Source organism: Amblyomma americanum, chromosome 7 (assembly GCF_052857255.1).
Source record: "Amblyomma americanum isolate KBUSLIRL-KWMA chromosome 7, ASM5285725v1, whole genome shotgun sequence".
Classification (NCBI taxonomy): Eukaryota; Metazoa; Arthropoda; class Arachnida; order Ixodida; family Ixodidae; genus Amblyomma; species Amblyomma americanum.
This window is the reverse complement of record NC_135503.1, coordinates 90,852,263-90,996,441: the sequence shown is the minus strand read 5'-3', so window position 1 is coordinate 90,996,441 and position 144,179 is coordinate 90,852,263. Positions and strand designations below refer to the sequence as shown.

The following is a 144,179-nucleotide window of genomic DNA, read 5'->3' as shown; positions in this document are numbered from 1 at the left end:
TCTAAAAACCTATCAGGCTATTGCTAACGGCCGGCTGCAAATCTCACATTGCAATTGCATGTCTATCTGCAATAGTTACAATCTCTACTGTTAGAATTAAGTTAATCACTTTACTAATTAACATTATTCGCGTGTTTTATGATGTCAGCCAACACTGGAATTACTTCGCCGCAAAAGCGATATTTATACCCCAAAAACCCTATTTTTGGAAATTACTTTTCTTTCTGAAACACCTAGCATACATGAATCCCCACGCGATATTCGCCTATGACTGCTAAATAATTTGTAATCAAATTTTTATTTCAATTTGTTTCGGTTTCAACCGCTCAGTGACGTAAACGCAGCGTATAGGGCACGTGAGGTATGCAAAAACCGCAATATATTCACTGCTTTTTCAATCGTTGTCATTCCAGCTATTGAGCCAGGCTGCATTTAGCAGTGTAGTGAATTATAATGACGACGCAGCGATTATAAGGCAGTATTTTTGATGAATCGCGTGATCTAAACACTTTTACACTACAGTCACCGTTCGGCTGTTGAAACCGGAATCGAAGTAGCATGAGAGAGAAATTCGATTTTAAATTATGTAGCGCTCATGGGCAAATACCACACGGTAATCCATGCCTTACGCATCATTGCAAAGAAGAAAAAGCGCACCCAAAAATCACATGTCTGTACTATTTTAAGTTAGAAAGCAAAATCAGGAAGTTAAATTCCAATAATTATCCAGTAAACGGGTGGGAACAGTCACGAAAAAATATTCGACTATATCGTGACGTACGCGTGTGTGTGGACACATTTCCCTACTGCACGTGCATCGTGAGATGGGATAATCGGGTTGGCAAAATGTCAAATTTGGACAATTCTCCTGTTTTCTTCGAAAAGCACACCAATAACCAATAGAAATCCAAGTGTCTGCTTTATTTGAAGCCTCTAGAAAAAGCGATTTCAGCTGTAGATTCGTTATGAACCGCGTTTTTTTCACCTAATAGGATCCTCAATTTTCGACGCTTTTACACACGCCCATTGTTTAAATTTTATGACGCTTTCAAAAATTGTTACGTATGGCATCGACACGCTGTTGCCGTTAACTTGCGCGGGTGGTTGCTTTGGACCTAAATTTTGTGCAAAACATACTTAGTTATCTCTATTATAAGTCGCACCGAAAAACACGATTTCTCCCATTAAAGCATTAGCGGGCCCAACGCCTAGCGGCTCTAGCTAGGAGCAGCCCTATATACTTGATAAAACTGAAATTAGTTTTTTTTTGCCCACGTCAACACTCCGTAAACCTTTTGTACCCTGGAAGAATGGTGTGAGTACTTTTATTTCGCCAGCAATCAATATTGAGTAGCGGCTTGATCTTCAACATCATCATCATCAGCCTGACGGCGCCCACTGCAGGGCAAAGGCCTCTCCCATGTGACTCCAATTAGCCCTGTCCTTTGCCAGCTGAGGAAATAGTTCCACTTCTGGGGACTTTCAAGAAAATTGCTATTGATGTTCGTAAGCTTTTCTTCTTTTAATAATTGTTCTGAATAATCGATAGACAGCTTCCCTCTCCAGCCAGCCCACGAAAGTCGGAAAGAAGTGTTTTTGTGCGAACTTCCTGGTTGGCTTTCACAATGCTGAATGGTTTTCAAGAGACAAGGTACAGGGTTAGTCAAATGTCTCCAGGCCGCCTACAAAACTACCAAGGTCCAAAAAAGTAGATACGAAACTCCTCCTCACCCTCTACGCATTTTCAGAGTCGAGGGTGTCGAAAATGCCCCCACCACAAGGTTTAAAAGCAGATCATGTGTCCTGTGGACCTTCGGCAAAGCCTGTACAACTTTTAATAAAACATGTTGCAGAGCATGTTGGTAATGCATTTTAAGACCTGTACAACGTACGTTGTGTGTCGACTGGTAGGATGGAATAGCTGAAATCTAGCCAAAAAAAAGTTTTTTTGGGGGAAAAGTCTGGTGTGTAGTCGTCCATAAATTTGTCTAGGCCGCTCGAACGGCGCACCGGTGAGTACATTTCTGTCATTTACCAGTGACCTAGGGCACAAAACGTGTCCATATATGGTGCATCTACATTCCCATAGATCGTGTTTAATTCATCATGTCTTCAAAAGCTGCGTCGGGACCGCTAGTCAGTGGTGATTGCTTTAAATGCAAAAAACGAACGCGCTGTTGAACCGCTCTAGACAGATGTATGGGTGACTGCATACGCCACATACTCGCCGTACGCACCGTTCAGCCTAGCAAAGGATGTACATGCTTTCATCTATGACGCTACGTGCAGGGCATGTTGTTGACTGAGCTGGTATCCTATTCTCAGGGTTATTTAATGATGCCGCATGCAGTCGACGCTTGTCAAAACACATTAGACGACTGCACGTGTTTGACACCTGGTGTGTTCGCCGGCGCTACACAGGCGGCCTAACATGCTGATATAACGCACGCATGCGCTGTGGCCTTATTACGCTGGAGGAGGAGGAATAGTTTCTTTTTTATTCAAGAGCTTGTAAGAGATAATGAGGACGGACCCCTAGACCAGTGTCCCATTGGCCAAGGCTGCAGCTGTGGAGCGGTGGTCCAGCCATTGCTGGAGCTCCGGGCAGGGGTCCTGCAGGGCGGCCTTCCATTTCTTGGTGAAGACGTGGAGGAGTGGATGCCAAGAAGGACTGACCTGGTAACATCATCCACAAAGCGGGTGTGCCGCTTGTCAGGAAGCGCGTTTAGTTTAGTGGAAAGGTTTTTCTTGGGTTAAAGAGTAGCGGTGAAAATACAATGCCCTGATGTGTGCTCTTAAAGCCCAGGGTGATGGGTGCCGTTTCAAGTCTGTCCACATTGAGAATGGCTTGCCGACTGGTAAGAAAGGCTCGGACATAGTGGAAGGTACGGGAGCCACAGCTGGTGAAGCTAAGGCCGGAGAGTGCAGCTATGGGTAACATTATTGAAGGCGCCCTGTAGATCCAAGGCCAGGATGGGGCGAACTTGATGGCGACTTGGCTGCGTAAGGGGTTCCGATTGTAGTTGAGAAGGGCGTGTTGAGTAGTGAGGTGGGAGCGCAAGTCGAATACAGAGTTTTGTGTTCCTCTTCGACGTAACGAGTAAGAAGGCACTGACTGGCTCAAACAGGTTTTCAAGCATGAGGTAAGAGGGAAAGGGGGTGGTGTTCAAGTGAGAGGGGTTTATTATTCTTGGGAATGAAACGGGCCCCGACAGTCTTCCACGAGTCACGGAGGGTGCCTCATGCCCAGCATTGAGGATTAAAGAATTGAATCAAAGAGAGGAGGCCTGAATCATCTAGTATAGAGAAAAGTTTACTTTTGATACGATCCGACCCTAGAGCGGCAGGTTTCCGCATAGCGGCCAGAGCTGCGCTCATTTTCGTCACTGTGATATAAGCACACAGGGCGGGATTTGGGCGTAACTGTGTAGTCTGGGTGGGAAGTAGAAGGATCGGTGCAAATGTATTTTAGTGAGGGCGGGGAAAAATACCCACCGATGCCTGATAACTCAGGGATAACGCGGGTCAACGCCGCTTTCTGTTCTGCATTTCGGTTAGCGAGGTCACTAAGGACACGTAGAATGTTCCAGGTTTTGGCGACGCCTAGTTGGCCGCGGAGACTGTTGCATTGGGAACGCCAGTTCTGATGGGAGAGCGTATTCGCGTGGTCTCCATCGCGCTATTTCAGGTCCGCAATTCATTGTTTAAACTTGCGATTGAGCTTCTGCTTTTTCCAGCGCTTTGTGAGGGCGCAGCGCACCGTCCAGAGGCGCCGTAGGTGAGGGCCTACAGCCTATGTCTCGTTAAACGTGTGGAATGTAGTGATGTATTTATTCCCGGATTTCTGCGAGTTGATTAGACCCCCATACGTCAATATCCGACATATCTTGTGGTTGGGTAGCATTGACCGCCTCGCGCCACTTCTCCCAATGAGTTAGGGTGGTATTGAGTAACGGCCGGAGACTCCTGTCGCATGCTATGGCATTGTTCGAGAGGACGCAGTGGTCACTACCGAGTCTTTCATTGGGGTCGGTCCAAGTGGCGTTATGGCAGTGTTTTACGAAGGCGAGGTTCAGACAGGTGTCCCGAGTGACACTGTTGCCCATTAGTGGGGGGTGTGAGGAGATTAACACCATAGTTTAGGCTTCGTTGGCCACCATATGTACCAACATACGTGCTTTTGGTGTGATACATAGGTAGCCCAAACAAAATGGGGTGGGGGGGGGGAGGGGGAATGATGTCATTTGCGATGACGGCAGAGTATGGGCTGCGTGTGTGAGAAAATGTTTTATGAGCAAGTATCGGTGGTGCTCTCGCGGTCTACTGCACACATAGAGAAGGTGTACACTCTGGCTGTCGCGACCATTGGGGAGGAGCACAAGATAGCAGTGTGGTCAATACGGGGGCCAGAACTTCGTTTAAAATACCGGTGTATTCCCGATAGACAAGTGCATAGGTAGGAGGTGGAGTGGTGATGGGTGGTGTAGCCCGAAAGGTGAATCGGAGAGCGGTTAACTTCTTGGAAAAGGATGGCGGCAGGAGGATGGAGGAGTGAAGTCTAAACTGTTGAAGAGAAACTTGTTTACGTTGGAATCCGCCGCACTTCAATTTGTCAGATAGTTATCTCTGCTGCTCTTGGTCCAGTTATTAAGGCGAATGCCTTTCTTTAGCTCATAAGTGGCGGCACCGAAAGCTGTGGATGGGTGCTTAGCACGGAAGTTGTGCGCAGAAGTTATAGACAGAGCGTGCCCGCAATAGCTGAAGAAAAATAATGAAAAGGAAACGGCGCCGTAGGTAGGAATCGAACCCGGCCTCCTGCGTACGAGACTGGAAAGCTTCCACTCCGCCACGGCGGTTGAACGTTTGAAGTTGAATAAAGGCGAGTCTAGAGAATGCACAGACGTGTAAGAAACAATAATGTTGCTGCCTACGTGCCAACGCGCGTAGGCAGCAACATAATCGGCAGCAGTAAAAGAAATGCGTCCGCATTACTGCACCTAAGCAGACTTAAGTGCACCAATGGAATTTTTCTTTTCATCTTCCTCGGTATCTTCCCGGGGAGTTGGGTGGCCGCGGAGTTTCAGCTGCTTAATGCAGAGCTGGGTTTCGGTGCGGAGAGCCTTGACGGCGGAGTCGACATACTTGCAAGCTTTGGTTGTTCAAATCGAGCCAACTATCACTTGGCTCGATTTGAAACAAAACTACGCCACTTCTGGCGCCCTTTCTTGTATTACAGGGGACAATTAACACAGACGCGTTGTGCCTGCATGTTTAGGCGGTCTCCAAAAACAGCTCAGTAGTGTAGGGCGATGCTGGGCTTATACTTACTATGATCACTGAGGCCTCACGACTAAACTAAGCTGAACAGGGGTCTCTTTCAGCACTTGCGCAACTGCTATGCGATAGAAGCTGAGGGGTAGGAGCGGTGCCTAGCTCTCGCAACAGTCAAAAAGATTGTAAAACTAATTTCAGTTGCATTTTACAAGTTATGAGTTGTAATGACGCAACTGTGTCGAAGAGTAAACTTGTAAGTTATTCTGTGGCCGCAGAGCCCGAGATGCATGCAAAACGAGAGCGAACAGCGCGCCGGGAAGAAACCACATGTGACCAACGCGGCTTAGAATATACGTCATGCTGACGGCAATAAAAGGTGCTGCTCTCTAGCTGCACAGCGCCCCGCTACCCTTTTTTAATTCAGTATCGCCGGGAAAAACCATGGTTTGTTTTCATGCAGCGTGCATTCCTTTCTACAAGCCTGCTCTCGAAGCGTTTTCGCGGACGCTTATATCCCTGTTCGCTTGATAGGGAACGCCAGGCGGGCGCATCCGCACACCAGGAAAACAAATTGGACCTGTCGGATTATGCTTCGCATGCGGCACGTGTAGGAGGGATAAACTGAAAACACAAAAAAGACTCACGATCATCCCGGTGTCGCAGCCAGGCTTTTTAACATACATCTGCTGCAAATGGTGGGAAATGCATCCCCTAGCCTATTTCCAGCCCCAGCTGCTTGTAGATTTTCAGGGGCGATTAAGTGGCGCAAGTGGCGTGATCATGCTGCCCCTACCCTTAGCTGTGCGCAACGGATAAGCCTGAACGCCGTCCCGGATTTAGTCGGCGATTACGTTAGCATTTTAAATGCTAACCCAAAACACCTCGCGTTCGGCACCTGAAAAATCACACATTTAACACCTTTCTGCTCCTCGAATTCTAAAACCTCTTTAGTAGCCCTTCAGTAGTGCGATATGAAATGAAAATTTGAATTCATATTTCATGGAGACAACGAAGCAATGTCTTGTCGTATTGAAACAGCGTACTTGCTTTATAAAATTTGTCTGTAGACTTCCTATAGACTTCTTGAGTCTGTGTTACTTCCCTATATATATTTCATTTCGCTTATTGAAACTTTATCGGCTGTTTCAGGTCAAAAGTCTACAAACAATGTACGGTCATAAATCTAAACGTTGTCTATTGACTGTCTACGGGATTTGTATTCTCTATAGGGTAGTCAGGTCTGTAGACTATTGACAAAAGTGTATAGATAGTCTGCAGACTGCCTAAAGTGAGTTTTGTAAGGGCACAGCCACAACGACCAAAGGCCGAGAAATATGTTGGAAAGAAATCAGTATAAAGCTCTCCAATTTTCGGTGCGCAGTTGAAAGTGCTGTGTAGTTGTAAGAACTTGTTTGTTGCGACATGAAGATGTCTTCTATATTTTTAATTACCAATGACATCTCTCAAGTTTACGTTTCCTAGAGGCTTCTCGTTTGGAAAGGAGTAAGCACTAGAGCGACAGGAACCCTACAAAGATGTCTTATGCGCATCGACCTCTAAGATGTATACAATCCTTGCGAGTATTGATAAGTTCCTACTCACGAGTAACTAGCCTCATAATGTGTCTTGTGGGAAGTCCCATCCCATAGCCAAGTTAATAATTTCTGTTCCACGGCAACATCTAGGATATCGCTGCAAGAAAAGTTTGTCGTAAAAATTTTCAAGCGGTTTTGATGTCGATTTCAGCCACATCCTGTGCATCGCTTTTTTCCCTAAGACGCTTTCAGAGGCTCTTTTCAAAAAGTGATAATACCCGAGTTGGAGGGATTAGGAAAAAAGTGGGAACCTTGCGCTGTTGGTGCCGTGGTGGGTTTCAGAACTTTCATTTTAACAATGATGATAGCATCAAAAGAGGTACAACTGGTCCTGCGCTTTGTCCTGTGTGTTCGCCCCTTTCTGTATTCTGATATCGCTCACCAATACCTTCAAGGATGATAACATCCTGTTAAGCCTACAGGTTTGGGCCTTGGTGCGGGGGCTCTTCTCGTCTGGCGGAGAGAGACAACCTAGAATGTGCGCTGCGCCTGTCAAAGGTAACATAGAGTGACCTTGCGCCCCAAGAAATACGCACAGAGGAACCTGTTCAATATGAATGGAGATGGAGGGAGATGCTATACTAATATTGTTTCCATTTCTGCCGGAGAGTTGGGCAAAGCCTGGCCGGAAAAGGAGCAAATTTAACTCTTCCAAGCGCCATTTATCATTTCACATCAAAACAAACATTTTTCCATCGAAAAGGGATATATAGACATAAAAATTCAATTTCTTAGTTTTCCAAAGGAAGATGCCAATGGTTAATTTTTATCACACATGTGCAAATTTATTTAAGAAGCAGTCCTCATACTTGGTGAATATAACGACAAAAGATTAAGATTTATGAAATCAACACCTTAGAAATCGTAGAATGCTTTTATCTTTTGAAGATGGACACGCCGCGAGAAAGCTTAAAAAAGAAAATTTCACATGTTGCCAAATCTGTCATTGGGAAGATGACGGAGGTCGTGCAACCAAGCTACCTGTTTTGTGCAGTATTTTTGCTTGCCATGTACGAAACTGTGTACAATGCGCCTTAAATGGCTAAGGTTGTTTATAGAGGCATTACCTGTATGATCTTTCTTTGTCGTCGTCTTCCAGACGCAGCCGCGGGCTTGACCAACAGTATTGAACTGTATAATTGTAGCGATACAGTGAAGGCGTAGAGGTTAAGCATCTGCCTCGCATGCAAGAGGATGGCAGCTAGAATATCACACCCGCGAGATTCTCCCAGGGTTAAATAGAAAGTCCAGCTAACAATGCTATTGTATAACCAGCCTTTTGTTCTGCGTGATTGCACCGACAAAGGCCGACAACGCACCCTCTGACTTGAACAAGGTCTTGCCGGCACAGTTTAGCACTTCGGCACCACCTTCTGTATGAATAGACCAATTGAACTGCGGTTCTAAGTTCCCAAGCTGCTGCGGAGCACCTGACCAAGGGGGCGGTCAGGCCTTCGACCGCAGCGGAGGGTGATGAGAATCTATGGCGCCGGACACGCTGCCATAGGAAACTGGACCTGCCAACGTACAAAGATAGAGCCTTATCTTGCGAGGCAAGCTTATAAGCGCTGCTCGAGGAAGCAGCGGGGAGTAAATGAAATTCCATAGAACATAGGTAGGATTGGAGGAAAAATGAAGCCTATATAGTTTTAAGGGCCGGCATGTACTATGCTATCGTATTTTACCGAACCGGCGTGAAGTAGGTTCTGGGTTCAGGATCAGTAAAGATACACGAGGCAAAATGAAGGTATTCTGCAGCAATAACGAGATCATAGCAGTTATTATAATAAAGCCTAATAAGATGTGCAATTCCAAGGCTGGTTCTACAGGCATACGCACCTACATCTAGTCATCATGACGAAATAGTCGAAATAGAATCTGCGATGAGGAGAGTAAGAACTCCGTATAATATCCTGGTAGACGCCTCCAGTGCCAAGGTGGCCAAGAAGTAGGCAGGCCGCCAGGCTGTGGGGTTATTGCGAAATAGCTTTTCTAGGACTAGCAGTCGGGAGTTATGAGTTATGAACTTACACCCTTCCGAAAACTTCATCGTAAGAATGTAACTTCGTAACAATAGCTGGCAGTTTCAATTAGGCAACGCGCAAGAGATGTTATGAGGCAATAGTATGCTCCGTTTACTCTTGTCCGCATCTCTACGTGCTAAGAGACAAAGGTGGCACTGTACTTAAAAATTTGAACCATATAGTTAAGGCTGCCGGTGGGCTCGACATATGTCGATAAAGTACCCGAAGCAATCAGGACGATAAGGAGTGAAGTAGAGTTGCAGAGGAGTTCGACACCCCGCTGGTAACAATGGAGAGTGGAAGGAAATAAGCCTTTAGAAGCAAAGCCAAAAATTCGAAGGGGCACATTGTTTACCTGAAGTGCGGTGAGGCGGAAGTCTTTAGCGCAGTGTCGCTGCATGTGTCACTCATGTGTGGGTAAGATTGTGATTAAGTACGCCTTTGTGAATCTTAAATGCTGGAGACACTGGAGGGCGTTTAGGAGGCATCCGTCTGATACGACGCCTTTCCGCAAACACTCTCTAGCGTCCTAGACAAAGAGAACTACATATGCGTTGGCAGGAAGTAACGTAGTGGTTAGCACGCTCGGCTGCGGAACGGGAGGATGGCGTTTGAAATCCGATCGTGCACAAAGTTTTTTTTTTATTGAGTTGCTGGATGTGCTGAAGAGCGTAACGGACGGTATGACGTCACTTCCGTTGTCGCGACTTCCGGTTGGCGATGTAACGGACGGACAGGATCTCGACCGGGAGTATGAGCCATTAAAGGCTTTCGCCTTAAAAGGGAAGGTAGCTGATGCGGATCAGGTAACTGCAAATTACACGTGCCACGTGACATCCCCCCCCCCCCCCCCCCCCCCCGCGCCGGAGCAGCGAAGTGGTGAGGGACGGAGAGCACCGATGAGCGGGCGGGGCCGAGATTGTAGCAGGCACATTGCCAGAAATTTTTTTTCGGGTGGGGTCGTGGCAGTTGGACGTCGTTTGGTGTTTTCCGCACGCGCGCATTTTTAAAATTTGGTGAGAAATGGCCCTAATTTGATTAGGCACAGTGGCGAGGATAATCGCGTTCGGCATTCTCAAAACTAATATGGCTATAACTAACGACCGGCTAAAAACTTCTAATTGCAATCAGGCTCCTATCGATAATAGTTAAAAAGTTAACTAGAATTTGGGCCGTAATTTTAAAAGATAACAAGATCTGCCTGTTTTCTGACCTGCCTCAACACTTGTAATATGACACACAAATCTTCTCTTAGCCTTTAAAAAATGGCTGTGGTTCAACGTGGCTTGAACCTACTTATACGAGGGAAAGGTCGGTTAAGCATGATCTCCGCTGTCTCAAATCAAATGTCATGGTCAAAGGTCAAGGTAAGGCTCTCAGTGGTCATAGTCATATGATCACGTCGTCATACTACCATAGCTTGGGCCATACCACCACGCAGTTATGTTCGGTTTGACCTTGTGAATCATAGAAGGTCACTGTCTCATCAAAATCGAATCGGAAGTTCTACCTCGAGGAGCAGACCGCTCGCTGTAAAAAAATCTTTCTTTTTAAATTTCAGTGGCGGGCTTCCCTGAAGAACCAGGTTACGAATACGAGAAAACATTTGACTCCTTCGAAACCTAAACAGTTATGCAGACATTACGGAGGCAGGGTGTCAATGAAGCTTGTTTAAAAGTAATCCAGAAATCTGTGATACCGGTTAGCGGACTTAAGCAACTTGCTCTTTCCTACATCTGGTGCAAAACTGTGTGCACGTCTACACGCATGGATCTGCGTCACCAAAGGCATCAACAGCAGCTTTCGTAATCCCCGCTCAGCAGACGACCCGCAGATTCATTTTAGGACACAAGTCTACTCCAACCGCTGCAGAACTTGCTGGCCTTCGGGAAGCGATTCGCCATATCTTGGGAGAACCGCCTCAGAAGTGGTGCATTTTCACTGACTCTAAACCGGCGCTACAAATTTTGGGATGCTTCCTACGCCACCCCCTACCAAGCTCTGGCTGTTGGTATTATTAGTATCCTGTCATTTGCTCAGGAAAAAGGCCACCGTATAGTGTTCCAGTGGATCCCTGGACACTACGGACTCGATGGAAATGTGGCCGCCGACGCTGAAGCAAGGAGAGCCTTCAGCAGTGGCCTGCGTACAGCTGTGCCGTTCTCTAGACCGGACACCACTTGTCCCCTTTCGAAATCAATGAGGGGTGCGACGGCTAGGTGCTGGGTCCTGCCAGACACTCGACACATCCTCCTTAAACGGCTAGATCCGGCGATGACCTTTTCTGTTCCTCGCGGAATACCACGCCCTATTGCATGCATAATTCATAGATTACGTTTAAACGTCGCCTTCACGCGCAAATACTTGCACTTAATTGGGCAAGCGGACTCCCCTGACTGTACCACATGTGGCGTGCTAGAAACTATAGAACATGTTTTAGTGGCGTGTCCAGCATATGCACGTGAAAGACTCATGCTCGCATCTGTTTTGAAGTCTATCGACACAAGGCCCCTCTCGGAGGATGGGATCCTCGGCTCTTGGCCAGACTGTTTGAAAACTGTACAAGTGAGCGCTCTCACGCTTTTTAAGTGACACGGGCCTTGCCTCGCGTTTGTTATGTTAGAAAGTGTGCTTTGTTTTTTGTGTATTTTTTCATCTGCCTACTCCCATCATCCTTATCCCCCATCGTGACCCTCTTTTTTCTCCTCTTCCCGTTCCCCAGTGTAGAGTAGCAGGCCAGATATTTTATATTTCAGGCCAACCTCTCTGCCTTCCCCTTCAATAAACCCTCTCTTTCTCTCTATTTAAAACACTCCGACCCTCTCTTTCTCTCTATTTAAAACACTCCGAATCAGGAAGGATACCAGCCTGGGAGACACTGTCTCTCCAGGACCCTTTACCGCTAGTGAACAGCAGGTATTCACCGATCTGGATTGGAAAGAGTTGGGCATAAAAGTTAAATGACAATACATTAGTTACCTGCGATTCGCTGATAACACTGCGTTCGTGTCATTCTATGAAAAAAAAATTCAGGGTTTTCTTGACCGCCGCATATTTTATAAAAACAAATCTCGTGTTTCCCGCAGTTAAAGATAGGCCTTACCAGCTTTACTTTTTGTGTGAAATTTATTTTTATGTCTTGAGGGAACTTTTATTTCCCGAAATAAATTATGAAAGTGGGAGTTAAGAATATAATTCATGGATCTTAACTGGAAGTATTCAAAAAAAGGCAAGCAGGCAGGGGAGCCAGAAAGTTACGCATGAGGATGAGATTACTATATTTGCGTAGATAAAGTGGCCGTAGCTGTCCCAGCACCTGGTTAAGAGGAGAGACATGGGACTGACCTTTGCCCTGCAATGAGCGTAGTCACTCTTATGATGGTGATGCTTTCTACTCATGATGGTTCATCGTGAACGTTTTCGCTAATATTTATCAGATTGCGAACATTTTCATTTAAACCGTTTGCCTTGTGCTATCTGCTTCTTCAAAGAGCAAATATTAAACATGTTCATTATTGAAGGACTTCTTCAACTCATAATCGTTCTAGATTTAGAGAATATATCCCACAAGGCAAATAAAAAATGGCGTTTTGGCCGAAAGCTGGGGCCAAATGCCACGAAATGTTTAACGGTTTTGCACACTATATGCTTTAGAATACTTCATGCATTGAACTAATGTCAATGTTTGCAGTGCTTCCCACAGGCCACGCAAAGTAGGCTATTACATTTCTTACCGATGGATTCGTAGAGATGCCCACCCCACAGGAGCCTTGGTATAGACAGCGCAAGTCACGAATCAGCTGCTCCACATCCCCTTCAAGTAGCCCTAACCTCTCCGGAGACAATACTCCTTCAAGAAAAAGAAAGCCTCCGGTGCGTCACGCAAACACTTCGCCCACCGTGTGGCACCGACCTCCTTGGCGGCCTTGCTCGCTGGAAGATCTCGCTTCGAATGTTACGCTTCCGTGTCGCCCTCACCCCAGCGATAACGTATATTTGTGTGTATCTGTATTTGAGGGCTATAATTTATACCAGCAATCACACTGTTGCATTAATACAAAAAGTTCTTACTGATAAAACTTGCCTGTGTCACTCCAGTCAGCGAATTCTAGGAGCTGCAACCTTGAGGCGGATTACAGTGCCTTGATTAGAGAGCTGCTAATGCTAAAGGTGCGTGCTGCAGATATAACTATAAGGAAGAATCAGTCGTGCTGAACTTGTACTGGTGTTGTTACAGTTGCCAATTAACCTGCCGATAATTATCGATGTGGGCTCTGAAAAGATTATTGGCTGCACGCATCCCTTCCTCGTCTGTACCCCGTGCGGTCACACAACATGTTTCCACTGAAAACTCTGGGGAATGGAGGGGTGCAGGATTTTAGGTTCTTTTGTAATTTTAAACCACACAAACTTTCTTTTGCATTTCGCACCTTTCTCTAATCGTCAAATTCTTGTCTGTTTTGTTTATACAACAGCACTATTTTTAAAACGAGAGAGGCATGCTGCTTTGCTGCTAAGGCAAGCAGAGTGAATCAGGTTTTAAACTCCGAGGTACACTACTACGTCTATAAAAGTTTTCATTGCCCCATGAATAGTGAAGTGCGGGTGTAAAGACTAGCAGGCATAAAACAGTGCTTAGCTATGGCATTGACTTAGTGATGTTTCTATAAGAACACTGAGCGCAGATTGAAGTTTGCCAATATCTCTTGATTTCCGCGTTCTAATGGCGTAGATGATATTAGTCGTTCTTAAATCGTAATTTTTATAAGCTAGGAGAGGCCAAGAAAGTGAATACCAGGTATTGTTGCTGCAGGTCGTGTTTCTAAAAAAGCTGCGGTAAAATCGTGCTCTTTTGATTTTTTTGCTGAGTTTATTGTTTGTGGGTTTTTGAGGCTAGACCAGGGTGGGAAACATTTTCATTCAAGAGTCACCGAGTCCAAAACATGCTTGCTGTCTTCATCGATGCAATAACTTTAATCAATTGGAAGAAAACGTAATCTTTCGCGAAGTACAAATTTCGGAGCAATCGGTAGTTTCTTTAAAGCTGTGCGAAAATACTCACAACTAAAAATAACATATAGCTGCCCTGTTTGTCCCATTCAACCAATCCGCACTCTTCCTTAAATCGTCTGACATCGTGTGAGATGATTGCAATGAACACTGCTGGTCACTTTTCAGACTTTAAACAGTAAAAATTTTCTTGGTAAAATTCATTATTTGAACACAAACGAAAGTAATAAACTGTGCATACAGCATGCAAATAAGAGTATACATTCATCACGCTATTCTTTTTAGAACAGCCAGAATTCTGCATTTCATTGCTGTATATTTTGCCCCGTTCCCTCCGAGCTGCACACGGAGGTAACCGGGGTGGTCACGTAGCGCCCCAAGGTCTTGAAGCTGCGCGCGGGCCAGATGTTTCCAATCTACGCCAGAGGGAGAAGTACCGATGGTGGCAATTCAAGCAAGGGTGGCAGCAGTCTCGTTGTCGGTGCCTTTGACGTGGCGGATGTCTATGGTTAACTCAGAGGTATAAACCAGTTGACGCAGCTCTCATGCTACGTGCTTCGAAGGGTTCGTACGGAACACATACGACAAGGGCTTGCGATCCGTCAGAACGTAAAAATGCTGACCCTCCAAAAAGTGCCGGAAGTACTGGATAATGGAATAGATGGCGAGGAGCTCACGGCCAAAAACGCTGTAGCATACCTCGCTAGGTTGCAGTTTCTGAGAGATAAAACTAAGTGGTAGCTGCACGGAGAAGATTTGCTGTTTGTAACACGGCAGCTTCTAGCACCGCGCAAGCGTTGTTGTGGGTATTCAGTCGATTCTTTGAAAAGCCTCGCACTTCCAACAGACCTTCGCCCAGAAACTGCCTTGCAAATTTCTTGCCGTTAAGAAAGAAAACATACACACTTTTATTCAGCGAACATACTAACAATCTGGCCTCGAAAGCCAGTAGGGTGCAGGCCGAACAACAAAACTTCCTCGCCCACACGCACCCTTAATGTTCCTAATAGAGGACTCGATGCGTTTCTAACGAGGGACAGTACGCGCTCTTGCAAAGGTGAGGATCATTGCTGCGATCGGAGCGGCGGAAAGCATTCATTTCTCCAAGAGAGTTCATGCATTTGCACCCTCTTTATCCTTAGCTTTTTTCATTAAAAGTGCACGGCATATTTCTAGGCATACTTTCAAAATGTCTTCATGGCTACTTTTTATCGTTCGTATCACTCGCTGCAGGGCGACAGATGGGTGCGCGTGCGTCATTTGGCAAGCCATCGTATGAGACTTAGAAACACAATTTGTTGCGTTCAGTGCTATTTAAACCTTTTCTGTTCTGCAATAAGGCAGCTGTTGAAAGAAGCTTGATTGCGGTTTTCGACATGTGTTGCCAGAACGTCAACATATGTCGACAAAAGTGAGATACGAAAAATGAAAAAACAACCAACAATGAACCAGCACTTGGGCAAGTGTCGGCGTCAACTTCACGCGACCATGAACTGTAGTTGTAGTGCCCAGTGCAGAGACAATCTGCGTCAGGCTGGCGGCAAACTGACACGCAAGCCTTTTTTCTTTTTGTTAAGCCAGAAACAAACAGGAACCAGCTTTCGCCTTTGAGCATGCACAGCGCAGAGAGAATACATGTGGTGTTTGTTGGTGTGCGTGGTATGTGTGCTTAAGTTGACAATTAATAATAGACAGATTTACGGACAGAGATATATATATACAAGTTTAACGATAAGGGCAAAGACTTCGGTCGTAAAGATGGATATCAGGAGTGTTACTGTGCATTGGGGAAGGGTAAGAGGAGACGAAAGACGGTCCTCATGGCTCGTCACGCAAAAGTACAGCAATTATTTGAACTAGGCGACACCCCGGACTTTTCCACTTGTCGCATCACCTCCCAGGTGCTGAAATGTACCGTTGGAGAAGTGGCAGCTGTTGTATTTCAGTTGCCAGAACCTAGTTTAGAGCGCTACTCCGCATGAAAGCCTACGCTGCCCTATATGGCTACTGCTATCTTTAAGAGCGTTTACGTGACTGTGAACCAATTTCCAGAAAGAAAAGTCAGTGGAAGCGGTGGCGTTTCGTCGTTGAGGTAAAGGAGAATGAAACTACTAAAAAACAGATAATTTTTCCTATGGTTGAATAACGTGCTGCGTAGTGAACGCACTACGAGACAGCGTAAAAAATGTTTCATTGTGGATATTTTATTTTACTCTGTATAATGGACCACCCAAATTTGACAAAAAATATATAGACGCGCTCAAATTCCGCAAATCTCATTTCGCATTCACACAGCGGACGTTCAAAGCGACTCCTCAACACACAGGATTGACGCGCGACCCTAACGGCCGATAAGCAACTCAGACTAATCAATTTTAATGCCCGCAGTGTCAAAAACAAAACTGACGAGCTAGAAATTTTATTACTAAAGCATGATCCACATATTACTGTCTTGACTGAGATTTCGCTTCACGAAGAAATAAGTGATGATTATTTCCAGCTTCCTATATAAGGTTCCGGAAGGACAGGCGCACTCGGGGCGTTGGTGTAGCCGTGTTGATAAAGAATAGCATATCTGCCCAGCTCATAGAAGATATCAATGATATTGAGTCCTTGCGCGTGAAGATGAGCGCTTGGAGACACAGCTTTTTTTGTTTATGCCATTTACAGACCACCGGATGCTTCTCCAGAATATTCGAAAAACTTACAGGGCGATATGACCGAGAATAAACAAGCTAAGATTATATTGGTGGGCGACATTAATTTGCCGAGTATCGATTGGCAGCGCCTCAGTACTTAAAACGCGTACAACAAACACTTTATCATTATCTTTGATATTATGTTGCGTTATAATCTACAACAGGTAGTCCACGAGCCAACACGGCTACAGGGCAACTGCAGTTCAATTCTCGATGTAGTATTTCTTAGCCAGCAGTTTTCGGATAGTCTTGTTTGTGTAGAGGAAGGATTGACCGATAACCACATGGTCAGCTTAATCCTGCCACTTGTACAGATTACGAAAAACTATTCCTCACTGCTTAGTTACGAAGATTATTTTCATGCAGATGACGTGTTCATTATAGAGTATATGAAAAACTGTCTTGTGGTTTTTAACACCGCTGATGTCTCTTCCCTCTACGATCGGTTCAAGGTTTTATTCTTTGCAATTATAACCGGACTGCCAGCATTTCTGCAATGAAACTAAATCTTAGCTTGCCATCATTAGCATCTCGCCGTAAAGCCCTTAGACTCACTTTTTCACATGAATCATCCCTCACTTCGCGACGAACTGATCTCCCCTCCCCAATACATTTCATCAAGGTTATGTCCCAGTAACAAAGTCTGAATTCCATCATGCAAAACCAATTCTATGTTTCAGTCATTCCTCCCGCGCACAGCTGTTGAGTGGAATCACCTTCCCGCATCAACCTCTACCATTGCTGACAACAAACTCTTCGAGACCGCATTAGAGAACACTGTATAAGTAGGACTATCTGATTTTTTTTATTCTCTTTACTTGTTGTACTGCCATTTTTTTCACTGTATTGCTGCACTGTACGTACTGTCTTATACTATACACCATTGTATAAGTTGGCCATCTGATTGTCTTTGTTGCACTAAAAAAATGTGTTTTTTTTTTCACTGTATTGATGTACTGTATGTACTGTATTATATTCTAATAATCAACACATCGATAACCTGTTAGATAATATTGTATGACTAGGAGCCATCATTTCTGTATTACTAATTTCCTTGCTGCTTTGTATGTTATTTCTTTTTATTTTTTGTAACCACTCCCCTCTGTAATGCCTCTGGCCCAGAGGGTAAACGAAATAAATAAATAAATAATGTGCCACTACTCGTAAACAAATGTATACGAACAAAGAACAAAAAAGTTCACTAGCGTGCACCTTGGATGACACGCGATGTTATTCATATTAAACGTAAAATAAAAAGGTTAAAGAAGCGACATGACAATCCAAATAAAATAAGAGGCACGCAGATCTCTCTTGAACAAAAGGTGTGCGCAGCAAAAGAGTACTATTACAATACTTCACTGCCTAACGTATTCAAAAATGACCATGAGAAATTTTGGGAGCATATAAAAGAAAAAAAGAACCAAATTTCACAAATAATAATTGATGGCACCTCGATAACTAAGGATGAAGACATTGCACAGCATTTTAATGAGTATTTTCAAACCGTCCTTTTAGTATCAAATGTTTGCGTAACGAATTTTCCAGAAGGACCGGTGTCTGATGTGGATTTTATTTCTTATGCTGGAATTGTCAATATGCTGGTAAACCTGAAAGAAAAAACTTCTTGTGGCCCTCACAAAATCCCAAACATCTTTCAAAAAGGATAAATTGCGCTTATCGAGAGGTTTCTTGTAAAAAAAAATCTGTTTCCCTCTTGAGGGGACAGCTGCCGGATGACTGGAGGATGGCCCGCGTTGTTGCTATGTACAAAAAAAAAGGGGATCGCTTAAAATTATAGAATTATCACCCTAGTTCTTTGATCTCATAATGCTGCAAACTCTTGGAGCTCATTATGGCCAACTGTATCAAGGAATTCCTGGCTGAAAACAATGTGCTCACAGAGTTCCAACATGGCTTCACGAAGAGTTATTCAACTATAACACAGTTGGTATCAGTGATTGATTCTTTTGCTTTATCTCTTGACAATGGCCAAAAGGATATAATATTTTTAGATTTCACTAAAGCGTTCGTTAAGGTTCTTTGCGGCAAATTAAAAAATTAAACTTAAAATTATTGTCATATCTGATATTTTTGTAAACTGGATTATTGCGTACCTGACCAAACGAACTCAATACGACACAATAGGTGAACATAGCTCGCCCACACTTCCAGTCACGTCAGGGGTACCGCAAAGTAGTGTTTTGGGCCCCCTGTTGTTCCTAGTGTATATTAATGACATCGTTGATCTCATAACTTCCGGTGAACAAATTAGGCTGTTTGCCGATGATTGTGCACTGTATAACAATATAACCTGTCCACATGACCAGACAGTCCTTGAAAGAGACCTGAACATCATATTGAAGTGGTGTAGTGAATGGGGGATGCTTCTCAACGCTGAAAAATCAGTGTCTTCGTGTCGCTCGAAAAAAAAAAACACTTATTTTTTTCTTATACATTAGATTCTTCTCCACTACGCGAAGCTATCAACTACTAATATTTGGGTGTTACCTTGACACCAACATCGTCGTGGAACACACATATTAATAATATTTGTTCGTCTTCTTTCCGCAGACTGTGCTTTTTGAGACACAAACTAAAAAACGTCCCTACTAATTTGAAATTACTCTGTTACTTTTCATTTGTTAGAGCAAACCTCAAGTGTGCATGTATTTCATGGGATCCTCACACTAAGTGAAATATCAGTCACCTTGAAATAATACAAAGAAAGACAGTTAGGTTTATATTTAATAAATTCGGGTGGCTGCACTCTCCCTCTAAAATTATGGCAGACAATTGTATACCTACCCTTGAATCACGTCGAATGCTGTTGAGACTTGGAATTCCTTTCCCTCCTTCTTAACAACAAGCTTGATATGAATAAATCACCTTATATAACGCCTGCATTAACGCGCCACACAAGTCATCATCATCCTGACTCACTCACACCCTATTATTTTCGAACTGATACGTTTAAAGTTTCATTTTTTCCTCTGACAATGTCGGACTGGAACGATGGTTTACAGACTACAGTGTGACTAAAAATTGTATAACTTGTGCTTGTTTGTTCCTGTTTTGTCCATTATTATTTGTATATAATCTAATGCCCCTCTGCTAGGACCCAAGGGTCTGCAGTATGTAATAAATAAATACTAGTGTTCATCAGTTCCCACCCACCTCATTCTTTTTTCACTGTCTCTCTCAGTTTAGCGATGCTCAATAAAAAAAAGACAATAGCTGAAATTGCGCTAGCATTCGGTCTCCGACATTGATCCCCCTCCCTTTTGTTCTTGAAAATAGTGTTACTGGCACGCATATGATCTTCTGTCGGGCGCACTTAAATTGGGGCTTTCAGTTTTCGCCTTCTTTGACGCAGGCCACAAATTTTAAGCACTGCTTTCACTTCAGCCTCCAGGATTAAAGTGCCACTTTATAGTATGAATCAAAGGCTCCACTGGAAACCACTACCTTATTGGAAATACTATGAAAAGAATTTTTCTTGCGCTTTAACCCGACTATCTTGATCAATTATATCCGTACCTGAATATTTTTAATTCCGAAAGCGTGCCGCGTAGCCTACATTAATATTTACACATATAGTTACACGCAGGATTCCCGAAGGAAGTTCAGCAAGATGATGATGATGATTTGAAATAGGTTTTTATGGCGCAAGAGCATCTATGGCCAAACAGCACCATGTTAAAGGGTATTTGGGCTTTTTAAGTTGGGGTCAGAGACTTATTTCCCAAGCATTTCACCCTAAATAAGCCGAGCACCAGACCAGGGTAAAGCTTGTACCCATTGCTTCACCGATGGGTACCCGGGGGCACTGGGGATCGAACTCCGCAACTCCCGCATGCGAGACGGATGCTCAACCACTTGGCCACCACTGCGGTTCCCAGCGAAATCCGGTGATGTGGTCTAAATATTCAGTCGCCTACAAATATACAAATATACAGTCGTCTAGTGCCTGCCTAGCAGACACCAGCGGGACAGAACTGGCAGGAGTGACCGAAGGGGGCATGATACTGTGCCGGCCACGACCAGGTTACCACTAGGGTGAAGGCGGCACGGAGGAGTAACCTGCGAAGCAAAACATCTTCGTTGGGAGAAGAGCCCATGTGGCGCCGTAGGTTTTCATTTTCTAGGAGGAGTCTTGTCTCCGGAGAGTGTAGGGCCAATTGAAGAGGACGTGGAGATGTTGAGTCATGACTTGCTTGATCCACCAAAGTTGTTGGGTGTGCACTTCAGTGGATCGATGGTACCCGTACAGTGAAGGAAAATTTTTCAATTAAGTCCTGGATTTTCTGTGCCAAAAAGTTGGAGCTCAGAACATGCCGCAGACTACGGATGGCGCTTGAGGTGTCTGTGAGATAATAAACGTGGCTTCTAAAGCACAAAGGTGTGAACAGACGATGCTTAATGCGCCGCGAATGACCAACAGCTCCGCCTGTTTCGACGGCCAGGCAGGGGAGCAAACGTGTGAGCACGTTGCTATTTCTGTTAAAATTTCAGAAAAAGCAAGAGCCGTGGTCACGTCATTCCTGTCCACGCTAATGACGACATACGCCATCTATCGCCGGAAGAAGTTATCACTTGCAGATGAAGCGCCATCCGCCACTACACTAGACACACTCAAGTAGCCAAAGGATCGTATGTGTATGCGGGTCATAGGCCGATTGTCCTAAACTTGCTGATAAAGCCAAGGTGTTCGTGGCAGGCAGACAACCATAAGCGACACACAGCCGTCTTCCATATACCTTGCAACGTCAAATATTTATGGAACAGTGCGGCATTGTATGCACCGAGCTTGGCGATGTAGGCCAATCAGTTCATCAAGCGCATTTAACTGCGCCTCGGCATGGAGGGCGTGTATAAGGGTAAATCAAAGGAGTCCCGTAACAACACGCATAGCTACTCGATTGACTGAATTGATGGTGTGCTGTTTTTGTGCTGCGGGTTTGTATAGGCCTTCGGCATCACATCTACTGAGTTCATGTGTACTGTACTATCACCCCTTACATCTTCATTCTCTCCTTATTTACCTCTTCTCTCCTTTCCCTTTCCCTTGGGTTGGAGAAGAACTAGAAGCGTTTTACTGTGGCCAACCTCTCTGCCTTCACCAACTGTAATATTTCATTCAGAATTTAAAATTTCCCTGCTTGGGCCACAGCTCTTTAGTTCAGCAGAGAAACCAAAGCTCTCATCGACAACCCGATTCAGAGAAAAGTACAGCCATTTTACTAGACAGACATGCACATTAAGACCGTCATATCCTGCCCACGTCCTGTCGCCAAGAAGCGCCATGCGCTTGCCGCTTTAAAGAATTAAATAACTCCCCAACGTGCCTCAACCCTGCTAACGAAATAGAAGAGTCGCTATGTGCGTTTTTTCGAGCCAGCAGCGTAGAGAGAACATGCGGACAGGAGGTTTTCAAACTGCAGTGAAACGCTGGCAGGACCATGACAGCCCAGTCCTTATCAGGAACCCAGTCTAACATTGCTAAAGAGATTATTTGCCTGGATTTGAAGAGCCTATAGAAATACGAGCAGCTGTAGTTAAAAAATATCATCGCGCATAACCTACTCGTGGGATGCACATTTCAAATGCGAAGAGTTTTGTGGAATTATATCTGGTACTGGAAGGCTTATACGCCGTGCGTATATGGTGACCAATAGGGTGCTTTTTTATCGACACAGGGCAGGGTTTAATGATATCATTCGAATTCTACATAATTCTGGGTATTTCTGCGCTTCTATTGCCCGATGCAATCGCCTTCGCTGTCGCTAGAATCGGTCAAACAGACCGACGGATCACAAGAATCGAAAAGAATTGAAGGAACATAACTGCATTACAGCGGCCTTAGATTCACTACACGGCTCCCGTCTATTGCATACCAACATAATGAGGGCACAAGACGCGGTTAATTGCTCCAAGAAAACTGCATAGAAGCAAGCGACCTCATTTCCCTTGCTTTGCGCCTGTATACGTGCGATTACAAACCTATATTAGTTCAATGCTTCACATTGTTAATAAAATTTGTGAGCATGAAAAAAAACGCAAAAGAGTGAAGCTTTATCAATTAAAACCCAAGCGATAATGACTTCAAACTTCTCCAGCTTAAGCAAGGCAGCAATGTGGGCTAGTTTGTTGTGCATTTGGTTTGAATAACACGCTGCACACTAACAAAACGACAACTGGAACGGGGGACACAGTACAAACGCGCAACAACAACTCCAGCTCCAGCTTGTTTTGTGCGTAACAGATTGGCAAACTGACAACTGCCGGTTCTTGCTTACCTGATCACCTGTTATTCCTTCACCGGCAGTACTAAATTCGTCATTTGCGATGTAATTGACCTAAAATTCTCTAGAAAGTGCAAGTCAGCAGTCTACCACTCCACCTTCGCACCGGGTTTTTCAAGCGCCAAACAGCGGTTTCTTCGTTAAATCTCGTTTGTTACGTTACTTCCTCGAGAACAGACTTTCACTCGAGGTTCCTGCCCTCAGCAAACAAACATTGCTGTTGTTATTGTTATTGTGAGGTTTTAAAACCAGTGCGATTCCAAGCAGGCTCAGCCCGGTAGCAGTCCTCAGTTGCACCGACATATTGAATTATTTTAGCTGTCCACTCAAGGTAATGTAAATCGCCAACAGTATCCCCCCCCCCCCCCAAGAGCCTTATTTTTTTTATTTTCAACCTGAGCTGGCGGATCTAGATAAGGGGCAAATATTTGCTAAAGAAATTCATGCCACAAAAAAGGAGCCGCAGTGTCTTTAAATGATATTTCGAACAAACGCTTTCCTTGAATATTTAAAGGTGTACTGACACAAAATGCTAAGTCCACCTATACCATATTATTAGATGTCCCAAAATACCTACCACGCCATTTTTATACAAGAAATGGCTTCAATACACGTACAAAAGCTAAATGCTGTACCAACGACGGTCGAGATATCCGGTAACTCTGCCTGGTCAAGTGAAGTTTTCGCAGGCTCATTTCAAGTGCAGTGCAATTGTTACAGACACGAAAACTATGTTCAAAATAGGTAACCAGCGCGGCGAGAGCTTAAGGGGGATAAACTGGCCTTCGGTGTTAATAAGATGTTGGTGACATTCGTTGCTAAATATTACAGCAAAGGCTGGCGTAATAGGCAAGAAAAGTAATTTTTGTTTTAGGTCGCTTTCTCTGATTCATCAGGAGATTCGTCATCTTCACTAATTCATTGGAGGGATGACGTCGTGCAAATATGTAACAGCCCCAGGAGGCTGTATATTTTTCACCGATGCCAGCGCTGTCCGAGTCGTTTTCTTCTAATTTATATTCAGTTTTTTTCAGTCATTGTTAGTGCGGCGTCTGCATCTTCTGCTCTAAATGTAGAGAGGGGGAAGAGGAGAGGAGAAAGAGATCAAGGGGACAGTTGACAGGTGGCAGGTGGTGAGACACAAATCTCTAAACAACAGCTAGCACGTGGAGGCTTCACACAGAAACCGACGCCGTCGGACAGTTTTCGCCTTTATGGCCCTCCTGATGCTATCGCAGTAAGAAAGCTGCCAGTGCATAATGTGAGCATCTGTGTACCTAGCACCAGAAACGGTCAACCCGGGCTCTCGTCGCCCGCATTCAACAGCGACCATCACGCAGCGACATCTACCGCTGTCACTGTCATACATGTTACGTAAAGCCGTGCGGCAGTATTTTTAATCTTCAGGCACACGTTCTGTTCTGTAAACAACTGCTGCATCCGTTTTTCTTCAAATTGATCTATAAAAAAAGAAAATTGGTTTTTGAGGCAGCGAAATTGCGCAGTAATTGTCTCACATCTTGGTGCGCACTTGAGCCGCGCCGTAAAGGAAGGGAGGAAGGTGGGAGTGAAATAAGAGGTGCCGTAGCGGAGGGCTGCGGAATAATTTCGTCCACCTTGGGATCTTTAACGTCCACTGACATCGCATAGCACACGGACGCCTTTGCGTTTCGCCTCCATCGAAATGCGGCCGCCGCGGCCGTGTTCGACCCCGGGGGCTCCAGCTCTGTAAGTAGAAGAAAAAATTGGCGGTGGTTTAGCTCTGGTTAAACCTGGAGTGACGCGATAGCTACAGCTGGCCGAGTGGAACTTGGTCACGTGACCAACCAGGTGACGAACCACGTAATCAGCCACGGCGCCGCGCCGCCGGCAGCTGCTCCGCACCACGTGACCAACCACGTGACAGCGTGGCAGCGCAGCCACAGGGTGGCGGCGCCCTGAAGGCTCGAAATGCTACCGTAATGTAGCTATCGCTACAAAAATGCAATCAGTTCAATATATAGGCATTTGACGCAACTGACAAGCAGAAGCACAGTCAGCATTTTCTTTGTCGGCGCGGCACTGTCTCAAAAGTACTCAATTTGTGACGTGTCCTCTTTCTATGCTACTTCAATGCTATTTGCGTTGGACCTGCACGTGTACGTTTCCTCTAATAAAAACCAGAATGCCACCATAGCATGAACTGTTGACAGCACGTACTACCATTCGGGGGCAGTAACCTAGGACTTGGTGGAAGACTGGACTCATCATAAGGCTGGGAGATTCTGAGGAAGTTCAACGTCAATGCTGCTCAGTGATTACTCAGGTTTACTTGATATTGGCGTGACGCAGAGAAGTGCACGAACTGCTTTATGAACTCGGCCAATAAACGTGCATAGTCATCCTTTGGAGCGGCGTAAGGATAGTGCATAAATGTAACCTAGCATTGGGGTGAAGAATATGCTTGTTCCTTCCAGGAATAACTTTAAAAAAAATTTTCACTAATAAAGTGGTTTGGGTTATGTTTTGTGGCTTTATGGCAAATTTATTCGACCGCCGTGGCCGGGATTGAACCCGCGTCTTACGCGCCAGCAGCCGAGCACCATAACCACTGAGCCAACGCGGAGGCTGAACTAATGACATGCATCATGAGTTTGCTGAGCACGTTGTGCAGATCAAGTCAAAATTGTGTAACAATATTCACATCGACACACCATTGTGGCATAGTCGAAGACACCACGCGAGCTTAAAAGGTCGCCTGGAACCACAGTTCTGGTCAGGCCACACAAGGACGTACTTAGGAGAAAGAGAAAAAACGTTTATTGAAACAACTCGGTCCGCACTCTTCGGGGTAAGGGTTTAGTGTCTTCCTTAAGGACGGTTAAAACGCTCAAGAAAATATCATTCCGCCCAGGCGGGCTACCCTTGCTGCCCACGTGGGGGTGTGTGGGAAAGTGAGCGATGATGTGGTGTGCTCGTCCTAGGATAGTCCCAGTATGCATGGGCAATGTGCTACAATGTCTCTCGATAAGAGAATTTAGCCCGTTCTAGCATAGCCACGGGCACACTAAACATTCGTGCAGCGAAATACAGTTCATGCAGCCCCGCTATCAATGTACAATTAGAGGTTTAGAAGACATCCTCACTGTCCAACGCATGGTCATACACAGCTAGGAAGCGGTGCTACACTAGTCTAAAAAAGCCGCGCCTTACCTTTCACACGTGCTCTAACACCGATGTTCGACTCCTGCTACACGCTCTAGGAAACAGCTCTAGCTTAAGCATACAAGTCTTGAAGTCGGCCAGGGCGATGAACACTTTGCACACCTTAGGACGCCGTAAAAAACCTCTTTAAACCCAAACAACATACTGGGTAGCGAGATGCTTAAATGAGTACGAATGCCTTTCATTCACGAGAACTCTTTTCAACAGCGAATCGTTGCGTCCAACCTTTCAGAGCGAGGACAGCGCACCTAGAAGGTTTAAGAGCACAATGACGGCGACCAGGCGGAGAAAGCTGCCGCCTAAAACATCGACGGCACGCAAGACCATCATCAGCATTAGCACACACGTATGCACGACGCTGCTGGTCAAGGCTGAGGCACAGCAGCTGCACGAACCGGGGCACACGTAATGTGTCGAGGGGGACTCAGTCTATCAGATCATGTGTGACACATTCTTGCGAATTTCTTTGTCTGCGGGAGCTATTTGTTCCTCCCAACCACGTCACCTGCTGTCTGAGCTTCAGACCAGACCGGTTCACAGTGGTCCCCCTTGCGAAGGGACCGCTCCTTCGGAAGCGTCGTTCGTGCGTACGATAAGGGCAGCGCAAAGTTTAAATAATTTTCCCCTGAAGGCTTCAACCTCACGGCCAGTTCTAGTTTCTGCTCTAACGAAGATAGTCGACCAGGTGTTCGGGTACGCAAGGGAGTGCACAAGAAAACACTATGTTCATCGTAGCTAATCAGCAGCTCGCCGCCACATACGCGAACGCAAGTCTGCGGAGTGTAACTAGCCCGTTGTCAGCGCCGTCCTCCCGTGATGGCCCGTTTTCGCAGCAGCTGCTGCAGAACCATCAAGCGATTCTATACATGCAACTACAACCCCTGATTTTTACCAAGTTAGCTGGTTATAAAAGTAATACCGAAATCACATCACACAGCTGCTCGCACGAGGCTGTTACGAATCATTGTGAAATGATATATGAAATCGCGTGATGATCGGCTATGGCACATAGGACGACATGCTCTTTCACGCGAAATTTGGAATGAATTTTTCAATTGAGTGCTGAAATGAATATACCAACAAAACGGAATTTCCCGACAAAAGTGGCCTCCCTTTCCTGTCCTCAGTAAGGAGCGCACATGACAGTGCTTCCAAGTCTGTTTGGGGGGCATTCTTCTTTAACACGTCTACGCACTGTACTAGAAGACATACTTTTCTGGTGAAAGTAGTAAACACCAGTGACGGTTAACTACAACTTCGTTTTCTCAATTGGCCTATTACACAGATAATTAGCCATGTGTTCCTAGAAAATTCTCTGCTTTCAAAAGTTTTTAGGAACCAGCTAGAATCATCATTATTATCCCTAAAGTATCCTTCTTGTATACATGCCATGGTACGAGGCAACCACCAATTTCGGGACGCAAACAATGCTCGCCTGCATCCAGAGAAAAGCTGTTTAGTAATCATTAAAAAGTTCAGGTCTACATAGCAACCAACAGTCACAGTGTGCAGTACTCGAGATATCGCTCAAGTGTGTCGCCTTTCATATTCTTGCTGGACGTTAATCTCTACCGTTGAAATACTTCTGAGTATCGCACGCATGCGATGGTTAAAAAATTTGCAAGATGTGGCAAGTTTACACATATTTTCCGCTCATGGCATGGCTGCGGCGTAATCACTATTATGAATATGTCGCACGTGCGCCCTTAAAGCATTGAGCACATTAAATAAAACTGACCTTCGTACATAAGGAAATGAAATGATGTAATAATAATAATAATTACTTTATTCGCGTCACTGATACACGATTCTGGGGGCCTGCGGAAGAAGCAGTTACATCGATAGCTTGACAAGGCCGAAGCCACCCCCCCCCCTCCCCGCATTGGTAACATCGCTTTGCAGACGCAACAAACACTCCTGCGCAAAACTGGAGAGACTACGCGAGCTGACAAAACTCATGCCAGCATTTTCTCACGGTGCAGCACCTGCTTTCAAGATGTGCATAAGGTGCCTGAGCAAATAAGTTAACCTACCTGTCTACACCCATTGATTACAGAAACGCCTTTGTACTAAGCAAAATCTTGATCACCGTCATTCCCGCGGTCTCTGAACTTTTGCGCACGATGGTACGTACAAAAATACATAGTGTATACAGATATATATACAAAGATAGCACTCACAGCAGCATACAAGGGTAGGAAACAAAACATAGTACATTTCAAGGCACAATTTTATAAGGGCAAGGCAAAATAAATTGACAAGAAAGTTTGACACAACAAGAATGCCGAATCACAGTTTGACCAAGTGTCTAGTGCTGGAGATAAAAGTAGAATAAAGTATAATAACTGGGCCGTTGACGATGTTGTGTTGTGATTTTTTTTAATACGTTTTCTCTCTGGAAAAAAATAGTTGAGAATTTATCTGAAAGTAATGGTAGCGGACTGTACTTGGAACCAATTTGCGCAACCTATATGCCAACCGACAAAGAGGCAGTTGTTATCCAACAGAACCTTGAAAAGAAAAAGCGCCAACATGGCGCTCTTTTGCCAAAGCTGCACTTGCGCCATGAAAATTCATCAAAGAGCATGGTCAGCGCTACAAATATTGAACAGTTGAAGGCTTGCCGAGTTTATCAAGTGTATTATCAAGTTCGTAATTAAAGGTGTGGAATCCCACGGCGGGACCTAACGAGAATTGAACAAGGAAAGCTAAACATATCGTAAGCACGGAAATATGCTTCCATTTGTCGCAAAAACAAAGGGGGCTGGCTAGATACTCAACACTTTACTCCCAAAACCTAAATCGTCCCTGCTTCAAACAGAACCCCCGGGTCCAGAATTAACTCGCATTTGCATCCGGAAATAAAGTACAGGCGCGTTATTCTCGGCCTTCCAGACAGTTCATAAATGGTGAATCCACATATTGAGTGAATATAAAGAACTATTGCCAACTTTGCAAATAATTTAAGCAGTGCTGAAAAGCCAGCAGCAGGAGCACTACGCAAAGCATGTCAGGTCTAGAACGACATGGCGATAACATCTGTTGGCGTTTCCTAAAAGCGTCTCCTAGGTAGTGCGCATAGACTTTCACCGAACAGTCTTCTCTCGGTCATTGAGCACTGCGACAAGGACAGCCAGGAACATTCCAAAGCGCGGCAACAAAGCCTAAATCGGTGAATATAAAAATGAAAGACAACACAAAGAACTGGTGACTGACAGGAACGTTGCGAAGTTCCAAGTTCGTCGCACTTCGTCCATCGCCCAGTACACAGTCTAGAGCTGTCTGTATGGCCATGCAGTATTGTAGCTATTGTCATAAAACGAGAGTAAATGTGACCACAAACGCACGTAGGGAATAAGCAAAAAAAAAGAGTATGAAGGGGACGCGCTAAAAACTGCCGCCGGAAAAAGCCGCCTTTGTCCTCTCTTCAAAGTATCGATTGGAAGTCCGACTGCAGAGGCAGGTACACGATGTTGTCCTGTCCGAGCGGGTAGCTGGTGTTCGAGAAGTCGTAGATCACAATGGCGACAGTGTTCATGGAGATGAGCGTGCTCACGACAGCTACCAGCTTGGACGCCGCACCCAGGACAAGCTGCAAAGAAGAGCAGCGAGAACTCGAGTTAAGAAAAAACCGACGTACACGCTTTCATGGCAGTTTCACTTTCACAACGCCAAGCCACTGCCGCTGTCATGAGTAAGTAGTGGCGACAGCAGTTGTTTCTTCTTTACTTTTTTTTCAATGTATAGCCTTCTTACTAGTGGTCCAGAAAAATGTTGCCTGTAATTCCATATGGCATATTTTTTTACATCGCGTCTGTAGGGGCTGAGCAATAGTGAATAATGCCGATTAGTAACATGGCGAGCAGCGACTGAGAGGAAGGCTATTCATATATGTTCTACTACTCATTTTCAATAGCCCGAAACAAGTCAAGAATGAAGCGGTCAGTGCATCTGTAAAGAGGTCTTCCAACCAAATGTGGCGACCTGGTCTCATGACATGATCAATCGTCTTGCATCAGCTAGCCTCCTGCTATGACGCATCCGAATGGGCAAGGGGCCTGACCGCAACACGATGACAATATGTCGGTCCCAATGGAAGGCTTCTTTAGAGGTGCAGCTATCTGCTGCTTTGTTCTTGATTTGTATCCGACTACAAGTGTATGTTCCTAAGTTGATTGCAGTGGGAATGCATACACTTTTATAAATGTATCTTCCTGTGGCGGAAAAATACAGAATGCAAATGCTTACTCAGAACAAGGACTGCGAATAGCTTACATGGACAATGACCACTGGAAATCAAAATTTTTACACTTAATCACCCGCTGAAGGTAAAGACCTTTGGAGAGCTCCACACCGCCTGGGTCATCATGGCCAGTCTATTGACATTCAATACATCCATAAAAAATGCAGCCCGCTTAATTACAGAAAGCGAAACCAGGGTCAATGCCCCTGCTGCTTGGAAAATCAATGAATAGTCTTTGGGAGCTCAAATGTCTTTCATCTTCTCATTCTTTACAAGAATGAAGAAACCTTGAGGTCAGGTGCTCTCTGTGAGCGGCCCGTACTCTAAAGCAGTCTTGTAACATCCTGGAGACAAGCAAGTCAGTCAATCCTTGTTTTCGCGCCATGGAAAAAAGAGGTGGTAGAAGAAAAAAAAATGGATGGGTAGTTTTCGTCTCGTGTCATCGTTTGAGTGCAGTCTCGAGTAGCGGAAATTATCACGCATATCTACAGGTTTACCCAGTTGCACTCAACCTAAAAGTATACTCTCGCAGCCAACACAACTGCACTCATGCAATGCAAGGCAAGACTGTCTTGGTGTTACGCGGATTGCGAGCTTTGGTTTGCGTCGTGTTAGCCTTAGCAACTGAGGGATCCACAAATTAGTAGAACGGTTCGCAGTTAAAAAATAATCAAGTTTACCAGTAAGTGCAAGCTTTAGCAAACAGCGCACGAGAATGTTTACACGATTATCTGCGCCTTATACAACAGCTCCGAAGCCAAATAGAAGTTCCTCCGATACTTCGGACAGCATGAGGGTCAGAATTGCCTACATCCGTAACTTCCAAATATGCCTCCTGAACCACTGGTCAGCAGTGGTGGAAGAAGAAAAGGGGGTAAAACAAGGGGCCGAAAAGAAAGGAAGAGCAAAACCAAGAGAAAATAGGGAAAACGCCATGCGCAGAAAAGGGCAACATGCTTACCTAGATGGGCGGACAAAACATCCTATACATTCCCCTCGGGAAGGAAATCCACTAGTTTCATTCCAAAATGGGCTAAGCGATCGTAAAGAACCTGTTTTACCTTTCCGTAAGTTCAGACAACTGAACGAAGCGCGCAAAAGCATGACAGCTCACCAGCTTGGCGGTGCTGAGCTGAACCTTGTCCATGAGGAGCGTGATGGAGAGTGCAGAGCCGGGTAGCATGCCTGCCGTCGAGATAGCGATGGTCACCGGAAACGTGTAGTACACCGGGTTCACCTGCATCTCGGTGGCCTGCGAACGCGCCAAGTATGCCAAGGCAAGCTGATACAGCTGTTAGGTTATGTAAAACAGCAAAGTGCTGGGTGAATGCGCGAAGTCAGGTTGATACGCGCTCATGGCTGATGTGTCTCTCTTCGAGTTCCAGTACAGCAGTCGTTACACTAAACATGCATGGCACAATTTTGGATTTCTCTTAAGAGGATTCGGTGACTGTAACAAAAAAAAACATTTGCAGTTCCGGAGGAAAGGCTACTGCTCATGTACCACCACCCGTAAAATTAACACGAATGCTCTAGCCTTTGGTTTGGACTGACATTAGCACCGCGAAGCTTTGGTCGTTGGGTACAAGATTATACTACATCATGTGTTCGCAGCGGCATACAGCCGCAGATGCCCTGCAGCGACCATAACACTGAAAGCTTGACCCTGGCGTAAACCGAGCATTGACCACACCCAAGAAGCTCTGGGTGCTACGCAAGATGGTCCGTAAGACCGTCGAATATGGCGGATCGGTGTGCATAGCGGCACGATAAAAGAGTGACGCATATGACAGTGAGGTGGTAAGCGAAATTCCACTGTCTTGCGTAGTGTTTTACAAAGGTCAGTCAGGACGCTGTTTCACAGACCGTCTAAATAACACGCCTTTACTATCGACGTAGGAAACGGCAGTACGCTGGCATAGCGCTCGTCGGAATGTGACTGCACTCCGCAAGTGGGCCGTTGCAAGATTCTAATTTCTGCCGAGATATAATCACCCGCACAAGCGCGAGATATATTAAGCCTGCGCCCTAGTAAAGAAAGGTGTGACATGTGTAAGCGCCCTATCGGTGGCTTTGATGAGAAAAGAAATTGACTATCTTGCAAACTAATGACGACAAGAAGTGACAAAACAACTTATCCTTGCCTTTATTTGTTGAGTGAGAGATTGTTTCGGTACTTATTGTGAGCACTGCAATAAATCTTCGACTGTTATTCACCGGTTGTGTCTGTCTTCTTAAACATCTCTCCATCTACCGCCGTGCCGCTCACCAGCTCTTTGACGACATCCAGCAGGGCGCGGTGGGCGTCGACACTCGACCACACCTCCGATAGCAGCGACGTCCACGCGACCAGCACTGCCTGGACGAAGATGGGCTTGTACGACGACAGCTGCCGGAGCAGCGTGTGCATGGTCTCCACCACGCCCGCCGACTGCGTGTCCATGACGGGAGAAATGTCAGAGAAAGGAAAAAGATTGGCCTCTTTACTGTTGATTCCAGCGGTGCTTCGTTGGACGCAAAGATATATCCCATTAAACATTATAACAGCATGCGCTCATTAAAAAGGTACTCCTTGCAGTGTGTCCCGGTTGGGCTCGCGGACGGCCGGACTGCAAAGCAGGCTCACGGAAGAAGAAAAAACGGGGAGGGCGGACACGGGGAATGAATTCATGGGAAAATTGAAAAAATTCACTGAACATTTGGTCTTGTCATAATACGAATTTCAAGGACAGTGGGAGGACGGAGGGGAACGGCCGAAATTGGCCAGCCAGTTTGCTGACTTTGAGTAGAACTGTATTTTGCTGAGAATTATATGGAAACAGAGTGCAGTTACCAATCATACCTTGTCAAAGTGGGAGTCGGGAGTGGGTGAGTCGGATAGGCGACCGTCACGGCCGACCACGCGTCACGAGTGCGGCCATGAGTTAGGCACGGTTGCTTATCCCTTAGATAATACCCATCCATATCATGCAGCATTAATGGCAACACAGCAATGAAAGCCGGGAGCGAGGAACGTGGCACTTCACAACTGTTGTCATTGCGTTCGTACCAATCATGGCCGAGGAGCGTAGCAGGTTAGAATGGCGTAATGCGTGAGGTCGTTTCATTGGGCCAACAAGCCTGTCGCTTTGTGATGATGTCATGGTTTATAACACCAAAAACAAAGACGTCGCACTAGCTATAAACGTTAAATTACGGCTGCGCTACAAATCACCTTTTCAAGCATTAAACAGAGCTACAACTCTGAGAAAAAAACTTCTTGGACAACCCGCGCTCTGGTTTTTATGCTACTGCAAAGGCCCCTCACTTGTGCTAAATGTGCATCATTATCATCAGCCTGACTACGCCCACTGCAGGGCAAAAACCTCTCCCGTGTCACCCCATTTAATCCTGTCATCTGCCAGCTGCGGCCACCGTATCCCCGCAAACCTAATAATCTCATCCGCCAACCTAACTTTCTGCCGCCCCCTGCTACGCTCGCCTTCTCTTGGAATGCACTCCGTTACCCTTAAGAACCAGAGGTTATCTTGCCTTCGCATTACATGTTCTGCCTAAGCCCATTTCTCCCTCTTAATTTCGGATAGGATGTCATTAATCCGCGTTGGTTCCGACACCAACTCTGCCTGCTCCCGTTCTCTTAATGCTACTCTTATCATTTTTCTTTCCATAGCTAGCTCCGTTGTCTTTAACTTGAACTGAACCTTTTTCAATAGCCTACACGTTTCTGTCCCGTAAGTGAGTACCGATAAGAACAGCTGTTTTATACTTGTCTCTTGAGACATATTGGTAAACTGCCATTCATGATCTGAGAGAACCTGCCATATGTGTTCTACCTCATTCTTATTCTTCTAGTTAGCTTCCTCTCATGATTCGGGTTAGCGGAAACTACCTGCCCTAGTTAGAATTCCTTTACCACTTCCAACCCCTCACTACCAACTGTGAAATGCTGTCCCCTTGCGGGACTGTTGAACATTACTTTGGTTTTCTGCGTGTTAATTTTTATACCCACCGTTGTTCTCGACCTGTAGCTTATTGGTCATGCTTTGCAGTTCATCTCCTCAGTGACTTAGCAAGGAAAACTCATCAGCGAATCACACATTACTATATATTCTCCATTAACTCCTATTCCCAACAGTTCCCAATCCAGGCCTCGGAATACCTCCTGTAAACAGGCGGTAAATAGTAATAACGAGATCGTGTCTCCTTGTCTGACACCCTTCTTTAGTGGAATTTTATTCCTGACTTTATGGAGGACTAAGGTAGCTGTGCAGTTGCTATATATATCTTAAAGTAGTTTCACGTGACTTCTGCTCCTTGATTTCGCAATGCCTCCATGACTGCTAAGTTTCCACTGAATCAAATGCTTTATCGTAATCAGTGAAGGCTTTATATAGGGGTTGGTTACGGATGTAAGCTGAGTGGTCTGTAACTTTTCAAGTTCTTGACGTCTCCTTTCTTGTGAATTAATAGAATGTTAGCGTTCTTTTAAGCTTCTTGTGCGCTCGAGGCCATAAAACATGGCGTATACAGGATGGCTAGTTTCTGTAGCACAATATCCCCTCCGTTCATCAGCATATCTGCAGTTACCTCTCACCAGCTGTTTTCCCCCTTTGCGTTGCTCCTAAGGCTTTCTTTACTTCCTCTTTCGTTACTGGCGGGATGTCCCCATTGCTGTGCGCTACTGCCTCTCTCATTAACTTTCTGATTACATTGGCTATTGTATAGATTTGTGTAGAACTCTTCGGCTACTTTAACTGTCTTATTCATATTGCTGATGGCATTGCCCTCTGTCTTTAAACGCATACATCTGGTTATTACCCATACCTAGTTTCCTCTTCATCGCTTTTAGGCTACCTCCTTTCTTAAGAGCATGCCTGATTCTCCCCATGTTAAACTTCCTTATGCCGGCTACCTTGCCCTAACTTACTACCTTAGATACCTATGCCAGTTATAATTTGTCTCTAGGACTATACGCCCTCATGCTTTGACGTTCCTTAATCAGATCTTTTATATTCTGAGATAGCTTGCCGGTATTATGTCGAACCATCCACCGCCTATTTCTACGGCGCACTCCATAATGATAGCTGTGAGATTATCGTTCATGTCTTAATATTAAGATCATCTTCCCCAGTTAAAGCCGGATATCTGTTCTGCAGCGATGTCCTGAATTCCGCTACTTTCACTTTTACCGCTAGCCCGTTAATCGGCTTGCACTTCAATTAGTCTCTTCCTTTCTATCTTCAAGTCTAAGGTAATTCGAGACCTTACCATTATTTGGTCACTACGACAAACCTTTCTGAGGACCTCCACATCCTGCACAATGCCGTGGTGAGCATAAGGTATCTTTTTTTAATTTAAACCATCCCTATTAGCCCGTCGCAGCTACTGGGCAGTGCTAGGAATACGGACGTCAGGATGACGGTTAACATAGTGGCGACGGGTGAGAGCAACAAAACTAACAAAATAGCCGTCCAAAACAATTTGGCCCGAATGGGATGCTCCAACGGCCCCTCCCTTTGAAACTTTCACCCTCAACAAGGTCAGGGTGGTCCACACATAATGTAGTACCTCAGCGACCTTGCCGAGGCAGTTGTGGCCTCCCAGCAGGAAAAGCATAGCCCAGGGCACCCTGATTATCCCAGCCTCGAGACCCGGGCTGCTGCTCGCCACCACGGGGACACCAGCGCCCCCGCCATCGCCACCGGCGCCTCGGCCATTTTCTGCAGCGCCTGCTCCGGTGCCGCTGCAACTTCCACGGGCGTCGCGTAGGTGGGACACCGCCGACATGCCGAGCACGAGCAGCAGCACGTAAGTGCAGCAGTTGCTGGGTGGCGAGAAAGTAGACGTTACGTGGGATGAAGCGTGCTCGGGAGGATGTGGCTTGGTGTACAGCTATGGGCTGAGTGAAAGGAACAGTCGCTTTCCTGCTGTTACTTCCAGATTGTAGTTGAAAATATCTCATGGGCGTTATCCGTACAGAGGATAACTCGTTAGAGCGCGAAAAAAAGTACGCCTTTCCTTTATACCTATGGAGTAATCACTGATAAAATAATAATAATAATTGGTTTTCTGGGGAAAGGAAATGGCGCAGTATCTGTCTCATACATCGTTGGACACCTGAACCGCGCCGTAAGGGAAGGGATGAGGGAGGGAGTGAAAGAAGAAAGAGAAATAGGTGCCGTAGTGGAGGGCTCCGGCATAATTTCGACCACCTGGGGATCTTTAACGTGCACTGACATCGCACAGCACACGGGCGGCTTAGCGTTTTTCCTCCACAAAAACGCAGCCGCCGCGGTCGGGTTCGAACCCGGGAACTCCGGATCAGTAGTCGAGCGCCCTAACCACTGAGCCACCGCGGCGGGTACTGATAAAATGCGGATGAAGTATTCATACTGAGGATGAAGTACTTGACCCTGAGCAACATATTCATCTTATAATAAACTGCACATCTCCAACCAAAATTTTAACTTACCCAACGTTTCGAAGCCGACTCGGCTCTTTCATCAGGGGTGACTGAGGGTAGTAGCTAGCGTCTTTTAAGTATGGAGGGGAGGGAGGTGTGTGGAAAGAACAGCTGTGTCGCGAATGGCGCGGGGGAGGGGGGGGGGGGGGTTTCATCGGCTGATGAAGGAGCCGAGTCGGCTTCGAAACGTTGGGTTAAAGTTAAAATTTTGTTTGGAGATGTGCAGTTTACTATAAGTCTTCAAACCCAACCAGACAGGCAAATGTGTCAAAATGTTTAGTTTTCAACATATTCATCGCACGAACTTAGCGAAACGGCCGCCAAGCATAGAGCGTCACAATCAGATTGCATATTTTTTTTTGTTTATCTTCTCATGTACATAATTCAGTTGTTTCGCATTGCGTGATTGCGTGTTTTTTTCTCATCTGCAGGATCAGCAGACATCTCGTAGTGGAAAGGGTCAAATGTTTTCAGAGAACAACGCAGAATTGATTTATATGCGCGAGAGTTCGGTCGCGAAAGACGACAATGCTTTGACTACTCGTTTTTTTTTATATTCTTGATTGCTTACATCTGGGTAGACTCGATGTCAAAGAAAGTCACCAGAGCCCCCACGCTGCACCCAAGGAGCACTATCACAACCGACACCGATATCAGGGCGCCGATCTCTCTGAAATAGATGAAATGCATGATAACCTTAGCTTTGAGCATGTGGCCAAGTGTAGTTTGGCGGTTGATAAACCCGTCTGTAAACGTTACCTGGCACTTAAATCTAAGGAGAGCCACTTTACTTTTTCAAAGAAAGCTAATCGCACAAACTCGGCGGGGACAACCAGACTCTCGCAAAAAACCCAAAGCCGCAGAAAACACTGGACAATGTGTATGTTTCTTTGAAAATAACCGCAGGGGAGAACACAAACTCTCCACCTGGTTCTGGATGCACATTGGAGTCATAATAAGAGGGAAATATATATTTTGTAACCGTTTTTCTTTTCGATGCATCCTCGATCATTGGCAGTTTCACATTGTGACATCATGACTGGCAGCTAAATAAGCAATGTAATTCGCCCCGGCTCCGGTGTCGAAGGCAGTTCTTATGAAGGGCCAAGATTCAAAGGAAGAAATTGCGGAAAGGACCGTTACAAAACACGGCTCCGGATGTCAAGAGTGTTTGTGAAAGACATCCCGTTTACTTGCTGAAGCAAGGCTGCAGCACTTCACTTTGACGCAGGCGTGCACTTTGCTTCCTGTGTGTACATTCTTTTTCTTTATTGCTCCTTCGAGTATACACGCGGTTTTTCTCCGCGAGGCAGGGCAACGCAGGTGATTGAGCTTATGAGTAGCCCTTCTCATGGCATGGTTACGAGGTCTTAAGTTTTGAGAGGTCAAAGCAATATCGCTCTTCACATGGATGTACATTGAAAGTGTGATGTATCCAAGGCGTTTTTAAGTGTTCATTGCCACCGACAAGTACACGGCCTGTCACTACCTGTTCGCGACGCCAGGAAACTTTCGCGTATGCCCACAAAACAGAGCATTTCCAAAAGATCACGGTCATTCGCTGATGATTATGCAGTGTTTCAGATTCTTTTTGGTTACCCAGAATGCTACGAGTTATCTGGAGTGTACTCCTTAAATATCTGAGCATAGCTGAGAAGATAGCCCCAGATATTTTCATTCCGACTGTCTGCAAGCATACATATGTTGCTGTCGCGGCTAGCAGAGCGAGTTGTATTTCTTTCGTGGCGCGCGGACAGGTGCGCAGGATAAACAGTTTGCTTGAGTCTGAGGCCGAGCTTCCTTCCCTGCCTATCATTGTATCAATGTGGCAATGCTGCATTTCTAGTCCTACCTATTATGACAGGCCGGGTAGTTATGAAACTCGGCGGTGTTTACGTGAGGAGTTGGTCTAAAAGTTAATATCGCGTCTTCATTATTCAAGTAGTACTTCAAGTCGAACCACAATGAAGTTTAGCACGAGAAATTTCGAAAATATCAGAAACACGAGAAATTTCGAAAATATCAGAGTATTGTCAGTAAAGTGGACACGCACTTCGCTCACGCATTGTATCCTCCACTCTCTTTCTCCCCGTTTGCCTTACGCTTCCTTAAAAGGCACCAACTCACCCAAAACTACCACGCACAGAAAAGCTGAGGATGACCCGGCATCTTAAAAGGCAAGCGAGACAAATCTGCAAATTTATTTCAGACTTATCATGAAGCACGAAATGTGCAGGTTACAGAGGAGAATTCAGTGCTTTACTTGTCTGGAGCAAGCAAATCTCGTGGTTTCTGAAATAGCAACCCAAAAGCTACCTCTGATTTTTTTCACACTCCAGAAACACGTAATTTCCGTTGTGCATCACACTAAGCATGGGTTACATCAAGGTGGTGCTGCACTGCGTTCACAGTGCTTCATGCGGTTCTGCATTACGAATGAGTTTTCCAGGCAAGATGGGTATCCGCAGCACTAGTCTTGGACGCCGCGACAGCAGAAAGATAACGAAATGGTAGAGCAAACCTGAACTTGTCTTCGGAAATCTTTAGTTCGACGACGTTCTTCAAGAAGGAAGCCAGTTCCAAGCCGACTTCATCTAGCTCCCTGTAAGGACATCAAGAATCAGTCAGTGATATAACTCGCGTTAGCTAAAATCGCGCCCCTGAAGTCGTTCCTACGAACTACCTGGTTCGAATTTTTCTTAGGTGACTAATTCCGAAGCACTGCGGCTCACCAGGCTTCACTTGAAATTTGAGGGCACTCGAGCGCTAGAAATGGCTGCAAGTTTCATAGTTTCGTAGCCGCATGGGAACGGACCCCACGAATCGTGTGACCTAGCATTGTGGTAGAATCATTCTAACTGTTTTACGACATCTTGCGCTTTCAGCCATCTTTAATGGCTTAATTACACAAGGTGTCATAGTTACCTGGCTGGCACTATTTCCTCAGTGACCTCTGGAGCGATCAATCAATAAATAAGTTTATTCTGCTTGAGAAGAGAGGTAACGGGAGAAAGCGCTATTTTGTATTACAGCTTGACAAGACTCCAGCTACTCGTATATTTTCTCTTATAATTTGTGGTAGTAGATTATTAACGGAATTTAACGATACAAATTTACACCTGAACAATACAGCACGCAATCTTGGTTCCAGATCACTTTTCAACTTCTTGAGGCTCGTTAACAAGTACTTATTTCTCAGTACACGGGCGCATTTGCATCCAGCCTGCATAGACCTCAAGCCGCACGGTCCGGGGTGGCACACGGAGCATTCAGTTTTGCGGCTCAACGTATTTAAAAATATATGGAAAGCATTGCCCGTTTTTAAGGCATTATCCCGATAGTAAAAAGAAACAGAAATGGCACAGTGAGTAGCTATACGTTCTCGCGTGGTGAAGTTTCACGCACGCCGCTTGTATCGCCTCTGGGCGTGCGCGGTGCCGCGGTTGCTGTGCTTCGTAAGGAAGACTCCATAACTGAGGCCACTAACATAACTCTGTACGGCTCGAAAACGCGGCGCAAGAGCTTTTCCCTGGGTTCACATCTTCAGACTAAGGACCAAACCTAGACAAGGTCTCCTGTCAGATATTTGGCATCACGTTGCCGCAGGATGTAGCGTTGTGCGGGATGGCCATGTTGATCATTGGGTCGCAGTCCTGCTAGTCAAAGGATACCTTCGGCGCGTTGTTGAAAAGAAGCAACGTTGTCATTTGGGTTGTCTTCACAATGAGCAGCATGGCGTCGGGGATTCTCAACACCTCGTGTCCGTAAATTTTCCGTAACCTTATCACGTACGTTGCTCGTTTCTTGTACTGCTTCTATTGTACGTGAACGTGATTTTATTCTCTACGTCTTCGCACATCGACAGCACTTCTGTGTCTTGTTCGGACGTTCCGTCAGCTCGTTTGTCTGGAGTTCTGAAAGGTTGTCCTGCGATGGCTTGTGGGTACCGGAAACATTTGTGCGCTGTATGTGCTCAGCAGAAAATTCAGTGCTCTTGTTTCTCATCATAATGCCTGGCGCGCCGCGCCGTAGGACGATTTGAAGAAAGAGCAGTTTGGCAACATCGATGGTTATGCCACTGTAATGGGCTGACGTTTCCGCTAGGTCGTCAGGTACTCTGTACCCACAGTGATGCACCTGTCGACAGGCCGGGAGGTTGGAAATTGCCCGAACAGTCCATTCCAATTGGCTAGAACTTTCTTGACGGTGGCTGTACGAGTTCTAAGATGCTGGCTGGCTTGACAAGGCAAACCTTGCCGCGCTGCTACTCCCGCGAAGTTCGAGCATAGTGCACCACGTCGCTGAATAGGCGAGGCCAGTAGTTCTTTTACTGAATTCTTTCGAGCAGTCGAGGGACTCCTATGTGGCTGGAAGGTGTATTGTCGCGGCAGGTTTATTTATTGAGTGCCTGCGCTCCTTATTGTATTGCGGATCGGTAGTGGTCCGATTTCGGGGCCACAAGACATTCGCTAGGTCCAGTTTTATTGAGCTCGATCCGACAATCCTTCGTAGCGTGTTCTGCACGTGCTTGCCTCGCCGTGTGAAAGACCTGGGTTCGATTTCCGTATCTCCACAAAAACAAATTTATTTGAACATGACATTCTCGTGTTACAACGCCGCCAACACCAACAACGCCGGCACTGGCTTTTGCGCGACGCGGGGCCCTTAACGCTGCGGCGTTAAAAGCAAACGGAGAGTGCCCTAGCATTCTCTGGTTTAGGACACGAAATGCAAAGCATAATCGACGGCATAAACAGGCAAGGATTAGTATAGAAATCCATATGAACAAATCTAAAGTAATGTTGAACGATCTCGGCCGGGCGCAATAATTTAAGATAGGCAGCGAAGCAGTGGAAGTTGTTAGGGAATAAATCTACTTAGGGCAGGCAGTTACCATAGAGCCCGAGCAAGAACGTGAAACAACTGGGAGAATACCCATCGGGTGAAGTGCATTTGTCACGTGCTCTCTAGCCATGACTGCTAGCTTACCAGTATCCCTTAAGAAGCAAGTATACAGTAGACGCATCGTGCCAGTACTCGCCTATGGGCCAGAGGTGTGGAGGCCAAGGAAAACGGTTGAACTGAAGGACAGCGCAGTGAGCTCTAAAAAGGATAACGATAGCTGTAACATTGAGAAAGGAAATAAGTAGACGCTCCAAAAGAGAGTTAGGAGAGTTAGTCGAACTCAAAAATAAGAAATGGAGATGGGCAGATCACGTTCTGCGTACGGGAGGATAACCGATGGTCCCATAAGGTAACGAAGTGGATTCCATGAGAAGGCAAGCATAGCGGTCGGTCGTAAGAGTATCAGAGAAGTGGATGAAATCAGCAAGTTTGGGCGCATACAGGCTTAATTGCAGGGTTATGAGAGAGGCCTATTCCTGCAGGGCACGTTGTTAGAGTGATGATGATAATGATGATAATGATCCTATGGGACCGAAGTTGGGATGGAAACAAAAATCGTGGAAATTCAGCTAAGTAATATAGGCACTGATGGAAAGGAAATTACTATGTGGGAAAGAAACCAACGAATATAAGAAAACAGATGAGAGTTGGGGATATATTAGGTGCAATATAAAGCAAGAACTGGACTTGGACATGGTATGCAATGCCTAGGAGTGACAAAAGGTGGTGTATTACGGTCCCAGTGGGGAATGCACCAATAGAAGGCAGACGTAGTCGACGAATGCCGATAGACAGGTGGAGTGAAAAGATTTTGGTATATGCATGCTGTCCGTGGTTGGCGCAAAGCAGAGCTGGAATAATTACAGATGCTGAGAGGGGAATTTTCCAAGAAATTCTCGGCTGGTCATGATGATGACGACGATAGTGCCGTTGGTATCGTAGAACATACGATATATGTTCTGGTGCCGAGCCCGGAAAAACGAAATAAAAAAACAAAATCAGAGAAATAATATACTGGCATTTTTAATTAACTGAAATGCGCGGTTTCAGAAATGCAGGCAGGCTTTTTTGAAGAAAAAACGTTTACTATTTTAAAATTCTACAAGAGTTGCAGAGAACAGTAGTCCCTGCTCTGTGAAGTATTGTTCCACTCATTTTGGGGAAAATGATTGGGCCTTACGCAACCGATCCAAATTATCTTTTTTATTTATTTGACCTTGAATTTGAGTTTTATTTATTTGAATTCATTGCACATTTCTTTTCCGACCCGAGGTGCAAACGACTTATTGAGTTCCTACACTTTCCACCCTTATGGGACCCTCTCCAAGCAAGAAGGTAGCAAAACCCGCACAAGCCATCTTGTCACTCACAAGCCCTCACTAAGCAAGCAATAAATCGCGTGGCTCTCGAATAAGCATGAGTCCGATGGATACATTCATTTTACCCACTGGTCAAATAGTTTCAGGTGTGCTCCCAGCCATTACTTTTCTAATAAGGTTAATTTCCGAATAAGAGCAATCAAGCTATAAATGAATCTCGCGCTGACTTCGCAGTCACCGGGCACGGCAGCCTCGGAAGCATGCGGAAGACTGATCTGCTCATCCACCTTGTGTAGTTCTACATAATGCTTTCGCATTCTCACGCGTAAACAGCCTTAATGATCTCAACCGAATTTTTTTAATGCGAAAGCATTTCTTGTCTCATGAGTGGCGCGTGCAGTACCTGTCATCAGAGCGTGTCCATACGAACTGTCAAACATACATTATAGGGGTAATTAATAGAATAGCTGATTAAACAATTGTGTAATTAGCCCTAATTTTTAATAGATGCACTAAAAACGATTAAATGGGTAATAAATATATCTGACGAGTAAATTTGTTCAAAAATCGGTAATTTAATCGAGTTGATGAGTTAGCTAATTACTGAATTATTCAAATAAGCAAGTAAATTCATTTACAACAAATTAAGTAGGCGAAATTATCAATTAATCAAGTAATTAATTAATTGGCCTACTTAACTTATTGCTTAAATATTGGAGTAAATAATTCAGTTACTCTCACAATCATAGGTAATTTATTGGAATTGTTGAATTACAGCATTGTTGAATTTTTAATTGGTCAGTTTAATTTGCTAAATAAATAATAATTTGGTGTGCTTGCTATACCCTTTAGCAACGGGACACACGTCTTTGGATGTTGTAGAATCTAATTTAGAGCGAAAACGCGACTTAGAAACGGCATGGGGATAAAGAAAGGAACACGCATCAACACAATCGGCAGCAGGGATAGAAACGCTTTCGCATTACTGCACCTAAGCATACGTAAGTGCGCCCGTGGAATTTTTTGTTTCAAGCAAAGTTGGCGATGTGGACAACCCGAAGCGGATTCCTTACCATTCGCCCATGAAGAGCCAGAAGACCAGGAGGGTGCAGGAACTAACGGTCAGTGCCGCGATCGGCAGGCACAACACGATCCAGTGGCCAACGCCGATGCTGTTCAGGTGCCTGCACCGGTGCAGGACATGTGCATGGGGGGGGGGGGGGGGGGGGGGGCATAATGACGGAGCAGACAGTAGACAGTTTTAGCTGAGCGTACGCAAAGAGTTAGCGTACGCGAGGAGTTTGCGGGGGACGGTAGTGCGCATGCGCAGAACGCAAGCGCAAGCCTTGCGTCTTGCGTACGGTTGCCTTGCGTACGGTAGCCAGCGGAGTTTGCGTTGCGGCGCTTGGGTGGCTTGCGTACGCTAACTTTGACAAGATGGCGGCGCCCTGCTCGCCCGCTTCGGAATAAATACATGTCGCCGCTGGATTCTTCGACGCAATAGCTCGCTCAAATGGTAGCGGTTCGCTTTTATTTCGCCTAATCTTGCCCACAATTAGTGGTATAAGCGATAACTAGCCCCTGTTTTTCAGATAATTTGGCGATCTTCAAGCTCCTAGGCCTAACTATATTCAGTGTGTTTTCCTCGTAGCAACGACACCTGGCGAAGCAGTTTTCTAGCTTTTAGCCAGATCTTGCATTTTCTTCGGTTTGCATAGTTTTTCTTCTTGGAACAAAAAAGGCTCCCAATGCACTCACAGTAGTTATCAGTAATCACGGATGAAATTTTCTTCAACCGAGAGTTGATGTGGTTTCACTTCTTGTCACTAGATGGCGCCACGTGCGCCCGAGGGACGCTACGGCACGGTCAGCTAAAACTATACTTCGGAGCGGACAGCGTAACGCACGCAGCGCCGTAGCTCTTTGGGTACGCTAGCACTTGCGTACGCACAGCTAAAACTGTCTAGTAACGCGAGTATGAGGCGTAAGAAGTAGGAGCCCTTATGAAGCACATAAAGCTACCAATTAATGGTCGCGGAGTACTTTTTATTTCTTTCATTTAATGCTTACATGATTTGTTAAAGCGGAAAGGTGAAGTACTAGCGAAATAGAAAAACTGCACATAAGCATTCGTAGACCCTACAGACTGTAAATATTTAAACGAGACTAAAACGAACGCATCCACGAAATTCCTCAGCAATTGACAGCACGAACCACACAATCTAAATGCGGCTCAACTGGTGTATTTCTTGCGCACAAATGCGATAGACAATTCGAGCCGGTTGAGTCAAGTACGCGGTAATGATCTATGTCTGAACAAAAGGCCACAAGTGACTAAATGAACACTACGGTGTTCATTGCTGTTAAGCGAAACAAACGCATGTGGAACGAACTATTTCGGTATTATAGAACATTGTTCCAGTCGTGCTCAGTACAAAAAAAAAAGCTGAGTACACAAGTGCACCGATGAGTCAGTACTCTCTAGGCAAGTACTGTCATTCGCATGGCCTTTCTCCCACTCTACTTCGCGTATTCCGAGCGTAACTTTACCGCCGTCCCAGCGGCGCCCTATATATAACGTGCTTGTCGTTGCCACGCAAGTGGCGCACGCGCTTACTCCTTGAAGTATGCCTGTGCCGCCAGTGCCAGCGACGTGCCGTACGGTGTCCCGAAGGATCCGAACGTGGAGGCGTACGCGATGCTGATCTTGAGGCCGACCTTCATACGGAACAGCTTCCTAGACGCCGCCGAGAGGAAAACAAGGACGAGGCATTGTGTGCTTCATCGTTAAAGTGGCTCGTGGGCCTCGTGCTGCTGTATGCAAACAGAATCTCCCGCTTTTTTTTTCCCAAACGATTCAGCACTACAGAGGAAGTTAGGGTGATAGTTGCATGAAGCAAACAGGCGAGGCCAGGATCTTACCTCGCTGAAACTTGAGCAGAAACGGAGTAAATGTCCAAAGAGAGCAAATCACACTTTAAAGCCTCACTCAAAGGTTTTATTTGTTATTTGAAACTATTTTATAAGCAGATGTTGAGCTTTATGAACATAGCTCACACCCTATCTCCCCAATCTATCCCTGCAGAACAGCATTCGTGCCCTCTTAACGGCAGCAGTTTGAGGCTTCGTGCAGGTTTTTGCGCAATTTACACGCAGCTTTAAACGAGCAAGCGTTTCAGAACAAGCATATTTTCATGAAAATGCGTTTCCAGCCTGGAGCAGGACTGTTAATTGTGATAGTCGATACAGATGCATCTCCGAGCAAAAAGACACAGGACAATCCTAAATGCGCAGAAGATCGAGCTCTGCTTTGTGTCCTTTCCAGTTATGCTATCTATTTTTACGCTTTTCTGATGATAGGCCACGAGAAATAAGAGGCAATAAATCTGTTAAAGAAATTGCCGAGAAAAAAATATGGACGCACCGAAGTTGCAACACGAGCACTCGTGTTGCCCCTCTGCACGTTCCGTTTTTTTTTTTCGGCTTCAATAAGGCATGAGCCAGCCTGAGCAACTTCATGCTCTGAGAAGTAAATGTCTAAATACACCCTTAAAACAACGGGTACCAGAGTCTCGAATTCTTGCGCCCATTGCTAGAAAGAACATAAAAAAGTTCTGTTCCTCACTCGTTTATCGACGTGAGAAGCTCCTCAGCGGCCGAATGCGTTGTGAGCAGGTCTACACGTGAGCACAGAACAAAAAGAGAAAGAAAAACAGTCAACGTGCAGCTACGCACGAGGCAGCAAGAGCAAGAGCTACACACAAGGCATCAAGGTCAATATTCTCAAACACAACAGTGTAAATGAACTGCACGAGCGGTAACATGGGCTTTGTATATAGGCGCAGTGTCGCGTATAGCATTGGGTTCCTAGCGCACAGCTTCTTCCATGGGGTTCGCATGTTAGTTAAGACCGATGTGGACGCCGCCATCTGGGACGCCGTCGTGGCTCAGTGGCAGTGGCGTTGCACTGCTGAGAACGATGTCGCGGGTAAAGAAGGTGGAAGCTGGGATGCGCATGGAAGGACTCCATGCGGCAGATATTAACAGGAGCCATATGCTGTGAACAGGCTAGCTTTGCTGGAGGATCGAATACGACTATAGTGTAGTCTAAAACCTATTCAAATAATAGAATACTTACGTGATTATTTATTACTGGTTTCATTATTTGTTCAAAATGAATATTCACGGAAACCAGCGAAGCGCAATCGGTGGCGCTATAGTTCGTGGAATTAAAGATGTGTCTTTAACACTGATCTCCCTTAGAAGGTACGCACCACAAAGTCAGTAAATCGTACCTTTGAATGTCATGTCGTAAAGACAAGAAAATTACCTGTTGCTACTCATGACGACAGCAAAACAACCAGCCCAGAATAACGTCAATGAGATGGGCGAGTATTTGTGTCATAGCCTGAAGACCTGAAGGCTGGGTTCGCTAACCCTGCCTGGGCGCTGTTGCGTCGCTCAGTCTTGAAGACCACATAATGGGTGTTTCACCTAAGGCTTTCAACAATTTTTAAAAATACGTTTTTTGAGTTAGAAGAGCACTTTATCGGCATAGCATTTTCGAGTGGCGTAGTGCATCACAACACAGCTAAGAAGTTCTAACTAGCAGGCTTGTTAACCATAATATTGATTAGTTACCTTTTAAAAGTTAGGCTCGCTGCTTACTGAGAGGGGCGTAGTCTACCGTAAGTATTATCCATATCAGTTTTATAATCTCAAAAAGAGTATTACCCTCGGCTCTGTAGCCCAGGAAATTTTGGCTATCTGTTTCGACGAGCAATGTGCACTGGAGTGATTGCTTTGCCTGCATGATTCTAGAAAACGCATGTATTTTGGCGCGATGCAGCCATAATTTGTTTGGCCGCAGCGCCGATGGTAGCCGCATTTTAGAAATTAAAAAACCGATATGGATATTATCTGCGGTGGGCCACATACCCCTCAATAATTAGGGAGCATAACAGTAGTAGTTAAAAAGTTAACTCTTCGATAGTAATTACCAGCCTGCAAGTTAACACGTCCCAGCTCTATGCTGGTGTACTGCACTGCTGGCAATGCTATTCCGTAAAAGTGCTCTTCTAACTGAAAAGGTTTATTTTTAAAAATATTAGAGAGTCTTAGGAGAAACATGCTGAATATGAGCACAACAAACGTCGCCACGCGAATGGACCGAGTCGCGGCGCTGAACCCTCCTTCCCGCACAGACCGATCGCGGCAACATGCGGTGAGGCGTCGGACCGGGCCCCATTTCTGAAACAGTGGTGGAAAAAACTAAGCGGACCTCATTTTTGGAACAGTCGTGGAAAGAAACTAAGCGGGTCCAATTTTTGAACATAGGAGGAAAGAATGTCAAAGGGCCCTCTCTTTGAAACCATCGTGGAAAGAAACTGATCTGACCCCATTTTTGAAACAGTGGTGGAAAGAAACTAAGCAGGCCTTATTTTTGGAACAGTCGTGGAAAGAAACTAAGCGGGTCCTACTTTTGAACATAGGAGGAAAGAATGTCAAAGGGTCCTCTCTTTGAAACCATCGTGGAAAGAAACTGATCTGACCCCATTTTTGAAACAGTGGTGGAAAGAAACTAAGCAGGCCTTATTTTTGGAACAGTCGTGGAAAGAAACTAAGTGGGTCCTATCTTTGAACATAGGAGGAAAGAATGTCAAAGGGCCCTCTCTTTGAAACCATCGTGGAAAGAAACTGATCTGACCCCATTTTTGAAACAGTGGTGGAAAGAAACTAAGCAGGCCTTATTTTTGGAACAGTCGTGGAAAGAAACTAAGCGGGTCCTATTTTTGAACATAGGAGGAAAGAATGTCAAAGGGCCCTCTCTTTGAAACCATCGTGGAAAGAAACTGATCTGACCCCATTTTTGAAACAGTGGTGGAAAGAAACTAAGCAGGCCTTATTTTTGGAACAGTCGTGGAAAGAAACTAAGCGGGTCCTATCTTTGAACATAGGAGGAAAGAATGTCAAAGGGCCCTCTCTTTGAAACCATCGTGGAAAGAAACTGATCTGACCCCATTTTTGAAACAGTGGTGGAAAGAAACTAAGCAGGCCTTATTTTTGGAACAGTCGTGGAAAGAAACTAAGCGGGTCCTATCTTTGAACATAGGAGGAAAGAATGTCAAAGGGCCCTCTCTTTGAAACCATCGTGGAAAGAAACTGATCTGACCCCATTTTTGAAACAGTGGTGGAAAGAAACTAAGCAGGCCTTATTTTTGGAACAGTCGTGAAAAGAAACTAAGCGGGTCCTATTTTTGAACATAGGAGGAAAGAATGTCAAAGGGCCCTCTCTTTGAAACCATAGTGGAAAGAAACTGATCTGACCCCATTTTTGAAACAGTGGTAAAAAGAAACTAAGCAGGCCTTATTTTTGGAACAGTCGTGAAAAGAAACTAAGCGGGTCCTATCTTTGAACATAGGAGGAAAGAATGTCAAAGGGCCCTCTCTTTGAAACCATCGTGGAAAGAAACTGATCTGACCCCATTTTTGAAACAGTGGTGGAAAGAAACTAAGCAGGCCTTATTTTTGGAACAGTCGTGAAAAGAAACTAAGCGGGTCCTATCTTTGAACATAGGAGGAAAGAATGTCAAAGGGCCCTCTCTTTGAAACCATCGTGGAAAGAAACTGATCTGACCCCATTTTTGAAACAGTGGTGGAAAGAAACTAAGCAGGCCTTATTTTTGGAACAGTCGTGAAAAGAAACTAAGCGGGTCCTATCTTTGAACATAGGAGGAAAGAATGTCAAAGGGCCCTCTCTTTGAAACCATCGTGGAAAGAAACTGATCTGACCCCATTTTTGAAACAGTGGTGGAAAGAAACTAAGCAGGCCTTATTTTTGGAACAGTCGTGAAAAGAAACTAAGCGGGTCCTATTTTTGAACATAGGAGGAAAGAATGTCAAAGGGCCCTCTCTTTGAAACCATAGTGGAAAGAAACTGATCTGACCCCCTTTTTGAAACAGTGGTAAAAAGAAACTAAGCAGGCCTTATTTTTGGAACAGTCGTGGAAAGAAACTAAGCGGGTCCTATCTTTGAACATAGGAGGAAAGAATGTCAAAGGGCCCTCTCTTTGAAACCATCGTGGAAAGAAACTGATCTGACCCCATTTTTGAAACAGTGGTGGAAAGAAACTAAGCAGGCCTTATTTTTGGAACAGTCGTGGAAAGAAACTAAGCGGGTCCTATCTTTGAACATAGGAGGAAAGAATGTCAAAGGGCCCTCTCTTTGAAACCATCGTGGAAAGAAACTGATCTGACCCCATTTTTGAAACAGTGGTGGAAAGAAACTAAGCAGGCCTTATTTTTGGAACAGTCGTGAAAAGAAACTAAGCGGGTCCTATTTTTGAACATAGGAGGAAAGAATGTCGAAGGGCCCTCTCTTTGAAACCATCGTGGAAAGAAACTGATCTGACCCCATTTTTGAAACAGTGGTGGAAAGAAACTAAGCAGGCCTTATTTTTGGAACAGTCGTGGAAAGAAACTAAGCGGGTCCTATCTTTGAACATAGGAGGAAAGAATGTCAAAGGGCCCTCTCTTTGAAACCATCGTGGAAAGAAACTGATCTGACCCCATTTTTGAAACAGTGGTGGAAAGAAACTAAGCAGGCCTTATTTTTGGAACAGTCGTGAAAAGAAACTAAGCGGGTCCTATTTTTGAACATAGGAGGAAAGAATGTCAAAGGGCCCTCTCTTTGAAACCATAGTGGAAAGAAACTGATCTAACCCCATTTTTGAAACAGTGGTAAAAAGAAACTAAGCAGGCCTTATTTTTGGAACAGTCGTGGAAAGAAACTAAGCGGGTCCTATCTTTGAACATAGGAGGAAAGAATGTCAAAGGGCCCTCTCTTTGAAACCATCGTGGAAAGAAACTGATTTGACCCCATTTTTGAAACAGTGGTGGAAAGAAACTAAGCAGGCCTTATTTTTGGAACAGTCGTGGAAAGAAACTAAGCGGGTCCTATCTTTGAACAGAGGAGGAAAGAATGTCAAAGGGCCCTCTCTTTGAAGCCATCGTGGAAAGAAACTGATCTGACCCCATTTTTGAAACAGTGGTGGAAAGAAACTAAGCAGGCCTTATTTTTGGAACAGTCGTGAAAAGAAACTAAGCGGGTCCTATTTTTGAACATAGGAGGAAAGAATGTCAAAGGGCCCTCTCTTTGAAACCATCGTAGAAAGAAACTGATCTGACCCCATTTTTGAAACAGTGGTGGAAAGAAACTAAGCAGGCCTTATTTTTGGAACTGTCGTGGAAAGAAACTAAGCGGGTCCTATCTTTGAACATAGGAGGAAAGAATGTCAAAGGGCCCTCTCTTTGAAACCATCGTGGAAAGAAACTGATCTGACCCCATTTTTGAAACAGTGGTGGAAAGAAACTAAGCAGGCCTTATTTTTGGAACAGTCGTGAAAAGAAACTAAGCGGGTCCTATTTTTGAACATAGGAGGAAAGAATGTCAAAGAGCCCTCTCTTTGAAACCATAGTGGAAAGAAACTGATCTGACCCCATTTTTGAAACAGTGGTAAAAAGAAACTAAGCAGGCCTTATTTTTGGAACAGTCGTGAAAAGAAACTAAGCGGGTCCTATTTTTGAACATAGGAGGAAAGAATGTCAAAGGGACCTCTCTATGAAACCATCGTGGAAAGAAACTGATCTGACCCCATTTTTGAAACAGTGGTGGAAAGAAACTAAGCAGGCCTTATTTTTGGAACAGTCCTGAAAAGAAACTAAGCGGGTCCTATTTCTGAACATAGGAGGAAAGAATGTCAAAGGGCCCTCTCTTTGAAACCATCGTGGAAAGAAACTGATCTGACCCCATTTTTGAAACAGTGGTGGAAAGAAACTAAGCAGGCCTTATTTTTGGAACAGTCGTGAAAAGAAACTAAGCGGGTCCTATTTTTGAACATAGGAGGAAAGAATGTCAAAGGGCCCTCACTTTGAAACCATCGTGGAAAGAAACTAAGCTGACACATTTTTGAAACAGTGGTGGAAAGAAAACAAGGGGGCCTTATTTTTGAAACAGTCGTGAAAAGAAACTAAGCGGGTCCTATTTTTGAACATAGGAGGAAAGAATGTCAAAGGGCCCCTTCTTTGAAACCATCGTGGAAAGAAACTAAGCTGACACATTTTTGAAACAGTGGTGGAAAGAAAACAAGGGGGCCTTATTTTTGAAACAGTCGTGAAAAGAAACTAAGCGGGTCCTATTTTTGAACATAGGAGGAAAGAATGTCAAAGGGCCCTCTCTTTGAAACCATCGTGGAAAGAAACTAAGCTGACACATTTTTGAAACAGTGGTGGAAAGAAAACATGGGGGGCTTATTTTTGAAACAGTCGTGGAAAGAAACTAAGCGGGTCCTATCTTTGAACATAGGAGGAAAGAATGTCAAAGGGCCCTCTCTTTGAAACCATCGTGGAAAGAAACTGATCTGACCCCATTTTTGAAACAGTGGTGGAAAGAAACTAAGCAGGCCTTATTTTTTGAACAGTCGTGGAAAGAAACTAAGCGGGTCCTATCTTTGAACATAGGAGGAAAGAATGTCAAAGGGCCCTCTCTTTGAAACCATCGTGGAAAGAAACTGATCTGACCCCATTTTTGAAACAGTGGTGGAAAGAAACTAAGCAGGCCTTATTTTTGGAACAGTCGTGAAAAGAAACTAAGCGGGTCCCATTTTTGAACATAGGAGGAAAGAATGTCAAAGGGCCCTCTCTTTGAAACCATAGTGGAAAGAATCTGATCTGACCCCATTTTTGAAACAGTGGTAAAAAGAAACTAAGCAGGCCTTATTTTTGGAACAGTCGTGGAAAGAAACTAAGCGGGTCCTATCTTTGAACATAGGAGGAAAGAATGTCAAAGGGCCCTCTCTTATAAACCATCGTGGAAAGAAACTGATTTGACCCCATTTTTGAAACAGTGGTGGAAAGAAACTAAGCAGGCCTTATTTTTGGAACAGTCGTGGAAAGAAACTAAGCGGGTCCTATCTTTGAACATAGGAGGAAAGAATGTCAAAGGGCCCTCTCTTTGAAACCATCGTGGAAAGAAACTGATCTGACCCCATTTTTGAAACAGCGGTGGAAAGAAACTAAGCAGGCCTTATTTTTGGAACAGTCGTGAAAAGAAACTAAGCGGGTCCTATTTTTGAACATAGGAGGAAAGAATGTCAAAGGGCCCTCTCTTTGAAACCATCGTGGAAAGAAACTGATCTGACCCCATTTTTGAAACAGTGGTGGAAAGAAACTAAGCAGGCCTTATTTTTGGAACAGTCGTGGAAAGAAACTAAGCGGGTCCTATCTTTGAACATAGGAGGAAAGAATGTCAAAGGGCCCTCTCTATGAAACCATCGTGGAAAGAAACTGATCTGACCCCATTTTTGAAACAGTGGTGGAAAGAAACTAAGCAGGCCTTATTTTTGGAACAGTCGTGGAAAGAAACTAAGCGGGTCCTATCTTTGAACATAGGAGGAAAGAATGTCAAAGGGCCCTCTCTTTGAAACCATCGTGGAAAGAAACTGATCTGACCCCATTTTTGAAACAGTGGTGGAAAGAAACTAAGCAGGCCTTATTTTTGGAACAGTCGTGGAAAGAAACTAAGCGGGTCCTATCTTTGAACATAGGAGGAAAGGATGTCAAAGGGCCCTCTCTTTGAAACCATCGTGGAAAGAAACTGATCTGACCCCATTTTTGAAACAGTGGTGGAAAGAAACTAAGCAGGCCTTATTTTTGGAACAGTCGTGAAAAGAAACTAAGCGGGTCCTATTTTTGAACATAGGAGGAAAGAATGTCAAAGGGCCCTCTCTTTGAAGCCATAGTGGAAAGAAACTGATCTGACCCCATTTTTGAAACAGTGGTAAAAAGAAACTAAGCAGGCCTTATTTTTGGAACAGTCGTGAAAAGAAACTAAGCGGGTCCTATTTTTGAACATAGGAAAGAATGTCAAAGGGACCTCTCTTTGAAACCATCGTGGAAAGAAACTGATCTGACCCCATTTTTGAAACAGTGGTGGAAAGAAACTAAGCAGGCCTTATTTTTGGAACAGTCGTGAAAAGAAACTAAGCGGGTCCCATTTTTGAACAGGTGACCAAAGAATTTCAGAGAGCCCTCTTTTTGAAACCATCGTGGAAAGAAACTAAGCTGACCCCACTTTTGAAACAGTGGTGGAAAGAAAACAAGGGGGCCTTATTTTTGAAACAGTCGTGAAAAAAACTTAGCGGGTCCTATTTTTGAACATAGGAGGAGAGAGTGTCAAAGGGCCCTCACTTTGAAACCATCGTGGAAAGAAACTAAGCTGACCCCATTTTTGAAACAGTGGTGGAAAGAAACTAAGCAGGCCTTATTTTTGGAACAGTCGTGAAAAGAAACTAAGCGGGTCCCATTTTTGAACAGGTGACCAAAGAATTTCAGAGAGCCCTCTTTTTGAAACCATCGTGGAAAGAAACTAAGCTGACCCCACTTTTGAAACAGTGGTGGAAAGAAAACAAGGGGGCCTTATTTTTGAAACAGTCGTGAAAAAAACTTAGCGGGTCCTATTTTTGAACATAGGAGGAGAGAGTGTCAAAGGGCCCTCTCTTTGAAACCATCGTGGAAAGAAACTAAGCTGACACATTTTTGAAACAGTGGTGGAAAGAAAACAAGGGGGCCTTATTTTTGAAACAGTCGTGAAAAGAAACTAAGCGGGTCCTATTTTTGAACATAGGAGGAAAGAATGTCAAAGGGCCCTCTCTTTGAAACCATCGTGGAAAGAAACTAAGCTGACACATTTTTGAAACAGTGGTGGAAAGAAAACAAGTGGGGCTTATTTTTGAAACAGTCGTGAAAAGAAACTAAGCGGGTCCTATTTTTGAACATAGGAGGAAAGAATGTCAAAGGGCCCTCTCTTTGAAACCATCGTGGAAAGAAACTAAGCTGACACATTTTTGAAACAGTGGTGGAAAGAAAACAAGGGGGCTTATTTTTGAAACAGTCGTGAAAAGAAACTAAGCGGGTCCTATTTTTGAACATAGGAGGAAAGAATGTCAAAGGGCCCTCTCTTTGAAACCATCGTGGAAAGAAACTAAGCTGACACATTTTTGAAACAGTGGTGGAAAGAAAACAAGGGGGCTTATTTTTGAAACAGTCGTGAAAAGAAACTAAGCGGGTCCTATTTTTGAACATAGGAGGAAAGAATGTCAAAGGGCCCTCTCTTTGAAACCATCGTGGAAAGAAACTAAGCTGACACATTTTTGAAACAGTGGTGGAAAGAAAACAAGTGGGGCTTATTTTTGAAACAGTCGTGAAAAGAAACTAAGCGGGTCCTATTTTTGAACATAGGAGGAAAGAATGTCAAAGGGCCCTCTCTTTGAAACCATAGTGGAAAGAAACTGATCTGACCCCATTTTTGAAACAGTGGTAAAAAGAAACTAAGCAGGCCTTATTTTTGGAACAGTCGTGAAAAGAAACTAAGCGGGTCCTACCTTTGAACATAGGAGGAAAGAATGTCAAAGGGCCCTCTCTTTGAAACCATCGTGGAAAGAAACTGATCTGACCCCATTTTTGAAACAGTGGTGGAAAGAAACTAAGCAGGCCTTATTTTTGGAACAGTCGTGAAAAGAAACTAAGCGGGTCCTATTTTTGAACATAGGAGGAAAGAATGTCAAAGGGCCCTCTCTTTGAAACCATAGTGGAAAGAAACTGATCTGACCCCCTTTTTGAAACAGTGGTAAAAAGAAACTAAGCAGGCCTTATTTTTGGAACAGTCGTGGAAAGAAACTAAGCGGGTCCTATCTTTGAACATAGGAGGAAAGAATGTCAAAGGGCCCTCTCTTTGAAACCATCGTGGAAAGAAACTGATCTGACCCCATTTTTGAAACAGTGGTGGAAAGAAACTAAGCAGGCCTTATTTTTGGAACAGTCGTGGAAAGAAACTAAGCGGGTCCTATCTTTGAACATAGGAGGAAAGAATGTCAAAGGGCCCTCTCTTTGAAACCATCGTGGAAAGAAACTGATCTGACCCCATTTTTGAAACAGTGGTGGAAAGAAACTAAGCAGGCCTTATTTTTGGAACAGTCGTGAAAAGAAACTAAGCGGGTCCTATTTTTGAACATAGGAGGAAAGAATGTCGAAGGGCCCTCTCTTTGAAACCATCGTGGAAAGAAACTGATCTGACCCCATTTTTGAAACAGTGGTGGAAAGAAACTAAGCAGGCCTTATTTTTGGAACAGTCGTGGAAAGAAACTAAGCGGGTCCTATCTTTGAACATAGGAGGAAAGAATGTCAAAGGGCCCTCTCTTTGAAACCATCGTGGAAAGAAACTGATCTGACCCCATTTTTGAAACAGTGGTGGAAAGAAACTAAGCAGGCCTTATTTTTGGAACAGTCGTGAAAAGAAACTAAGCGGGTCCTATTTTTGAACATAGGAGGAAAGAATGTCAAAGGGCCCTCTCTTTGAAACCATAGTGGAAAGAAACTGATCTGACCCCATTTTTGAAACAGTGGTAAAAAGAAACTAAGCAGGCCTTATTTTTGGAACAGTCGTGGAAAGAAACTAAGCGGGTCCTATCTTTGAACATAGGAGGAAAGAATGTCAAAGGGCCCTCTCTTTGAAACCATCGTGGAAAGAAACTGATTTGACCCCATTTTTGAAACAGTGGTGGAAAGAAACTAAGCAGGCCTTATTTTTGGAACAGTCGTGGAAAGAAACTAAGCGGGTCCTATCTTTGAACATAGGAGGAAAGAATGTCAAAGGGCCCTCTCTTTGAAGCCATCGTGGAAAGAAACTGATCTGACCCCATTTTTGAAACAGTGGTGGAAAGAAACTAAGCAGGCCTTATTTTTGGAACAGTCGTGAAAAGAAACTAAGCGGGTCCTATTTTTGAACATAGGAGGAAAGAATGTCAAAGGGCCCTCTCTTTGAAACCATCGTGGAAAGAAACTGATCTGACCCCATTTTTGAAACAGTGGTGGAAAGAAACTAAGCAGGCCTTATTTTCGGAACTGTCGTGGAAAGAAACTAAGCGGGTCCTATCTTTGAACATAGGAGGAAAGAATGTCAAAGGGCCCTCTCTTTGAAACCATCGTGGAAAGAAACTGATCTGACCCCATTTTTGAAACAGTGGTGGAAAGAAACTAAGCAGGCCTTATTTTTGGAACAGTCGTGAAAAGAAACTAAGCGGGTCCTATTTTTGAACATAGGAGGAAAGAATGTCAAAGGGCCCTCTCTTTGAAACCATAGTGGAAAGAAACTGATCTGACCCCATTTTTGAAACAGTGGTAAAAAGAAACTAAGCAGGCCTTATTTTTGGAACAGTCGTGAATAGAAACTAAGCGGGTCCTATTTTTGAACATAGGAGGAAAGAATGTCAAAGGGACCTCTCTATGAAACCATCGTGGAAAGAAACTGATCTGACCCCATTTTTGAAACAGTGGTGGAAAGAAACTAAGCAGGCCTTATTTTTGGAACAGTCCTGAAAAGAAACTAAGCGGGTCCTATTTCTGAACATAGGAGGAAAGAATGTCAAAGGGCCCTCTCTTTGAAACCATCGTGGAAAGAAACTGATCTGACCCCATTTTTGAAACAGTGGTGGAAAGAAACTAAGCAGGCCTTATTTTTGGAACAGTCGTGAAAAGAAACTAAGCGGGTCCTATTTTTGAACATAGGAGGAAAGAATGTCAAAGGGCCCTCACTTTGAAACCATCGTGGAAAGAAACTAAGCTGACACATTTTTGAAACAGTGGTGGAAAGAAAACAAGGGGGCCTTATTTTTGAAACAGTCGTGAAAAGAAACTAAGCGGGTCCTATTTTTGAACATAGGAGGAAAGAATGTCAAAGGGCCCCCTCTTTGAAACCATCGTGGAAAGAAACTAAGCTGACACATTTTTGAAACAGTGGTGGAAAGAAAACAAGGGGGCCTTATTTTTGAAACAGTCGTGAAAAGAAACTAAGCGGGTCCTATTTTTGAACATAGGAGGAAAGAATGTCAAAGGGCCCTCTCTTTGAAACCATCGTGGAAAGAAACTAAGCTGACACATTTTTGAAACAGTGGTGGAAAGAAAACAAGGGGGGCTTATTTTTGAAACAGTCGTGGAAAGAAACTAAGCGGGTCCTATCTTTGAACATAGGAGGAAAGAATGTCAAAGGGCCCTCTCTTTGAAACCATCGTGGAAAGAAACTGATCTGACCCCATTTTTGAAACAGTGGTGGAAAGAAACTAAGCAGGCCTTATTTTTGGAACAGTCGTGGAAAGAAACTAAGCGGGTCCTATCTTTGAACATAGGAGGAAAGAATGTCAAAGGGCCCTCTCTTTGAAACCATCGTGGAAAGAAACTGATCTGACCCCATTTTTGAAACAGTGGTGGAAAGAAACTAAGCAGGCCTTATTTTTGGAACAGTCGTGAAAAGAAACTAAGCGGGTCCTATTTTTGAACATAGGAGGAAAGAATGTCAAAGGGCCCTCTCTTTGAAACCATAGTGGAAAGAATCTGATCTGACCCCATTTTTGAAAGAGTGGTAAAAAGAAACTAAGCAGGCCTTATTTTTGGAACAGTCGTGGAAAGAAACTAAGCGGGTCCTATCTTTGAACATAGGAGGAAAGAATGTCAAAGGGCCCTCTCTTATAAACCATCGTGGAAAGAAACTGATTTGACCCCATTTTTGAAACAGTGGTGGAAAGAAACTAAGCAGGCCTTATTTTTGGAACAGTCGTGGAAAGAAACTAAGCGGGTCCTATCTTTGAACATAGGAGGAAAGAATGTCAAAGGGCCCTCTCTTTGAAACCATCGGGGAAAGAAACTGATCTGACCCCATTTTTGAAACAGCGGTGGAAAGAAACTAAGCAGGCCTTATTTTTGGAACAGTCGTGAAAAGAAACTAAGCGGGTCCTATTTTTGAACATAGGAGGAAAGAATGTCAAAGGGCCCTCTCTTTGAAACCATCGTGGAAAGAAACTGATCTGACCCCATTTTTGAAACAGTGGTGGAAAGAAACTAAGCAGGCCCTATTTTTGGAACAGTCGTGGAAAGAAACTAAGCGGGTCCTATCTTTTAACATAGGAGGAAAGAATGTCAAAGGGCCCTCTCTTTGAAACCATCGTGGAAAGAAACTGATCTGACCCCATTTTTGAAACAGTGGTGGAAAGAAACTAAGCAGGCCTTATTTTTGGAACAGTCGTGGAAAGAAACTAAGCGGGTCCTATCTTTGAACATAGGAGGAAAGGATGTCAAAGGGCCCTCTCTTTGAAACCATCGTGGAAAGAAACTGATCTGACCCCATTTTTGAAACAGTGGTGGAAAGAAACTAAGCAGGCCTTATTTTTGGAACAGTCGTGAAAAGAAACTAAGCGGGTCCTATTTCTGAACATAGGAGGAAAGAATGTCAAAGGGCCCTCTCTTTGAAACCATCGTGGAAAGAAACTGATCTGACCCCATTTTTGAAACTGTGGTGGAAAGAAACTAAGCAGGCCTTATTTTTGGAACAGTCGTGAAAAGAAACTAAGCGGGTCCTATTTTTGAACATAGGAGGAAAGAATGTCAAAGGGCCCTCACTTTGAAACCATCGTGGAAAGAAACTAAGCTGACCCCATTTTTGAAACAGTGGTGGAAAGAAACTAAGCAGGCCTTATTTTTGGAACAGTCGTGAAAAGAAACTAAGCGGGTCCCATTTTTGAACAGGTGACCAAAGAATTTCAGAGAGCCCTCTTTTTGAAACCATCGTGGAAAGAAACTAAGCTGACCCCACTTTTGAAACAGTGGTGGAAAGAAAACAAGGGGGCCTTATTTTTGAAACAGTCGTGAAAAAAACTTAGCGGGTCCTATTTTTGAACATAGGAGGAGAGAGTGTCAAAGGGCTCTCTCTTTGAAACCATCGTGGAAAGAAACTAAGCTGACACATTTTTGAAACAGTGGTGGAAAGAAAACAAGGGGGCCTTATTTTTGAAACCGTCGTGAAAAGAAACTAAGCGGGTCTTATTTTTGAACATAGGAGGAAAGAATGTCAAAGGGCCCTCTCTTTGAAACCATCGTGGAAAGAAACTAAGCTGACACATTTTTGAAACAGTGGTGGAAAGAAAACAAGTGGGGCTTATTTTTGAAACAGTCGTGAAAAGAAACTAAGCGGGTCCTATTTTTGAACATAGGAGGAAAGAATGTCAAAGGGCCCTCTCTTTGAAACCATCGTGGAAAGAAACTAAGCTGACACATTTTTGAAACAGTGGTGGAAAGAAAACAAGGGGGCTTATTTTTGAAACAGTCGTGAAAAGAAACTAAGCGGGTCCTATTTTTGAACATAGGAGGAAAGAATGTCAAAGGGCCCTCTCTTTGAAACCATCGTGGAAAGAAACTAAGCTGACACATTTTTGAAACAGTGGTGGAAAGAAAACAAGGGGGCTTATTTTTGAAACAGTCGTGAAAAGAAACTAAGCGGGTCCTATTTTTGAACATAGGAGGAAAGAATGTCAAAGGGCCCTCTCTTTGAAACCATCGTGGAAAGAAACTAAGCTGACACATTTTTGAAACAGTGGTGGAAAGAAAACAAGTGGGGCTTATTTTTGAAACAGTCGTGAAAAGAAACTAAGCGGGTCCTATTTTTGAACATAGGAGGAAAGAATGTCAAAGGGCCCTCTCTTTGAAACCATCGTGGAAAGAAACTAAGCTGACACATTTTTGAAACAGTAGTGGAAAGAAAACAAGTGGGGCTTATTTTTGAAACAGTCGTGAAAAGAAACTAAGCGGGTCCTATTTTTGAACATAGGAGGAAAGAATGTCAAAGGGCCCTCTCTTTGAAACCATCGTGGAAAGAAACTAAGCTGACACATTTTTGAAACAGTGGTGGAAAGAAAACAAGGGGGCTTATTTTTGAAACAGTCGTGAAAAGAAACTAAGCGGGTCCTATTTTTGAACATAGGAGGAAAGAATGTCAAAGGGCCCTCTCTTTGAAACCATCGTGGAAAGAAACTAAGCTGACACATTTTTGAAACAGTGATGGAAAGAAAACAAGTGGGGCTTATTTTTGAAACAGTCGTGAAAAGAAACTAAGCGGGTCCTATTTTTGAACATAGGAGGAAAGAATGTCAAAGGGCCCTCTCTTTGAAACCATCGTGGAAAGAAACTAAGCTGACACATTTTTTGAAACAGTGGTGGAAAGAAAACAAGGGGGCCTTATTTTTGAAACAGTCGTGAAAAGAAACTACGCGGGTCCTATTTTTGAACATAGGAGGAAAGAATGTCAAAGGGCCCCCTCTTTGAAACCATCGTGGAAAGAAACTAAGCTGACACATTTTTGAAACAGTGGTGGAAAGAAAACAAGGGGGCCTTATTTTTGAAACAGTCGTGAAAAGAAACTAAGCGGGTCCTATTTTTGAACATAGGAGGAAAGAATGTCAAAGGGCCCTCTCTTTGAAACCATCGTGGAAAGAAACTAAGCTGACACATTTTTGAAACAGTGGTGGAAAGAAAACAAGGGGGGCTTATTTTTGAAACAGTCGTGAAAAGAAACTAAGCGGGTCCTATTTTTGAACATAGGAGGAAAGAATGTCAAAGGGCCCTCTCTTTAAAACCATCGTGGAAAGAAACTAAGCTGACACATTTTTGAAACAGTGGTGGAAAGAAAACAAGGGGGCCTTATTTTTGAAACAGTCGTGAAAAGAAACTAAGCGGGTCCTATTTTTGAACATAGGAGGAAAGAATGTCAAAGGGCCCCCTCTTTGAAACCATCGTGGAAAGAAACTAAGCTGACACATTTTTGAAACAGTGGTAGAAAGAAAACAAGGGGGGCTTATTTTTGAAACAGTCGTGAAAAGAAACTAAGCGGGTCCTATTTTTGAACATAGGAGGAAAGAATGTCAAAGGGCCCTCTCTTTGAAACCATCGTGGAAAGAAACTAAGCTGACACATTTTTGAAACAGTGGTGGAAAGAAAACAAGGGGGCCTTATTTTTGAAACAGTCGTGAAAAGAAACTAAGCGGGTCCTATTTTTGAACATAGGAGGAAAGAATGTCAAAGGGCCCTCTCTTTGAAACCATCGTGGAAAGAAACTAAGCTGACACATTTTTGAAACAGTGGTGGAAAGAAAACAAGGGGGCCTTATTTTTGAAACAGTCGTGAAAAGAAACTAAGCGGGTCCTATTTTGGAACATAGGAGGAAAGAATGTCAAAGGGCCCTCTCTTTGAAACCATCGTGGAAAGAAACTAAGCTGACACATTTATGAAACAGTGGTGGAAAGAAAACAAGGGGGCCTTATTTTTGAAACAGTCGTGAAAAGAAACTAAGCGGGTCCTATTTTTGAACATAGGAGGAAAGAATGTCAAAGGGCCCTCTCTTTGAAACCATCGTGGAAAGAAACTAAGCTGACACATTTATGAAACAGTGGTGGAAAGAAAACAAGGGGGCCTTATTTTTGAAACAGTCGTGAAAAGAAACTAAGCGGGTCCTATTTTTGAACATAGGAGGAAAGAATGTCAAAGGGCCCTCTCTTTGAAACCATCGTGGAAAGAAACTAAGCTGACCCCATTTTTGAAACAGTGGTGGAAAGAAAACAAGGGGGCCTTATTTTGAAACAGTCGTGAAAAGAAACTAAGCGGGTCCTATTTTTGAACATAGGAGGAAAGAATGTCAAAGGGCCCTATCTTTTAAACCATCGTGAAAAGAAACTAATCTGACCCCATTTTGGTGCAGTCGTGTGGAGAAACTAAGCGGGCCTTGTTTTTGAAACCGTCGTGAAAAGAAACTAAGCGGGTCCCATTTTTGAAACAGTCGTGTAAATAAACTAGGCGGGTCCAATTTTTGAACATACGAGGAAATAACCTCAGAGGGCCCTCTTTTTGAAACCGCCGTAGAAATAAACTAAGCTGACCCCATTTTGAAGGACTCGCGTGAAGAAGCTAAGCGGGCCTTATTTTTCAAACAGCCACCGAACGAAACTAGGCGGGTCCTATTCTTCACTCGTAAAAGAAACTAAACGGGTCGTGTTCTTCAAACAACCGTGTAAAAAAAATTAAGTGGGCTCTTTTTTTGAAACAGTCATCGAAAGAAACTAAGCGGGTCCTTTTTTGGAAACAACCGTCAAAAGAAACTAAGCGGGCCTATTTTTGAAACAGTCATCGAAAGCAACTAAGCGGGCCCTATTTTTGAAACAGTCCAGGAAAGGAACTAAGCTCGCCCTATTTAAACAGCAAGTTACTTATTCGAAAACTATTCGCAAACAAAAGAACGAATTTGTTTCGTATGGAATAATTTTGAACATACGCTATTTTGTTCGTTCAGTGGATGGACTATAGAAGATTATTCGATTCGATGTTCGAAAACTTCGAATATTCGCACGTCCCTAGAGCCATTGCCTCGGTTGAGGCCCATAAAAATCTGCTCAGTTCCTTGTCGCAGAACTTTTTATGTTAGGAAAGGACGTTTCTGCGAGTAAACCATAGAAAACCCCGTACACAACTATGACTTCAATCAAACATTCTTTGAGTTTACCAAATAGTGTAAAAAGTTAAGGGGGCATTTAAGACTGCCTACGTGACGTGAATGCGAACGCATTTATTGCCCGCTACGCGCCTCTAGCACCATCTGGCGTTTCACCCAACTTAAACTGTTAGCCTTTCGACAACACATGACGTGGTGTGTTAGATCACGCTACATCGTATGATGTGATGTAGTTGATCACATCATATAAGATACGGCGTGACATGATTGATCACGTAATATCACACATTTACCACACATGTGCTATGAAGTCTTTGGGTGCTATGACGTCATCTTACGGTGTGATGTCATTGTACGCTATAACTTCGTCTTACACAATTACACTAAGACGTCGTCAGCTACCGCTATTACTATAATAATCTTCAACGTCATAGTCATCACTGCTATTAACTACTGCTACCGTTAACTATCAAATGGTTTACTCCTGACGCCATGGGGTCTTTGTGACATCATGTCAGTGTTGGGCCTACTTTTTCTGAACGCCGACGCCGGGTTTCGTTTTTAATAGGCCACATAATGTTCTCGCATTAAATGTAACCGTCATTTACTAAAAAACGGAGGGTTCTTCGACGGTAATTTACTGAAACGCACGTCAACTGAGCTGGTGACTTTGCCTTAGTCCAGATCAGTGCTCTAAAGGCGATCAGCCGTCGGCCTAGCTTGGCCGTCGCAACTACAGCGCTCAGAAACGCCCACAGCACGATGCGACAAGTGGTGGTGGTGGTCTGCCGTTGGCTAACACTTCTTATGCAAGCATCTTCCCGCGAAAACACCACCATGCCCTGCCCGCTGTCTAAGAAGGCAATCCGGGCAGCTGTTCTCACCGGGGCTGGTGGGCACCATTGGGAGTCCGAGGGCTGGTGGTAAGTCCGGGTTCAAAACCGGCACAAGCCCAGTGCGGAAGAGCGCGAATGACGCCTCGACGGTGGTGCTCTCAGGTTCGGTAGAGCTCGGGAACGGCTGGCTCGAAGGCAAAGCCTGCTAGCACCAAAAGATGCATGGCTTGGGGCACTAAGGTTCTCTACTCCGCTTCATGTGTAGCAGGCAACGCTGCCAAAGCTATAGCACGTATCTACACGCATGCAAAGTCCGTGACCAAGAAGTAGTTCACCATACAACCACAAGGACCACTCACATATTTCGTTGCAGTAAATCTGAAGCAACCTCACCAACTTCATTTTACCTCTTGCCATGTTTAAGTGCTGCCACTCATCGAGACATTTAGAAGTAAGAATGACATATGGTGGTACGATACTTGCCTCATAGGGCAAATCGCTCTTACCACATCCGCGCCTAAAAAGCAGTCCATGCTGGGTGAAAATTATAGCCGCAAGTTCCGAACACTGAGCGCCTAACAGCTTTGACCGCGATTATCAGTGCTAGCACTTCGTTTTATACCGCTTTTTTGTTTGTCCGAACACTCACTCAGAATTCGAGAAGAACACATCATACCTGGCGGAGTAGCATGATTTCGTGGACAGACTACATCAGTAGCCTCCGCAGCATTGCCTGCTATGTATGAAATGGAGTATAGTCACATCAAATCTACCCCAAAGGATTCTTTTTTCAATGCAAGATGAACTTTATGGCTCGTCATCCTTTCAGACGCCACAAGATATTTTACTTTTGTTCCGGATAAAATATCCAGTGCACGCCACAAGAAGGCCAATAGGCGCTGGAATGAGAAACATCAATTATTCATCTTCAAGCGGCAAGTACAAAACGTTGTACAAAGCCGTACAGTAGCTGGAATTGTGTATCGAAAAAGTGATACTTTTTATGTAAGTGTTCGCAATCGTATGTTCACATTCCGTTTCCGAAGATTAACACGACGCTAGAAAGTCTGGATTAAATACACGTAGGCTATCCTCGACAACACACGCGCCCCAGACCCATGGGAGGTTCTGATGCACAACCCAGAAGTCCAAAGAAACATCATCAATCAAGCTTTAGACGGCGCTGAGTCCCAGGGGATTAACGGCCGACGCCTAGTGAGAGAGAAGAGGACAAAGTCCTGCGACCCTCCGATTGATTGACTCTGAAATAATTTTTTTCCTCTATCCATCAATGGATCGTTTGAATGAGTTAGCATTTTTTGTTTCTGCTGATTTTGTTAAAGCTCTGTCTTAAGGGTATGACTCGTTAGAGTAAATGGGTTAATGATCATATACGCGCAATTGTTCAGTCTTGACACTACATTCATAGATCGCTGAGAGTCCTCGTACCACACCTCCGCGTACCAGTGATGCAGTCATTAAGCAATACGCCACTGACCCGGCAAGTGACTGTTCCAGCACAGCCACCGGTGGGGCTTGTGACACACAGGTTGCAATTTCCGAACAATGTCTAGCACCAAATCATTAATTTAACTGCCACCTGCCACGGTGGGTTGTTTGCTCACAATCTGATGGGCAGGTTGTGATGATGTCACAAATTTCGCATGGCGCCACGCGTCAAGCGTGACAGATCCTTGTAACTCGAACCCATTGATAATGTAAGGATGCTCGGGAGTTCTGGGCGAAGGCAGAAGGCAGCGATCCAGGCGGCGTCAGCGCGACGTCCAGTTAGCTCAAAAAGGTAGTTCCGCAGGCAGGTCTCGCGCATTGAACTCCCTCAACCGTCTCTTTCCTCTTCGGCAATTGGCTGCACTGGGACCGCGCTGGCCTGCTATATTACAATCACCCTCCGGCAAAGAAGGAGCCATCCTAGCGACTCAAGGCGAGCAAACAACCTGGGGGTCGTTTAGGCGCTTTAGGCGGCTGACGTGGACAATTTCACGCCCACGACGACGCAGATCCAATGAGAGAGCGAGTGGTTCGACGCGGTTTCCGCGTAACGGGTGAGGTGGTCGATGGCGACGATGACATAACGATGGCCGTGCGGAGTCGGGGGAAGGGGACCGTAAAGATCAATCCCAACGCGGTCGAATGGGTGGGCAAGGCTTGTGGGTGGCTGCGTGGGTGAGGTGGGGAGGCGAGACGGTGTCTTCCGGCGTTGGCAAACTTGGCAAGAGCGCACATATTGTCGCACAAAGCGGTACATGCTTCGCCCGTAGTACCGCAGACGCAAGCGTGTATATGTTTTCAACACACCAGCATGACCACACTGGGAATCAGCATGGAAGCCGGCGCAGATGTCAGAGCGGATGTGGGGGGGGGGGGGGGGATAACCAGAAGCCATTTGCACCCCCTCCAAGAGGTATACTTACGGCGGTAGAGCAGATCGTTGCGAACAGCGAAATGCCGAGTTTGGAATTGGAGAGTTCGAGAAGCAGAAAGGTAGGAAGTAGACAGTAAAGCGATAATGGAGGCGATCCAAGGGTCTTTGCGCCGTTCGATCGGCATGTCCGAGATTTCACGGGACGAGGAATCGTAAGCGGCGAGGGATGGAGCAGACGGGTCATTCGGAATAGAGGAACGGGAAAGGGCGTCAGCATCGGAATGTTTGCGGCCGGAGTGGTAAACGACATGAATGGCGTACTCCTGCAGACGGAGGGCCCAACGAGCAAGACGTCGAGACGTAACCTTCAGAGAAGATAGACAACACAGTGCGTGATGATCTGTTACTACATAAAATTGGTGGCCATAGACGTAAGGCCGAAATTTTCCGATCGCCCAGATGATGGCTAAGCATTCCTTTTCTGTAACCGAATAATTAGCTTCAGCTTTTGTCAGGGTGCGACTCGCGTAAGCCACCACGTATTCACCAGAAGCCTTTTTTCCCTGGGCGGGCACTGCGCCAAGAGCCACTCCGCTGGCGTCAGTGTGGATTTCAGTCGGTGCACTATGGTAAGAATGTCGGAGAATCGGGGGTGAGACGAGAAGGCGGCGTAGAGTGGTAAAGGCGTCATCGCAAGCTGGTGTCCACGTCGAGATATTGTCGATTGTAGCGAGGAGGCGTTTTACTGGGCTATTATGAAAGCAATATTTCGAATAAAGCGCCGTAAATATGAGCATAAACCAATAAAGCTGCGCAGTTCCTTAAGATTCGATGGTTTGGGAAAGGCAGCAACGGCACGAAGTTTTGCGGGGACAAGAACACCAGCCTTGAAGACTATACATGGCCCAGTATATGGAGCTTCCTAGCGGCAAAGCAGCCCTTCTTAAAATTTAGTTGAGGGCCAGCAGCAGTCAGACAAGTAAGGACGCGTTGCAGGCGACGTACATGGGCAGGAAATTCTGAAGAAAACGCAACAATATCATCAAGGTAACAAAGGCAGGAGCGCCACTTGAGCCCGCTCAAAATAGTGTGCTTCATGTGCTCGAATGTGGCAGGTGCGTTGCATAGCCCAAACGACATCACGTTGAATTCATATAAGCCGTCTGGGGTTACAAAGGCTGTTTTCGCGCGGTCAGGTTCAGCCATCAGGACCTGCCAGTAGCCAAATCTTAAGTCCAAGGATGAGAAGACCTGTAGGCAATCGAAAGCGTCATCAATACAAGGCAGCGGGTAGACGTTGTTAAGGATTGCGATGACAGGTCTAGTAATTAGCAACGGCGACAGCCAGCCTCGCCTGTAGGCATCTGTTTCTACTGCGTGGCTTCGAGAAACTCGATGGTGATCACTCCCATGCCTGCCGTCAAGGACCACACGAAGATGGACCCAGGTGTCCGCTGGTTTTAATTACCTAGCTTTGCCCGATCGGAGTGTGGTACCCGAAGGAGCGAATGCCTGCAGTTTGAGCACAACCGGACCCCCCTTTCAAACGTCTCCTCCCGTGCTGAACGCCGCCGCGGCTACAACCTGACGTTATCTTCCCAGATTGCCGCTGCTATGTCAGGCAACACAAGCGCCTCGTTTCCGGTGGCTATTCGGCGTGCTAGCACCGTGGAGGGCTGGCGGTCATCATCCCCAGCCATAGAAAGCATCTCTAAGGGCAAAGAACCCTTCCGGATTCTCTTCCCGACCTTGCGTTCCGGCCTTGCGCGTCGGTTGCCATCTAATGAACAACACGTGTCGGCCGCACGTGCGAACCTTCGGCTGGACAGACGACATCACCTACAGCAGTCGACATAGCCCCGGCGGCGTCCTCCTCTCTCTCGGGCTCAACATGTGACGGGAGCGTGTCCTTATGTGCGGTGTTGTGAGTTTGTGTGCGTGAGTGAGAGTTTCAGGCCATTCCCACCCCGGCGAGGGCGTCTTCAACCTGGAGAATTTAAGCAAGAGGAACGATATAAAACCCGACAGCGAGTGCAGTGAACAATCATCCTCCATTCGGTGAGGAATCCCCACTTTTGATCTTGACGCTTTTAAATATGTAAATAACCCACTCATAACCTTTCTCCCAATCACCCAACTCATTTGACCCGTCCGCAGTCCTGCCCTGGTGGTGGCTGTGGTCGGAGGAGGCGTCGTCTTGATCGTGGTTCCGTCAGAGTGCGACTCCGAGCTCCACACATCCAACAACGTCATTTCGAGTAATCCTGTTCAGCCGTCGCTAATCGACGCAAAACCGGATGGAGCCATCTTTCTTTTTAACAAGGACCACAGGGGAGGCCTACGGGCTGTGAGGCGCTTCTAATGACACCACGCTTAAGCGTATCGGCGACGTGGGTGTTGATCACTTGGCGCTCCGCGGGCGATACGCGATATGGGCGCGTAATGGAGCATGCGTACCGGTGTCAATATGGTGAACGACGGCAGATGTGTGGCCCAAAGTCGTCTGCGGGAAGTCGAATGATGTATGAAAACGGTGAAGCAGGGTGATGACCTGATCACATTGGGCGGTGAAAGGTTGCCTTCGATGGCGGTCGAAAACAGAGTACGGTAGTCGGGGGCAGGCGAAGGAGAACTAGGACAGGGTGGCGACGTGAAGCGGATGTGTGTCGTCGGGAACCGAATAAGTAAAGGCGGGGTCGAATGCTTCACGGGCAAGAAAACGGGTTGGAGACGTAAATTGCTGTACAGCCACTAAGGATAGTCAGAACTGTGAACGGAAGCAGAAGGCTCAAGTGATGCGCTCCAGGCTCAGTCGGATTGTATAGAAAGGTGCCATCAGGTGTAGAAAGAGAAGACACAGGCAGGAGGGCGGGTGAGGGCAGAGAAATTTCGGTGTCAGAAGCGACGATTAGTTTGGCGGAGCGCATAAAGACGTCGCACAAGGGTGGTTCACACAGCGGTGACAAGGCGATGGAAGCACAGGTACAGTCTATCACTGCCTGGTGGGTCGAAATAAAGTCACAGCCTAAAATGACGTCGTAAGAACAGTGCGCAAGAACAATAAAGTCAATAACGTATAAAACGCCCTGAATAGTCACTCGGGCAGTGCACGTGGCGATGGGGTCAATGCGGTGTGAAGTTGAGGTGCGGAGGGAAACGTTTGGGACGGGCGTAGTGACCTAGTAAAGCCGGCGACGGAGTGCTTCGCTCAGAACCAACACGGCAGCTCCGGTGTTAACGAGCGCAAAAACGGCGATACCGTCGACATGTACAGGGAGACACATTCGAAAGGGAAAACGGAGGACTTGTAAAGTTAACGAAAGCGCAGTGCTTGCCTCCGGCACTGCGGCTCTTAGTTCTACTCAACAGCTGGCGGGGGTCGACGGATCATGGGAGAAAATGATCGGCGGCGAGGCGAAGGTGACCGACGGGTGGCGTAAGAGGCACAATTCGAGGAGGGAAACGTCGGATGAGGGTCAGAGAAGGTTGGCGCAGGTGCATGCATAGCCATATCGCCCTGCAGGAGCCCGAAAGTAGGACATCGGCAGCCGCTGGCGGCACAGCCTGGCCACGTATTCTGGCAGACCACAGGCGTAGCAGATAGGGCGGTTATCCGATGTGCGCCCCGGGTTAAGAGCGGGAAAGCGAAGCCGGGGCACCAGGCGAGGAGGTGGCGGCGACAGTGCAGTGGAGGTTGGTGAATGAGAAGAATAGGCGTTCACAGAAGCGTAGGTGGCAGGGGTGGGAGGGCGCCTCGGTTGTGCAGATCTGCGTACGTGAGCGGCGCACTCACTTGCGCGACAGGCAAAGTAGAAGCAATTGCCTCTGAGGATGTGAGCGCCGCGCTCACCTGCCTGACAGGTGAAGGAGAGGTAATCGCCTCAGTGATCTTCTCGTGGATGACTCGGTGGACAGACTGAGCACTGGGAGATGGACGGCATGAGGTACAGTTGGCGCGCAACCTCTTCACGAATGAAATCCATTAGTTAAGTTAGCAACGGCGGCTGGTCGAGGCCACCAAACGACAAACATGCAAGGGGCTCCACAGGGTTGGTAAGACGGCGGGTGGAAGCGCGTTGCCGCCGCAGTTCGTCATACCTGAAGCACAGGGTGGTCACCTCTGCAATAGTCTGAGGATTTTTCGCCAGCAGCATCTGGAACGCGTCGTCCTCGATGGCCTTTATGATGTGGGGAATTTTGTCTGCTTCGGATATTGTCGGATTGAGACGGTGGCAAAAGTCCACAGCACCCTCGATGTAGCGAGTGAATGTCTCGCCGGTTTGCTGCGAGCGACCACGGAACAGTTGTTCGGCATGAAGCTTGTGAACGGCAGGCCGGCCGAATGTGTCCGCAAAGGCAATCTTAAACGCTGTTGTGCTCGCGCTTCATTCCTGCTGTGGAATTCGGCGAAGTTGGGCATGGGGAGGATTCCCTGAAGACCACCGCGAGGATGGGTGAGCCCTCTGGGGGAGACGTGATTGTAGGACTGCCGGAACCAACGACGACAATAGCGTTTCCACGTGTTCAACAGGAATGCCAGCGACGACCATAAGCGTATTCGTTCCGGTCCTCGCCACGACGAAGTGCGTTATCAGTGTGGTCCCCTTCAGTCACGCTGGAGTTGAACAATTGCCCGAGTGCCGCACCTTCGACAGAGCTTCCGCGTTCCTGTCATCAGTACAAGACCTTTCGACACCTGCTGGGAGACAGCCTGCATTCCTGTGTCATGCAGGTGCCCTCCGGGTCAACATGGGCGCGGTCCGGACGCACGTGCGCGGCCACCTGGATGCCGCGGGGACGACAACGTGACCGGGTCCTGTTCCCTTTCCCTCGACCGAGCTGCGAAGAAACATCAGGACCGCACTGCCGTGGGTGGTACCTTCAGTGCCATTGTGTGATTGGACATCATTCTTCGAACTTTATTCCCCAGCTAGGGATCTGGGGATTACGAAGAGTATTTAAGGAACTGCTGGTTTGATGCCAGAGGGAGCCCCCTTCTTGAGAGGTATCAGAGACTCCCGATTCCTAAGAAGCTCTCTTTACTGAGAAGCACTCTCATTTGCCCGTACTTGTACATAATGTAAATAGTCCTTGCATAAAGTCTTCCAGGTTTTCTTCCTCCGATCGTCCTCGTCTCTTCTCCGGCCCAGTCACGCTACCTGAATCCCAACAACTGGATGGCAGCTGTGGGATGTCCACGTGAAGTTACCGGCTCCAACGGACCTCGGCAGCTACGGGACTGACAGGCGTCAGCTATACCTTGGCAGGGTGAGTGCCCAATGCTTTCCGTTCATTTCGCCAGACCTTGCTAGCACAGGCAGATGCTAGGTGCGGATTCCTGTTGTCTGAGAAATTGATTTAGGGAAACTGCTTTGTCCACTTCAAGCTGGGGCTTTTGTTTTAGTGACCTTGCTAACGCATGGTGGAACTCACGATGGAGAAGTTAAAAGTGCAGGACCTACTCGAGATTTGCCAGGAGCTGGCGATTTCGTTATGTTCTGCGAACAGAAAAAAAGAAATACTCGAGGTTATGCGGCAGGAGGAGGTGACTACTGATGAGGTCGACGAGGCTTTGGAAACGATTGTTGGACGCAAGATAGAAAAAGAAGAGCTTCGGTTGGCTCAAGAAAGACAGGAATTATGCGAGCAGAAAGAAAAAGAAGAGCTTCGGTTGGCTCAAGAGAGACGGGAGGTCCGTGAGGCTGAGGAAAAAGCGAGAGAACATGCTCGAAAAATAAAGGAGCTCGAAATCGCGTCGAACGGAGGGAATATGGCGCGTCTTAGCCATGTAGCTTCGGTAGAGGAGCAAGGGAGGCAGAGATTGCAGGATCTCGTCTCGCCATACCGCGTGGGAGGCGATATTGCACTCTTGGTAAATTTCGAACGCGCATGCGGGAAGGTGCACATCGACAAGAGCGCTTGGTCTGAGAAGTTACTTCCTCTCCTTCCGTGCAAGGCGGCCGAAGTGGTGGCTTGCCTCTCACGGGAAGAGTGTGATGACTACGAGAAGGTAAAGAGCGCACTCCTTAGAAAGTACCGGCTTTCTACTGAAGCGTTTAGGCAGTGATTCAGGCAGGCAAAGAAAGGCGGAGAGTCGCATACTGACTTCGCGTACCGGCTTAAAGTCAACTTATATGAGTGGCTTAAGACCGCTGAGATGCACGGGTACGATAACGGGCTAGAAAAGGGAGAAACCTATTTAAAGAGAATCCCCGACCGAAGGGTGCCACCAGCACGCCGAGATCGCCGAACAGAGGAAGCGGGATTAAAAGGAGGAGGTAGCGAAAACAAGATGGAGTCACCCAAATCTGCTGATTCGCCGAAATAGCAGGCACCTGGAGCTCGCGCGTTTGAAGCGCGAAAGCCCATTGTCTGCTATAATTGCAACAAGGAGGGTCACATCTCAGTGAACTGCAAACAGCAAAAGATGGCGTTCGCGTACATGCGAGAGTCGGAGGAAAACCTTAAATTGCTGGAGCCATACATGCGGGACGTGGTTATAAATGGCAAGAAATTCAGGGCACTGCGGGATTCAGCGGCTACCGTGGATGTTGCTCACCCGTCCTGTGTTTCCTCCAAGAACTACACCGGCGAATACGCCTGTATTAAGCAGGTCGCCGAAGAACAGAGTGCATGCTTGCCTATAGCGAAGGTGACCCTAGAGGGAACTTTTAGCAGGCTAGACACAGAAGCGGCAGTTAGCGCAAACTTGCCGACACACTTGCCCTACCTGTTTTCGAACAACTCTGAGCAGCTGCTGAAAGAGAAAGGTTCCTCTTTCACCTCGGGCTTGGCTTTCATAGCGCTAACACGTTCTCGAGCGCGAAAGCTCTCAAAGAAACTCGACTGCGCTCCGATAAATGAGCAGGCACCGAACCACTCTCCCGACCAGCCGGGGGATCCTTGCAGAAAAACTGATCTGTCTAAACCGCATGACCATGACCATGAAGGTGTTCCCGAACAGGCGGTGGCTCATGAAATCCAAGTAACTGCCAATTCCGTAGAGAATGGGGCAACAGGAACCAACGCGAAGGGTTCGACATGAACACCTGCTTCGACTTGTTGGGAGGAGTTGACTAAGGTTGATAGGAAAGCACTTATTGCAGAGCAGAAAAACGACCCATCGTTAAGAGCTCTAAGCAATAAGGTGAGCGAGGGAGTCGCCAGAAAAAACATCACCTTTCATGAGAAATCAGGCCTTCAGTACCGGAAATACTGCGAATCTAAGGGACGCGCATATGAGCAACTCCTAGTGCCTGAGAAGTACCGGCGGCAGCTTCTAGAGCTCGCACACGGAAATGCATGTGCGGGCCACCTGGGCATAAAGAAAACAAAAGCTAGATTAGCCCTCGAATATTACTGGCCTCGCTGCTGGAAAGATGTGGAACAGCTTGTTAGATCTTGCGACACCTGCCAGCGGGTCGGCAAGTCGACGGATAAATGGAAAGCACCCATGACACTAGTTCCCATAATTACAGAGCCCTTTCGGCGTCTTGTAATAGATACTGTCGGCCCACTGCCAGCGTCCGACTCTGGTAGTCGCTACATTCTGACCTCACTCTGCGTGGCAACCAAATTTCCCGAGGCCATTCCCTTGAAGTAGCTAAGTTCCGCATGTGTTGTAGACGCACTTTTGTCAATTTTCTCTCGCGTGGGGTTCCCTGCAGAGATACAAAGCGTGTTCACAAGCTGCTTGACAACAACGTTCTTTGAACGGTGTGGGATTAAAATAATCCGCATTTCCATTCACCACCCTCAGTCAAATCTAGTCGAGCGTATGCACCCAGTGCTAAAGCGGATACTTAGGTCTCTGTGTTTTGAGCATAAGGGAGATTGGGAAGGCTGCATTCCAGCAGCACTCTTTGCAATGAGATCCGTTCCCCACGAAAGCTTAGGATTCAGCCCCGCGGAACTAGTCTACGGGCGTGACTTGAGGACCCCATTGCGCATGCTAAGGGAGTCATGGGAGGGTTACGGAGAGGATCCCTGTGTAATGGCATACGTCCTGAAACTACTGGAAAGACTTGCGAAAACCAGAGACCTCGTGGAAGCAAATGTCAGAGCAGCACAGTCACTGTCTAAAGTGAACTGCGACAAATCGGCACGCAAGCGCACCTTTCAACCTGGTGATCAAATGATGTTGCTGCGTCCGTCAAAAAGGAACAAGCTTGAGGTGCAATGGGAAGGGACAGCTAAGGTGGTGTCCAAGCTTTCAGACACCAACTATGAGGTCAAATTTAAGAACAAACACAATCGGATAATCCACAGTAATTTGATGAAGCGTTATGTGCAGCGTCAGGCCGTGGTTAACATGGCGCTGAACATGCCAGAGGAAGAGATCTCAGACATACCTTATGTCATACATGAGGACGAGCAGGCAGCGAATGAGCTCCTAAATTCAATCGACAGAGAGCCACGTTTGTCGGAAAGTCAACGAGGAGACATGAAAAACGTCGCCCGCGACTTTGAGGCGGTGTTTTCAAACAAGCCAGGATAAGTAAGATCGAGTGACGTAACGTGCCTTAACTCTGAGGTATTGAGGCGGGCAAAATCGAACGCCACGTCGGCCAAATCAAGTCACCTATTCCCGTACCGCGTGCCCTCTGAGCACCAACCTGATTTCATTTAGCGAATTTTTTTTCCTATTCAAGTGCGCCTCGAGCGGGAGCACACGCCTTGGACAGGTGCCCTATCAAAACTACTCGTCGGGAGACACCATGTGTTCATTCAGGCAAAAGATTTGATCTCTTCAAATTTTAGTTGAAGTTTTTTTTTGCTAAGTGCAGTTTTGGCCTTGAGTTTTGGTCTGGCGGGATGAGTGGGTTCTGAGGGCACTTTCTTTTGTCTGGTGTGGTTTGGCGTCTGTGATCCCGTTTGGCTAGCATTGCAGAGAATTTCCTAAAACGGCCATCTGACGAGGGGAAGCGATGCCGAGCTTCGGCACTGAAGGTCATCAGAAAACTCCCAAAGAGCATCTAGTTCCTGGCACGCCCAGTCAGCCGAGCTACGTGCGAGCAGTTCATCTTCCAGGCGCAATATCTGGCGGCGGGGGTGCTGTTGTGCTCGCGCTTCCTTCCTGCTGTGGAATTCGGCGAAGTTGGGCATGGGGAGGATTCCCTGAAGACCACCGCGAGGGTGGGTGAGCCCTCTGGGGGAGACGGGACTGCAGGACTGCCAGAAGCAACGACGACAATAGCGTCCCCACGTGTTCAACAGGAATGCCATCGACGACCATAAGCGTATCCGTTCCGGTCCTCGCCACGACGAAGTGCGGTATCAGTGTGGTCCCCTTCAGTCACGCTGGATTTGAACAATTGCCCGAGTGCCGCACCTTCGACAGAGCTTCCACGTTCCGGTCACCAGTACAAGATCTTTCGACACCTGCTGGGAGACAGCCTGCATTCCTGTGTCATGCATGTGCCCTGCGGGTCAACATGGGCGCGGTCCGGACGCACGTGCGCGGCCACCTGGAAGCCGCGGGGCGACAACGTGACCGGGTCCTGTTCCCTTTCCCTCGACCGAGCTGCGAAGAAACATCAGGACCGCCCTGCCGTGGGTGGTACCTTCAGTGCCATCGTGTTATTGGACATCATTCTTTGAACTGTATTCCCCAGATAGGGATCTGGGAATTACGAAGAGTATTTAAGGACCTGCTGGTTTGATGCCAGAGGGAGCCCCCTTCTTGAGAGGTATCAGAGACTCCCGACTCCTAAGAAGCTCTCTTTACTGAGAAGCACTCTCAGTTGCCCGTACTTGCACATAACGTAAATAGTGCTTGTATAAAGTTTTCCAGGTTTTCTTCCTCCGATCGTCCTCGTCTCTTTTCCGGCCCAATCACGTTACCTGAATCCCAGCAACGCCGACCAAATCGGAAGGATCGCTTCGTGGTTCCGGAACCATTGATGGGACACATCCGCGGGTAGACGATGAGGGACGACAGTTTAACGGCGTCGTCCTAGTTATTATAGCGGCTCACGCGGTCATACGTGGAGAGCCAGTCGTCGACGTCCTCATCGGCGTGGCCGCGGAAGAGAGGGGGTCGTGTATGGTAGCGGGAAAGGTGGATGTGGTCTGGTTGTGTTCGTCAGGCATAGCGTGTGGCGGCGGCAAGGTTCTGTTATGAAGTTCTAGGATGGGACCCAGTCACACTTCCACCAAATGAAGGGTGGCTCGGGCGTTCTGGGCGAAGTCAGAAGGCAGCTGCAAGGCAGCGATCAAGGCGGCATCAGCGCGACGTCCAGTTAGCTCAAAAAGGCAGTTCCTCAGACAGGTCTCGCGCATAGAGCTCAACCGTCTTTCTCCTCTTCGGCAGTTGCCTGCACTGGGACCGCACTGGGCTGCTATATTACATAATACCATTACAAGTGGCAGCACCTGTCTACAGGACGATGTCGATAGACGCGATACTAAGCTCACTGTTTTGAGAAATATTATTTAATCCCTGGCTATTTAACGTGAGCAACCAACCAAGTTGCGTAATGCTGAATGTTCAGTCTGTCTGAATCGAAGAAATCACTGCAAGTGTAGCGCCCTTAAAAAAGCGCTCCCTGTTCGGCATGAGCGTATCCGTGTACGTGTCGCCTCGAACGTTCCGGCTATGGTCTTTTCTTCCTCATTTGACAGCGACATCTACCTTTGTCGCTGTTATACAAAAGCCTGAGTGCGGCAATATTTGTTCGGTAAACTTTGTGTGCACCGCCTGTAAATGTATTTGTAAGCGTTTTTCTTTCTTTTAGGCAACACGAGAAACGTCGAAATGGCGTGACCACGCCGGTTGAAGATCAATGCTATTTGATCTTGTAATTTTCACAACACTGCTTCCTAAACATGGCTATTCTCTGAGGCCACTTCACGGAACTTACCAGGCGGATGAGTCATGTAGGAGCCGAAAAAAGAAGTCGCCGTTCGCCGTCATTAAATGCAGAAAGCTGAAATGAACAGCTCATTTTAACTTTGCAGACACCAGCGCGGTGGTAAACCAGTTCGATGTTTGTAGCTTGAAACAGGGCAGCCTAAATCTTCTCTTTATAGAGGCTACGATTTAACACAACTTTAAAGCGATAGGTTTAAGGGTCCCGTTCTGCAGAAAATCCGGCGGCGCCCGCCGCAGTTCTGAGCCAAAATGCATCATCATCATCAGCCTGACTACACCGACATGTAAAAGTGCGTCGTAAGTTGACTGGAGTGGACTGGTCGTCAAGGTTCTTCTTGATCGAGAGGGAACACCCGGCCAGACCTTTTCGTCGAGAGGAAACCGCTGCGGTTGAGTACACTTAACAATGTTGTTCGACAGGTTGAAATAATGGCGCACGTTTTTTGTGTCAATCGCTGCGTACTTCTTGGTTCTCTTACTCGGCCCTACTTACATTCCCTATTTCGCCTCACATAGTGCAAGCTCATCATCACCATCATCATTATCATCAGCCTGACTACGGCCCCTGCAGGGCAAAGGCCTTTCCCACGTCTCTCCAATTAACCCTGTACTTTGCCAGCTACGCCCACCTTATATGCCTGCAAACTTCTTAATCTTATCCGCCCACCTAACCTTCTGCCGCCCCCAGCTACGCTTGCCTTCTCTTGGAATCCACTCCGTTACCCTTAAGGACCAGCGGTTATCTTGCCTTCGCATTGATAACCCAGCCCAAGCCCAGTGCCGGCCTTTGGGGTGAGCGACCAGTGCGGTTGCACAGGGCGCCAGCATGAAGGGGCCGCCGGCCCTGTCGGACGTGAAGCATTGGGTTCGTCTGACTCCGAAGGATTCGCACAAAAGATAGTCAGTGCCGCTGTCTTTGCCGTCTTCTCCGCATGTCGCCAGTTCCGAAGGAGCACGCCGCCGCCAGCAACAAAGCCAGCGGGGCTTCAAGCAGTAGACTCGTGTCCTCGCTCCAACCCGGCAAGCGCAGCGGAGGAAAGAAGCTCATCCTTTGCCGCCAAAAGTACCAGCTTGAGTGGTCCGCGCTCTCTGTGCGATGACCTTCCTTTGCGTGCACACTGGCGAGGCCTCGGTCACGCGAGCGTGCCTCGCCACCACAGAGGAAAAAAAAAACTGAATTGACGCCATCGTCGCAAAAACACGCGGCACAAGAATCTAAGACGGCATTATGGTACCTCGTGCATTAAGAAATAAAGACGCACGGACTGATAAGTTCATCAAATGACCAAAGTTGATTCTTTTTTGCCTCTGATGCCTGTATTCTTGGCTCGTAATGTCGCAAGTGCTGGAAGGCAAATGCGCAGTACGCCGGTATAAATGCTTAGGCACAAACAGCCTCTATACTGCGCCATCTAATACTGCGTATGTGTGGGCGTGTGCGTGTACACAGTGTTTTGCCCATGTGGCGGGGCTTTATGTTTTCTTCAGCGGTGATAGCACGTTTGTCGCTATGGCTGCAGAGTTGTTCAGTACTATGTTCGTGCAAATCATCCCAAGCGCCACTTCAGCGTTTTCGTCCACTCTTGACGGCGGTGTCACCGCCACGTGATAATACTGCCCACAGGCGCTGCGACAGTCTATTAAACCTCGAGCAGACCGCAGGATTTCAGTGCATGGGCCGTGCGGAGAGTCCAGCAACCTATATGATTGAACACCTGGGTTGCGATGCGCTTTTTTTCAGTGAAAGATACGGACCCGCGGGGCCTAGCCCAAGACAGCAAGGCGGTCTAATAAGGGACTCACCTGATGCTTGGCTTGTGCCTCGTTGGCGTCCCACATGCGGAATATGGCTTCCATGCGGCTCGAGTTGATGGGCACAGCGCGGCTGCACTCGGCCTGAACCGGCCTGGCCTCGCACCTGCCCTCGGCGGTCAGCTCAGCGCCGGGCGCCGGGCTTCCAGAGTCCATGAGCTCCACTGCGGTTGCGAGGCGAGAATAACTGGCTTGTTAATGTGTCGTTTTGGAGACATTCTAAATAGCACTACAAGTTGAGCTAGTTCAAGGCAGTCAACGATGTATAACTTCGTGCTAGTCAGATGTTTAGGGGAATCCTCAAGGTGGAGTATGTAGGTTTGCAATAAGGGAGTAATCACTCTTTGGCATCCACCCAAGCGCAGCCCTACGGCTGCAAAGGAAAGTTGTACAGCTTTCCTTTGTAGCCGTATAGCTGCGCTTGGGTGGATGCCAATTAGTTATTACTCTCTTATTATAACTTCGTGCTGCCTGAAAAGTCACAAGGCCGTAAAAGAAACACATGCACACCTAGCGTGCATGTGAGAAACTGTGAGAAACTGTGAGAAACTGTGAGAAGCTGTTCGTCATAAAGCGCTCCAAGTGCATTTCTGAGGCATCTGGGACATGCACGCGTTCGTCAAGCTGCAGAATTGCCGTTGACATACGCAAGGGAAGCATTCAGACAGCATATAAAGACACGCAATTACTGCAATGCTGGTCTAGGATCGATTTGGCCCCATTGCTATTTACTGTCTTGTAAAAGTACTCTGGGGCACCAAATTATCGTCCCAGCGGATTCTTTCCCTTCCTTTTCTTCGTATTCGTCTTCAAGGTCAGCCTGAATTGAACCCTATTCCGTTTTCTTTTTTCATTTTCTGAAAAGCATGGCCGCATCTATATAATAACTGTATTTCATGCAAGGATGCAATGAACTTAACGATATCCTTAGGGTTGGCCCAGTATGTATGCTTGGCATTTAAAAATTTTCTTGGTTTCTCACCCTGCTCTATAGCTATGATGATAGAGCGAAAGATTTGCCGCAGCACCTTTGCCAAACTGCCCCACCTCCAAGCAGACATGTATGCCTGAAGATACAACTACAGATGATAAGATGTCTAAAATAGGGCCAGATTGATATTCGTCTAGAAAAAATACGTTCTGTTTAGTACTACAAAATACAAAGCCACCAGGAGCATTTCTGACGCTTCATGCGAGAATTTATCTGTGGCATTGAGCTTAGAAAATAAGTTTGTCTGCTAAGCCCGCAGCGTGTGCTGCCGCCTGTGCAATTTCATGCCATAAGAATGTGATTCCTTAAAAAACGGAGGCTAAAATTCTGAAAAAAAATGCCTTTCGCAACGCTATATTTGCATTTTTCCTTGAACAGGAATCACTGTTTAACTTCCACGTCAAGAGTTTATAACAAAAAATGACATCCTTCAAATCTTAGGTATCGACCACTGTGCCCCATTTTACACCTTTGTGCGATGTGTAGCTCTGCTGCGCTCAAAATAAATAAAAATGAAGAAACTGCGGTTTTCTTCATGTCTAGAGAGATCGTTAGTGTTCATTTGGCCACAATGAACACTTCCTAGAAGTATTGCTGACTTATACCATATGGTATGAGCGTGCCAGAAAAACCCAGCTATACCAAGAATAAATAACCCAACAACTTAGGAATAGGAGACGGCGCTCTACAGCTCACATTCGGAGGATCAGCTTTCCCTGGTGAACCGAGCAAGAGCAGCGGCAAAAGCCAATTGGCTCCTGGAATGAGGGCCCAACCGAACATTCTATCCATTAAACGTTTTTTTTTCCCTGTCTCTTAAGCCAAATATATCCCTATACATCCTCCAATCTTCCTGAAGAGCATTGTTTACTCTTTCGCTACTTAGCCGCGATTTCGCGACTGATATCGATTTATTTTTTTGGCTCCGAGGCTCGAGTCTGACAGTTAATAACTAACTCCGAAAAAGTTTAGTTTTGGTTTCATGGGGTTTAACGCCCCAAAACTGCTCAGGCTATGAGGGACACCGTAGTGGAGGGCTCCGGAAATTTCGATCACCTGGGATTCTTTACCATTCACAACAATGCACAGTATACACGGACCTCTAGAATTTCGCCTCCATCGAAATGCGACCGCCGCGGCCGGGATCGAACCCGCGTCTTTCGGGGCAGCAGCCGAGCACCATAACCACTGAGCCACTGCGGTGACTCCGAGAAAGTGGTCCTGGAGGCATCGATTTTGTGTGAATCGCGCTATGTTTTATATCATGCTGTTGAATTCTGGCAACGCTTCCAGACGCCTGCAGGGCACTTAGTCCACCACGAGTGCTTATTCTTCAACACCCTCATGGGGGGCATCACGTACGAACGAGACAAGTGTGACGCACTGACTGTGGCTCCAAAAAAAAAGACACAATGAAAATAACTGTCCACCAATTTTGTTTAGGAGCGAGCTGCGAAGTATGAGCTTATTGGTCTTCATACGCTGAAAATATCCAGGGTGAATGTTGTGCCCACTTTTTAACATGATAGCATTGCTCAAGCCGACATTTTTATGTCGCTTGGTGTTTCGCAATGATGGAGCATGGTAAAGGGGTTGTTGTTTGAGCCTGACCGGCGATGACTTTGCTTTGCGGAATTTACTAAACAGCAAATACCAAGAGAGGTCAGGAAAACATGTCAGCGAAATAAAGAAGCGAAATATTGATTGTGTACATGACTAGCTGGTTGTTGGCTGTTGAAATCACACATCAACACGCATTTGTTCAGTGTAGTTCTGTAATAAGGCTCTTTAAGTCATTTCAAGTTGAACTACTCGAGAACGTTCATTTTTGCTGTATGTGACCCATTTTTTCAGGAGCCATAAGTGCTCGAAATATTATTTTGTCCAGTCGATAACCAACATAAAGTGAGTCTACAGAAGCCGTAGTTATGGAAATTAACGCAGAGAATTCCGTTTCCCAAAATGTTAATTACCGATTGGCTTGAAATTTTGGAGTTTCTAGTTAAACATTAACAAAGGAATATCAAATCGATGATAAAATGTGGTGCGGCTTAAGTAACGATAACGAATAAAGCTGGTTACAGTGATACCAGTATGACTTATCTAAGCGTAGCAGATATTCAGAAAAACGCTCACAAACGTCAGCCAAAATACATAGGAGGTATGTGAGCCTACCCTGTCCACTTGATGCTTATTTCTGAACACGTGTCGTGGTTCGTGCTTCTCTTGCAGTGATTTCATAGGGTCACTTACGCGCCTCGCGATTCAGTTTCTTACTTCTCGTGCGCTTCGTTTTTTTTTAGTTTTTCTGAACTTTTGGAGCCCCTGCCCGAAGTTTCCAGTGGTTGCAAAGCTTGACCGGTGTACAAGGCTGCCAAGTTGACCGGCGTATATAAAGGCGTAGTGCTCAAGAAAACTATCCGGAGGTGACTGTCGTCGTCAGGTTGGAATTAATCACTTGTGAAACGTTCTAATCATGCCTCTCACTTCTTACACCTGCAATGTCGTGCGAACCACAGCGGTGGAAATTTGGCGCGGAGTGACTCACAGGATGACGTCGGCCCCATAGACGACTGCTGGCCGACGATGAACCTGCCCACGTTGGAGGTGGAGTAACTCGATGACTCCGGCATGTTCGGATCCACATGCACTCGGGTGCCCAGTCTCTCGGACGTCGGTGAGCGCTGAAGGCCCGCATGAGTGTTAACTATTTAGACATCGCCACAGCAACATGACGTAGGCCAGACACAGCCCAAAAAATCGCTGCTGCGTTCACTTAAAGTGCTAAGAGTTTCAGCATCGAACGGTATTGTTGCATATTATATTGCGGTATGGTTATGCATATGACGCACTGAAACACGCAAATTTCTTAGCGAACATTCCTGCAAGTTTTGTTTGTTACTTAAGATGCAAACGTAAGCACATCATAATGTTTTACGTTGACAAGCCCCAGAACATTACTAGCACGAAGGACTTTCACAATGAAGCGAATCCTCTAATATTATCGAAACAAATCACGGGTTCATGAGTTGTGGCTTCCGGACAACGTCTTAAATAAATTTCAGAGGCTGGGACTCCTAGGAGCACGTGTTTTTTAAAGGTTCACTGATCAGGTGCGTGTGCAGTGCAGGTCACAAAGACGAATCCCAAAGCGTCTAACATAAACGACATACGTACTTAAGTAGCAACGTGATAGCTAGCGCTAGTCGCCGCTCGTTCATCGTTAAACTTCTAAGAGCTCCAACCAGTAAAAGTAAAAGAAACAGGTTTTCCGTCCTGACCTCTCCTTTGGGGTCCTTAACAGCCTAATTAACGTTGCGTTCATTAAACCTTTATTTTTCTTAGAACCTGTGCAAACCACCCCACTCCACCCGATGCCCGCTGTCCAAAAGCCCCACTCCTCCCTCGACATAGAGTTTCGTGAAAAAGTTCGTGGTCCATGTGATTGCTTCCCGAACTAGCCGCGCACTGCGACTCGTTGCATCGCACAGTTCCAAATGTCTGAGGATGTTCCCGCCTGTTTTTTTTTTTAGAGAAGTCAGCTCTTCTTCGATGATAAATGTAGTAGGCACTTCAGCCCTAGCGTCGCTCGTCCAGAAGGGATCATTTCGAAAAATTATTTATCCGGTGCTTAACAATTGCGTGTTTTTTAAGAGGACAGCAACGTTAGCTGCAACCATATCCAACCAAAATCAAATGAATATTGTAGTTCATCCATGCACGCAGTCTTGTCGCACGCCAGTTCCGGAAGTCTGACTGCACCCAGTCACAGCTTAAGAAGAGAATCAAACTGACCGCTATCCGCTTCACCACTATCTGAAGTTTCTGCGTATATAATGTATATAATAACTTGAAACTGAGAGATGTAATATATCGATAGATAATAAATTCACATTTAGTGATGTTTTAAATTGAAATTCTCCTTAAAAGACGCGGAAACACTTTTTAAGCTCACAAGATGCTATCGCTTTCTTCCTTTCCCGAATACTTCGGTGATAAGTTGGAGAATTATCCAAAGAGCGGTACCAGTTAAAAAGTTCAGGGAGGAACTTTGTTGACCTAAAGTGTGGTGAGGAAAAAGCCTTTAGCGCGGTCTTCCTGCTTGTGTCACTGATGTGTGGCTAAGGCGTTGATTAAGTACACAATTGTTTGTGAATCTTAAATGCTGGATACACTGGAGGGCGTTTGTAAGGCATCTGTCTGATTCGACGCCTTTCCGCAAACACTCTCCAACGTCCTTACGCTAGATAGAGGTTAGATTGGGCTAAAGGAAAAACAATTGACCTGCCCGCACGAAATAAAAGGCGAACTGACAAGGTTAACTGCCAAGACAAGAGTTATTGTGGAACGATAAAAAGAACGAAAAATTTAATTTAAGTGTCCCTGGCCCTATCAGAACTGACAAGACAAGGCAACTACATGTGCGTTCGCAGGAAGTAGCGTAGACGTTAGCTCGCTTCGGCTGCAGAACGGAGGGATCGTTGTTCAAATTCCGCCGTGCACAAGGTTTTTTTATAATCGAATTAGTTTAGTCATCGGTGTGACATGACTTCAGACCGGAAATGACCTGAGACCGGACAATGTCATGGCCACAAGCATGAGCCAGTAAAGGCTTCCGCCTTAGAATTCATATTTGCTCGGTGTTGTTTACCATATAGCGTGGTAACGTTAAATAAGATAGAAACTTCAAGTGTCCATCCAGAGTGAGGCAGTTACCCCGCCTGTCCTTTCCGCATAACCTCCTCCTATTCATCTCAGCGGTTGCTTGCACATACGCTGTTGTCCTTGAACATTCCGGGCGAAGGCAGCGCGTCATCGGTGGCGAACGCGACGTGGCCCGGGGTGCTGGCCGGCGACCGCTGGAAGAACTGCATGTGCCGCACCACGGCCTCAGCCAATGGCCACAGCAGCAGCACGCACAGCGCCTCGTCCAGGAACAGCGTCATCTGGGGGCCCGGTATAGAGACCGCCATATTGTGAGGTCAACGGAACACATAACATACATGCAGAGTGTAGCTATTGTTTCGTTCATTTCAGTTGTAGTGAGTAGCAGTGTAGTAGTGTAGCCTCTGGATCATGAGAGGGAGATAACTAGAAGGATAAGAATGGGGTGTAGCACATATGGCAAGTTCTCTGAGATCATGAATGGCAGTTTACCAATATTCCTCAAAGGAAATGTGTACAAAACCTGTATCTTGCCGGTACTCACCTATGGCGTAGAAACGTGGAGGCTAACGAAAAGGGTTCAGCTTAAGCTGAGGACAACGCAGCAAGCCATGGAAAGAAAAATGATTGGTGTAACGTTAAGAGACCGCAAGCGGCAAGAGTGGGTGAGGGAACAAACGCGGGTTAATGATATCCTAGTACAAATCAAGAGGAAGAAATGGGGCTGGGCAGGGCATGTGATGCGAAGGCAAGACAACCGCTGGTCTTTAAGAGTAACGTAGGCAAGTTCGCTGGCATAGGGTGGCCGCAGCTGGCAAATGACCGCGTTAATTGGAGAGATATGCAAGAGGCCTTTTCCCTGCAGTGGATGTAATCATGCTGATTATGCTCATAGTGATGAGTAGCAGTGCGCAAGCACGACAAAAACGAAGCACTGGCCACGTAACATGACATAGTGAACTATTACAAGGATAGAAGACGGATTTATCCGCCTCCGCATGCGGACCTTTGCAAAGCACAAGCCGCAGTGCTAAGAAGGATCCAGACTCAATCAATTCTAATCCTCCACCGGTAACCGTCTATTACGGGTAGTAACTAAATTTCCAAGAATTGTCAACCCAATATCACATATTATGGCGTTGTGAGGTCCAGCCTCTACCCCGTGAACTCCTGCCAGCTCTTTCCGAAGAGAGCTGGAATCAACTGCTGCCAAAGCAGTAGAAGACAACACAGGAAGCGCTTGTTAAGCCTTGAAAGTCACCTCTTTATGGGGGTCACAGTGATGTACAGTCAGTCGCCCATGATCTACAAATCCTTGGCAGTAAAGTTGTTTCTCTCTCCCTCGCGCGTTGCACGCGGGGTAAGCTGTCTCTGAAGCTGTAGCCTAAATCTTCAGCACTCTGGAAACAAAATGGAATCAGTTTTTGAAGCGAAAAGCTTCACTATGTTAAGTAAAGCAGTCATGCCGAAGGCTGAAGAATGACCTTGAGCAACCTTCAGCCCAACCACGTTAGCTGTGTATAACCATGTGGGGTACAATTATGGTGCCAAACCCTTGGCCCCTGACATTTGACCTTTGACATTGGGTGACCTTTGGGTTGACCTTTGGCCTGAAGAACATCCGATGGGGTGATGTGAAGCCACGTGATGACATCCGTTGGAGGTCTCTTAAAAGGGCCCGAAACACATTTTCAGTGCATTGTTTTGCCTGTTGGTTGCATAGACTGAGTTATAGTGATGCTATTAGCATCGGTCATACCGCGTATACTCTGGTTTTTAATATTTTAATTAGCTCGCAAAAAGAAATTCGTGGCGCTGACGGTGTCACCATACAGTGGCGGTTTTTAGCAGCGGATATGACATCAATTAGTGCGAGCTTGATGATTGGACAAAGAGTAAATATACTGCAAATTGCGTTAATATCTAGAAATACGTTTTGAGATGCTTTTGTGTTTTATATTACATTAACAAAACCAACTTGTTTGCCCTAGATAAAAGCACTGTAAATCAAGTAAAACAAAAACGCGCCACCAGAGGAACTGGCTATTTTTTGCATCGAAGGACGTTGCGCCCCTCTGCAAACATCTTACGACTTAGCACTAAACACTTATGGCTACTCTCTATGTATCTGAGAGCGACTTTGCGGAATCGATCCGATCGGGCCATTGCACTCTATAAGCGTTCGTTTCGGTCCCAACGTAGGATGCGTTCGTTTCACATTTAGCAGGCAGTGCGCATCGTCAGCTTGTGGAGGATCACCGGGGGGTGGCGCCTGATGGCGCCATATTTCCATCAGGAGCGACGGGCGATGGTTGGCGGTAAGCAGTAGCGGTACGCGCTTTGCTAAATGTGTCTGATATCTTGTGCATGCTGTCACACCATCGCAGTATCTCGCACTCGAGTTCGGATCCATAAGTAACGGAACGTCACTGATCAGTGTTCCCTTCTGCGCCGTCGGCGTGACGGTGAAGCATCGCTGGGTCAGCTGGGCGTTCACATGGTTGTTGCAACCATGCAAACGGCGCTTCCAGCTTTGGCATGAACGAGTTACAGAGAACAGGCAACCATGGAGTGCAAACTTCCGCCACGTGCTAAGATAGGTTGTTTTGGTTGGTCGCACTGAGTGTCGTCATTGGGAGAGTGAAATGGGAATGAGAAGAGGAACGAAAATCGGGTTGAGGTCAGCATTTTGTTTGCTTGTATTTTGAAATTTCTTCATTTAATAACTCCCGTTCCTATGCATCGATTCTCGTAATTCTTTTTGAGTCAGCATCTTTGTGACATAAAGAATACATCTGAAGCGTAACCGGCATCCGTTCAAGTGGTGTTTCGCAGCCCCTTTAAGATCGTCTGATACCACGTTATAGCCACGTGGCCGTGTGGGCCAGAACGGCTGTTGCGGGCGTGTAGCTGATCTGTCATGGACGAGACTCAGACGCTTAGCAAGCGCGCTTGCTTTTCACTGAATTCCAGGGTTAGCCAAGTTAAGCCACTGCCAATTTTTTCTTTAAATTTCGCCTGTGACAGTGCGTTCACGCACCACACCGGGCGGGCCTTTCCCGATCTACGTATCTTTTTCTTACTTTTGAAGCTGAAATGTGTTTTTGTAGCGAGAGCTACACTGGGCTACCAGTCGAGCATTTCGCGGTGCATGGGGGAGGCCAGTTGTGCCCATGCGCAGTTACCACGGCAACCGGAGAGGAGCAAGGTGCGACGTGCGCTTCGCCGTCGCCGCCGCCGCGCGCCCGTGACGTCACGCGGATGAGGAGTAGAGCGCATGCGCTTATAACATGGAAATCGGAGAGACCCCAGAGCTGCGCCGCGTTCTTCGTCGCACGCCGCTCTAGCACCCGAACGAACGTCGAATGCGCAGCATTGCGTATAAAAGGTACAGGCTCCGTGCACTAGTATGGCGGTGCCAGCAGCTACCGCCTCGCCAGCGCCGCCTCGTGGCACTCGCCGCGATAATCGGCCGCTCAGTCACGGCCGGTCTCTCGAGGAGAGGGCGCGCGCCCCCCTCGAGGCTGGCCGTTGTGGCCCTGTGCCTTCATTCATGGCCGATGCGTTCGCGTCAGCCCGGCCGAATAGCAGGCGCGCACTCACCGCGATGCCATTCTAACTCAACGCCTGCTTCTCTGCGGATTTCAACGCATTGATAGCCTTGACGCGGCCACATTTACATTTAGTTTCAATTGCTTTCAGGTTGGGCTGATCACCGATTCCGAGCAACCAAGATTGTGTTGTAGTCCCGACGGCACTGCAATATCCGGCAGCGCAGTTGAGCTTATTGAGATTAATTAAGTACCTTTACAGTTTGAGAAACAAGTGAACAAGTTTGATTGACTCAGATAATGAAATAAGCTAAGTAATTTACATCCACTGTGACATCGACTATGTGAATCGGCGCTGGAATTGAGAAAATGCAAACTTACTACACATATATATCAGACGATAGTGCTATACATCCTGCAGGATCGACACTGCTTTACTTTGTGTATTCCCCTCAGAGAAGCATAGCTCTAAGCATACAAAAGGACGATGGGTTTCGTGCTAATTATATTCCACAGACAGAAGACTTTCATTTCAGGAATTTCATGAAGGCCCCAATTACATGAACCATTTTGGTCGTATTTTTGTTTTGGTAAATACTTAACTCTAGAAAGGCCGCCTTGGTGGCTCAGTGCTTATGGTGCTCAGTTGCTGACCAAAATGACTTGGGTTCGATCCTAGTTGCGGCGGTCGCATTTCGATGAAGGCAAAATTCTAGAGGCCCGCGTACTGCGCGATGTCAGTGCACGTTAAAGGACCCCAAGTGGTTGAAATTATCTGGAACCTCCTACTATGGCGCCTTTTATAGTCTGAGTTGGATTTGGACGGTAAACCTCATTAAAATTGAAAGATTAATTCCAGAAATAAAGGGTTTAGCGATGTTGTGAAATCTAAGAAATATATATTGGGAAATTGGAAACACTCTATTTTTCTTTTTATTCGCCCAGAACAGGATTTGAGATCTCGGAAATGCAACAAATAAAGATACAAAATTTTAAACCACTGTAGGAAATAAAATTATGCAAATACCCGAAAGATTGGATGAAACAATGTGAAAAACGACACAAGCACTCTCAGAACTACGACGTCGCTCCCACAGCATACACACATGCACGACAAAAAAAAAACTAGAAACAAAATTGGCACGCTCAACCACAGATGTGCATAACAAACGAAGACAAACTTCAGATGTTAGGTTCAAGAACTTCACCGTAGACAATTTCCTGTGACTCACTGAGCGCATTCCTTACCTCTACATAAAGACATAAAGAAGCTCCTACCAATGATGGCACGTCCAAAACAACCCAGTCATTGCAAACCCTTTCCCAGTTCACACTCATGAATTTATTTCCACAGTGCACTCTTTTCCAGTAGACCCTCTGCGCGTGATCCAGCATGCACGATGTCCAAGGAAAGTGTGAAAATATATTCGGTACCTTGACTGCAGTATTTTATAGCTGTAATGACATTGGTAAACACAGCAGTAGGTCGAGCACCCATAATTATCCAAGTTTGCTTTCGCTATCGGACGAAACCCTTCACCGCTCGCCTCCCTCACTGCAGCCAGAGAGCTGCGTTGGCTGCGTTCGCCTTTCGCCATCGCTGTTTACCAGGTGGCGCCACTCGCGAGCCAAACTGCAGCGCACGGAGCCTATAGGCGTCGGTATTACAACTTTTGACATGCATGCAGAGAGGGAGAGTCCAGCCGCTGCTAAACGGCGGTATAGACAAGAAAAGATTAACTCTTCCGATCCTGAGGTTGTCGCCTGGCAGTTGGCCAGTCAACATAGAGAAAATGAGTGTCAGGAGGCGAAGAGAGCAGCGGAGACGCACGAACAGAGAGAGGAACGCCTTGCCAAACGGAGATGCCAGGCTGCCCAGCGTAATAGACGGCACATAGCCACCCAGATGGAGCCTATGGAAGGCGTCAGTCAACGGGAACCAACAGAAGATGTGAAGGCCCATCGTGTGACTGATCACATCCTTCGAGTTTCAGAAAAACAAGCTGAGCCAGGGAGACGTATCTCTCGCTACGTATATCCTGGCATAGCCAAGCAAAGCCACTGCCATGTCAGTTTTTCTGTGCTTTCTACCACACGTGCATCTAGATGCGTCTAGATGCGTCTAGACTGGTGCGCATGAATACCTCTCATGTGCTCTGCTCCTCTGCGCTAGGAAATTAATCTGGCCACTTGTCTGAACTAAACAAAACTTCAAAGCAGTTAGCGCTTCAATGAAAGCTTGAGTGGACACTTAAGCTCCGCGTTAAGAGTATGACACGATAGCGTTAATGCGTCCCTTCAGCGTCTAGGCGTCCTCTTTGCGTATCACTTCAGAGGTCGAGGGAAGTCCTCATGCCACTCCTGGCACACTGGTTTAGTGGTTAAGGGGGGACACTGGTCTCTGGGACCAAAAAACAACCCAAAGATCAATTTTTTAAAAATGACATTTTTCGAGCCTGTAGCTATTATTCTTCGACTCTACCAGTTTTCTCCTCCAGGAAATCAGTATTTTGACCATAATATTAAATTTAGATCACTGTGTAGGCTCAATTTGTTCAGGAGCAGCCGATTTAACACCGTGAAAATTTTGGACGCCTGACTGTCTTAGTACGTCAACATCTCAACGTCTAGGACAGATAGACATGCCGTATTGTTTGCTAAGAGAAGCTGAAGGCACAATGTATGCAATAATAGAAGCACAATTGTTCAATAACGCTTCAAGAATTTGTAATTTTGCAAAGTTTATCGATGCACGATATTCACACTTTGAATGCTGCTATTCTAAGTGCTGTAAAATTACTAATGAGGATAAAATGGAAAAACTGCTTTGATTATTGCACTCTTTACTCACCATACTATGTAGCCATGGGTTAAAGATTATTTTTATTGAGCCATTTTTTTTTTGTACCGAGGTACTAATAATGACTAATTAAAGTAATTATCTTAGGAACTAATGATTTAATTAAAAAAGCAATTTCATATTTGAAATCAGTATAAAAATTGAGCAACATCATACAGTTTCATTAGGATTGGACTAAAAATAAGGAAAATAGGTCTAAGACCAGTGTCCCCCCTTAAGCGATGCACCACTGCCCTGACAGGCGGCTGTTTCAAGAACAGCCACCGGTAGGGCTTCTGGGACCTAGCTGCTCTCCCCGAGCAACCACTGGCGACCGATCATTAAACTTCCATCTGCCACGGTGGGCAGTTTGCTCACATTTCGGTGGACAGGCTGCCACCTGCCAAGGCGGAAAGGTAGGGCTGAGACCTGATGAAAACCTGCCAACCTGTCACGTGACTTAGGTTGCAGGTGGGCCACCTGCTTTTTCGCTAAACGCCGACACCGTATTTTCTGGAGAATGGAAGCCTTAACGCTGCGGCGCATCAACTAAGACGAACACGAAGCTCTGTTGAGTGGTTCCAGCGTTTGCATCTTAGAGATTGATGTGCGTCGGATAGTCCTAGGCCGATTTTCTCTAGCATCACAAGTACTGAACGTCTAAATTATCCACTGTTCTCTGCAGATACCACCAAAACTCGACGTCAGCGCCACTAGCCACGGAGGACGAAGACATTCAGTTTAATTAAACGGAAACTGAGGACAATTCCATCCAATCATTGTTCTCAGTAAAAATTGATTATCTTTTTCTGGCAATGTTGACGTTTGTCTGACAGCACAAGACATATTTATCCCAGCGAAAATTGTATTCAAAAATCTCCCTGCTTGTCGATTCATTCCTGATGTTCTTACCGAAAAGAAAGGGATGCCACCATTTTGAAGTGAACGGCGGTGTAGCGTAGCCTCTGAGATCCTCTATAAGAAATCAGTGTCGGTGCATAAATTTTACTCGCAAATTCATTCTCTGATGGCGAACCTGTACTTAATTTCTTGCTATTTTCTACCTTATAAATGCTGAGTTTGCGTTTAGTGTTGTCTGTTTCTTATTGGAAAGTGCAACGTTATTGATACAGGCCAACTTGTTTTTTTCCTTAGTGTTCCTTAACGTAAGAAAGGTAGTGACCTTGAGGGATTACCTTGAGGGGCATGCTGGTCCAATCAGCAATACGTTTTTAGTAACGAGAGTAAAAATTAAGTGTGAGGGGGGAAAATTACTAGAGTTATGATAGTAATGACAAGCACAATGACGTCAATGCTGACCGAAGATATTTAGGGTCTGTTCAATAACATTGTGTGCACACATGAGCCCCACAAAGCAGTGTAGAATGTCCCCACTACTAATGGACGCTATACTCAAGTTGAAGCACAGTCAGCAGTGTCAGCGCGCATTAATGCGCCAAATAAATTACTAATTGTTTGGTTTAATTGGGTTTAACGAACCAAAGCGTCTCGGGCTATGAGGGACGCCATGGCTGAAGGCTGTGGGTAATTTCGACCACCTGGGCTTCTTTAACGTGCACTGACATCGCACAGTACACGGGCCTCAAGCATTTCGCCTCCATCGTAATGCAACCGCCATTGCCGGGATCGAACCCGCGTTTTTCGGGACAGCAGCCGAGCACCATAACCACTGAGGCACCACGGCGGCAAATTAATAATTGTGTGACGTGTACAGTCGCCGGCAAAAAATATTAGCACAGATCACTGGCGATCAGAATTGTGGAATCTCACCACGCGGCGCTGCGGTTCGCAGACCTGCCTATCGGGCCGTTTCGATTCTTGCAGCACAGGGGGAGGGGGACGGGGGGGGGGGGGGGGGGGGGACGGTAGGAAGTAAGCTTTATCAAGCGTGCTATCGCCTTAGCGCCGAAGTGCCTACCCTACGTGACTGTGCAGGCAGCATTTATTTTGGCTCGGTTATCATCAGCAAAGATCTATTCTTTTCTATTACTGTCTTTTTTATGTCCGTGATGGTTTGTCAAAAGAAACTCGGGAGGGAATAGATGACAGCGCTGCTTTTAGCCAGTATTACACAAGCTCGAGAAACAGATACTTTATTTTTTTCAATGCAACTAATCCACACAATATTGACAGGAGCACTATCCCATCAATTCAAGAAAAGTAGTAAGGAGGATAGCCAGCTGGCTGTCGGTATGCGAAAGCAAACACGTCATTGCACTAGTGGCGTGCATAGGCCCCACCCACCCTCACAACGCTTTGAAGGCGCTCAGGCAAGGATTCAAACAGGCTCCTTGCAAGGCCAGGAAGAGCCTGGAGCCTGCTCCATTCCTCTTGAACCGCCGCCCAAAGAATATCTGGCGATGACTCGTGCAGCTGCCTTTTCGCTAGCCGCTTTTTCATTAGCCCCCATATTTTTTTAATGATATTAAAATCTGCTCCCTTGGGAGGCCATGGTAGCTCCTGGATGCAGAGCTCTTCAAGCAGTTGCCGCACCCCGCCTGAGAAAAAAAAAAGAAAACAATTACACGCTGCAAGCAAGTATTCCTTTCGTGTTTGCCATGAAAGTAAGAACGCAGCGATGGCGTAGAGGTAGAACATCCGCCTCGCGTGCAAGAGGACCGGGGTTCAAATCCTGGTGCCGCGCAATTCTCCACCGGGTTAAAAAAAAAAAACCGCGTGTCGATGGAATTGCATAACCAGGCCTGGAGTGCGGCCTTATCTCGGTGACCAGAACCGACAACGCACTCTCTCACCAGAGCAGGATTTGGCCACCCTGGTGTAGTACTTGGCCACAACCTTCTATGATCAAACCAATTAACCCTCAGTCCCCAGCGGCTGCAGAGCAACTGACCACGGCGGCGGTCAGACCTGTGACGCAGCGGAGGGTGCTAAGAATCTCTGCCTCCGGACAGGCCGCCATTGGAATCTGAACCTGGCAACGTTTAACGCTAGAACTTTAGCTAGTGAGGCTAGCCTAGCAGTGCTGTTCGAGGAACTAGCGGGAATTAAATGGGATGTGATAGGGCTTAGCGAAGTTAGGAGGACAGGTGAGGCGTATACAGTACTAAAGGACGTACACATACTGTGCTATCGCGGGTTAGAGGGTAGACGAGAACTAGGTGTGGGTTTCCTCATTAATAAGGATATAGCTGGCAACGTAGAGGAGCTCTACAGTATTAACGAGAGGGTAGCAGCTATAGTAATTAGGCTGAATAGGAGGTACAAGCTGAAAGTGGTGCAGGCCTACGCACCCACATCCAGCCATGATGACCAGACCGTTGAAAGCTTCTATGAGGACGTAGAATCAGCAATGAATAGAGTAAAATCGCAGTACACGGTACTGATGGGCGACTTCAATGCGAAGGTGGGCAAGAAGCAGGCTGACGACCACGCGGTAGGTGACTATGGGATAGGCTCTAGAAATAGCAGGGGAGAGTTATTAGTCGAATTCGCGGATAGAAATAATTTACGGATCATGAATACCTTCTTCCGCAAACGAGAAAACAGGAAGTGGACCTGGAAGAGCCCCAATGGTGAGGTTAAAAATGAAATAGACTTCATACTATGCGCTAAACCTGGCATCATTCAGGATGTGGCCGTCCTCGGAAGGGTGCGTTGCAGCGACCATAGAATGGTAAGGTCTAGAATTAGCCTAGACTTGAAGAGGGAACGGAAGAAGCTAGCGAAGAAGAAGACCATTAACGAGTTAGCCGTAAGAGGGAAAGCACAGGAGTTTAGGATAGCGCTTCAAAACAGATACTCGGCTTTAACTGAGGAAGATGATCTTGATGTTCATTCAATGCACGATAACCTGACATCAATAATTACGGAGTGCGCAGTAGAAGTAGGTGGTAGGACAGTTCGAAAAGCTACCGGGAAGCTATCTCAGGTGACGAAAGATCTGATTAAGAAGCGCCAAAACATGAAGGCATCTAACGCTACCGATAGAATAGAACTAACGGAGCTATCAAAGTTAATAAATAAGCGCAAGGTAGCCGACATAAGGAAGTTTAATATGGAGAGAATCGAGCATGCTCTAAAGAACGGAGGTAGCCTAAAAACAGTGAAGAGGAAACTAGGCATAGGTAAAAACCAGATATATGCATTAAGAGACAAGCAGGGCAATGTCATTAGCAATATCGATAAGATAGTTAACGTAGCCGAAGAGTTCTACACAGACCTGTACAGTAGCCAATGTAATCTGAACGCTAATGAGAAAGACAGCAGTGCACAGCAATGCGTCATCCCGCCAGTAACGAAAGATGAAGTAAAGAAAGCCTTAGAAGCAATGAAAAGGGGAAAAGCAGCTGGGGAGGATCAGGTAACAGCCGATCTGTTGAAGGATGGAGGGGACATCGTGCTAGAAAAACTAGCCACCCTGTATACGCAATGCCTTATGACCTCGACTGTACCAGAAGCTTGGAAGAATGCAAACATTATCTTAATTCATAAGAAGGGAGACGCCAAGGACTTGAAAAATTACAGGCCGATCAGCTTACTATCCGTTGCCTACAAAGTATTTACTAAGGTAATCGCTAATAGAGTCAGGGCAACGTTAGACTTTAATCAACCAAATGATCAGGCAGGCTTTCGTAAAGTATATTCTACAATAGATCATATTCACACCATCAATCAGGTGATAGAGAAATGCGACGAATATAACCAACCTCTATATATAGCTTTCATTGATTACGAGAAAGCATTCGACTCAGTGGAAACCTCAGCAGTCATACAGGCATTGCGTAATCAGGGGGTAGAAGAGCCTTATGTCAAAATACTGGAAGATATATATAGCAACTGCACAGCTACTATAGTCCTCCATAAAGTCAGCAATAAAATTCCAATAAGGAAGGGCGTCAGGCAAGGAGACACGATCTCGCCAATGCTGTTCACCGCATGTTTGCAGGAGGTATTTCGAGGCCTGAATTGGGAACAGTTGGGAATAAGAATAAATGGAGAATACCTAAATAATCTGAGATTTGCTGATGACATTGCCTTGCTGAGTCACTCAGGAGGTGAACTGCAAATCATGATCAACGAGTTAGACAGGCAGAGCAGATCGATGGGTCTAAAAATTAACATGCAGAAAACCAAGGTAATGTTCAACAGCCTAGCAAGGGAACAACAGTTCACAATTGGCAGCGAGAGCCTAGAAATTGTGCCGGAATACGTCTACTTAGGGCAGGTAGTGACAGCTGATCCGGATCATGAGAGGGAGATAACTAGAAGGATAAGAATGGGGTGGAGCGCATATGGCAAATTCTCGCAGATCATGAGTGGCAGTTTACCAATTTCCCTCAAGAGGAAAGTGTACAACAGCATAATCTTACCGGTACTCACCTACGGGGCAGAAACGTGGAGGCTAACGAAAAGAGTTCAGCTTAAGTTAAGGACAACGCAGCGAGCCATGGAAAGAAAAATGATAGGTGTAACGTTAAGAGATCGGAAGCGGGCAGAGTGGGTGAGGGAACAAACACGGGTTAATGACATCCTAATCGAAATCAAGAGAAAGAAATGGGCCTGGGCAGGGCATGTAATGCGAAGGCAAGATAACCGCTGGTCTTTAAGGGTAACGGAGTGGGTTCCAAGAGAAAGTAAGCGTAGCAGGGGGCGGCAGAAGGTTAGATGGGCGGATGAGATTAAGAAGTTTGCAGGCAAAGGGTGGATGCAGTTGGCAAAGGATAGGGTTAATTGGAGAGACATGGGAGAGGCCTTTGCCCTGCAGTGGGTGTAGTAGGGCTGATGATGATGATGATGATGAAGAACAGTGAAAAATACGCTAGGGAACATTGAATAAAGCAAGCGGAACGATTCTGTCAGTTTTGTATCGCTTTTAATGTAGTATGACATCACATGGAAACAATTGTTCCTTGAGAAAACGTGACTTTGTTTGGTTTATAGTGCATTGCAAAACAGGGGGAAGAAGTGCTTATAGGGACAAGAAACGTTTATTATTTCAGTGATCTCGAAATGAAGGCTGTTATGCTGGCGGTATGTTCACTTTTGCTCCTGGTCTTCTCCATGTCTTTTCTGCCTTGCTATATGCGCGTTGCTGCCAGATATGACCTGCTTATCAGTATAGCTTTGTTCCGCTCTTCACTCTACTCAGTTTTAGTTCACACCTCTGGTGGAAATGCAATTCGTTTTGCAGACACTATCTCGGCATGGCATAACCTGAGTTAAAACGTTTTCATACTTGCATGTGTGGATAGGACTTCTGTCGTGCTGAAAGAGGAAGCACCCATCAGGGAACGGGCCGTCCAAAACAAAAGGGAGAAGGTCATTTTGAATAATAGCTTCGTAGGAAGCAGCAGTCAGCGTTCCCTCGACCCTGATCAGTGGCCCGAGCCCTTGGTGCGTAATGCAACCCCACACGTTAATGGAGCGACGTCCGCTGGATGCGACGGCCTGCGCCAACTGTGGGTCATACTTGCAAAAAATAAATACGATTATGCAATTTGTCTGAGAAAAGCTGAGCACCTATTGGCCAAAACCACTCGTTAGTATGAAGTAAAAGATTGAAATTTCTAATAACTTAAGCATAGTCATTCATGACTCTTAAGTGTTAAAGATTAGAATGCTACACCTTAAGTGCACCAAGATGAACATTTAGCGATAAAACCGTATAAAAATAATAGCAGCATACAATGCATTTCACTTGAAAAGGAGAACTAACCGTAGTCACTGGCCAGATCAATGTCTCGCCCTCGAGTAATTAACAGATAAAAAAGGATTGTTGTGCACCTACCGCGCGCCAACCGGCCTCCAGACGCGCCGCTGCTGGTCCCACTTCGTGGAGAAAGTCGATTCATCTGAGAATATGACTAGCCCCCAATCTTCTGCAGTCCAAGTGAGGTGGCTTGTGGCAAAGTCGAGACGGAGGCGTTGGTGATGTGCAGTGAGAAGTGGCCTCCGACAAGCGACGCGACTATACAGTCCGGCTGACCGAAGGCGTCTCCTAATCGTCCACAAAGACTCCCTGGAGGCCCAGTTCCTGCTGTATCTCGGCAGCGGTAATATGAGGGCTGCGGAAGGCGGCGTCAATGATCAGCCGATCTTTCTCCTCAGTTAGGGCTCTCGGACGTCCGCTACGCTCCGCGTCGCCAGTCCTCTCTTCTTCTAGGAAGGCACGCACAATGTGGGTCACAGTCCCTACTGCGCACCCTACTTCGGCAGCAATGCTTATCCGGGACCTGTCTTCCTGAACTAATGTCAGGATTTCCGCTCTTGTAGCGAGGTTGACGCGCGGCATGTCTTTTTTCCTTCTGGCGATATTCTTAGGGCGGGGTCTAATTTATAACACCTGTTATCACCCATCGCGAACAGGCTGAGCGATATCACCGTTTTTCTTCGCTTGGCCTATCGCTTAGGCAACATCCAAGAAATCATCCTATTTCAGGCAATTGTTTCCTCTTCTTTCATAGTCATCCTTCCGCAGCGCGGCTGAGGCTGCTCGCAAAAATTACTGCCAAACAAGCAAAAAAACAAACAACTAACCTATTCTTCACCATTCGCCTGCGGGAGCAAGGCTGTATTAAAAAAAAAAAAAGGCGTGGCAGAAAAATATGTTTTGCTGGGCCGTCACACTCCGCTGAACCCCCCGCCCCCCCCCCCCCCCCTAATACTGTAGAATGGGAACGGCCCAGCACTCTCGTTATCAGCGTCTTCGTAACCCGCAGCGCCACGCGTTGTCACTCCGGCACTCCGTTGTTCCGTCCTGTGTGCTAATCTTTTTTACCTGCGACTGTACTTTGTCCATGGTCTTTGAATGCTGCTTCCGTTCAGCTTGCAAGTATAGCTTCACGCTAACAAAAGCCACTACTGCAGCATAACACGAACTTGAACTGTTTGCAGTAGGTACAACTCAGCGAGAATAACCTAGGGCTTGGCGAGAGACTGGGAACTTCATAAGACTGGAAGAACCTCAAGAAGTTCAACGTCAATGCTGCACAGTGATTATGGAGGCTCACGTTATGTGGTATTGCGTGTAGAAGATTACGAACTCCTCTGCGAACCTGGTCTATAAACCCCGCAATCTTTTTTTGTGTAGGGTAAGTATAATACATAAACATGATATTAACATTGCAATGAAGAAAATGCTAGTGCCTTCCAGGAGCAAGTTTGAAAGATCTTGTAGTAATTAAGTGTCGCGTGAGTTTTCTGAGCACGTTGTGCTAACCAAGTAACAACTGTTCTCTTTATTCCCGTTGACACACCATTTTAGCATAACCGCGCAAACCGCTAGGGCCCGAAAGGTTGCCACGAACCACATTTCCGGCCAGGCCGTACTAGGACAAACTCGCGAAGGGAGAGAGAGAGAGAGAGAACAAGAGTTTCTTGAAACTAATCGGTCCGTACTCTTCACGGTAGATTATTAGGGGCCCAGTCCAACCGCGGTGAGGAAACACTGAAGATGAATACCGAAAGAAGTGGTTTTTCTCAGGCGGGAGACCTGGTGTTCACGTGGGCATGTGCGGGAAAATGAGTGAGGTTGCGGAGTATTGGCTCTTTGGCAGTTCCAGTATGCGTGGGCAAGCATGTGTCCGTCTGTCGATAACCATGTCCGAACTAAACACTCTTGAAGCTTTATACGGTGCACCCCTGGCGTCAACCAACAATTGTCAATCTATAAAAAAATCCAGACAACCCAGCGCTTACTGCAGTCCAGAGTGCAATGCAGTTCTTGCAGGGTCGAACAGCCAGTTACTCTAATTTATAATAGTCACGTATCTACAAGCACCCCAACCCTGACGCTGCTTTCAGACCCGTACTAAGCGCTGTAGAAAGCAGCTCTAGTGTCTACATGTCTTAAAGTCGACCTCAGCATCGAACCTCCAGTGCACCTTAAGACATCTTTGAATAGCTATAGTGTCTACACGCTTTAAAGTCGACCCCAGCAACGAACCCTCAGTACACCTTAAGACGTCTTTGAACATATCGGCACATCCATGCAGCTTACCGCGTCTTTATAGGTGCTCCCCAAAGTTTCAATGTTTTTCACCCATGAAAACCCAGTAGCGCTGCGAACCTTTGCGTTTGGACTACTCAGGGCGAGGGTAGCAACACCTCGTACCTCGAAGGTGAAGAGCACGATGACGGTGAGCAGACTCCGAAAGCTGCCGCCGAACAGCTCGACGACACGTGCGGCAGCCATCAGCGTCAGTGCAGAGGTGTCTACGACGCTGCTGGCCAAGTGAAGGCACACAAGCCACAAGAACCGGGGCTGAAAAGAATGCGCCGAGAAGGACCGAGTCAGGGCGACCGTGGGAAGCACTTTCTTGAAGCTTCGGAATGCTTACGGGGTCTGTTTGTTACACCCAGTTACACCCACAGTGTAAAGATCTAACCAGATTCGTTCACAGTGGTCTCCCTTGGGAAGGGACCGCTCCACCAGAGGCATCGTCCGTGAGTATGAAAGTGGCAGTTTAATGTTTATATTTCCCCTTGGAAGGCTTCAACCTCATTGCGAGCTCAAGTCTATGGTATGCCGGAGGTGTACTTCATCTCACAAGTAGATTGCAGCATGGTAGAACATAAAGTTCTTTCATTCAATCAGGGCTACAGGAACACAACAAATAGCCTTTCAACGAACAGCGTTCAACCATTTTTCATACAATTGTAAAAGTATTTGAAAAGATAGCTGTGATTTTTTTAAGTGCAGCGGACGTTTCAATGACTGCTTAAATAAGCAGAGGAAGACCGCATGAACACAGCACTGCGGGGGCCAGATGCGAAGTGGTGCTGCCGCCATTCGCAAACATGGCGTCCGCCGAGTGTCCTGGTTGCAGCAGCTACACGCTGGTGCGCTTTGCTTCCCAGTTATTAAGTCACCAGTCGCGGGAGAGTGGGCGCGGGCAAATACATTTATGCAGAGCGCGCCGTTCTGATCAGCTATAATCGCCCCAGGTTCTACAGGGCTGTGAACTACTTGTGAGGGGAGCATAGTGGGTCAGCTGTTCAGGTAATCAACAGAGTATACGCAAAGACAACTATAGTCGGATACAACTCAAGAAAGAAGCGGCAAATGCCTCTCAAAAGAGGCACTCCAGTCAGTGGCACCGACCTATTCTCAAGTCGTCGAGGTTAACAACTTTGTATCTGCTAACGTGACATCGAAAGGGGCGGCAGATGAAAGAGGCTTAACCACAGCTTAAACAAATTATCCGCGGCGTCATGAAAATCAGTGGACGTCAATGGCTGGAGGTTTTCCTTGGAAGAGTATCCGTCGCTTCGTTCAATATTTGTATCAGACTATAGCGCGTTGTCAGCCACGTCCTAGTTTGAGGGTCGGATTCCTTAGCGGCTGCTACAGAGCGGTTAAGCCATTCTCGTCTGCTTTTACGGCCTGATTTATACCACGTTAGCCAGTAATAAAAATAAATATCAAAATCTCCTCTACAGCTGCGCGCAAGGGGTTATTACGAATCATTGCTGAAGGATTTTAGGAATTAGCGTCAAGTTCGGCTTGGACGACAAAGATGGCGTCGTCTTGCATGCGAAAATCGGAAGGAATTTTTCAATGCAGTGCTGAAATAAATATCTCAACTATAAATTCCTGAAAAAGTAGTCTCACGTTACTGTCCCCAGGAAGGAACGCGCATGCCTGTGATAGTGCGCCTGTTTGACTTTCTCATTTCACATGTCTGTGCGCTTCACTACAAGTTTAGTGCTTTTTGGTGTAAGCAGTAACCACCAGTGCCTATTAGGGCCACGGGCATGTCAGGCTCTCGCTTTATCCACTCGCTTAATCCATTGAGAAGTGGTCATGGGTTCCTGAAAAACTCGTCTCCCCTTTCAGTATTCTCTTTTTTATTCACTGGATACAATGACCATTATGTGCCCAATGTTTCTCTCCTAGTACCAGGCTTGCTACAAGGCAGCCACAATTTTTTGCAAAACAAAGCTCTCCAGCGTACCGAGACATATTTTTCTGCAACAAAACATAAAGATAAAGTCAACGCAGCAGCACACTCCCGCAGTGCCAAGTACTTCAGGGATGGTATAATATGACGATTCCCAAGAAGATTAAATGCGAATTTTTAATTTCCTGTCGTTTCTAATTTGCTGAAGTGACGCCACGCCCTACTTTCGCTCTTGGTTACTGGCTGAAGCCAAAAGCGTGGAGACGTTTTAGCCAATGGCGAAGGTCGAAAAATTCAAAAACGGGATCGATTCGGGAAGGAATCGCTGTATTACACACCGACGCGGAATCGCTGAAGTGAGTCGGTTTTCATGTCCTTGCCGTTGATGGACGTACATTTTTGTCATTGACATGCTTCTGGATAACGTGAGTATCAGACGGTCAAAGACATTGCCAAAGGTAACATGTGTAATATTCTGCCTATAGAATATACAGCAGCCGTGTGCGCTCGTTCCGGTGGTCTCTGCCGTTCCCATCTCTTAGACACCGAGGCAAAGGTCCGCAAATGTTTACTGTTTGTTCAGAACTGCTGTACGCGCGCTTAGGCTCTTTGAAATCACTGCACGAGTGAGCCCCTCCATGGCAGCCAGCACTCACGCTCATGAACCAGGCAGCCACCTGGTGGCAGTCGGCGATGCCGAGAAGAGGTTGCACCACCAGCGGCAGCGAGGCTGTCACCGCCAGGGGCAGGGTGTCCAGGATCCACAGGCACGTCATCAGCAGGATGCAGAACAAGTGCTTCGCGTCCTGTGTGCCCAATACCAGGTGAAGCAAGGACAATGGCTGTTAGCACAAAAAACTATGTCCGCCACCGAGCACAACTTATGCGTCGGAAAATGCGTCCTGTCCAGAAGCGCAGTCTTTGTCAGAGTAAACTGTGCTTTGAGAACACGTTCTCGTAGGTGACCTCGGACTCTCTTGTATGGCTCACATTGGGGTCTTCACGTGCTGAAACGCTGGAGGATGGAAAAAGCTGCACCCGCTTTCTCGACCCGTGGTTAAGGATTCAAGAGCGCTGCAGAATACCCATCTCATGAACCACCACCAGCTCCATTCATGTGCAAAGTGAACACATCAATTTTATCACTGCATGAACACGTGGTTGAAATCAGTCCGGAGCACTCCACTACGGCGTCCCTTATGTGCGGTTTCGGGACCTTAAAACATAAAAAGTGAACTGGTAAACTGGCCGAAAGACAGACTAATTCCCGCCCATGCGCGCCACGCAGAATGTCGATACGCCCCGAGATGCTAAATACTGGTTCGCAGTTAACAAAAGAGGTCATGACTATGGGGACAAAAAAACAAACTTGCTGAGCAACCGAATTCCAACGCGATAAACGTCAGTAAGTTGGTTCAGTTGGCGTATACAATCAATATGTCAGTACTCTGGCGCCATTAGCGCTGTTGCCAGTTTTGGTATCAAAGAGGCTTAAGCCTATATGACACACCATCGTCATTGGACTACTTACATCCACTGCAGGACAAAGGTTTCTCCCCATAAAAATGCAGCCGACCCACCCCTACGCCAGCTGAGGCCACTGTATAGCCGGAAACTTCCTAGCCTTCTCTAACGGGATTCTTCTATGCAGCCTCCTGCTTCGCTTGCGCAAACCAAATGATTCCACTACATTACCATGAAATACGATCGAGTATCTTGCCTTCGCATTGCATGCCCTACCCATACCCTTTTACTCTTTATGATTTCAGTCATGGTGTCATTTATTAAACTAGCGCTGATTCCCCAACTAAGTCTTCTCTCATCGTGTCTCATAACGTTACCATCATCTTCCAATATCTGGATAAATTACTCCCACGGCATCGATATTCAGAGCGCTGTTATCAGGATAAGTAACATGTAAGCTTTACCGACTTTTCTCGTGAGGCTGTAAAGGGATAGCTAATAACGATACCGAGGTACTGAACAGTGCATCACGTGTAGGTGTGTACGCACCTGAACGACAATGCTTGAACAAGAAATTGGCACCAGCGCCACAATAGCTTGCGTTGACTCTTGCTGGAACAAAATAACATGCAGGCTGCACAGCTCACCTCGATAAATAGCAACCCGAACGTGGATGCGATGAGGGTCGCATCGGTGACGAACCAGCGGATGTGCTTCAGCTTCGAGCCGCCTCCTCTCGCATTGCATCGTGTTCCACCGGCGAGAGAGCTCAGGCTCATTCCTTCAGTAGAAACCGCGAGAGAAACAAAGCGAGGAACTAAAGTGGCTGTTTGGGCTGTCTGTCTTTGAACCATCATAAACTTAGGAAAGGATGAAAAAGAAAGAAGATGAGAAAAGCACTGGCTCCGGTACGCGTTCAGTTGAAAAAGGAACGTTGGAGGCATGGAAGGGCTGACCGAATAAAGTGAGCTCGCCTCAGGGCAACTCTCGGGGCATCTTGATTCAAATATCTGGAGATATGTTCACTCAAACGTTCTTCACCGAGCCCGGTTTTGCGTTTCACTACAACCGGTGGTGAGTCGTGGTGAGGACGTTGAAACACAGATCAGATACCTCTTACAATTTTTTCCTCAGCTACTGCTCCTCCGGTCCCTCGTAACAAAAATAAATTTGCAGATACAAATTCGAAACGTTGAGTTTAACTGCTGCAAAAATACATACCCACCATTAAATACACTCCACGCTGAAATATCTGCATTCTTTCGAGGCTATCTTATTCGTCTACTACTTACTTCTGTTCTTCACCTCTCTATTCTCCAAATTAGCTGACATGGGCCATATATGAACAACCTGTGCTCCCAGCTGTGATGCCATGTAAACAGTGTACGTTGCGTGCGGCCATATTCATACGCATTGTGCCTGTTTATTAAAGGCGTCGGTGGTCTCTGAGCGCCTGGTCCAGGACTCTTTTCAGGCAAGCAGTGACGACGCGGTAGCGTTGGTTCGATGTTCGAATACGAAAATGTTCTGATAGTAATCTGGCATGCAAGCATTAGGATGCCTCATTTCTGCATAAAAACAATTTCACTTCGTAACATTGCCCCACAAGAACAGTTCCCTCTAAAAATTTCCTAAGTAGCTCGACTACTGCTCGCTTTTCATTTCGTGATGCTGAACGGAAGAAAACTTCAACGGTGCTATGCAGAACCATATTTCACCTCCTCAACTTGTGCACTAATGCTTGACATTCATTCTGAACGCATGGATACGGCTTTTCTCAAAAATATGCGGGCCAAAGAGTTCGCTTCTAAACTATGCAGTGAGGATCGCCATCACCGCTTCAAGCGCTAAGTTCCGAACAGAAGGGAGAGAGTTCCCCACCTCTTGGAGTGATTCAAAACAGCCACAACGCGTGGTCGAAAAGTAAACTCGATGAACTCAACATTTTTCACAAAGGCTGCAGACTACACTCGAATACAACTCAAGAACGAAGCTGCAGATTGCGCTTAAAGAACTCCCTCCAGCCAATGGCGTCGGCCGGTTTACATTACGCCACGGTTAATCCGATTAAGCTGTCGTCATTCCCCTTCCATCTGCAACCCGCTGCGATTTCACACTAGCAGGTCCAAGGGGATCAGTCAAGGGGCAGAACCGGTCGTCGCCATTGGCTGCAGGGGCTCCTTTGAGGGACATATGCCGCCTTGTTCTTGAGTTGTATGGGCACCTGGCCCATGCCAGGAACGTAGTACGGTGCTTTTTGCCCAACTAAATAGTGAGACAAGCGTCCAGCACACATATTGCGACCGTTGTCCAATCGTGGTGTCAGATATTTTCTTCTTGTGGGGTACGCCTGGCTGCGTAGCTTCTATTATCGCCTATATCTGGCTCTCGCGTGCCTTAGATTGTATCACACGTGCGGCCTTCATATAAGCATCGGCAAGTGTAAAGGTAAGGACTTGACCGGCCTGCAAAACCCTCTTACGGCGTTTTTGGTGCGCAGCAAAGCGATGGCACTGCGCGGAGGCACCGTAGGTCGCCTAGGAAGGCATAGTTGCAGGCCAGTTGTTAGGACCTTATGAAAAACAAGTGCCGCAAAAAGAGACGGGACTGTACTTGTTCATAATGGCCGCAGGTCGCTTTCGTCGACAGCTCGCAGAACCCTCGTTCCCTACTCTGGAGGCGGATGTCCTGGACGCGCCTATAGTAAACCTCGCTCTGCTCCGATATCATCCTTTAAACTCAGCGTTCCATAAAAAGCAGGCAAACTGGGGAAAAGGCACGATACCTAGCTGCCGTGGGTGGTAGCTTCGAGAAGCCGCCCTGATAGCGTTACCACCGCGCCTAACGATGGCCGCCATTTAGTCCTCCTGCAAAAGAAAAGGGGAAAAAGAAGAAGCAGGCATCCAAATCATTGCCGCCACCATTATCACCGACAACCCTGTTGGGACCCTTGCAGGGCGAAGCCCTCCATCCTGCTTCGTTATCTTTATCTTCGTATCGAGATAGTTAACCCTGAGGGCATTACAGGGACGGTCTAATTTCGATTCCTCCTTTTTTCTCCAAGACTTCCGTAACGCGATTCTTAAAAGCGCGCTGCTCTCTGCTGCACGAGCGATGAACTACCACTCTCTCTTCCTCGCACCTGTGGAGGCGAAAGGCGTTTTCGCACCGATAGCTGTGAGGAAGATTTGCGGCTCTTTAAACATAACTATCTATTAGAAACAAGCTGGGTGAAAAACTGGGTGGTCGTGGTGGTGCAGGTGAAAAACTTTTTAATGCCCAGAAAGAGAGTGTGGGGGTCAGAGGACCACTTATACGGTCGGTACCCTTAGCCCGGGACACCAGTCGTCACTGCAGATGCGCGTGGCAGCTACGTTCTTGGTTTTCGTTAGTTTTGGAACAGCAGAAAGTCAGCTGTGGCCCGCGTCAGCTGTTGACGTGTGCCGCGCAGATCTGCACGGAAAATTATCGCCAGCAATCCGAGCTGGAGATGGCGCTGCGGTTGAAATGAGGCAAAGCAGTGCAACCAGCAAGGACGACGAAAAGAATGAAACACAACGCTTGCGTTGTGATTCTTTGTGCGGGCTGGACACTTTTATTCTTTTTCTTGTACATTCTGATATATGTCATTCTTGTTGAGCTGTTTTGTCTCTTCTGAAACAATGAGCGTACTAACCCGAATTGCCACTCTACATCAGTATGCTACGGCGGGAACTTTCCGCACATGGCTACGTCGACCATTTTGCAGCACGGATTGAAAAGAAAGTGGTGCAAACGACGGGAGCTGTTCCGAATATTTTTGCCATCGGAGCAGGCGTACCTAATGTTCGATAAGCGAAGCTGTCACGCGTGTTTGAGAAGTATGATTTATGCATTCAGCCCGTGTCAACCCGCAAGCTATGGAACAAGCTTGCCAACGTCAAGGACCGCCCGCCAGATAAGAACTTCCTTGACGTTGTCTATCAGATTCCTTGGTGCAGCTGCAGCCACGTCTATATAAACGAGACGGATATGCTCCTGTAGCGGATGAAGGGCAACCAGCGGGGCGTAAAAAATGAAGATATCGCATCAAGTACTACGCTTCCTGAGCACTCCCTCAACCCAGCTCATTAGATTGACTGGGACAACGCAGCAGTATTAGCCAAATAACGAAATCTGACAACGCGGGTTCTTGAATCATTCTTCATCCATTCGACGACCGGGGTTATGAACCGCGCGGCAGGAAGCATGCCACTAACCTACCCATAGTCATTAAGTCATAGACTTCGCGCTTAAAATTCCATGTGCTCGTCTTTTCCGCCTCTTGATAATCGAGGAACTCGCACGGATCCGAAACGTCTACCATCATTAATGGCATAGGAATGGGCTAATTTTGTAACAGAGGCAAGGAATACCAACACGAATATACCTATTCAGTGGTGGTAGTTAGCGCACCTCTATGTCATTAACAACGACCAACAAGCCCTCTTTAAAGGGCTGCTTTCATTATTGACTTGGTCAGTGACTAAGTCGTTTTTCACTTCTTTGCCACAGCAGACACATTTTCGTCGAATCCTTCCTTAGTCGAATAGAATCGTACGAATCGAATTGTACTATACAGGCTTCCATTCACTACAAGCCTTTCTCCACTGCCTACCAAAAATCCTGGAGCGCGCGATGCGATGATTGCTCCGTGGAAAAAAACGCGCCGGAAAGACGACCTGTCTCTCTATCCACTTGTACACACGATTAGAAATTTTTATTCATATTTACCATAGGATATGTGGTTATTAAAATGTATTACCATAGCAAAAGAAAAAGGGTACAATTTATCGGTTAAAATTCCAGTGACAGTGTCTGACAAACATTTGTTTCGTGTTTTCTGTGCAAGCAGCGTGACCATAGCTGGGTCGAGCTTGCTTGTAATGCTTAATGAGAAAAAAACTGCTCTCCTAGTTTTGTCATTCTGTCGTTTTACAAAAATTTCCATCACCAATGTCACAGATTTGAAGTTTATTCAAAGCACATCGTGCGTCTAGCGCTTCGCTTTCTCCCCGGAGGGTTAAAACGCCAGATATCCATTTCTTCCTTATCGCTCGTTTATTTCTCTTAGAAGTCGAGGAACGAAACAGTTTGGCTCACACAAGGCTGCCACTATCCACGAACAAGCGCGAGTTTACCGTAAATTTTGAAACAAACGCTCTTACACCTAGGCTGCCCTGGAAGGCATCCCCCGTAGTGCGTTATGTTGCATGGATTGAGGCGCCCTCTATAGGATGTGAAAATTAGTAACAGATCTCAAATGCTGGGCTGATGCTGACGAAACTTTATTGCGCATAAGCGTAGGGTATTAAGGCAAGTTAGCTAGCGTGCCGCAGGTCGTGGAGACCTTTGGCGACGCCGGCCCATTTGACGGCCTTGGTCTGAATGTCGGGGTCATCGCTGGACCTGACCTTATCCCATGCTTCTTAAGGAAGGACCAGGCAAGTGTTCTGAGCGAGGCTTAAAGGCACAGGCAAAGCAACGCGTCTTGTTCGAATCAGCCGTGCCCTTTTACCAATGAAACATCGAACGCCTGCAATTAAACAAGCAAAGTTGCAGCTGACATTGCCTCCATTCAAAAACCCAATGGTGCAAAAGCGAGCATTATCGCTTCTCTCCGTTCCTAGGGTCGTGGAAGCGGTTGGTGGCAGACAGAACGAGAGTCACAAACCGAGCTTGGCCAGTTTTCAGTGAGCGTACAGGCAGTTCTGTAGTTACCTTGTGGAGTCTTGCGGAGGCCACGGGACGTGAGGTGAAGGGGCAAAACTGCTAGCACGCTTGGAGCAGCGGAGACGAGGCAGCTGCTCTGAAGGTGGTCAACTTCTTCTTCTGCTTTTCGTGCTCGCGTGCTCCATTTTTGTGCTTCTTTTCCCTCGACTAGGTTTCGCGAAGAAAGATATGATTTCGTTGTGAAATCGCTATTTTCTTCTATTACTCGTCGCCTTCTTGCATACGCTCCGTGGGCATCGCTGTGCATGTCGTACTGTTTCTCCTTTTTGTCCGTGGTGCTTTTTGTATGCCCATGCAGAGGGTGCCCTGCGTTTTATTTATTTCTTTTTTTTCAACACCGATGGTTTTATCATTGATGGATGATGTATGGGGGTAGCGCAAGGCAGGGCCACAAGGTGTGAATGTATTTAGCACGGAAGATGAGGCAGGCGAATAAGCGAACTAGACAAGCGCCGACTTGCAACAAGCAAGCAGTTTGTATCTTTCTTTTTCAGTTGGACGCTTTAAACAAAAGGTTTGTACAGTTAAAGTTAGCAGGAAGAAGAATCTATTGGAGACCCGGGCAAGAAACATGTTAAACTTCGCGAAGTTGGAGCTCGGTTATAAAGACTTCGGGCCAGACCGGCTGCAACATCGCTACTCTCTTAGAACTAGCATTATTCTTGGCGCACTCTCGTACACTCCGGTGGCATTGCTGGTTGTCAAAGGCAGCCTCGTTTTCCAGATTTAATGTTTCAAGAATTCTGGAGGTAAAATTGGGTTCTACATACTAGCTCCAATTATGATACAAAATGGGTTGTTTAGCAAAAAGTTCAATAACTATAGGCATTCTTGCAGTCATTTTTTTCTGTACACGACAATTTAGCGAGCGATCACCTTCGTGCGGAGCATAAAGTGCTGATTTTTTGCTGGTCACTTTATAATCCGTATGGAAATGCCAAATTTCAATAAAACTTCTACCAAATAAGTTATTTTTTGTTCGTTTATAACACTTGATTCGTCCATCCAATACTATCTTCAGCGCAACGTCACCAAGACCTACCAGTCTTTGTACGCCGATGGTGTCGTGGAACTTTTTTTTTTTTAGAAATGAACTCAATTACTGTTGCTGTCAAAATACAAGTTCTGAAAAATATAGTTGAATCTCTGTTTAAACAGTACATCACTTTAGGCGTTGTTTACCGCCCAAAGTATGCTACTATCAATTAGAGCTGTGCACGGGCTCGGGCCGGCAGGAAATCCCATACCGGCCCGGCTTCGCGGGCCGGGCTCGAGCCCCACGGAAGCCCTCTGACCCGGGCTCTGGCCGGGCCCGGGCCAGGGTATATTTATCTTGGACGGGCCGTCCGGACTTCGCGATCGCGAGTACACGTACCACAGTCTTCGTCAAAAGTTTAGAGCCCAAGGGGTTTGCTTCTAAGCCATGTAGTGAGGCTCCTATAGCGTTCATCAAGTCCTGCCCCATTGGAGAAGGTAGGAATAGAAATCTTACCTTCGGGGGATTTGGAACTCTGACAATGCATTATGATCCACAAGGCATTACTGAGAACCAAGCCCCCAGGGCTCTAAACTGGACAAAGGCTGTATGATACGCGGAAATGCGAATATGGCCATGCTGTATGGTATGCGGAAATGCGAATATGTCCCCTCACCTCTTTCATTTCATTTCTCCATTCTGCCTGCTGTCCTTTATTTCCGCTGCCCCAGCTCAGGTGCTTCAGTATCGATGGCAGATGCCGGGGCTAGCAAAAATCTTTTCCTTCCTTTTTACTATTATTTTTAATAAAACCACTACAACAACAACATGGTGCGCTGAGTGTCATGCATGCACAGCAGGAGGTGCTTTATGTCTAGACCTTCCAGGGGGGAATGTACAAGGACGGGAGGAAAGTACAAATGCTGACAAAAAAACAAACAAAAGCAACTTGGGGCTCAAAACGCATTTTTGGTTCTAGCAAGAACCTATGTTGGGGTAGACAAGAGGAGCGCGTCGCTACCAGCGCAAGCGACGTCGTTGTTTTCTTGCAGCAGCGCCTCGGGAAAAGGTGAAACCCGCCGCGGTGGCTCAGTGGTTAGGGCGCTCGGCTACTGATCCGGAGCTCCCGGGTTCGAACCCGACCGCAGCGGCTGCGTTTTTATGAAGGAAAAACGCTAAGGCGACCGTGTGCTGTGCGATGTCATTGCACGTTAAAGATCCCCAGGTGGTCAAAATTATTCCGAAGCCCTCCACTACGGCACCTATGCCCGAATATTGTCACAGTGCTCTTGTTCCCATGCATGGGTACGGCTTGATTCGCTTCTTTTATCGAGTTAGTATACAGGATGTGCTTCCGCTCTTGCTAAGATTCGCCGTGCTTAATTAGGTCACCTCGATCGCCTTGCGGACTGGTAAAGAATGTGCTCACATATTATTTACACTGGACCGTTGTTGTACCAAAAGCGCCATTCCTTTTTCTCTTGGAGACGAGGCCGGCATGTACACGCCAAGCACAGGGCGCATTCAACATCCGAGTCAAAGCAACATCGACGCATTTCCTTGCGCGCGTTTCGCATAACTGCTCTATTTCTTTAGTTGCAGCCTATTGGCTTATAGATGCTATTGCCGAATGAAAGAACGATCAGTGTGCCACTTAGTCGGTGCAAGGAAGCTGGAAAGTCCACGACCTGTTGCCGCATTATTTAATATAAATTGGTTTAGGCCGTTGCGCCGGGGGCGGCGCGGTCAGGTCATTTTAATTTTTTCTTGGGCTACCCACCGTCTAACGAATGTTGCGCGACATAACAAGCGCGATCAAGCATGTGCATGTCACAGCAACTGAGTAAAGTAGCACATCTCGGAAGATTCCGAATGGGATCTTAGCTACAGTGTGTGGTAATGCTGCTTTTTTTTTCTGATGTTCCATTCATCTGCATAAGATGCTGGTGGTATTAATTATTCCAGGCACACTCTTTTTCCTCCGCTGCACCATTTAGTGCAACCAGCTGAGATGCTGCTTGTGCCGTTTGTTTTGGATAAGATCTTTTATAAAGAGCATTTTTTCATACTTTTTCTCTTCATTTATGAGGAATAGCAGCAGTTTACGCCAGCATCAAACTTGCAGCGTGCAGCAGTGCTGTCGTAGTAGTAGTCGGCGCAACCGGCGGGTGAGTTGCCATGGGAACCGGAGGATTGTTACCAGAGCAAGAGGAGTTTTATTATAGGTGGGCTCCTCATTACAGGAGTCCATTGGCGACCGCGGCGGATAGGGCTCGGTAGACCAGGGCGTTCTCTCTCGCCAGGTCGGAGCAGCCGAGCAAGGCTGCCTCCCCGTACTCCCGGGTGGGGTTGGGTTTTGAGGCGAGGTTCGGGGTTGATTGGCATGCCCACACCATGGGGTAGATGTCCGAAGACTTCTCCGCACAGCGCGCGCGCACTTTCCTCTACATGCGGGATCAAAGTGGGTTTCGCTTGGGTGCAGTAGTAGTGCTGTTCTTTCCATTGCCCTTTTGTTTCAGTTCAATATTTTGTTATTCCGGGATGAAATACTAACTCGCCCACTATGCTGTGTTGGTGATAGTAGTAGGTCGGCGTACCGATGTTCGCACTTGCAAGAGTGACGTCATGTAGGAGTAAAAACTCAGGAGGGAGCATCCGGTGGTAGCCTTGAAGCCTAGTCAGGAAAATTAAAAATGAGAGAATCACTCTCCCCCCCCAACCCCAATGATCATGTCACGTGTTAGCGTGCGGTGATATGTAGCCCGCTGCGCGCATGCGCTTACCAGCGCGGCAAACTGACTGCAGATCAACCTCCTTTCTGTAGACGCCCGCGCCATGGGCCGCGCAGACGCGCGCACTAAGCATACCATCACCAAAACATTAGGAGCCGACTCATAGAGAGAAAAATTAGCTGCGATTCAACTACTGCAGAACCTTGTTAGAGAGCGAAAGCTGTGTGTGCATGGTGTATCGGGTAAGTACACGCGGCTTGGCCTCTAACATTGAGTGCGTTCCGCACACTGGATAGGCAACGCACCCACCGTACCAGGTGGTGGTTAACGAACACCTTTCCTAACCTACACAAGTACCACATCATCTTCCCCGACAGATATGACAGCATCTGCCCCTGGTGTGGCGGAATTCCAACAACATATCACGTAACATGGGGCTGCTCCGGTCCCAAGCCCCCCGAACTAGACAAACATCACTCCGAGGAACAGTGGGAGTCTGCCCTGCTCAGCTCTGACTTGGCGACGCAGCGAAAGCTGATATCCCAAGCAAGAGCAACTGCGGCGGACATTGGGGTCCTGAAATAAGGACTCCACCCAAAATCTGTATTTTCGCCTCTCTATCCTACCTTTTTGGAATAAATGTTTTCTACTACTACTAAGTTAATGGTTGATGGCGAGAGGTTTGTCACCCGCCGCGGCTTATTGCTGCAGTGGCGCTTGTCTGCCACAACGTTGTCAGTGCTAATGCATGCAGCCCACATCTCTCTCTTTCCACCGCCACGTATACCTCAAAGCGCGATTGAGGCGTCCGCTGCCTCAGGGAGCCAGTTATGCGCCTTCCTTTCCACAAAATCGTCGGAGTCTAGAGCGTTGTCAACGCTAACGCCAATGAACACAAAGAACGCCGACGGTTTATAGCTTCGGTGCCACGTTTCTGCTGCAACGTTATGAATGCCAACGCATGCAGCGCACATCTGTCGCTACCGCCACGTAGCTTAAAGCGCGACTTCCGTGTCCATCGTGGGGAAAGTTATGCGACTTTCCTTTGCTTTCGAAGAAAATTGAAGATTGCTTATTAAAACTGGTTTTGAAGAAACGGAATGGCGCAGTAACTGTCACATACCAATACTGTCTCAATAACCAACATGGCTTTCGCCAAAATCGCTCATGTCAGACGCAACTTTATGAACTTGTAACAGATATTCACATTTCTTTGCATAGATTGATTAGTACAGACGCCATTTTTATTGACTTTTCTAAAGCTTTCGACCGAGTACCTCATAATCGACTAAAACGTAAAGTTAGAAACCTACAGCTTAACTACAACACGACGCGATGGATTGAGGAGTTCCTAACGAACCGATTTCAAGTAATCAGTCTCAACAACTGCTTTTCCAACCACACTCACGTCACTTCGTGAGTTCCTCAAGGATCCGTCCTTGGGCCACTGCTATTTTTAATATACATAAATGACATCGCAACTAATATTACCTCACAAATACGTCTCTTCGCAGATGACTGCGTCTTGTATAATGAAATAAGCTGCCCTGCCGACATCTCTGTGTTGCAGTCTGATTTATCAAAACTAACTGACTGGTGTGACACATGGCAGATGGAAATTAACATAGCCAAAACTAAACACGCAAAATTTGCTTCGATACCTCGACCTACCTCTGACCAATATGCAATACGCGGTATTACTGTTGACTCAGTATCTTCAATCAAGTACTAACACGTGATATCGGAACGCGTTACTTGAGTCCGAATGCTGCATAGAAGTGCATTCTGAAGCATTTGGAGTAGCAATGGCAGGAATCTATTGCTACTCCAAATGCCAGTTTAAAGCATCGTTCACAGGAAGCGCTTCAAACGGGGCACAGTAATTGATTGTGCTAAAGTCAGGCATGTTAGGAAATCTCAGTATGCTTGCTAATAGTTTGTGTATATTACTTCTCCCCCTATCTTCTCTTCCTGTCCCCTCACCTCTTTCATTTCATTTCTCCATTCTGCCTGCTGTCCTTTATTTCCGCTGCCCCAGCTCAGGTGCTTCAGTATCGATGGCAGATGCCGGGGCTAGCAAAAATCTTTTCCTTCCTTTTTACTATTATTTTTAATAAAACCACTACCACCACCACCACCATTTGGAGCCGGCTAATCTTGACTAGTTTGCCGTAAGTCGATTTTGTGCAACTGAAATTTACGAGAAGAATTTATAAAATGGAGGCCCACTTCACTTGTGATATTTTTATATATCGCGACCAATGCTCCCTTCAGTCCAATAGCCCTCGCCTCATTAATATTTAATGAGAGAAATAATATCGGAATGTTGATTCCAAAGATAGACTTGTTTGGGTAGAGATGCGCATTTCATGCGCACGTCAACAGCGATTTGTCAAAGCGTCTAACATGCGCGGCTTAGATTGTGGTTATAAATGCTACTATATCAACTTGTTTTAGTAATCCAAAGCGAAAGAGACCAGAGCGAAATATACGTTTGTATTCCTTTAATACGTTTTTGTACACACGCGAGCCACCGTCTGCTGTCGCTCCTCAAGCACAGAGTAGCTGCGGTGGCTAGATGAGTACAGTAGCAGACGACGCCTGCGAGCCCATCGATGGATGGATGAATCGAAGTTAGGAACGTCCCTTCTGAAACGGGATGATGGCAGATGCCACCATGCTCGGTTTCTTTCTTTATATTTTTTCGACGGTGTAATAAATGTATATAAATTCACATCTTACTTTTAATGTTAAAAGCGCCGGCCTTCTTTGCAACTGACCTTCTCTAAAAACGTTGGAAGTGGCCACACGTTTTGGAGCTAATAATAATAGTTGGTTTTTGGGAAAAGGAAATGGTGCAGTATAATAATAATAATTGGTTTTTTGGGAAAGGAAATGGCGCAGTATCTGTCTCATATATCGTTGGACACCTGAACCGCGCCGTAAGGGAAGGGATAAGGAAGGGAGTGAAAGAAGAAAGGAAGAAGGAGGTGCCGTAGTGGAGGGCTCCGGAATAATTTCGACCACGTGGGGATCTTTAACGTGCACTGACATCGCACAGCACACGGGCGCCTTAGCGTTTTTCCTCCATAAAAACGCAGCCACCGCGGTCGGGTTCGAACCCGGGAACTCCGGATCAGTAGTCGAGCGCCCTAACCACTGAGCCACCGCGGCGGGGCAGCTCAGGTAATTCACATTCTTTTTTAAATATGTTCCTGAGGGGACAAAAAAGGCACCTCTATCGTCAAACTGCTGGGATAAAAACGGCATTCATTTGAGCCATTTTATATATCCGACGCCGTATCTTATTACTTACTATTTCTATGCAGCATTCTGACTCATGTAACGCGTTCCGAGAGGGGTTTTTCCTTTAGATCTTTTGTTGCGCGCGTCGCCATTGGTCACGCGTCAAGGGGGCTTCCAGAGAATCCAATGTGGAGCGGAGTTGCACAACTTCTATGAACTAAGAGCTATGGTCACAGAAAGCAAGACAGGATGCAAGAGGGCACCACAAGGATATTTTAAGAACCTGTTGTCCAAATGCTTCATAGAAATTAAGACGAAAGATACAGAGGTAATTTCATAAAGCTTTTCATCGCAGAAAGCATGTGTGTGTTACTCAGTTTTCAGTTTTACGTCGTCGGCCGGAGGAAATATGTATCGCAGTTGCTGTCTGCTGTATCATTTTAATCAAATATTCCGCTAAAACGCGCCACCCTGCGAGACGGGGGCTCTTCTGTATAGACGATGGAGCTAGATTTCAGCATTTGCGGAAAGAAATCCAGTCCCGTCGTAAGCGTCGTCTGCTCACGGTTTGTTAGCGCGCTGCATGATTGGATCGCACCGTAAAAGCTGAAGTCGGATGCTTCCAAGAATTCATTCAGCTTTGTTCACGTGGTCTAAAGCGTTTGCATTGGTTTTTGGTGATAAACAATCATGGTGTCTTCGACTGGTCGCTCCCGCGATCCGGTTCGGATCTGGCAGAGTGGGAGCCGCTCTCGCTCTGAGCGCATAGCGAGACTAGTCAAGCCGAATGGTCAGCGAGTTTTTAGAGCGGAAGCGAAGGAGGCAGAAGGGGGACGTAACTTCCGGAACCACTACGCGGCAGCGCTGCTGATGTCAACAGTAGCCGCAAAGGTCCCTTGATTACCTTTAGCCGCACGTGGTTGCACACAGTTTGCATCACGGTCGCCGCTTAGCCTGTATCGATCGCTACCCCGGCTTTCCGTCCCACGGGACGCTCATTTTTCGAACATCGCCTTGTGGGTAGCACTGTCGTCCTCATCTGAGCTGGTGCTGGAATCGCTGTTGTCATGCGACAGCAACACAGACCGCGTTCCTAGCGTAGTTACCCGGCGTCTCTTGGACATTTTGCCTCACACAGCGCGGCACCCACAAAACACAACACAGCAAGGACGCCACGACTGCGTCAAAAGCCTACACTTGCTTCTGCCTATGCGCAGGGGACGCCGAGGCCTCGCACCGCTTTCGCGAAAAGGCGGAAGTGGCTCTGTCACGTGGGACTCATCTCGGAGCCGCTCCGACTTTTTTCTCGGAGCGCGTCGGAGCGCTCTGAGCTGGAGGCGAGCGCTCAGAAAGAACCAGCCGAATGTAGTCAGAGCGGCCGGTTTCGACCAGCCGAATGTGCGGTCGCCTCTCAGAGCGCTCTAGAGCGATCTAAAGCGACCAGTCGAAGACACCATCAGACTCACAATTTAGACAAGGTTGCGCTTGCCGTCTCCCACTGATCTCCACTAGGGGGCTGGATGCCGCATCGGGCGCCCGAAAAAAAACCACCGGAAGTTGGGCAGTTGTCCCGGAAGTCAGCCTTTGGCAGTGCATGAAATCGGACATCAGCACGGTTTTTCAGTTTCAGTTCTCGTTCCCCACTTAGCATGCTGTCTTTTAATAATAATAATTGGTTTTGGGGGAAAGGAAATGGCGCAGTATCTGTCTCATATATCGCTGGACACCTGAACCGCGCCGGAAGGGAAGGGATAAAGGAAGGAGTGAAAGAAGAAAGGAAGAAATAGGTGCCGTAGTGGAGGGCTCCGGCATAATTTCGACCACCTGGGGATCTTTAACGTGCACTGACATCGCACAGCACACGGGCGCCTTAGCGTTTTTCCTCCATAAAAACGCAGCCGCCGCGGTCGGGTTCGAACCCGGGAACTCCGGATCAGTACTCGAGCGCCCTAACCACTGAGCCACCGCGGCGGGTACTGTCTTTTCGACATTCTCGTCTTTTTTCATGACAATGCCCACCTGTTGCGCCGCCAACTGCATGAGGAGAGCAGCAAAGTCCTCGGAAAAGACGTTACAAAAATAAGGATCCATTGCATCGCTACGGCACGACACTAGCAGACGACAGAACGTCGCTACACAGAAGTACGTACGGAACCTCGTCTGCTCAGCTCTGTATCGTCCCGTTGCGCTAGCGTCGCCAACTCTGCTCTTTGCTGTGCTGTATGTTGTCGCGCTCTAAGCCAAAGTTATGCAATCAATGAGGGATAAAGTTAGGAAAGAATAAATGGAAACCTTCATTACGCAGCTGACTTTGCAGTGCACCATTTTACCGAATTATGTTTAGACCGAACCGCAGCGAGGGCGAGGCCACAATCTGGTGAGGTGCCGTCCGTGTTCTGCTGGTTCACATTAGCGCGTCCAAAAGGTACATGGTACTGCTTTTTCGACGGAGCGTATCAATTACTGTTTCGTGCTGTAGCAAATTATGCATGAATGGGCTGTTGTTCGTGTGATGCTTGGCACAGTTTACTTCAAACTGCGCTTGTCACATGCGCTGCTGCATTCGTCTTTCTCGTCAGTCGTTTCTCTGGTGCTGTGTAGGTGAAACATCGCTGTGCTATTGAGTTAGATTAAAAGCACGTCTGGAAGGTAAATTACACACTAAAGCGATAAATACCACCTGCCGTCAATGAGAAAAGACATCGTCCGCCACAAACCCGAAACTGAAACTGCGGCAGTTGGTTTTTGGTGGAATGGAAATGGCGCAGTATCTGTCTCATATATCGTTGGACACCTAACGATATATGAGACAGATACTGCGCCATTTCCATTCCACCAAAAACCAACTGCCGCAGTTTCAGTTTCGGGTTTGTGGCGGACGATGTAGTTTCAGGGTTTCCGCGCCATTGCCTTTTTTTTGCAACACGAAAATTTGTTTTTAAGATGACCTAGGCTCATCGTCATTCCAATACTTCCCCTAATTACACTCGTAAGACAAGAACCAGATCAGAAAATAGTGTTTAATGCACGTACCCCTTTGCCGCGGCATGGTGAGACCTGCATGCCTGTTTACTTAGGTTTTTCTGAAATTACAGGGTTTCCCAAACGATGCTCACATTTCTAGCGTTCAGGTTGCTTGTTCCCTTCATATAACAGCAGATATCACACGAAAACAACGCAAATAACTGAGAACGAAGGCGCGAAAGACGCGACTTTTTCCATTGAAATGTACAAGAGACCCAGCACTTCCGGGACATGCCGCCCAACTTCCGGTGACTTCACTTGCGCCCACTTCAGACTGCTCCTCTCTATCAGCTGAGGGGCATTCCGGCATTGCTCCAGGGGCCTCCACACGTGACTCCGCTGTGGTAGTAGTAGCTCTATGGCTGACCGTCGCGTAGGCCGTATATCCATCGCGTCCGTGCGTTGCATGTGCTTGCGTGACGCTGCCCCGTAACCTGGGTTCTTTTGCCGACCAGCGGCTGTCATGGAATTCGAGTGCTGCTTGTCTTCGTGCCAGCAACGAGGGAACGTGGACTGCTACGGCCACAAGGTATCATCACTCGGTTGCAACTCCAGTTTTGAGGAGTTTAAATACATATGAGACGCTTTTTGTGAGACGCCGCTTGCCTCATTCGCGCAGACGTATGCGCATGTTCGGACGCCACGGCTATATAAGCCGCAGCTCCTGACGTGGAATACTTAGTTTGCTTTTGTGTACCCTCATGACCTCGCAGTCGCGCAACAGCGTCGGATGCAGCAGTCGTGCCGTGCTTCTTGTTGACTTCTTTGCTTTCCTTGGCCACAAATAATCGCAGTTGCAGGCGTTGTTTTCATTGCTAACGTCGTAAGAAATCGTTCGGAGATTTCCGCTGATCGAAATAACGCGCATTGGTTGTTTGCATGGTTTGGTCCGCGGGCACGAGGGATTTTCCGCTTAGTGCGTCCTTTTGCGTGCAACACGCGTCCGTCTGGATTCAGTAACGTCCTGTTTGCTGCTGGCATTTTTTACGTTTTTCGAGCTTTTCACTATATCTGAGTACCTATAGTGCCGCACGATTGTAGAGAAAAACACAAGCCGCATTGCCGCATAAACTTGCCTCCGGAGAGCTATACAAGTGCGGAAAAATACCTTTAATGGATAGGCAGCTCTCGGTGTATTATTAAGAACACTACGCAGTCAACATTAACCTGTACCCTCTGGCAAGGCAGGCATCATAGCACCAGTGTTGTATTAGGCATATAAAAGCCTATAAATCTCACACAAGAGGAAATAATATGTTGTAGATGTTGCTGCCATAATGCTGTCCTTTCTTACACAGGTATCTTACCATTCCCTGCCAAAGAACCCCCGCCGTCGCAAGCTGTGGTTGGCTGCTCTAGGACAGGAGCTGCCACCAAGATTAAGAAAGCCGCGAATCTGTTCTAGGCATTTCCTAAACAATGAATTCTCCCAGACTTTCACGCGAGGTCGCAGGCTTCTTCCAACGGCAGTTCCCCGTGTCTGTCCTCACGACGAGTGTCGTCCTGTCGCTGAATGCTCTGGCCAAGTAGCGTCACCCAGCACTGCTGATCCAGAACTTGGAGGTAGTGCAGCAGAGCCCCAAGATGCTGCGGAGGCTCTTCGAAAAAAGGACGAAGAGATTGCGCGCCTCAGGGAGCAGCTGCACCATTCGAACGTGATTATCGAGAGCCTGCAGGAACAAATCGGCCGATTTGAGCAGAAATGCATTGAACTCGAGACGACTTCCAAGAAATTTTGCCTCGAGACTCTAAAGACATTGGAGAAGTGGTGCGAGTTTGTCTAGTCAATTTTTCTGATGTGCATATGCAATTTGTTTTGAAATGTCAAACATTTCTTTATTGAGCTGATACAGTCGCACAGAAATGTTGCAGATGTTTGTTTGATCTGTGCAGTCAGGGCCGTCAGTGAGAACCTTTCATTGCTTCTGCCTAGAGGACATAGGCAAGTGTGTGGCAGCAAGTACTGTGGCTGCATGTGCCATTGTTGCAGCTGTTTTTAATAAATTGAATTTCATCTTGCCTGCTACTAGTACAAGTGCATTTTTGAAAGTCCATGTAATCATTGCTTTCAGAGTCGTGCCTAGGATAAATTTCTAGTGTCTTTTCGATGTATTCTTGTGTCAGCCTGATTTCAGCTCTATCGTTTTGCCCATTATTCTTGCCTTTCTGACTGTGATCAAAACATTTTACTCATTTCCATCCTTGCTCACATTAAACCATTCTCTGTCTCATTTGAACCATCCAGTTTGAAAACAGAGTACTTGAAAGCATTTTTAATGGCTTTAGTGGATACCTCTAAGGGCATTGATGATGAATTGAAGTTGGCTTCTGTTGATAGATTACTGCATTTCAATGCTAAAGACACTACTTTCACTGAAAACGAAGCTCTTGTCAAGTTTGGAAACGGCAAAAAATTGAATACAGGTATCGCCACCGCTGGCCCTTTTCGTAAGCAAAGTACAATGTATCAAGACTTTTTGTTTTAAGTGGTCCTTCAAGCTAAGCTACAAAACGATTCACTTTCAACAGTGTTCGTGGAGGCCTTATTGGTCCTGATATAAGTTAAATGGAGGCACAATTTTGAAATTGAATTTCTGCTGCAATTAATGCGCGCTTTGCTGCTGGTAATGGATCAGTGTGGCCAGAAAAAGCTTGTTGAATAACTTTAATGTGAACAAAAGTGAGTGGAAGCACAAATGGAGTTGACAAAGAGTCGAGGCGCTAATAGACATGATGGGAAAAGATGAGGCATGGGCGATGGATGAAGTGAAGCAAAGGCAGCGTAAAAGATGATAGCAAGAAACGCAGCTAAACTCTAGTAATCTCATAATTGTAATTGTGTTTTGTTTGGCCTGTCTTCAATTTTTAATTTGTATGTTGGCAGTATTGTGTCCTGCTGTCTGCATTGTTCATATCGAATTGTTTAAACTGCCCGTTCACCCTTCGAATGGCATTATAACTGAAGCCTGTAGTTTACGGGTAAGAACATGCAGTCTACAAGCGCCAGGTTCTGACCAATGACATATGCACCTTCAGTTGCATGCTTTAAGGCTTGGTTGAAGTGTCCACCCAGATGTCCAGATTTGAGAGCCACTGCATCCTTTCCTTTCCTAAAAAAAAAAAAAAACCTTCCTTTCCTCAAAACACATGCTTTCGCATTCCTCCACATTCCTCCAAAGCAGTATCTTTGTCTTTAGAATGCAGTGATCTATTGTATAGGCTAACTTATTTCCTTAATGGCTTTTTAAGTGGCTCGGAAGCCTTGGTGCAAGGCCATGTTTTTATCTGACCTGCATTGAAATGATGTTGCCAATTGAACCCATGCGTGGTTAATTAACGCCATAGCCGCTCAGGCACCATGCTACATGATAATGTTCGATTGAATGTGTCCGTTTTGTAAATTGTAAAATCTCTTATGTACCACATTTTTTTAGTGCTTGTCACTCTTGTTGTATATCTGTAATACTTTGTAGAGCCTTGCCTTGTGATGAGATGTAACTGTTTTAGTGAGCAACATCTTCTCTAATCAACTGAATCCTTGTTTGTGCATACCTTTTGTGTTTACATCCATTCACACAAGCTGCAGGTCAGCCAACTTCACTGTGAAGTGTTCATGGGCTTTTGCTGGGAGATAGCAGAATGAGATGTGCGAGAACGTGATGCAGTCTTGAACTGAGTGTGTCTGTTTTTTCTGAATCTTGCAGAATGTACCATCTCTGCGTTTTGTTTCTGAGCAAGTGAATTGTGCGCATGCCTGCAGAGCACTGTTTGGTGTTGTTCTGTTATAATGCTTATGCAGGGATTTGCTACAGATAAATAAACATTTAAGAACACAGAATTGCAAATTTGTTGGCAGCAGCGTGTCTAGTTATTGACACTGACGGAAAACACATCTGCTGCAACTAGTAACTACTCTACTCATCATGCTGGAGCATTGTGCGAAAAGTACTTTTGTTTAACTTGCCTGAATTCTCATTCTACATTTTAATTTGGTTTGGTTTTATAAGGTTTAACGTCCCAAAGCGATTGAGGCTATGAGGGATGCTGTAGTGGAGGGCTCCGGATAGTTTCAACCACCTGGGGTTCTTTAATGTGCACTGACATCGCACAGTACACGGGCCTCTAGCATTTTGCCTTCTTCGATATGCAGCCTGCAGAGCTTGGACATATTAATATTTGTGTGTGTTTGTAACTAATGCTGCAATAGCTGGTTTGATTATGGTTCAAAATCTGGAGCCTTGCTTACAAGTTTTCTGGTTAAGTATTCATATGAATTCAGAAATTTAGTGAGTGTGTTAATGCCTTTTATGTCGTGCGTACTGTTTATATATTAGTCTGGTGAGAAGTGACACTACGGTTTGTCGGATCTTTGTTTTTTCCAGCATAAAATCTTCAATTTTCAAGCGACAGCCTCACATACATGCAAGCAGTTATCGCTTTGTTCCCCAACACAGCATTGCTTGCTAACTGCAGCAAGTGTTTGTTGCATGATGGCACCCGAGACATCATGGCACCAAGACATGGCTGATGAGGAGTGCACAGATTCAAACAAAAAATTTGAGGGGACAGTTAAGCTCCACTGTAAGGGTATGACATGATAGCATTAATGCATTAATGCCCATACATGCGGAATTGGTTTTTCTCGACATTACATTCATAGATCCCTAGGAGTCCTCGTACCACTCCTGGTGCAGTGGTGCAGCGGTTAAACGATGCACCATTGCCCTGCGATGGCAGCTGCTCGCGGCAGTGATCTATGTGCGGCCCAGATTTCTCTTCCTGAGCAACCACTCGTGACCAATAATTGAACTCCCACATGCCACGATGGTCAGTATGCTCACAATCCGGTGAGTAGGTTGTGATGACTCCGCAAGATTACATGACAGGCTGTTTCTCTGGGAATTTTCCCTCGCAACCCTGACGATGCCGACGCCGGATTTTCTGCAGAATGGGAGCCTTAACACTATCACATTAAAAATGTAGATGCCTGCCTGGTTCAAACCATGTGCAGCATCATAGTTTGTGTACAACAAAAAGCCAGGAACGATAGCAGCTAGCTGTCTTGGCTTTTGCAACTTGACTAATTCGAGGGCAGTTCACCCATGCAAAGCTCCTGTTGTACAGAAGCAGCAAAGTGCAGTTCTGTAGCAGTTTCAGGAAAGGCATTCTTGTTGGAAGAGTACAACACAACATATGAGGGCAGTCACAGTTCACAGCTAGCCGGTTGAGCATTTTATGGTTTCAAAAGAAACTGTTAAAAATCTGCTCCGTTGCTTTATTTTTGACAGTGCAAGCCTGCCACTGTGCAGTGTCCAATACACACTGACAGGAAGTGGTGTACGTGCACATGTCTGGCATGTTCTGTTCCATTGCTTTTGTGTCACAGCATGAGTGGTAATTGATAGTATTACCAATCATGGTTAATTCCAAATACTATATAAGTTTTTAGATTCCCAAGGGGCCAAGCATTTGATTTCAAAAGCTGTTGGTACTTAGTTAAATGTTAATTTTAGTTAGAATTATAGTTACATGTTCAAATTAATGTGAAACAGGTATTGGGATGGTAGGCTCTTGAAGTGAGGAGAACGTTAAGGCTTAACTCATCTCACAGTATTTGCTGCAATATAGTTAGTCATCCAAGAGAAAAGTTTCACTTCATTTCACCACATATATATGCATAGAAGACTGACAAATGATATGTGGTGGGGAGAACAGGAGAAAAGCTGTGATGCAGCTTGACTATAGAACCGGTGACCATATAAGATTGCATAACTGGACACAGAGTAATTAAGCTACTGTCGACTTTGGTGGCAACAGAAGGATGCTTCAGAAAAAAAGACTTTGGATACATTGGTTTGGATCGAGAAAGCAGCATCGGCTAAAAGCAATATCATCATAAACTTTTGAAGTGCCATCACATCTACATGCTTGCATACGGTGATGTAGTTTCTCAGCCTAGCTGAAGTGAAGTTGCACTGAAAAATAAAATTGTCCATGCACATATATGTGAATGCTATAATGCTAAACATCTGTGGAGAAGAAGAATAAAACATATCTGATGTGTAAAATGAAAATGCATTGATGTGAACGCAAAGCTTTATTATTACAACATTATACAGTCCTTTATAGTTGCAAGAGAGTTCAGATGTGGCAGCAAAGGTAATATGATTTTAATTGTTTAAAATGTATGGTTCTGTTAAAGCTAGGTTGGCCCAATCAGTCAAAGCAGGAATACTATATTTGGGCGTACCTAGCTGCGTAAAAAAATATATATATATATTTTTGCAATAGAAACATATGACACAAAAATTTATGTTTCATGCGAAATAGAGAAAATAGAGAATTAAAAATAATTAAGACCACAATGTACAAAACAACCTGTAATGTGTGCTAGTTCTCAGCACGAATAATCCTTGATTTGGCCTAAATAATTCTGCACATAAGAGAAAGCAAAACGGCACTATGCAAGAAAAAAAAACAGTTCAGTGCAGTTATTGGAATGAATAATGTTCTAAACGATAGAAATTTAATCTAGAGAACATATAAACAACACTTAGAAGGGTATTGTTTTGAGCATTAAATATGTTGCTCCACACCTCCACATATGAAAATATCTGCATATATCAAGCTCTTTAGTACAGAGCACGGTGTAAGAAACAGAGGAAAGCAAACATTCCTTTATCTCCTCTCCTCTTACATTAAGGCTGTGTAAATGCTATGCTGTTTCATACAATGGTTTGTTGAAGTATTAGCTCAACTCTTTCCTTACTGAACCTATTATGCAGGCGTATCAGTTTGAACAAGAGAGTGAAACCCTTTGGCGGCCAGTTCCGAACACCGTTCTATTTGTCGCTGAAGAACTATGTTTTGGTTTCGGTTTCTTTACTCTCCGCAAGAGGGCTTTTTAAAACATGGCGCGGAGTGTTAACAGAGGAGCCTGTTGGGACGTTCTGGATTGCACCTTGCTTCATAGAGCGAGATTTTTTGCCATCGGAGGTGAGTTGGGTGGACTGTTCATATGAGAAGCGTCAGCTGTAGCACTAAGCGCTTTGTGCGTTTTGTGTTTCGTTTTTAGCGGCAAAAGTAATCAAGATCCTCTGTGGAAACGCGAAGAGCTACGGATGCACAGATGCTCACGTAGTACATCACTTGTATAGTGAAATACCTCAGGCTTGTTTTCAATTTTCTCTGAAGAATTATGGGCATCAAACGTTTCCCAGAGTTCTCTAGTTTTTCTGACAGCAAGTATATCGATGCCGCATCGGCGAATCCAGATAGGCACTTGTCAGTGAATGAAGGAATGGAAGAAACTCCCGAGGATGCGATCTGTGTGGGAGTGCATGTCAGATAAAAGAACCTAGTCGTCAACACAGCCCTCGAACGCCGCACTGGGGAGTACACTTTGTGTCATTGACAAGTGGCCTAGGGCTAAAAACGTGACCTTGTGCGTACACATTCCCATGAACTGCGTTTAACTCCTCATGTCATGGATCAGTATTGTCGCCGACGTTATTTAATATTGCTTTCATCCCGCTGGCTTGGCGCTTACATGATATCCGTGACAAAATTTCTTCAGTACGCTGACGACATCACGACTCACCAAGATCTCCGTACTCAGGAGGCTGCCCTTCAATCTGCCTTGGATGTTACCTGTAATTACGCATAATCTATCGGAGTTCAGCTATCCGTGCATAAAACAACATACACGTCAGTCGCCAACCGCTGGGGACGCCGTAAATTTGCTGCAAGTCCAATCCGTCTTTGTCTATCAGGCACTCCACTACAGGAAAGTCCGAGTGTAAAAATCCTTGGCTTAATGATTCACCAATCAGGATCAGCGACTGCATGGCTTTCTCAGGCAAAAAGGCAAGCTATTCAGGCTTTGGGTTTGACTAGAAGAATTGCCCCTAAAGTTGGTGGCGCAGGCTCGTTCGTTGCACGGCAATTGGTGAGGGCAGTTCTGCGGCCACGTATTGTTTAGCAAGCCCAGTTTCAGCATCTTACAAGTGCTCAATGGGATCGCCTTGAAGCCGTGAACCGAGAGGCTATGAGGACCATTACGTGCCTTCCACGCATCACACCGATCATAGCTTTACAAGAGAATGTGCAGCTCGATACCATTGATGAGCTGGTGCAGCAGCGCCATGAAGCTCGCAGCCTTAAGGCCAGTCTATCGCACTCCACGCATCCACTGAGGACTTATGCAACGTCACACTCCATTCTTCAGCCGCCAACGCCAGTTCTTCCCCCATGGAAGTTTGTACAGCTCAGCGACAACAAGCCAGCAGATAATCGCCGGCCAACATCTGCTCATTCGGCATCGTTGCTTCGCCAGAAATTTGAGGAACAAGATGCTTGCCTGCCTGAAGGATCCATTGTTGTCTACGTAGACGCAAGCATACAAGACTGCAAAGCAACAACAGCTTACCTGCCCTGAATCAAACCTCTTGGTTTCAGCTTACGGAACCTCCTTTGTCCTTTTGTGCTGAGCTCGTTGCAGTTCAAGAAGCACTCTGCTCCGTGCCCGACATAACTATGCTCCCTGTGGCCCGCGTTGTCATCTGCACTGACGCCCTTCAAGTTGTCCAATTGCTGCGACGTGTTAGCCGCTGTCCAACGATATGTCAGGACATCCACCGGCTCACGACACGCATCTCGCAGCCAGTACGTATTGAGTGCATCCCACGGGATCTGCTCACCTATCAAAGCCAGGCAGATTTAGCGACCCGCCTTGCGAATACAAACTCATCACCGCCTCGGTTCCTCCATTTGGACAGTTTTACCCTCCTTTCATCAAGAAAGAAACTCCTCCGGCGCTGCACACGTGCTCTCATCCCTCCGTGTGCAGTAACCCTCCCCCGCAGTCTTACCCGTGCAGAGGAGGCTGCGCTTAGGAGGATCCGGGTCGGGTTTGCCCTCACACCAGCCATCACTCGGAAGTGGCCTCGGTACCGGGAATTGTTTCCTCGGCCAGGGTGCCCGATATGTAAACACGAGGACATTGAGGCCAACATTCATCACTTACTGTGGGACTGCCCAGCTCTCAAGCCTACAACGATTCGGCACCTGATGGTAGCAGGTCTTTCACCAAGCAACCCTGCTTCATACATTGCCTGGATGCAGGGACCGTACCATTATTCTCTTCTGGAATTCATCAAATCAGCTAACCTTTTTCCATTAATTTAATCTCTACTACATCATTCATCACACCTTCGCCCATCATTTTTGCCCTGGGGCAATAAATTTCGCTTAAAAAAAAAAAAAACTCCTCATGTTTGTGAAATATATATTGGGCACCCCAGGCAGCGGCCATTCTCATAAATGCACAACAGAGCGCTTTCCCGATCGCGCTGTCTGCACAAAAGTTAGTGTGGGTGACTGTAGTACTGCATAATTTACGCCCACCCCTCCCTGTGTCGATTAGCACCACCCCCCTGTCCCCCGCCTACGCGCACGCCAATGGTGCTACAAGCTGTGTGTCCTAGCTGCCGTCAAGACTGGCTGCAATGTGCATTTCAGTGTTTACACCGCAAAGTACAAACGGCCAGTTCTCATATTTGACTTGTATTCGGTCGGAGCGTGGGCGTATACTTTGTTCAAGTCTGCATCATTTTTGTTGATCGTTATTGTAAGTCAAGCGATTTGTTTACCCATGTGCTTGAACAAAAAGTGCTTCCATGTGGTAGCTTTCATCTGATTTTAAATAGAGCATGTGGGAAAGCAAAAGCAAAACAAGGAATTGTTCACTGCATGGTGTATGTCAGGCTGTGTTGTACCTGCAGTTCAGACAGGTGGGAAAAATAGCTAACAGATATTACAGTATATGGGCTTGCCACTGGAAAGGAGAAATGGCAATCATTGGGAGAAGGAATTTCCATCAAAAAGCGACCCCTAATTGAAGGTCATTTAATCAGGCTGTGTTGGACTAACAAATTGAATCAGCTGACTAGGAAATGAACATCCGCACGAACTGTGTGCACTGGTGAAAAGTGGTCGACTTTTCTACTATCATTGCCATTCCAGCCTGAACAGTTTTACCCTGTTTCAGACATATTGCAAACAGCACCCTGATATGCCAGCAGAGCAGTTGAGAAACTTGCATTCTGACCATCGTCTTTTTCAGGTTCAACTTTCTCAGCAACTTATTGACCGTTGTGACCGAGACTTTCAATCTCAGTCTATTCAGGAAAAGCTTGAGCATGAGCTCCAGGCCACTGAGGTCTGCTGTGGAAAGCACGAAGGTGGTTATGAAATGAGCACTTATTGCAAAGCCGGTAAAATGTGGTTTCTTGGTTTTATGGGGTTTACCATCCCAAAGTGACTCAGGCTATGAAGGACGTCGTAGTGGAGGGCTCCGGATAATTTTAACCACTTGGGGCTCTTTAACTGCACTGACATCACACAGTATAACGGGCCTTTAGCATTTCTCCTCTATGGAAATGCAACCGCATTGGCCGGGATAGAATCCGCGTCTTTCGGGCCAGCAGCCGAGCACCATAACTTCTGAGCCACCGCGGCGGCTTCCTGTAAAACGTGAAATTGTTCATAGCCTTCAGAGATCTCTTCAGAAATATGGTGCAGCAGTTACATGGACTGCCACTTTGTTTCATGCTGATCAGGCCCTTTTGCAGCAATGTTTTTGTAACTTTCCATTACCTTTTGTGACTCAAGCTACAAAACGTGGAATTTCTTGTTCTTAGTTTTTTTTTGCATAAATTGACTGTTTTTTTATTTTTCTGTTGGTTACATGGACTTTTGCCAGGATTTGTTTTTTTTTTTCATGCTATTCAATGACTGTCCTGTTCTTTTCTTCATATTCTAAAAAAAAAAAGCTGCTTTAGTTACATATGGATCTGCTGCAGTGCGGCAAAATGTTTAAATTTTGGTCTGAGTGCATTTTTTAACCGCACCATTCCAAAATAGTGTTTTTCCCTTTGATAATTAAAGAGATAAAAAGGCCTATAAAATTATTGTAATACAACTTCTGGCTGGTGTCGCTTGGACCTCCACCATGCTTTCAACCATGACGAAATAAATTGCTGCAGTCACATTGGATATGCTCACCAGTGCTTTTGAATAGCACCACTTGCTGTTAAGTATGGGCTGGCTTTGAACCTGCTCGTCTCTTGTCAGTGCCTAGAAAGTTTTGGGCTCTTTGTTTTTGCGGTGTTGAACATATTAGCTGCGGACCATACTTACGAGAACATTATGTGCTTAAAGGCAAGGACGTGTTCTCACACCACAGAATATCAACCTCTGTTTCTGTCGTTATTGGCAAACGTTTCATTATTGTGGTTATTGCTTATGCAATTTGAAATAACAGATTGGTGAACGATCTGGTCTGTTGCCAAGGGAAGGTCGGGGCCAATGCAGTCCCACAAAGATGTGCAGGGAAGTCTCCATATGCCAAGGTAAGGTTCCAATACTAAGAAATTCAGGCACGAATTTCGGTTGCATGTTTTCTTTTTTTGGAATACTGCCTAATAGGGTTCACCATGTGGAATTCACCTACAACTGTTAAGTAATTTGCGATTTGCGAATTTCTTCTTTCATTTTGTTTTCGTTTCAGTTTCAGCAGCTAAACGATGGCTGTAATGTCAAAGTTCGGCACAGGTCACGGGAAGAGTGAAAAATGTGGGAATATTATAGTCACTGCTTCTTCGTTCATTTTCATTCCCGCTCCTGAGGCATGCTAGCTTGGGCACTGCAGTTAATTAAAATGATGATCGCCACCATTGATGAGTACTATGGGGTCCGCCCTTCAACATTCCTTATGATGCCGTCGTCATTACTTTCAGCTGTCCCTCAGCCTTACTCTGCAGTGCTAAGGGCATTCTACGGAATGTGCTGATTGACTGCGGGCTGACCGCTTTCGGCTTGATGCGCTACTCTGCTTCTATTTCGCCTAGCCCACTAAACAGTTCGGTGAACTCTGCTTTGTACTTTGCAACTGGATCTTCTGTCACAGGTTGTTGAAGTTGCACATGTTTCAAGCCCAAGTTTAAAAAGCAGTGGTTCGTCCGGGCCTTCAACTATGTGCACCTCATCATGTATGGTGTTCCCTCCACAACTGAGCACGTCTTTTAATTTCCCACTACCTTGAGCAGCTGTTCTCCGACACTGTATACTTTCATTGTAATTGTGTCTCAGAGTTTTCGGTAGCACTGGATTTACGTCCACCCTTGTGTCCATCTTGAAAGGGAGTGGGCACAAATCCAGTCAGTTGTACAACCTATAAGTTTAAAAGGATCAGTTTTTTGGTGATATCAATGGCATTGCTCCATGCTTGTGTGTTCTTGTTCACTTGCAAGACTCCTAAGTTCCATGCCTGTCAAAAAGTCCCTCGTGTCTTGAGTTGTCAATGTGTTTTTGCCTGGCACATTATCTGCCAGTGGCCTCTCTTGCCACTGGGACAGCACTTGGATGTCAGTGTAGAGAGGTGCTTTTTTTTTTTAATAGGCCTCTTTTTCCACCGCCCCTTCCGCAACCATGCAGTAAATTTCTCTGTTCCGTTTACCACTTGGGCATGTTTGAAAATAGTAGCGTTCTGTTGGGAGCTTTGTGCTTGGCATTGAAGACTGTTTTCTGGACGAATTTTGTGTTCATACCACAGCCTGCTGTTTCCGGACCACTTCTTTCTGTCATGCCTTCAGCACTGCTGTCTCTAATGTCAGGTCGGGATCACTATGTAGTGTCTTGGACAGCTTTGCATCCTGCAAGCTCACAATCGGCCAATCATGCATCATTGCATCCTTTACTGTTCCTTCACTCGGACGCCAGTCTGTGTAAGGCTGTTACAAATGCCCTGTGCTGTTTTTCTGGGTTATTGCCTCCTGTGAGAAAACCTTGGACATTTGTAGATGATGTTCTTTTTGTCAACAAAACGACCTCCCAGAGATTTCAGTCACTTCCTCAAAGTTTTCCTTTTTTCATTGGTGAGTATTGAGGCTGCCAGAATGCCACCTGTGTCTTCTCCAAGGCAGTACATTTGAGCATCCATTCGAGCTCCTCCAGCTTGTTCAGTCAGTTGCAAACTCTCTTGTACCTCGTGGAGCAACGAGACCACACTGTCCCCTCTTCTGGCCACTGAAAGTCGCACTACACTGTTGGCATGAAACCGAAGTTTGGATGGCTGAGGTGTTGCTCATGTAGTGCCATGTTGACTTCTTTGTCGCTTTCTTGGCTGCCTTTGCCAATGCATCCACCATTGCTCATATGCAGACAGCCTTCCAACTTGTGGATGTACCTTAAGTTAACACCACACGCTTAGCTGTTGGCTTCTGTACCACTGAAAGTCAAGTCGTGCTGATGGTGAAAAACAAAAGGTTGACTGTCCTCGCTGTCGTTCGCATGCCGCCTTGTCGTCTTCCCTGCCGTGTCCACTGGCACCTTCCTTTTCCTTGCAGTTATATCAGCACTCATCGAAGACATTGCTGCCAGCTTCCTGAGGTTGCGGGTAGAATATCGTCCACAGCGGCTGTATTTCGGTGGCCACGAAATGCATATACACACTTACACACTTGTGTGCTATGCGATGTCAGTGCACATTAAAGAACCCCAGGTAAACTATTCCGGAGCCCTCGCTGTCTGTCATGGCCCATACATCACTTTGGGACATAACACCCCACAATCTATAATCTACTCATCATTACTTCATCATTAACAGCAATTGTCTCTTGTCTCAAATTATACTTCTGACACCATATTGTAACTTGCGTTTATTTAATAATTTGGTGTATGTGAATGAGACTAGTACACATGTTGTGCATTAGTAAGGCCCCTAACTTTCTGCAGTGGAAATTCTAAATTCCACAGGTGCAGAATTAAGAATCCATGAAATTTCGTGGGAAACAAGGCACATTAAACAAACATGCAAGTTTACTTTCTAAATGCATGCTTTGCATGCTGCAGATGTTTCTCTTCTTAACTTGAAGATGGCTGTTATAACTCACCATAAAGTAATGTTTTCCTGTTGTCTTCACGCAAAGAATGGCGCTTGTTTGATATTAGATCTCCATAATGACTGAATGATCCCCCTGAGTCAACAGAGTTGATTTTGACAGACAAATATTTGAGAGCAATGCAAGAAAGTGTTGGGGTCACTTCTTTTATTCCAGCTAAGAAATACAGGACGTTGAAATCTTCACCTTGTTCATCTTGCTTAGAAAGAAGCAGTGTGAGGTCTCTGTCTCTGGATTTCAGTTCTCGAGCAGCTTTCGGTTAAACTTGCGACTCAGCAGATAGGACTGGTGATTTTTGATTAAGTTCTGCCACGCTTGCTAACTCCAAGCTTTTTTCATTGTTCTGATGTTCCTACAAATTTCTATAACAACACTTGCATCAAAAATGAAAATTTGGCTGCCAGTGCAAAATTCCACAAACAATTCTTAGTTCCGTGATTTTTGCAGAATCGTGGGAAACTACTTTTCTTAAACTTGCTGCGCTGGCAGTTGGCAGCCTCGCTAGCTGATGGTTTTTAATGAACATTTTAAACATCACTTTTGCCTCGAACATGTGCCAATGGACATCCAAGGTCCCTAAACATGGCTGTGGGATAATAGAAACACATAGTGAACACCAGCTTGAACTATAGGTGCCTATGTGGCACCAAAAGGTATTTCTCAGTTGTGCAAATCTGGTTCAGTGTCATCAAAAGTGCTGGTGTGTTGAGGACCAACCCTCCTTCAGTTGCAAAACCAAACTGACTCGCACGACAAAGGATTTAGTAAAATTAGCCTTCATGAAGTATTCGCTGTGGTACTAAAGGTATTACGTGAGGACCACAAGAGCTTTGCTTGCTGCTAATGATGTCCTAATACCTGGTCACCAGCTTCAACTGCAGCCAGGTGGCATTACAGGTAGCATGTCCTCTTTGTGAACATCAAGATTTATAAAAGTCACTGCCTTTGCAACAGCCTATTGGATCATTTGCTTTCGATGCAGTGTAAACCGCACTTGTGCTACAATCAAATGAGCTTTCTGGATGTCACAAGAAGAACTCGCTTTTCAAGCTGTCTTCTCTTTCATTTTGTTTCAGTATTGCCTGCTTTGTGATCAGCAACTTCAAAACCTGGCATAAAGCAAGCATAGGCAAGCATCTCATCAGTTTCATGAAATAGAGCTTTATTCAGAGAAAGAATGGTACAATTGTCAAATACTATAAACATACCTGTGGTGGTTTGTCAAACAGTTTTCCGCACTATGGGTGGCGGCATTTTTTGAAACAAGTTGACTGACTGCATGAGCATCGTAAATTGCATTAAAATATAATTTTCAGGGTGTGATAAAAAAGGTGTGGCATGGCTTAGTTGTTTTGCAGTAAGATCTAAATAGATTTGTAGTGCTATTATTATGGCAGTTCGATTAACATAATAGCCGCTGTGATGGCTTAGTGGTTGTGGCGGTCAGCTGCAGGTTCGATTCCGACCATGGCAGCTGCATTTTGATGAAGGTAAAATGCTAGAGGCCCTTGTGCTATGCGACGTCAGTGCACGTTACAGAACCCCAAATGGTCAAAATTATCCGGAGCCCTCCACTGCGGCAACCCTTATAGCCTGAGTTGCTTTGGGATGTTTAACCCCGTAAACCAAACCAAACCGAGTAACAATGTCAGTGTTTCTATGCAGTCAGGTGAAGGAAGAAGAGTATATGTTACACACGAAACAGGAATTTGACGATATGGGACAGGCATGGGACATCAGTATGCTCTGCATACACTCCCATTTTTAACATTTTTACATGAGCATAATGCATTTTTCATTTATTTACACACCCTATATATGGAATCTTGTTAGGCACAGTGTTGAGTGAAACTATTTCAGGTGTCAATATACCTGTAATGGAACAGATGATAAATTCAACAGACATGTTGAGCTGGCAATATCTTTTTGTAGAGTTGACTCTCCTGCTTTTGTTGTGGACATTATACAGATGTATTAGATCGAAAAAAAAACATTTCCTGCTGGAAGGTGCCTGTTGGCAGCTTGGCCATATTGCTTTTTTTGGTGCTTACAGCAGTATGCATTGTTTACGGAAACAGCTGAGCTTGACACAGTGGATATTTCATGTCTTGGATGGTAGCGAGCAGTTTTATGCTCGAAATGTATATCAGATAGTGAAAGTCCTCACAAAGGCGTCTGCTGTCATCTCAGCAACGTACATAGAGTTATGCAATAATATTGTATAACTCATGTTAAAAGGATGTCTACTAACAGATCATTTGTTAGAAATTGTTGCATGGATATTCCATGGATGTCTCAAATTGATGTGTGATACTATGGCCATTTCTGGTCATGCTGCAGGTAGGTATCTTTGGCACTCTGGGATAGAACACAAAGCATAAAACACATGCAAATGAGAAAGAGAATTAAGCTGTTTGTGGAGTGGCTACACCCATAATGCTTTTGAAAATTATATACAGGAAAAAGATGTGTCGCGTGTGTCAGTTTCCTGAAGAGAGCGTGTTCCATCACAGTCAGTCGTGCTGGAAATTATGAACTGTGCACTTAGCTTGGCTAGTGTTCTGCTCAAAATGTGACTGCAACTGTCTAAACGTAGATTGTGTAGTAAAAATCACTGTGAACAGTTTTTCTTGTCATGTAACACTTCTAAAAGGAACCCTGCATCTGTGAAATATATTAAACAAGCAAGGAAGCTGACAGTTGCATGTGTGCAGCTAATGTGCAAAGTTAGGGAGGGGCACCATTTTACTTTACTAAATATAGCATCCTGCTGCGAAATATTTTACAGGTAATAAGTCTTCAGAAGTAAGTTTTGCTCTTGGCAGCCAGATATGAAGTCTTCAGTTAGAGCGAAAACGTCAGTTGTCTTTGTTGCTGCCAGGTGTATGGGGAAGTGCACTGCTATTATGTCTTGTCAAAGCAAATGACTGCACACGGTGCCTCTGTCGAAGTTTGTTTGCTCACCTGAAGGTGAACGTGAGTTTATGTGCAAGTATACTAAGATGCCAGTAAACACACACTGGTAAACACACTGCCAAGACACGTCAGTACGGCTGTCAAAAGTAGATTTGTCAGCAAGTAGGGTGCAGGATCAACATGGTTTTTTCTGTAGCATAACTAATAATGCTAAACTAGTACTATTTACCAGCATTAGTGTGCATTCTTGTTGGCACCCAGAGAGGTCCAGTGATGCTATATGGCAGTTTCACACGTGCCAAGTCCCTTGTCATGTATGTCCTAGTGCTGTGCTTCTGCATTTTCTAAAACAAAACATGAGTCAGGAGCCGGCAAACCGTCTTCTCAGAAGTTTGTGATGGCTGTGTCCGCGCTGACAAATGGACCATGGAGATGCATGCATTCTTTGTCAAGTGGCAGAGGCCTCTGCTTGCAATATGTGGTCACTGCCTGGAAATCAAGAAATTGTAATCCTTAAGCGCTAGTTTTGGCAGTCTCAATTACTGCAGAGGAAGAAATTGCACTTGCTTAAATATGCTTTGCACATTAAAAATAATCAAGCGTATGTGGGGCCCTTAGTGAGGAAAGAGGTGTACAGGGTGGTCATGGTTGTGCTGCATTCAGTTTTAAGTGTGCAGTGAACTTTTTTCTATCTTTTAATTTGTGTTGAGCATTATGAATGTGCAGATTTATGCTGGGCCAACCCAAACCTGCTCTGAGAAGGTCGATTTCAATCCCAAAAGGCCCCATATGTCTTGCTCAGTTCACTTTAAGCGAGCCTTTGAAGCAGCGCTCCAACAATGCCTGCTGCATAAAGAGACTGTGTTGTACTCTAAACATGGCACTGTAGAGACACGCAAGTATTCATATTTTTATGCCTATGGGAGTCAGTGTGGTGCGAACAAAGTACCATGGCCAGCACACTGATTTTTAAAAAAGGAAAGAGCTCTATCATAATGCAGTAGAAAAAAAATGATGCTCGCATAAGTTTACTGAAGTACAAGAGTGTGTAAAGAATGTTATTCTGAAAGCCTGATACCTCACAGTTGCTGCAATTGCAGCTGGCCCAAAATTTCTACATTGGCATTCAAGAGACCAATACATTCAACCCTGTTAGTGGCAGAACCTTTGCAAGAAATTTTACAGTGACAGTGAACTATGACAGAGGGTTAAGGCTTGCAAACATATCTGTGCAAGCACAAATTATAAAAAGAAGCGCAGCATAAGGCAATGAAATTTTTGCCCGGAAAAAAAAAATTGGCCTTGATAATGCAACTCGATAATGTGATTCTTGAGTGCAGTTGATGCGATATTTTAAGCACAGGCGACCGCAGATCGAACTCTCAGTGCCAGATGGAGGCGGCTGAGTGTTTCAGCTTTGGCAGTGTGCACAGGAATCCGCCTCCACTGAGCCTCTCCTCAGGTGGTGGCAGCTACCAGTCCAGATGGAGCATTGCTCTTGCAGTGCCCTCCTCCTCCGCTTTCCTCCTCACACTTTCTTCACTATCGCTGTGCTTTCATTCTCCACTATGCTCTCAATTGCGCTGCTGGTTGCACTGACGCTGAAGCCGGCGGTCCTAGGTACATGTTCTTAAGAGCTGTGCTCTAAAACTGGTGCGCACTTCTCCAGATCTCAAGCACTGGATGTCTCTCCCCAGGCATGTAATGCATCGTGGGGGATGTACTGGCAAGACTGTCCACGGACTCCCTGCAAGCAGCAGAACACCCGGCCTCAACTAGAACCCAAGAAAGATGACCACGTGTACAACTCCGTAGGACCAAGCCAAGAGGCTGAGTGAAAGCTTAATGACTATTTGAAAGAAGGTAAGAATTGAAGCCAATACAACTCGTTGTGCTAAATAAAGTCGAGACTAAGCCATCGTAAAACAAATAAAAGACAATGTTCTATAGTTAGAAGGACCAGAAATAAAGCTGGAATAATTCAGAAACTAGACGCAGGACATTTTGACTGGCCAGAGCAGAAACTTCAGAAGTGAAGAGTTTAGTGGCTAGACATGAGAGAAAGTGAATAAGTTTGCTTCATCTTTTTGCTTAGTACACTGATTGCAACACCAGGTTTGCTGGCCATCAAGCAATGTCTAAAAGTTATCACTGGCTGGCCGTGGTTCATTGCCAAGTTCTTGAATTACCTAAAAAGCAAACATAGACATGACAGGCTTCAAACGTGTCCATTGTGTGTTGCACTCAGCTGGATTAGCGTATGAAAATTGTGTGGTCTTGGTGCTTCATTGTTTCATACGTTGTGGGTTTGGGCTGGTTGTTAATCCATTCTTGACAACAAAATGCGCATAAAATTACGAGGCCGAAGATGAGAAAAGTCACAGACAAGCACTTGTCTGCGCCTTTTCTCATCTTCGTCCTTATTGTTTTCTGTGCGCTTTGTTATCATTCATTGCTTCACTGACTTTCTCAACCTTGGCCACAGTCAAGAGCTTTATAAAATGCACTTAACATGTCGTTAGCGACTGATGTGCTATCACTTACAGCGGTTAGCATTTCAGCGCCTTGGAGGGTGCCTTTTGGCAATTTCATAGAGACACTAGTGTCTCTGGCTAGGCACTCAAGAACTTATTTCTTGAAGCCATCCTCTGGGTAACAGTGTTTTCAGTGCCAGTGTACGAATGACGGAACTGCTGAACAACCTTTCATATCCAGGCACATGGCACTGTGAATGCGTTTTCTCTCTGCCTAGAAAATGAGCAGAAGAAAATATTCGAAAACCTTGTCGCCGTCCACGACCGGAAAGCTGCTGACATATATGCCCAGGGACAAAGGTGCCCTGGCGAGCACCTCCTATGGAGTTAGAAATTAATCTCAGTAGTCAGGGATTACAACCAGAGGTGGGCAAATGCCCTCATTCTTACTTTTCCTCCCTCACTATCACTTTCGAGTCCATGGCCCTCCTTCACCTCTGCCCTCATTTTGAAAAGCGATCTGTGCGTCCCTCACCCTCACTTCAAAAAACTTGCTGGCCCTCCCTCACCCTCGCTCTCAATAACAGTCGTTTTAAAGTTCGAGTTATTTTTTCTAGTCGGCAATTTCTGGTGACATTACTGGGTAATAAACGTATAAGACAAGCCCTCAAGGCACTATTGGACGAGAGGCTAGATGCTTATATTGTTGTGTGTGTGCATGTACATGTACATGTGTGTGTTTTGTTTGAGCTAATAGTACGTGAGACAAAACCGAGACAATTACGAGTTGAGCCGCAAAATATTACTCTCCCTTTACTTCTGGCACGCACTATATGCATATATGTGCCCTGCACATTTCATTGTTATCTGTATGCACTGCTAAAATGAGTCAGCACATTGTTGTGTCTATCTACAAAAACTAATGCATGCCAAGATTATTTTGAAAACAATGCAGTAGCATTTACCACGAGAATTACAATAAGTGCTAAGCACAGAATGGACTCAGAACAAGTAAAGTTTGTAGGTCGCTTAATTACCATTATCCTATGACATTGCGATAGCACTGGATCTTCTAAATTTCACTGCTTCTAATCTCCTACCATTTCGTGCGATGTGCTGTATGCTTGTGGGATGACGCCTCCATGCGCGCGGATGAAAGATGATTAAGACGATGCTTTTAAAGTACAGCGAAAAGCCAAAATTGCGGCTAATGGAGGTCCACTGCTAATTCTAGGGGACTTCGTCACAAGCTACCGGTGGGGCTACTCGTATGAGATTGCAAACGGAAAACACTACAATCACGAATACAATCGCGAATGAAGCGCTAACGATCCTAACGGACCCAAGCGAGCCTACTAGAGGTGGCAGTAGTGTCTGTGAGGACACTAGTGCGGATTTAACCCTAGGTAAAGAAAGGCCTAAGATATGCGGCCTGGGAGAATTTGAAGCGGAACTTGGGAAGCGATCAGCTTATCCTGCAAACTACAGTGGAGTGCAACAAGAGCAACGCAAGGGGGGGGGGGGTGCAGCGAGAACTACAAATTGGGACAAAGTCAGGGAGTGCAGGAGTGAAAAGAGGATCACAGCGTTGAAAATTATGAGACATGGGAACAAACACTTTGGAGGACTTGGAAAATCATACTAAAAAAGTTAACACATCGGAGGACTTTCCAGCCATTGACCCGCATTTATTGCATCTAAGGGAAGCACGGAGGGGTCTCACAAAGAGGTGAAGGAGGCAGAAACTAAACAGGAAACTAAAGAAAAGAACAGCAGAGCTTACAAAGCATGTGGACTAGTATGCCTCAAATTTGGTTAAGACTAACTGGCACATCTGCGACTTTCAATGGCAGACTTAAAGGGGCTGTGAAGGGGGCTCTAATAAAGTTGCGGCATGCCTGGGATATTGAAGCAAACCGCTTCACGAATAGTGTCCAGCAAGGATTTTTTAAATGCGCTTTGTAGAAGCTGAGTTACCTGTAGTTAAAATTTGAATTTCAGCGTCTTCGCGCCTTTCCCTTTCCTCTCGTCACTTTTTGCACGCTGGAAGGTAAGCGTTCCTTCGCTGACCCCCCTCTGGGAGCGGAGCTTTCCGACCCGCCAGAGCTAAGCGGCTTATTGGCCGCGGCTACGGTAGCTGCCTGACGTCTGAAAGAATCTAACCAATGGCTACCTCTTACCTTGTCTACGCAGATGCGGGGGATGGAGGAGGGTGCGAGCATGAAAAAGTCGCCGGGAAGGGCTCGCCAACTTTGACGCGTGATTGTGGGTCGTCTGCTGCGTGTAGAATAGAAGAGTATTAGTATTTGGCTGTGGTTTTCATGGCAACGCAGTGCAGTGATTAAGTGAGTTAATGTGCTCTCCTCGGAAGGCGTTTCAGAGCCCCTTTAACCTCAAGATAACCTGGTCCTTATTGAAATGCCTGATGGACCCAGGAAAGAGCAAAACGGAGCACAAAGCAATTCTTTTGAAGGCCATACGCAACTTGGGAGCGAAAGGGAGATCATTGCACAACTTAAAAGGAGGTACATACAATCGGAGGGTGTGGGTGTGAACATAGAAGAATATACGTGCATACAAAATTACAAAATGGACAAGGAGATGACAACCTGGGACGTGCGTGCTGTGCTCGTGGATATGAGGAGGTATACCTGCCCTGGCGGAGATTGGATTATGACAAAAATGCTAGCTAACTTGGATGACAAGTCATTGGAGGCTATCATGGAATTCTTTAACAAATGCTGTTTGGGAAAAAAAAAAGTCCTGAGGAATGAAAAACGGCAGAAGTTCTGTTTATTCTGAAACCGGGTAAAGATATCAGTATCGAGAATTTGAGGCCAGCTTTAACGTCTTGCACCGGCAAGTTGACAAAAGAAGTCATATATAAAAGATTTTACAGAGGTTTAGGTAAAAGTGGCCTCTTCCCAAACACGATGTTCAGGTTCAGCCAAGCCTTTCGGTGCAAGATGTACTTTACAACTAAAAGAAGAAATAATCGACAAACCTAAAGGCTATCAGACCAGGCAATTCTAGTATCAGACCTCAAAGGTGCCTTCGATAATGTCAGACATGATTTCATACTCAAAAATTGACAGGACTGCAATTGTGGTGTAAGGGCGTTTAATTATATCAAAGATTTTCTCTCTAACCGAAGAATTGGGCTCAGGGCTCAGGGGGCAGTGCTGTCCCCTTTGCTCTTCAACATTGCCCTGTTAGGACTACCAAGTAGGCTGAACAGCATACAGGGTGTCAGGTGCGTGCTGTATGCTGACGACATTATGATTTGGATCTCCGGAGGGTCAGTTGGGAGCATGCAGGATAGACTATAATGTGGGGCGGATACCGGGCAAGAATACGCTAATAGCTGTGGACTCCAGTGCACACCCAACAAATTGAAGCTACTAATATTTAAGAAGAAAGGAGATTTTGACCCTGTTATAGTATTTGTGGAGGCAGCGCAAAATCAAGAGGTGCCACTTGCGAAAATCTTATGGTGAATTCCAATCGCAGGCCCGGAGCGGTCTGCACGCTCTGTGACAGAGTGCCTGAATTCGGCACAGAGCGCGCGACCTGAGATTGCGATTGGAGTACACTTGCTCTGGCCAGAGCATCCAGGCCAGAACATGTAGGGCTCCGCTATCGCCGCTGAAAAAGAACGTCACGCAAACTTCCGGTCGGATCCGCCGATTTCGGCGGAGCAGTCCTGACTGCTCCATGGAGCAATCTCGGCTCGCAACCGCTCCCTGTCTACGATTGGAAGATGCGATCCGTGCCTCAGATCTGCGTTTGGAATACAGTTGCTCCGAAAAGAGCAGGAAACGATGCTCCAGAAGTGCTCCAACTCTGCGATTGGAAGTCACCATTAGATCTGTTAAAGGACGCCAAGGGCAACAACGTGAAGTTGTTAGGCAGTGATTAGGCGATTGCATTCAACAACTGAGGAAGTGGCGAAAATGATTAGTAGAATATCAAACCACAAGCATGAACTTAAAAAAAAAAGAAACCATAAACTTAATACAGGCTTTTATTGTGAGCATGATTGCTTACAGTGCACCATATCTGAAATGGAAGAAAAGTGGAACAAGCTGGATGTCATGATATGTAGAGCATATAAAAGAACACTTGGTATCCCGGTCAACGCAGGAACAGAAAGATTATTATATATGCACAATCACAATACTGTAGATGAAATTATTGAAGGTCATTCGATATCGCAGAGGATACGGCTATCAGGAAGCAGGACAAGAAGGGACATACTCGATAGACTAGGGCTCCCCTACATTCGGTCTACGGAGGACAGAGAGGACTTGGGAGACCAGCTTAGATCGAGGTGCAGCCTATTCCGAGAAATATGCACCCCGAATATCATAAGGAAAGAAGGAAAAATGGCTAGGGCGCACACCATCAGGAGAACATGGGGTGCGATGGAAGAGGCAATTTACGTGGACGTGGCAGGACCGGTCAGCGGTATATCAACCGTAGCATGCACGGATTAGATAAGGGAAATTAGTTAATGGGGCATCGATTCAATGCCAGGGGATCACCCAGGCTGAGGAAGCGGCGATAGCTTTGATGGTTTCCAGGAAAGTCTCGTGTGTAATTACGGAATCCCAGACTGCACGTTGTAACTGCTATACAAGAGGAAGCATTGGTAAACACGAAAACAGAATACTCAGAACTAAAGAAGATACAGACTTTAAATTCACAGTCATATGGACTCGAGGACACTCTGCGGATGTTGCAAACGAGGGCACTCATGCTGGTGTACACGCGCTATTACTCTGGGTCCCCCAACATGTGGAGGAACATAATTATTCTGAGCCACTATAAGGCTCTGGGGTTTACTCCAATATTTGAGACCAATGAGAAAAGTATACGCCGAACTGCGCAAAAATCTAAACGGGGAGCAAGGGCTCATTTTAAGAAAATTGCAATTGCAATCGAATGCTTATATAAATCCTAACCTGCCGCAGTGGCTCAGTGGTTAGGGCACTCGGTTACTGATCCAGAGTTCCCGGGTTCGAACCCGACCGCGGCGGCTGCGTTTTTATGGAGGAAAAACGCTAAGGCGCCTGTGTGCTGTGGGATGTCAGTGCAGGTTAAAGATCCCCAGGTGGTCAAAATTATTCCAGAGCCCACCACTACGGGCACCTCTTTTATCCGTTCCCTTAGGGTGTGGTTCAGATGTCCAAGGATATATGAGACAGATACTATGCCATTTCCTTTCCACAAAAACCAATTATTATTATTATTATTATTATTAATATTATTACTATCATTATTATTATTATTATTATTATTATTATTATTATTATTATTATTATTATTATTATTATTATTATTATTATTATTATTATTATTATTATTATTATTATTATTATTAT

The 144,179-nt window shown here is 46.0% G+C and overlaps 3 protein-coding genes and 1 long non-coding RNA gene across 4 annotated transcripts; 2 read left to right on the top strand and 2 right to left on the bottom strand.

The window, feature by feature from the left end:
* Window positions 1-28,736: 28,736 nt before the first annotated feature.
* On the bottom strand, window positions 28,737-82,991 carry LOC144097921 (uncharacterized). The gene is made up of 11 exons (XM_077630521.1): window positions 82,862-82,991; window positions 79,314-79,486; window positions 64,303-64,456; window positions 46,664-46,715; window positions 45,656-45,775; window positions 39,336-39,416; window positions 37,386-37,484; window positions 35,920-36,175; window positions 32,621-32,782; window positions 31,466-31,603; window positions 28,737-29,700 (listed from the first exon to the last, which is right to left on the bottom strand). The coding sequence occupies exons 1-11, from the start codon at window positions 82,944-82,946 to the stop codon at window positions 29,536-29,538; spliced, it is 1,485 nt and encodes a 494-aa protein (XP_077486647.1). The 5' UTR covers window positions 82,947-82,991; the 3' UTR covers window positions 28,737-29,535.
* A 2,076-nt stretch (window positions 82,992-85,067) lies between these two features.
* Window positions 85,068-104,494, bottom strand: LOC144097920 (putative transporter B0285.6). Its single transcript, XM_077630520.1, has 4 exons — window positions 104,363-104,494; window positions 102,908-103,057; window positions 100,463-100,612; window positions 85,068-85,259 (listed from the first exon to the last, which is right to left on the bottom strand). Exons 1-4 carry the CDS (start codon window positions 104,492-104,494, stop codon window positions 85,068-85,070), a joined length of 624 nt encoding a protein of 207 aa, XP_077486646.1.
* Window positions 104,495-119,730: 15,236 nt separating this feature from the next.
* LOC144099392 (uncharacterized) lies at window positions 119,731-123,282 on the top strand. Its single transcript, XM_077632643.1, has 2 exons — window positions 119,731-119,973; window positions 120,743-123,282. The coding sequence occupies exons 1-2, from the start codon at window positions 119,908-119,910 to the stop codon at window positions 121,226-121,228; spliced, it is 552 nt and encodes a 183-aa protein (XP_077488769.1). The 5' UTR covers window positions 119,731-119,907; the 3' UTR covers window positions 121,229-123,282.
* Window positions 123,283-124,268: 986 nt separating this feature from the next.
* LOC144097919 (uncharacterized) lies at window positions 124,269-134,548 on the top strand. The gene is made up of 4 exons (XR_013307112.1): window positions 124,269-124,291; window positions 126,341-126,440; window positions 130,768-130,855; window positions 134,482-134,548. It is a non-coding gene; the product is annotated as an uncharacterized LOC144097919 (long non-coding RNA).
* Window positions 134,549-144,179: the final 9,631 nt, after the last annotated feature.

Coding starts and splice junctions, on each gene's coding strand:
- LOC144097921 (XM_077630521.1), bottom strand. CDS start 82,946: ATGCCGGAGTCATCGAGTTACTCCACCTCCAACGTGGGCAGGTTCATC. Junction 45,776..46,663: donor CTTCTCACGTCGATAAACGA/GTGAGGAACAGA, acceptor GGCGGCGTCTAG/GAAGCTGTTCCGTATGAAGG. Junction 37,485..39,335: donor ATTTCCGAAGACAAGTTCAG/GTTTGCTCTACC, acceptor CATCTATTTCAG/AGAGATCGGCGCCCTGATAT.
- LOC144097920 (XM_077630520.1), bottom strand. CDS start 104,494: ATGAGCCTGAGCTCTCTCGCCGGTGGAACACGATGCAATGCGAGAGGA. Junction 103,058..104,362: donor TCGGGTTGCTATTTATCGAG/GTGAGCTGTGCA, acceptor TTGGGCACACAG/GACGCGAAGCACTTGTTCTG. Junction 85,260..100,462: donor TCGTGCTCTTCACCTTCGAG/GTACGAGGTGTT, acceptor CCGGGCCCCCAG/ATGACGCTGTTCCTGGACGA.
- LOC144099392 (XM_077632643.1), top strand. CDS start 119,908: ATGGAATTCGAGTGCTGCTTGTCTTCGTGCCAGCAACGAGGGAACGTG. Junction 119,974..120,742: donor TGGACTGCTACGGCCACAAG/GTATCATCACTC, acceptor TTTCTTACACAG/GTATCTTACCATTCCCTGCC.